Below are 122,608 nucleotides of genomic sequence, written 5' to 3'. Positions count from 1 at the left end.
ACCGTTCCTCGCAAGCCAGGGCTGCGCAGCTGCTACGTTTGCCTGAGCTGTGCGTCGCTGCGACCCTGGCGAACCCACCGATTGCTGTTCCAGCAAAGGCGACCCAGGTGAAGGAAACCAACGTTCCCAGAGCATCACCAGCGGCTAGGTTACACCCCTGCATCTTCACATCCCCCGTAACTTCTACACCCGAGAGGTTTTGGCACGCTCCGACATGTGCATCTGGGCTACATTTCAGAAACATCCCACATCTTACTGCCAGCGCTCCTCAGTAGTCCTACACCAGTAACACCTTCCTTCTGCCCATGAGCCAAGCATCTGTAGCTGTTCTGCTCCAAATCCAGCTTTTCCCTGTTGGACCCCACTTCCAGGCTGCCTGCTTGTAGGATTTACTCCAGAGGTAGCTCTTAACCCTCCCTTGCCCCTTTCTCCTCTCACAACGTTCACGGCATTAGTCCAGGGCAAAGACAGGGTCTTACCAGTCTCAAGGATGCCACAGAGCGTTCCCCCCAACTCAAGAAATGTGCCTATTAAATTCATCTTAACCTGTTACGCTGGCAGTTTCAAAAGCAACATACACACTTCACTCTAAATCAGCAGAGCCCTTTTTCTACTAGATTTTTCCCTGTCAGAGATGGACTCTCCACATAATGTGGATTTTTTTTTTTTAATAAAATAATTTCTTTTTGCTATTTGCACCCAAATTCCATTTAAGACAGCAGCTTTGTGTGAGGAGCTCTGGATATAGCTATGCGGCTTTTCAACATCAGAGAGTTAATCTACAGTTACATCTAGCGCTGCAAAGTCCTCCCAGAAGCTCTTCTGACTCAGAGGATGCTGAATCCAGGCTTGAGAGATCCTGGATAAAGTGAATGGCAGCAGGTGAAACATCTAATCCAGCCTTATCATAAACCTGCTGACCTCAGAGAGAGCAGGAGTGACATGAGACAACCCCCTGGGACCTAGCATGGGGGCTAGCACAGGGTACCACCTCGGTTTCCCTCCAATAAACTGCCCAGAGGCAATTTTACTGTGATTAAATTAGAGCTAAATTTGGAGTACAGGTCACATCATTAGCAAGGCCTGATCATGCTGGCCGAGCTGCTGGCTGTTGGAATCACTTAGGAAACGCAAGTACATCATTCTCCATTCAAAAAACCCAAATATTTACTCCGGTGCCTGCCTGACCTCAGAGGAGACACCTTCCCAGGGCATTGCTTTGTGCCTCTGGGGAGCTGCTGGGTTCAGAGCAGGGTGCTCTTCATGCCATCACCTTCCAGGTCAGCGGCTAGGACCACTTAGGGGTGGCCTCCCAGAGCAAAGGGCCAGCGAGGACACTTTCAGGTCAAACCGTTGGGGCATGGCTGGGCACGCACGCTGCTGGCTGTTGCAGAGCCCTCCTCTTCAGCCTCGCCGGGCAGCAGAAAATCAGGAGTTGGCAGTTCTGTGGCAAGGAGCAAGGAGACAAAAGCTCCTTGGGCCTCCTGATAAACCCATGGATTTACAGTGACGTGGTCGTGGCTCACAGTTGCTGCATATTTCTGAGCAGGAAAAGCTGAACTGCTCCAAGGGAGAGGCAATGCTGAGCGGAACGTGACTTTCCCACCTCTCCTGGGGATTAATTTGCAATAGTAACCTCCTCACAGGAGTCTGTGCTTCAATTCTGTCTTTGCAGCAGACAGTATCGGGCAAGGCTCAACCCAGAACAGATCTGCAGCTTGCTTTCCTTCTTTCTACATCTCTCTGCATTTAACTTCTGGTCCTGCACCCCCCACAAGCAAAGTCCATCAAGTCAATGTTCCTCACAGGAGTCTGCCTTGTTGCTGTTGACCTCTCCATCTCCATGAGTCCTCCGAGTCCCTGTCGAGGGCAAAGCCCAGCGCCTGGGAAAACCTGCACCCGAAGAGAACTGCCGCAGCTGCAACAGACACAGCGTACATCCCTCCCTGGCAGGGGTTTCTTTTTCTCTGCTGAACACCAAGAGGCACTGTATCTTCTTCTGTACAAGCAGCAACTTGATAGATCGGGCTGACTACAGCAAAAACAGAACGGGTGAGCACAAAGTATCGGGTCTACAGAAGATATATAAAGCTCATCTCATCTGCAACGCGCTGCCTTAGCTTTGCAGCACAAGCAGCAGCAGCTGCCTCCGCTCGCAGCGGGCTCCCAAAAGGTTACAGATACCGTAAGCCCAAAAAAAAAAAAAAAAAAAAATCACGATTCCCTGGTTCTGTGCACGCTCACGCCCACAGGGCATCAGCTGCCATCAGCCAAGGGAGGGATGTAAAAATCTTCCTGCTGGGGGGAATGGAGGTTGTCCCCTGAGATCAGGGGGATTTTTTTTTTTTTCCTCCTTCCCTGTAATCTCCATTAATTACAAGAAAAAATTATCAGAGCTCTTTCCTTGATGCAAAGCTGCAGGAAACCAAATCCAAGAGTCTCTTCATAGCTTCCGACTTAGCTAGCTTTATCTTGCTCAACACCGCAGCCAGGGCTACCCAAACCCTTGCCAACCAGGAAGGCGCAATAACAACGTCCCAGAAGCATCTGCTATTTATATGAAGGCAGACTTAAGCATGGTTAAATGAAGGTTACAGTGAAGGACGAGCAAAAAAATCTGAGAAAGGAGAGCGGAGAAGAAGGGAGGAAAAAAAAGAAAAAAGCCTGCTCTGGCTTTAGATTGTCTTGCAGGAAAGAATCAAAGCCTATGTTGAAACTTTTTGTGCACACAGAAGGCTGCAGGGCATTTCCCCATGCAGTGATTCAAGTCTGCCTTTATTTTCAGTTATGCTCAAAGAGAAAAAGCCACAAGGGTGAGCGGCCACGAACATGAAAAAGAAAAAATGGACTTTCACTGTTTTGTCACCACGTGCTTTGTTTCTATGAAGGATGGTAGGAGCAGCCCACCCAAAAGCCTTTTATCTCGGGAGGTGATTTGAGCTGGAAACAGGTACCTGTAATTAACTTGCATTCCAGAAGGGGAGAAATAACTTACTTGGCTTTTCTTCATGCTGCATTTCAAAGAGGAATTAATTTTTGATAAATGAGAAGGAGCATGTGCGTTCTGCAGTGCTTGACCTGCAGATATTTTCAGGCCTCGCTGCTCAAGACACGGCTTTTGGTTGTCCACTTGGCAGATTTACTCAAGGAACGAACACAGCCCTGCTGACAACTGACACCACTTTCATAGGAATTGCTACAATGACCAAAAGGACGTTCCTAGAGCAGGGCTGCATGGCACAGGACACCTCATTGCCCTGTGCACACACGCAGGAGGTGGATGAGGGATCCACCATTTCCATCCTGCAGCAGCAGCAGGTGGAGCTGCCTCTGCACACTGAGGAGTTAAGGAGGAAATCCGCACGTCCCATGAACACAGCAGTACACAGAACCACCAGCTCCATCCGAGGAGTAAAGCTGCTGAAGACACCGAGATACACAAATGAGAAAGCCTCTTTCTCGCTCCCTCCTTTCTTCTCCATGGGGACAGTGATGCTCAGAAGTACCCCAATTTGGATTAGCCCATCTCTGCTCCCAGTGAGAGACACCCCAGATGCGATTCATCTTGCCTACCTGAATACATTTGCATGTGAGCTATCATCAGAGTCCCCTTTAAACTAAGCAGAGACCAAGCCATACCATTAAATCTACTTTAGGATGAGATAAACCCTCTCCAGGCTCCAATGATTAGGTCTCCTTAGGTTTTCAAGGGCAGCTGAGATAAGTGGCTCAGCTGCAAGTAACCATATCATAGGCTTCTAAATTTTGAGGGTGATGAATCCTACCCACAGACACTACACCTGCCTCCTGAAACTTGGTGTGGCCACATACGCCGCTCAAATCACAACCTGAACACTAAGACATCTTAGAAAGTCATGGAGTCCCCCCGGCCCATCAAGCCTGAAGCTGGTGTCGGTACCATCAAAGCGTTGATCTTGAGGGTTCAGCAGGTCGGAGCAATCCTGGAGCCTGAGCCTACAAATGTCACAACCCACATCCGAGCTGTCCCCCGCCAATCCTGCCACCTCCCCCTGCACTCGGGCAGCCTCCAGGCTTTGGGATCAGCCCGGACTCTAAAGTCCTGTCAACAAAAACATGCTCTGTGTGAGGTGAGGGAAAAGCCGGACATGTAGGTAGCTCACACCTTTGCACCTTCACTCTCCCAGCAGCATTCTTGCCAGCTCTGGGCTCGCAGGAGCGCAAGGAGGGCTTGCTTTGGAGCTCCCAGCCTGAGGGCATTCCTGGGTTGGGTTGCTTTTCCTCATACTGGGGCAGAGAGACACAGGGGTCAGGACAGGAAAACCAGGCAGGTGTTCTCAGGGTCACAGAGATGGTTGTTTAGGTGATGTTTAGCTCCCCTTCGATAAGCAATCCTGCATACATCCCTGGCTGGCTGGAAAAGGGTAACACACAGTTTCAGACGCTCATTTCCAGGGAGAGCATATGCCAGGCGCAGAGCTAAGTAGCCACACGTCTGGAGTGGGTGTCCTTTGGCACGGGAAGGGCTGGATCGCCAAGGAAGGCTGAAGGAGCTCCATGAATTGACCAGCAGTTAATTTTGAAGTGTGGGTTTCAAAATTTTCTGACAGAGTGAGTTTGCTTTCTTTTACTAGTTAGAAATGTTTTGTGAAAGTTCTTTTTCATTTACTCTGATTGCTTCTCCTCTACCTGCACATAAGCCTCATCTCATTTTGGTCTGTTTTTTCCTCATATCAGGATGAGTATGACACAACTGCAAACAGTATGTACCCTAAACGGTCAGTACACACATCCAGCTGAGTTTTCCCTTCTACAGTGTTTGCACTTTTTTGTTTTTCTCTTCGCAGGATGTAGGAACCAACTCTCAAAGAGCTTGTTCTCAGTGCTTTATCTAATGGCACAAGCAAAGCCTCGTATCAGCAAGAAACCACCTGTGCAAGGAAGCTGGCAGCACAGGAATAAACACCCAGTTAACAAGACGGGGAAGCATCAAGACACTCACAAGCTGTTCCCATACCACAAACCAACATCACTGCTATGGGGGGGAAACGCAAGCACCGACCTGGAGGCCAGCGTGAGATCCCAGGCCGTTACCGTGCAATCCAGACTCCTGCAGCTGACTAGCTTTCCAGCAGGTGAACCTGCCTCAGGCTGTGCTAGCATAGAGGGTAATCCCACAATTCACATATTTCATACGGAGCCATTACATCTCATCAGCTACTTATCAGAGGGGCTGTGCTACAGGTAACTGTTTCTGCTCAAAGCAGTAGCACAGGAGCCTGTGCCATCTTTTCCACAGCAAACCAACGTCTTTGGGGCAACCCATCCAACCCCCTTACAAGGAATAACTTCAGCAGAAAACACCAACCTCCGCTTCCAGACAAGGCAACAGAGAATAACATCTCTGTGCCCTGTGAACATTGCTCAGTTTCCCATCCTTTAAAAAAAACACAATTGAGTAGAAAAGTGAAATACAGTGTTTTCTACCTGAATACACCCATGGCTTCCCAGGAGGAAACTGTATGACAAAGAGCCAGGAGAGCTCTTCAGCAGTTTCCCCTTCCCATTCCTCAGCAATGCTGCTTTTCTGCAGATGCAAAGCTGAAGGCACAGGCCTTATGCACAGAAAAGCCACAGCTGTGGCCCCATCACCAGCTGAGATGCATCTGTTTTTAAAGCTCATTCCATGCACACAGCAGCAAGTCCTCCAGGCCTGATTTGTCTCCAGCCCTTGCACTTTAGGTAAAGAACACTTTTTTTTTTTTTTTTTTTTTTTAAGAAAGGCTTTCTAAACCCTATTTTTGCACAAGTAGGAACTAATTAGCTTTTCACAAGTGAAATCAACCACAGGGAGGATGGGACAGTCTCACACCTTCTGGCAGCAGCACAAAGCCCAAAAGCAGAGCCCGGCTTTGAGCTCCATGGGCTCCGCTCAGCACGCAGAGCAATCCTGGCTGTGGGAGCAGGCAGGGCTGCGATCTCGTTCCATGTGTCGCACTGAATGCTGGTCTCTTGCTGTTCCTTTGCAGCAGTAAACACGATGGCTATTTGTAAAACAAAGGATTCTTTTTTTCATTCTGGACTTCAGAGACTTTTTTAGTAGGGGAGGATGTGTGTGTGCAATGTTCAGTTGGTTTCGTTCTCTGAGCATCTCTAGCTGCCAGCCTCCCAATGTTTAAGCGAGTAAGAAGTGCCCTGTTGGATCGGGCCATGGTGCACATAGCCCTGTGCTCCATCAGGGGCAGATGGGTACGTTCAGGGCACACTCACAAACCTGACTCTCCCTAATGCTCCCTATCATTGGACCAGGGATGTGTTAGGAAACTCAGCCCTGCCTATACCTCTTCTTATCCCATGAACTTGGGATGTGCCTGTGGAAGTCTCCATTAGCCTGTACCTGCAGGTTCACAAACATACCTTCACGATACGCTGTAGCAGCAGGTTACAGGCTTGCATTAACTACTGTATGAAGTGCATTTGTTTATCTACACATTGGACATCTCAAGAAACCTGCTGCTGTAGCCACCACTGAAGTACTTGGCATTCCTAGAAAAACCACGGCTTTTGTCACATACCTGCACCTTGAAACAGCATCCTCAGTCTGTTGTGCCCCCTTCCCAGAGCAGGAAGGGCAGACCAAAGCCCACCAGCCCCACACTCTCCTCTTTTCAGGAGGACAGGCTTTCCCTAGGACAGGCTCACTCTGCTGTCTCTCACAATTACTTTTGAAGCATGCTGCAGTCCTGGTTGAAGTGTGGATGATGAGCACATCTCACCTAATGTGAACTGGGAGGAAGGGTAGTGGAGAGGGAAGAAAATCCGATGTGATTGTGGTGTTCCCTGATGTGATGGATGGATCCTGGCTAGTCAGCCTGGGGGTGGAGTCCGGACAAGAGAAAAACAGAAGCACTGTTGGGTGTAGGACCAGATTACAAGCAGCCTACTTTTTAATCCTAACATGTTTACTCTCAGTTTTGAGTCAGACAGTCTCACCAAGTGCTGAGGATCATTAACACAAGAGCAGGAGCCCTCCAGACCCAAGCAGCAGATAAAGGACTCTTCAGGCACCCCACGCACAGATGGGATAAGCTTTGTTTTCCTGGCAAGCCACATGGACTGAAAAAAAGAATTTTAAAAAAACACGCTAGCAGCTCTCTAAGTGTACGTGTTAGATCTGCTAATGGGAACTTGCTCTTACTCTTAGATAATAAATGAGGGGTTCATAAAGGGAAAACAGGTTTCTCCAAAGCCTTGTGCAACTAAGCACTCCCTCCTTCTCCCTTAGCCTGAATATCCAGATTCATCAGCAGGGTAACTCAACAAGGCTCCCACCGTATCTTTATCTCATTTCTCTTCTCAAGGATTTACAGTCTTGTACTGCAAAGAAAACATGACACAGGCTCTCTGTTCCCAAGTCTACTATTAATAATGGGGGGAACATTTTAAAGTAAGCTGATCTTGAGCCTTTGTTTCACCTGCTCGGTAACCAGCATGAATTAGACCAGCTCTGGTGGGGTGGCATTTCAGCTCACATCTCTGCAGTGAAACCATGAAACACATGAGGACACAGAGTTGTGAACTGGTTTTGAAGAGATCTGGACAGCAGGCAGGTTGCCCTTGCGATTAGACTGGGGAAATGCTCCAAACACCCAAACCATTTCTTTATGCTGCTGTGGTATGGTTTGGGGTTTTTTTGTTGTTGTTTTGGGGTTGTTTGTGGGGTTTTTTTTCTCTCTTAAATAAGGTGACAGGTAAGAAAAGCAGATCCCTCTTGGCACTTTTGAGACCTCCCTTCTTGGGGCAGATAATTGTTGAGGTTGCTTTCCTTTACAAAGCAAAATCCAGTGTCCTGTGCCACAGAGCAATATGCAAGCCCCCCCCCCAGACACAGGACTCCACGTGTCCCGCAGTTATTTTTGGCATGAAGCATACAGCCAAACAAGAAGCAGACTCAGCCCCTGCAAGGAGCGGCCTTTGTCTTTCCCAGTCCTGCTAAACCCTAACAGAATTACAAAAAACAATGACAGCAAATGCAAAGTTGCTCAACAGCGTCAGTCCTGATGGATGCTCAACATTTCTCCTCCGAGGCGGGCCTCTCCCCGCAAAGCTTGAAGGCCCATGCCATCTAGTGGTGAAAAGCCAGCCCCAAAGCTCCCTTTCTATCCATCTTGGATACTAAAATAATCCAGGGTTTCAGACTACATCTGCACTGTGAGCAATTCATCTGTTTAAGCAGCCAGTCCAGGGATAAGCACTTTCCCCTATTCACGCCATCACTCCAGGATTCAGGAGAAACGCGAGGACATCCTGGAAATCAGGACAAGGAAAAGCAAAATCAAGTCTGCCCTCAGTATCAGAAAGTGTAAAAACTAAGGCTGCAATAAGCCTCACTGGTAGTACTTAAACCTTGCAATTGTTAAATAAACCTTGTGATTTTGGAAAACAAAGATGCTAATACAGAAAGTCAGTAGAAGATCTGCAAATCCCAGCCACAAAGTGAAAATCCTAGCTCCTGCCTTCTGCCTTGGCATACCCCCTCCACTGGTCTGGAGTAAGAATGAGTATTTTCCCACGTGGCAGTAGTACCTGTGCTCATTGTTTGCAAATGTGCCCCCACCCCACTGGCACCAGAAGTCAATCAAACCAGTTCTGTTCCTGGAAAGACAAAAGGTCAAGTTGTGCCGGGATCAGAAGTCACATTTTTAAACATGAAAAAGGTAACAGCTGATCAGCTGGCACTGAAGGGCTGAACTGAGACACAGGAACTGCAATTAACTCAAAATAAGCAAGAAGTTCTCAGAAAGAAGGCTCCTGATTAGGTCCTTAAATAGGAAGGAGCAGGACACTGTGCTCAAGACTGACTGTAATAAAAATTCAGTGTTAATGTAGCCCCAGTGGTTCCACCTAGCACACAGTAACAGCTTCAAGCCAGAGCTAGCGTTATTTGTGAACAAACACATTTGCTAAAAGGAGGCATTCAACTCCCCCCACGAGATGTTCAAGTACTCTAGCACAGAGGAGAGAAAATTGATACGACATGCAGAAAGCTATCCTCAGCTGCAGTGGTTCCAAGGACACAGATTACACGTACCTTCTCGTTTTGAAACTTTGCAGTCATCTGCGTGGAAGGCTGGAAGTTTAACAGGGTGGAAGTCAGCTGTGTGAATTGTATGGCACACACAGACCCAGGCGCAAGGGATTCACAGATAAGTATGTCTCGGGCCACGGCTCCCTGATACAGGATTAGGCACCTTCTTACCCTTCTGAGGTCAAGTACACTGCCAGCATTCAGGGCGAGTCCCTGTGGCAGCACATGCAAAGCATGCACACCACAAACGGTATGTGTGCAGCACTTTGATGATGACCTCAAAGTGACAACATTATGGTCCCACCCCATCCTCCCCTAGCTATTAGGGCCTCTCTGTTACCAAAGTTAAAGCAACATTCATATTAGCCGTTTCCCACAGTAGAAGCTGAGAAGCTCTGTGACTAGAAATGCAGGACAATAAAAGCCCAAGACGTATTTCATCTCAGTGTCCCCATTTCTAAAACCCAGGATGTTAGTCTTGGTTTGAGTTCTACTGATGAAACATGTCTCCTGCCTTTAAGAGACTTCTCCCCTAGATTTCCGTAGTGGTACCCCCTCCAAAGGTGAGCACGCACACCCCGAGAGCTCTCGGACATGAGCGCTGGTGAGTTCTGCTGTTCACTTGTGATACTGCTCTATCCACCCGCTGGTGCATCTTGCCATTCCTTTCGCCTGACGCTGAGTCCAACATTGCTACATGTCAACATAAGCCCTAGACCAGATGCAAACCCTTCTCACAGGCAGTCTGTGGAGTAGTGTGACAAAGCCTCCTTTCTATTCAGCTTTCAGAGATAACGTTTTATTGATTACAAACACCCACAGGGATAACAGAGATGCTCAAAACTGAAGAGCTTCTGATCTAGATGAAGATTACAGCTAATATACGTGTCTTAAAGGTTTAGACTAAAACCCAGCACATTCACACTGCCAACTTTCAGTCTAATCCCACATAAAAAAAAATCCTCATAAAAGTATTACCCAAGCAAACTGAAACACTGCTTGTGTTTTACAAAGACTGTGTATTTTCTTTGTGTAAGATCAAGCCCAGAAGGGAGCCCCGAGAACAGCACAGGGTGCCAATGTGGAAGGAGCGGTATCAGTTAAAACACCCTCTGATAGCACTTCGGGCAGAGCAGAATTGCACCACGGCACCTTCGTTCATTCTGCTGGAACAGACCACAAAGCGTTTCCTTGGGATCAGTACCCAAGTAGAAAAGCAAGCATCTGTTTTACAAGCATCTGACGCCAGTAGCCCATCACCGATCATTTCCACTTATATGAACCCCCCCCCAACACACACCCCCACATACAACTCAAACTTCTGCAGTCAAAAGACCTAAGTGCTCAAGTTACACAAGGCCATACCATTTTACTCTACCCCATTAGTAGCCTGTTTTTACAGGAGTAGGACAGTAGAAGAACAGCTCATTCTCTCAAGAGTAAAGAGATTTTATATCTATCTTTTTCCACCAAAAATCTTCTTTTAATCTCTGTCAATAAAAGAACCCAGGATTCAATTTATGCATTTTACTTAACAGAAGCCATCAGGGATGAAGCACATTCTCATTTCGTTCTCCTGTACACCTTCATTTCCAAACTAGAAGAACTTCCTAGTTTACCAACATACTTACTTTTAGGCAAACTACGAAGTCTACAATCTTAAAAGTATGAAGAACAAAGGAGGGAGGAGGTGGTTCGATTTTTGTTGGGTTTATTTTGTTTGGGCTTTTTTTTTTTTTTAATTGCTAAAGTGAAGCGACAACTTTCAAGGATAAGGCAGAAAATCCACCTTAAATAACTACTGCTCTACAAGACATACACTACCCTGTCCTTTCATCTGAAGTCCCCTGCAGGTATTATGCCAGCTAGAATGTGACTTTTGACAAGTCTTCTTTTGCAGTGCTGCACACTCAAATAAGAAGTCTTATTCTATAGGCAAAAAAACCACTCCAAAAAAATCCCCAGAAAACCACTCGGGTCAAATATTCATATAAGGTCTGGTTACTTTATTTTTCATCTGTGCAGTCAGTTAAAAGAACAGTTAACGATGAAAACAGACAACCACAGAAGCTTTAGGTACAGTATCGTAACACTGGAGAAGCAAATGACCACATTGAACACATTCTTTACGCTGGTCATTTCCAAACAAAACAGAAGTACATACACAGGTCTGGTTCAGTGTAAAACCTGATATTAAGCAGCAAGTTGCTCACAAATTGCAGCACAGTATATGGCATTTACTGCAAATAGCTACAGCAGCAGTGCTTAGTGGATAAACTGCATAGAATTAGCCTCATGAGCAAATGTTAAATCACCACGATAATAACCTTAGTGGCTCCCTAACAGGTTTGAATGATGCAATTCAGCATGAACAAAATTGTTTACGCTCCTCAAATTTTAGCAATAGCTTTTGTGGGTTTTTTTTCCACCAGTCTATGCTGTGTGTGTTCCAGCCTTCATTGCAGTAACTGTTTTCAATTAACTGTCACATACAACACAGGTAATTGCTGCTTATTCAAAGTTACACAGCCCCTATAACAAAAGTGATATGACTATATTTAAAATAAGAACCCAAAATACATTCAAGAAAATGGCTGCAACAATAAGGCAATAAACATTTTTTAAAATAGATCCTACTAAACAAAACAGACCAACAGTGGAACCTATTACCTCTCTAAGGTTTCAGACTTGAACAGGTCAATTCAAAGTTAAGTGCTTACCCACCAGTAACATTTCAGAAGTACATTGGTAAAAAATACGCAAAGACGTGAGTATATTGGACTGCCAGCAATCACAACCCAGGTCTTATCACAAGTACGCTTTCACACATACAGCTTCGCTTATACAGGTTCACATGAAGTGCCCTGTACAAAGGTTTTGCTATGGACTTTTTCAGGAAAAATTATGCATTGACAGAAGACATTGGCATTCCAAATTTCTTCCAAACCACATAATATAAGCCTTTGGCCTGCTACTAATAAGATCATTGAAGTTATATACTAGGCAGACAGCATTATTGGCAGCTATATCACAGCAACATTAAAAAAACCAGCATGAGCATTTAAAAAAAAAAAAAGATTGAAAATAACTTTGGGGAGTGAAATATACACCTTCATACAACAAGGAAGGGAGAAGGAAGTTGTTTGGCCAGAGCAGATGAGCTACCCAGAGGTTCCACATCCATCTTATTGCATATTTGATCAGTGTCAGCATTCAAACCCACATGGATTTTTCCTTCATTATCTTGCTCCAGAGCAAGACTTGACTCTTGCACCTTTAGAGCTACCCTGACTAGCTATGTATATTGCTTTAACTTCATGTTAATCTTCACAGCTACTAGAAGCAGAAACTGAGTTAACTGTTACTTATCTCAGTCAAGGATACTACAAGCATCAGCCTTTTGCCATCTTCTGCACACTAAAGTCTAGGTAAAAGTGCAGTGGAGTGTCAGTATCCTACATCAGTACAAAAAAAAAATCTTTATTTGTAAGCCTATATTAGCAAAGCTCAAGACAAAGATGCTACAGATGTTTCTTAAGAAAAAACATACCAGTACTTGGTTAACACTGCTAAACTGAAAGTCTCATCATGCAAAAAGAAATACAGACACAAGAATATCATGACATTAAGTTGTGCAAGGCAAACAACTGAAAGCAGCAGGGAATAGAATCTGATTGCTTTTGCTCAGTTTGAATAAATGGGAATTTTACTAATTAAAAAAAACCAAACCCACAACCAAAACACTCCCATCATTAGGCATTCCCTTGCCAGCAGACAGGATAGAGAAAGGAGACTATCTGTATTTCTACATGTGTTGAAAGGATATGTGCACAGCACTGCCTAATCATGCTTTAAAATGTAACCCTGTAATACAAAGCATGCTTATTCATACATGCTAGTAAACAAAACAAAGACTTTTAGGCTCCAAAGGAAGGTGAGGGCTGATCTTATATAGTTTAATACTGAAACATCCAAATCATTTTATAAAATAAATGCTCTCATTAGCTTTTGAACAGTATTCACAGATGACAAATTAAAACATAAAGGCACTAAAAGTGTGCTGTTTTCCCAGATGTAGGCCTACTTGACAAAAAAAAGCTAAATGTTGCTGCTTTTAGCCATATAAATGAACCAAACCACAAGTTTCTTAACAGCCAAAAGTACAAGACCAATCCTGTAGTCCTGTGTAAGTGTTTTTATACAGGGAACAATGATTACCACATATCCAACCTCTGAGAGAAAACTGCAGCTGTTCACGACAAGACCTGTTGGTAGTTCTCTCTCATACACACATCAGAGGTGGTACATGCATGTTCCTCCTCTTTCCAAAGATCTCATGCATCAATCTTCAGAGCTGCTAGATAAACAGAAGTGGAGCAATTCATTCTGAAGTGCAATGTCAAAACAGCTATATAACTCATTCTCAAAGAAAATGGAAGCAAATGCTTATTACCGGTAAAAATCAGTAAAGTCCTCCAGCAAACATGAGGTACCAAACTCGTTGCTATAACACTATCAAAGTGTTACAGTGATATCTACCAAATTGGTCAGAATGTCTTAGCTGGTTCCAGGAAAGAAGTTATGTCAGGTAACATATACCTGATAAAAAGGAGTACAAAGTGAACTAGAGAAGTGCTTAGTATCCAAAAAACAAAGATGACACTTCAGAATACTAACCAGTGAGTACATAACCTAGGCACCTTCCCCTCTCCAATACGAGTCAGACTTTGAGTAAAAGGTTCAGGAAAAACATACAGAAACCTAGTAGGACTGTTCTACCTGTAACCCTTCTTATGACAAAACCAAGAAAACAGGTCTTACCACCCGATTCCTTTTTTTGTTTTAAAGGAGATAATAAAAACCTCCAAATCATGTGCATCTAATATTGATTTTTCATATGTCATTTATACTTTTTATATATATAAGAACATAACTAAAATCTCACTTTAGAATACTTTCTAAAGGAGGAGATTCTTTCAACCATTTTTCAAGTTTACATGCATTCTCAAGGTTGAAGAAAAAATATATTCATATATAGTAAGGAAATAAAACTCAATCTTACTATATGTAGTTACAGTGCTGCAAAGAAAAAAATAATTTAGAAATTATTTCAAGTCTGAAAAGTTTACTATATTCAGACTAATGCAAAGGCTAAGCCTGTGGTCCAGGACCTGTTCTTAATCTGTGTGCAGAGATAGGAGCTACAGCAGCTCAGCATTTTTCTCATGGAGATTACTCTCCACCCCTCCTTTCTTCCAGTATTCTATGACTTGCTGCTGAAGCCCTCCCTGAACCTCTACCGAAGTAGCATACATTGGTAGTTCAGAAGTAAAGGTCCACAGGTATTAATATTACCTCTTAAGTCAGTTTTTCAGTAAGATCAAACCACTGAACGACACAGTGCAGAGGTGCTTAACCATTCATAGTCACAAGTTCAACGGAGTACTTTAAGTTGTGTCTTCTGTAGGTGCCCTTCGCTGTCGAGCAGATTTCTGTCTACCTCTCTGAGGCGAGGGTGGAGTCTCCTGTTCAGCTTCAGTCTCTGAAGGCTCGTTGTCTCCCTGTTGGGACCCTGTATCACCTATCAATTCTCTCAGGAATTTGAACTTAGACAGAAACAATTGCCAGACCACATACCAGCCTGCAGGAGAAAGAAAGAAAGAAGAAAAAAAAAAAAAAAAAAGAGATACCACTTAGTTACTTCTTACAAATTGATAGTCAGCTCTCAGGCAAAGTATACCAGAAAAGTGAGAAAAAAAAAATTGATCAGCTCCCATCCTCTAATTGCCAACTCTCAACCCCAACACACCCACTCCTTCCTACAGTCCCATAAATACCAATTCGACTTGATAAAGTTTGTCCTCATCTGGAAGCAAACATTTAAGCTCCAGGCAAGGATCTACACATTCCTAATTGTACTGCCACAGCAAGCAGTAGGTGGGTGATCACCATTGCACAGATAAAGGTCTTAACTGTCAGGAGAAAAGAGATTTCTGTGGTTATACCTAAAACAAGGACTCAGGATTCAGACAGGCACTGTACGAAAGTAGCTCTAGAATTTCTACCCTCACTCAGCAAACACAACATTCTGAAAATCACATTTTAAAAGCTGCATTACATAATCACTATTAAGCACACTTGTAGAGATCTTGAAATTGATACCATGTTTTATAATAAATCCTATTTTAAAATGCACAAGGTCTTCCTCTGTTCACTAGAGGACCACATCCCCCAAATTCAAGGTGTTCCCTCACCATACCCAAATCCCATGAAAGAAAAATTAACACTCTCTGATAAACTTATGTTCTGCTCCACTGCTAAAATGCTCTGGATCCCAAAACTATGCAAGAGTTAAGGTGGTCACACTTCTAGAATCTCTCTTGAAAAATATTTAAGATCCAGCTCCTCCTCTCTCTTGTATAAGTGTTTCTATAACAGGTAGCCAAGGACCTTTAAAAAGCAAATATATTTATATCTAAACCTAAACCAGAATCTTCCTTTTAAAAGCTCTCCCTTATCTAAGCACTTGGGTCAAGAGCGACTGGAGTTTTAGCCAGCTGAGAACTAATGACAGCCCTTTCCCTGTAGCAAACCAGCCAAGTTTCACTGTCCATAGAACAGGAACGTAACTTCTTTATGAAATACACAGTTAAGTAGCATAAAATTTAAACAGCTACTTGAAAACATACGCTATGTAAGCATTATTTGCAACACCAGAAACTATCCGTCTTGCATAGAGCTAAGAATTAATACTCCTGTTCTCTGTTCAGAAGGTCTTGCTAGCTATTCAAACCTATCCTGCTGACCTATGTAAATATTAAGAGCCTTATTTTACAGAGCTGTCCTCCCAATTACACAGCTGTCAGCAGAACCAGACTTCAGAGCACTGACAACAGGGGCTATTAGGGAAGGGGAAGTGGCAATTGTGTAACCACAGCACCACTATTTTTCTTCCTCTTCTGTAATCAGAGTCATGCCAATACTAGCAGGCCATTGTTTAGCATGAAGCAGAATCCCACCCTTCCCCTCCCTCCTGGAATACTTTTCACATCCTGCAGACTTTTAATTGTCATAACTTCTCTACTGCTGAGAAGATTTGGAGGAAAGCTTTTATATGACAACCTTTTATGATCTAAATTAATTCCAAAAGCCTACACCAAGTATTTCCTTTCCCATTAATATCTAAACCTTTAAATTACTTGTGATTAAATTGAATCTGACATCCCACAAATGCATTAAATCCCCCTGCATCTAGAAAAAACCTCAATGGCAGATGTCTGCTTTCAGTGTCTTTCTCTTTCATAATTATAGGTAAAAACTTGAAGTAGCTACTTTTTGAAAGTTGTCTCTGTTGAGGGGTATTTCAGGTCTCTGGGACCAACAATGCTTCATGCATGCTGAAGATCGTAAATCAATCCATTCTTCTCATGGGTCTAAACCTCTTTAATGAGTAATCAAATTTCTAAACCCCATGCTCATTTCTAGCGCACATGGGAAAGCAAATGCATGAAATCTTGCAAGTTTCCTATATTCACCTGTAATAAGTGAGACCTAAGCAGAATATTACAAGCCATTTTTAAAAGTCTTCTACTCCCCAATTTGTTGACAGAAAATCTGGGACACTAGACTTAGAAGTGCATAAAAAGCACACTGTAAGTTCTGCTAAGTCCACTTAAGCATCTGAGGGGGAACTCTCAGCCAAAGATAGTTTGGTTAGGATTTTTGGTTGGGTGGGTTTGGTTTTTGTTTGGTTGATTTTTGTTTAAAATCCTACCTAAAACACCTGCAAAGTGAATTACTGTGAAACAGAAACATTACTTCCAGAGAACACTGCGTGTGTGTTTGTGTCCAAAAATATTCAAGGCCTTCCAAAAAAAAGGTATAGGGCACTTTACAGAAGCATGACTTGAATGGATTATTTAATATATTTACCAAATATATTAAGTGAGGTATTTTAACTTAGGCTAGATAAAGCAGACCATATGTTTCCTCTATCACTGCAAACAGCCCACCTAACACACACAATTACTCCCCCCCCCCCCCCCCCCCCCCGCTTTGGGGGCGAGGGGGTGTGTGTGCAGAGATAGAAACACTAAAGAACACCCACGGTTCATTCTCAGGCACTCTCAAGAAAAGCAGCATTACTTTATTTCCAAATGTTTGGTTTGAGTTAGAGCACAATGATCTGAGTATCCAAAATACGGAATGCCATAAACAGTCTTCAGAGCTCTCCAGCTCAAGAAGACAAACGAGACAGTGTAAATAATCAAATAACCAGCCAACAAGACTGCTTATAGTCGACAAACAACTAGACCAATGATAATAGACAGGTGAAATGAACCACGATGCGGTGCATTGAAAAAGAAAATGACAACAGACTTCAACAATGATAATAGTGGGAGGATAATCAGGCTTGAAAACTAGACTTTCAAAACCTCACAAGATCTGCCAGCCTGGACCAGAGATATTTAGGTAATCAAAGAAGAAAGATTTCTTTCTTTCACTTGCTTTAGTTACAGTGCCAGCTTGGATGGAAAGTTAAGAACAAAAAAAATCCCCCACACTTGTCTGAATCAAGTTACTACTGCCTCTTCAGCTGAGACTCCCTGTCGCCTCACTGTTACTAAACACTTAAGTAACTACTTCCTTGGAAATAACCGGACTGCTGAAGAACAAGTTATTCTGGGTAAGAGAAACTCTCTCCAGCAACAATATCAACTAAATACACCATTAAGCAAAACCACACACACAAAGCCTGGAGGCAGATTCACAGTACTGAGTTACTTCTGAATCAGAGACAAATGCATTTTCTATTAATTTTGCAGCCTCTTAAGAATATTGCAAAACAGTAACACCCCACATCATGCAATACTGAAGAGCTGCAAGTTACACAGAGTATTTTTAAAAATAAAGTAATTGTAAAATAATTTAAAACACACAAAAAAGGAAAATGGGCATTTCTCTGCATTCTTATCTTTATGCAGCTCAGTTTAGCTTTGCAGCTCTTTTGCTGTAGAGCTCTTCCTGGACAGGTAACTGACACCACCAGTTTGCATCTCAAATGCTTCCAGTTTGTTCAGGCAAGCCGCTCTCAGAGAAGTCCTACTGGTGTAATTTCACCACACACAAAACGTTTGATTTGAATCAGTCTTCCAGTGTTTATTTTCTTTAGCCATTTGATTTACGTTTTCAAATCATTCTCAGCTCAAGTGAACTGTGGAAGTCAAACAGCATAGCCACAATACCTCTTCAGCAAACAAGCTGTGATGATATGCAGACTGTAATATATATATGTAACATTTCTACATTAATTGGTGACAGAAGTTGCCTCTAAAGGAAGCAAGCCAGATCCAACATCATCGCAATGCAAAGTGAGGGCTCCCGCTCTTGGTGTAGCGGATAGCCGAAACCAGAGTCGGGAAATCCTGCCTACCACAGACAGTATTTCGCATTTAGGCAAAATAGCAGCTCCCAGCCTTGCAGAGTTTAGTACTCAACTAAAAGCTGGAAGCTGCTGTCTCACTTAAAATGCCACAGCCAGGTGCCATCCAAAGACACTTAAGCCACATTTGGCATCGTGCTATCAGTATGTCAACCCCTTATAAATCATGATGCTATGCGTTTGGGAAGATGGGACCATGAGTCAAAGCCTCTTTTAATGACTCATATGTAGATGCAAGCAACGTCTATGTAATATCAGGATGTTAAACGTATTTTATGATTTGACTGTTTCATTAAATCTACCTTTTCTGCTACTTCCCACACCAGGTCTTAGTTCTTTGTAAAGGGGAAAGAAACAAAGTGATCTGACTACATTACTCCCCCTCAAAAGGTGAGGAGTACAAGTCTCAGTTCCATGTATTTCATTCACCTTTTACTGGCTCGTATGCAAAAGCTAACAGGGAGGGTTTTCTTTACTGGAGCACATTTTCCTCCTCCATTTTAATCAGGAAAAGCAAACAAAACAAATAACCCAGGGCTAATACAGAGCGCTGGGGTAAAGCGACCTAATTTTTCTTGTGTGAAATACAAATGAAACCAACAGAGGAAGGAAGGAAGGTGATGTGGTAACAGCACAAGACAGAGTCTTAAGATCTGGCTTCTATTTCTGACCCATAGCTTTGCTATGGGGAAGACCAGACTAAAGGAAGCACACACTACTCTGATACTGGAGTAACAGAAGACATCAGGTGACATGGTGCTTGGTTCTGCAGGCTCCTTAAACCTGGTCCCATTTAATGCAACACTACCACATGCTGCTTGCTGACCGATAGTAAGGAAACTCACTCTCTTACAATCTCCCATTTATAAGTTTCAAAACTCAACTTCAAATCAAAGGGTATTTTCTTTTTATTGCTGGTCTACCCAAGCACGACTTTCCTCATTTTTAAAGTATTTTAAGAAATCACTCATTTAAGATTGTTACAAAACTGTTTAAACAAAGCATTAAAGTTATTCAGGTAGAATTTAAGGCTGAAGTGTTTTCCCACCCGCAACTGAATTCAGAACTGTGAAGCAAACCACACACTTGTTTCAGCACTTTGAGCAAGTGATTTTTGTTTTAAGGTCATGTCTCTCAAACCACATCTCATTAGCCTCTTTGTCAAGTGAGATGAACACTTCCATCTTTTTCACTAAAGGCACTTCCGCAATTTCACGTGGCTCCATGCATTATTACATCGGGAAAATAAAACAAATACACAGAGGTAAACAGTACAAGAGTTCACCTTGGCTGGTATTTTATATTATATGATACCCTTGACTATGCATTAATTCCTCCCATCCGCAGACGGACAGGGAATACACAAAAGCAGCAAGGAGACCACCAGAGAAAGGAAATCAGAAAAGGTGGGAATAAAGAAGTGGAAGCAAGTTACCTGAGTCCCACTTTTAAAAAAGCAACTGAAAAATTGCTATGTTTACAGTCCTTCAATGGTTTTTATGTCAGATGTGATCAGCTAACAAATAGAAATGTTGCTAGCTGCAAGCCTTCCATACTTCCTAACAAATTCAGATTAACATTGAAAGTAGCAGTTGCAAGCATCCAGAAATGTTTAAGAGAACGAAACCAGGTCATTTATTCAAGGTACTTTTATAGACATAAATGCCTAATTCAGGCATAAACATTTGCTTTTCACATGGCTGAAGAACTGGTCCCAATAATTTATGATAGTTTTTGCTTTGAATGCTGTCTTTTCACTTTAGAAAAATGATAAAATTAACTCCCCCTCCCTCATTATTTAAGTTTTGATAACACTTATCACATCATATTTGTGATAAACAGCAGAAATCCATCTGAGCCCAGGATGCCTCCTGGATATTTAAGTGTATTGTTCTCTGCAAGCATTCACACCATGAGTCCTTTTATAAGCCACTCAAAATCCAAGTTAGAGCTCTTTAGGCTCTTGACCCTGTAAGTCCTTTTCATAAGGCTGTTTCAATACCTCTCATCAGATGGCTGTAAAATATTCTTATCAGATCAAGCTTACTCAAGGTTATATCCAGCCATTCTTGTGTCAGGTTTCTCCATTGTTGTGGTTTAACCTGGCAGGAAGCTAAAACAACCACACAGTTGTCTGCTCACTCCTCGTCCCCCAGTGGGATGGGGGAAAGAATCAGAAAAAAAAAGTAAAACTCTTGGGTTGAGATAAAGACAGTTTAACAGGACAGAAAAAAGAAGATAATAATAATAGTAATAATAGAATACACAAAACAAGGGATGCACAGCACAATTGCTCAACACCCACTAACTGACACCCAACTAGTTCCTGAGCTGCAGTCCCACCCTTGGCCAGCTTCCCCCAAGTTACATACATAGCATGACATCATATGGTATGGAATATCCCTTTGGCCAGTCTGGGTCAATTGTACTGGCCATGTCCCCTCCCAGCTTCTTCTGAATCCCCAGCCTCCACACTGGCAGGGCAATATGAGAAGCTGAAAAGTCCTTGACTTGGTGTAAACATTGCCTGGCAACAACCAAAATATCAGTGTGTTATCAACATTATTCTCAATCCACAGCACTATACCAGCTACTAGGAAGAAAATTAACTCTATCCCAGCGAAAATCAGGACATCCATTAATTTGTATGTCTCATGGGATGGCATTTACTCATATCCTGTCACACACAGCACTCGGTCTCCCTCGAAGACTAACAGGCTGTAAAGAATAGAGGCCTGTAGGCAAGAAGGTAGATAAGAAACTGCCTATCACTGACACAGACAATTAAATTGGAAGTAGCTTGTACTCAGTTTTTTCTAGTAGTGGTCTTGACACTGTTTTCCTCCAATATTTTCCATTAATAATCATGGCACAAGAACTAGAAGTGTACCAATATTAATTAATAAATGCTGTATGATGGAAAAAATCGTTACCGATACTGTAAATCATTATCAAATCCTCTTGAATCACTTCAAGAGTTCAAATCCCCCTCAAAAAACAACGAGCATGTCAGTTTCCTGTGTTCAGTACTTTTGAAATCTAGGTGACTTTTAGCAATCACTTTATAAGCTCTGATCCTGTTGAAAGCAAAATACAATGAAGGATTCAAAGCAAAGTATTGACTGAATCCAAGCTCAAGGTACAATATAGAACTCCAAACTGCTAAGTATTTATAAGCCACTTAAAAATAAAGTCATTAGTTACTTTTGCTCTCTTTAAGCAAGAAAGCACTAGAGAGATGTTTAGTTTAGCAGGCAAAGTTAAGGAGATCCTTCACACTTCAATTCCATTTGTCACATACAGACAAAAGTAGAAAGGCCTGGAGAAAGTTACCCTGGTTTCTGATTTTGAACAGCATGTTGCAAAATCAGAATTATCCTGATGTGTTCAGCCTTGGTGTGGCCTCACCTGGAGAACTGTGTGCAGTTCTGGGCCCCACCATTTAAGAAGGATGTGAAGGTCCTTAAATGTGCCAAAGGAGGGCAACAAAGCTGGTGACAGGGCTGGAAGGAGGAGCGGCTGAGGACTTTGGGCTTGTCTAGTTTGGAGGGAAGGAGGCTGAGGGGTGGCCTCATTGCTCTCTCCAGCTTCCTGAGGAGGGGAAGTGCAGAGGGAGGTGCTGAGCTCTTCTCCCTGGGATCCAGTGGCAGGATGCATGGAAATGGTTCAAAGCTGCACCAGGGGAGGTTCAGACTGGATGTGAGGAAACATTTCTTTACTGAGAAGATGGTCAAACCCTGGAAGAGGCTTCCTAGAGAGGTGGTCAATGCCCCAAGCCTGTCAGTGTTTAAGAAACATTTGGACAATGCCCTCAATACCATGCTTTAACTTTTGGGAAGCCCTGAAGTGATCAGGCAGTTGGACTGGATGATTGCTGTAGGTCCCTTCCAACTGAAATAGTCTATTCTAAAATCATTTTAATCTTTCAGCAAAAGAGTAGGTAAAGATCTCATATGCATACTCTGAAAACATAAAAACCCTAGCAAGTACCATGTTTCATCTTCTAAAAGATCAAAAACAGCCAGACAACATCTAATGAACATACAGACGCTTGAATAAAAAAAACACCCAGAATAAATATCCACTTAAGTCACTGTTTAGTTTGTAACAATGGACAGTACAGGACACAGAGGAAAATAGCCTAAGACCAGGGAAAGTATACAAGGTGCACCCTCATACACCCTTGCAGTCCCAGTTATCTGTATTTCAGAAATTTCCTTACCTGAGTATTAGTACTACGGCTTAAAGATGTTGACCTTTCTTCCATGAACTTTAAATAATAAAAGTTTCAGTATCCAAAATATTCTTTGTTAATGAGGGTGCGATTTATTTCCCCACTGTATAAAAGAAAACTTTTGGTTTAAGCCTGTAGTTTGATCATTTAACTTTATGTACTCAGTTCCTCTATAATGAGGACATTTCACAACCATTACCACTTCACCTTTTTTACTCTATTCAGTTTTATAACCATCACCCTTCCTCTAGTCATCTATTTTCCAGGCTAGACAGATCTAACCTATTTAGAATTTATTCATGCAGAAATCATTACATAGCTCTCATCCTAATTTCTTTTAAAAAAGATAGGATGGCATTTTTTTTAAATAAGGTAATACACTAAGAAAATACATTGAGACACAGACACAAGGTAGATTACTGTAGCAATATAATGACATTTTCTATTTTATTGTAAGCTTCTAATGTTTGATTTGCTGATTTGCTTATTTGCTTGCTACAAAGCATTAAACAGATATTTTGGAGAAATGCTTGCAACTACTTCAGCTAATCCTTTCTTTGGGATCCTAACAGCTCAGTTTGAAGCCATTGTATTTCCCCACATAAATTATGCATGCATATATTTCACTTTTTTTTTTACATACATTACTCCATATGTGTTAACACTGGATTTCACCTCCTATTTCATTATCCAGTCCCCTGATATTGCAAAATCTTTTCACAACGCTTTGCCATTTTGACCACAATTGACAACAATTTTTTAGTATTACATTGCAGTTGCCTCTCCACTTTGCTCCCTTGGTTTTCAAAAAAATCACTTATAAATCCACCTGGCATTTGCTTTTTCTCTCACAAGCTTTTCAGCACAGACTATGGCACAGTTTGAATGTGGTGGTGGTTTTTGGGGTGGGGTTTTTTTTAGAGCTCTAAGTTCAACATATTGATCACAATATCCACACGCACCACACTGCTGATTCCTTCCAAGAACTCACAGACCTGCAAGTCGTGCCTCCCATTGAAATAATCTCCACATTAAAAAAAAAAAAATTGCAAGTATTGAATCCACACAAGGAAAAAAACCTCCTAGGAGCTGCTCTTAATCTATTATAGCAAACAGATGTCCAAAGCTGAGAGATACCAGTAGGAAGTTTACTTCTTCCATTCACTGGCATTTCAGACTCGTGTACAAGCTACTCAGAGTGACTGCTCGGTAGTCCGTTCACTAAAAAGGCTGTCAGCTTCAGATTAGTCACCGAATTAAGCTCTGGGAGCATTTCAAGGCTCAAAATTATTTGGAAACAAAGAGAAGGGGGCGCTGTGAACCACACACGCTCCCCCACACCCCGTGGCGCCGTGCCCTTTCGTTTCCTTCAGTCAATCTGAGCACGGAGGAACCACCAGAGATTGAGAAAGCGCCGGGGGGGGGGGGGGGGGGGGGGGGGGAGGCCGGTACGGACACGGGCACTGCACGCCCAAGTCGGGCCAGCCCTCCCGCACCCTCTCGCCCCCCCACCCAGGGGAGCGGGCGGGACTCACCGCACAGCATGAAGAGCAGCACGCAGGCCAGGGTGGCCACGATCACCAGCAAGGTCAGCCCGATGCTCTGCCACATGGCGCCGGTCCCCTCTCCTCCTCGAAGACGTCTCCCCGCTGCGGCAGCCGCTTGGCCGGGCTGGGCCGAGCCCCACCGGCGGCCGTCAGGGCCCGCTCACCCCTGCGGGAGGGGTGCCAGGGGCGGTCGGGGCCCGGCCGGCCCCTGGGCGGGTCACCCCGCAACGGGCCGCCTCAAGGCTGAGGGCAAAGGCCCGACGGCGGCTACGGGGAAGAGGTCGCGCCTCGCATCTCTGCCCGCTACCCCCGGGGAAGGGAAAGGGGCAGCTGCGCGGCCCAGCCGGGAGGACGAGAGGAGCCGAGGGGACCCGGGCTGAGCCGGCGACAGCACCAGCCCCGTCTCCCCCCGCCGCTGAATAACCCGGCGTACGGAGCCGCGACACGGAGACGGGCCGGGCCTTCAACCGCGTCGTGTTACGCAGTGCGGCGCGCAGTGCATGCTGGAAGTTGTAGTTCATGTCCCGCCCCAGCGGCCGGAGCGGGTGGGCGCCCACCCAACGGGGACAACAAGTCCCGGCGTGCCCCACGCCGCCCGGCGTCCGGAGCAGCCGTTGCCCTCCCCCCCCGGGGCGGGCTGAGGGGCGGCCGGCCGCGGCTCCTCTGGAGCGGGCCCGGCCGCCCGGGGAGCGGCTCACCTCCGCAGTGACGGGCAGCGCTGACAGGCAGGGTTGGCGGGCTGGGCGGGTGACCGGCCAGGGGCCGCGGCCTGTAACGGCTGTGCGAGGCAGAGGGGAGAAGAGGGGAGCAGCCTGTGTGGTAAAATACAGGTACGGCCGTGGCTGAAGCCCTGAGCAGAACAGAAAGTCTGTAGGACAGATTGCTCCCCGTGCAGTGATTTAGATCGGTGATTTAGGTTTAGTAAGGATGGGGCAACCTGACCTCTAGTTCCTCTTTCTCCCTCTTGTCATCGCTGCCCTTGCTTCCCCTGTTCGATCAGTGAGGGGACAGCAGGGCTACCCGGCCTTAGCCAGGGCGGTGGTTTTTACATCTGTGCCACCCCGGAGTGGTTCAAATTCCACATGGCCTTGGCTCTTGCCCTCTGTTGATTGCAGCGGTACATCAAAGCTGCTCTTTGCCACTTAAGAGAAATCTGAGGAAATAACATCTTCCAGGAATCGTGAGATAATCTTGATTCTGGTATGGACTTTGCCTTTAGCGCTGGAATAAGGTTATAACTTTCCTTTGTAGTGTAAGAGTCACTGGTTAATGTTTCTAAAATTACTGAAAATGTGTGTTTAAATCCGCTACTGCAGAAGCCTGATTTCCCATAGAGATGTTACCATTGCAGTCAAATGCCAGAGAAAGCTAATCCAGTTCTCCTTTGTGTTTCTTTTATGGATTATTTTTAAAACTCTCCTTTTAAGTGAAGCTAAAAATTCTTGGGGTTCCTGCTCATTGAGCATGCCACTTGCCTCCTCCTTTCAAGATACCTGTAAACCGAAATTACCTGCACATGCAATCCCCCATTCACATCCTTAAATTTGCTGACACTTCACCAATCAAACCAGAGTTCTCTCTTCCCATTCCTAGCCTTCTCTCCCAACAGTTCCGGCCCTGTTCAATGCTCTGCCTAACCCATTCACACATCATTTACAAGTATCATTTAGCTTGAAACGTTTTCTGTTACTTCTCAATAACTTTGTACTTTGATGTCTCCCAATCTTTAAATGTCACTCCACTTCTAGCCTAAGCAGTTGTTACACATACTTCAGGAACGTTTCTTCTGTATTGCAAACACACAGCAAACCAGTAACAGTTACTATCACAGTAATTTTTGAAAAATATTTAAGCTCCTTCGTAGCTACACTGTTCTCTTTCTCTGCTTTTGTACTTATCATCTACAGTCAGAATAAGTTCTCTGGGTATAGGACTGCCACTTTCCCTTTCCTGCAAAATAGCTGTCACATTTTAGGGCTATTAAAATATTTCATATATATTATCCTATGGTTCCAAACTGTTTGACTAATAGTAGTTAATTCACATCACATCCCCAAGCATCGCAGAAACACCCAGCATTCATTACTGAAGAAAGTATTAACTTGGAATGAAGTCATTCTGGAGTGACAAATATCTATGATCCATGTATATAGATCATGGATATACATGGAGATATATATATATACACATGGATCGTATATACATGATCAAATATACATGGTACCATCCAAGGCAATATACTAGGAAATAAAGATAAAAACAGGTAGCTGTTAGATTTCTCATATTACACTGCACAGGTAGAGGACCTTTTCATTAAGGTATGTTCAGTTTGGAAAAACCTTGATTTTATTTATTTAAGTGTCCCTTTCTCTAGCTTATCCACCAAGCTAGTCACCTTATTGTAGAAGACCATCAGGTCAGTTAGGCATGATTTCCCATTTGTAAATCTACGTTGACTACTTAAATCACCTTCTTGACCTTCATGTGTCTGGAGATGATTTCCAGGAGGATTTTCTCCATGATCTTTCCAGGGACTGAGGTGAAGGTCACTGGCCTGTAGTTCTCCAGATCTTCCTTCTTGCCCTTCTTGAAGATAGGAGTGATGCTTGGTCTCCTCTGGTCTTCAGGAACCTCTCCCAGTCACTACTGTGTTTCAAAGATAATTGAGAGTGGCCTTGCAGTGACATCAGCGAGCTCCCTCATCACCCTTGGACACAACCCCATGGACTTACATATTTTCAGTTGGTTTAAGTGCTCCCTAACTCGGTACTCCTCCACTGAGAGTAAGTCTTCCTTGCTCCAGACTCCCTCTGGTCTTGGTGACCTGAGGCTGCTGAAGGCCAGTATGGATGAACTGCTGAAATCATCCTCAGGACAGACAACAAGCAAGTCAAAAAGACTTTCTACCATAATGGCTGAAACACTTAAATAGGACGTAGAAGTTCAAACCCCACAGACATAGAGAAGGGGTAACTGTGGATGTTCACTCTAACCAAGCCATGAGATAAAAGGAGAAACACTTCCTCCTCCAACCATTTGGTGAATACAGTCTTTGTTATCCTATTTTTCCTAATACATGAAAGAAAGCCTTTTATTTGGGCCCCTTGGAACACATGTCAATTGAAACATATATACAGATTTCCATCTGAATGAAAAAAACCCCAAACATAAGTATTTTATCTAAGACTTTTCTTCAGACTAAAGTTAAATTATATGAACAAATAGACATCCATCCTGCTAGATATCGTTTCATGTGATAATGCACCAGAAATCTGTACCAATACCAATGATGATGCATTTGGGATAAATGAGCTATAATGTCGGTGGTGTTATTTTTCAAAAGCCCATGAAATCACACACCACCACCCCCCCCCCCAAACCAAAAGATTAATGATGTTGGACAGATGAGGTTTTCTAATCACTGAAGTTCAGAAATAAGGTCATTTATACAAATCTAAGCTTGTTCTATCCAGTTCCTTATGTGTATATGTGCAATATGGAGTTACAGAATTGAATATAGCTCATCCACTGACAATGTCATTATGGATGCCCCCTCCCTGGCAGTGTTGAAGGCCAGCTTGGATGAGGCTTTGAGCAACCTGGTCTAGTGGAGGGTGTCCCTGCCCGTGGCAGGGGGGTTGGCACTAGATGGTCTTTAAGGTCCCTTCCAACCCAAACCATTCTATGATTCTATGATCTTGCAACACTTACTCACCGCATTCTATCAATATTCTACATTTAATAGTTTTTCCTATGATGTTCAACACTGATCAGACTTTTCACATCTTGTCTCTCAGTGTGTACGACCATGTATGCATTGAGATATGTTTTGAAGGTAAAGAGGATGGTGAGGTCATCAAGCAACAGAGGGACTGCAGCACAAGACTGATGAGCAGGCATTTAGAGGGCCTCTGCCAAACAATACACCAGACAACAGGTTGGCTCAAATGCTTCTGCAGAGCAGCAAGGCCACACAGTGTTGCGAATCAGAGTGCTGAAGACTAGTGATGAGGAAGAGGGATGCAGATACTGAGGGCACAAGCCTTATTTTCAGGGTGAGAGAGCCGATGCATCTAGACTAACCAGTTGTTTCACAGCAGTCAGTTAACTATTGTTTGTGTTTGCGTAGCAAGACAAGGTGAGGGATGTTATTATCCCTCCTTCACCAGGGAGAGGACTGAGGCTGAAATATACATTCAAAGTATAAGGCCCCTTTTGGCCTCCTTTTTCAGCTGGTATGTGGGGAAAATCTCATGTTTCCCTCGCATTTAATTTATTTGTAGCACAGCTTTCGCTGATGTCAGGTGCAGCTGTAAGTGCTCAGCACTTTGGCAAATCTACACGCAGTTACCCTGAGGCAGACAGCAGAAGGAAGAAAAAAAATCATTGACTAGCTGTAGAAAAAATATTTAAATGATCTCTCACAACCACATGGAAATTATATAAACTGTGTATTCTAGTCTGGAAAGGGAATTTCAGCCACTTTGACAAGATTATCTTTTCTCCTTTTCCAGACCCTTGCATCATTCATTCCCTTCTTTTTGTTTATTGTCATCCGCACCGTGCATTGATGAAGCAGGAGTCTTGCCGAAGGCTCTTATTGTAAATAAGGCTTATTAAAATGAATATGCACAAGAAGAGCAAGCTAGAGTAATCCAGGCAGGTTTTGTTCTACAGTGTCCTAATTTTTTAATCCTTCTCTTGGCACATGCAATATCTTTGAAGGTAACTAGTAACCATACCAACTATTATAGCTGAAATAATGTATAGGAGCTTGTCTGCCTATCGCTTGTGCCCGAGAAGCTAGCCAGGTAGTGATGGTTCATGCAAAAGGTGCAAAATGTCACCCTTGCTTCTATTCAGAACACGGTTGGTGACTTCCCTCCCACTGCCTTGCTTTTGACATTAATACAGTATTATTTCTCAGGGCAGGAGGACAGAGAACAGCTTCCTTCCACCCCTTTCCCTCTGCATTACATTGTTAGGCGTCACACTGTGACCTCTTTGGGGTAGGTCTCAACTAGACAACAGCTAGACCATGATCCCAGACTGGGACCTCCATAGGCTACCCTGACGCTAAATACTAGCATGTGTGAGAGAAATCATTCAGGTCCATCCACAATTCACAGCAAGTTAATGCCACCGGGCTCCTCAGAGGAGATCTGCAAACAGTGAGGAACAGCACATCTAACTACAGTCTTTTGTTAACAACTCAGCTTCAGTGTTTGGTTCAGAGCTATCGATCTTTTACCGGTTCTTGGCTGATTTAAATGAACAATGCAAACTATTTATATAAAGATGATAAGCATAAGAAGGATGAGAAAATTCAATTTATGTACATTTATAGAATACCAAACTAAACTAAACTGTATCTGTGACTGCAACCCTGGACTTCTGGACATGTTGCAATTCCTTTCCAGCTTTAACAAAGCCTTTAGGAGTAAATACCATCAATATTACTTTGTTCCAAAAGAGGGTGCTAAAACATAATATTTATTACAAAAATTGCAAAGCTGCACAATTGCTCAATACTTCCTCCAGCATAAGTTTATTGTGGCTTAGTTTTTATTTTACATGCTCACAGCTGGCAATTTAATATAAGTTTTAGCTTTAGCTGTACAGACATATCACACCAGCTACAGTTTCAAAAACAAAAAACATGGGAAAAATGACATTATAGAAAGAACTAACCATAACTTTATCCTACTGATTGAAACCTAGCAGGAGCTGAGAGTTGCCAATAGTTGGCTGATCAGTGGTACCTTGTCCACTCTGTTTCCTGCTGAGCTGCAAACCCAGTGGGACCTGGCGGCTCCGAAGTCATTGCAACTCAAAGGCACTTTTCCTAAGACAAAGAGATATTAAAAACCTGACTGGACACAGCCCTGGGCAACTGGCTGTAGGTGGCCCTGCTTGAGCAAGTGGGTTGGACCAGATGACCTCCAGAGGTGCCTGCCAATCTCAACCATTCTGTGATTCTGTAAGTTAGGTAGCCTGTGATGACATCTAACCTACAACAGCCCCTACACCAGCAGGACTCGAGCTAACTCCCTGTGTATTTCACCATGAGCAGTAGTTGTTGTATAACAGCATTGCCCCAGAATGAAGTCCTGGTTTAATTGCCTCCACTTACTCTCTCTGTTTCCAGGGAATTTCAGCTGGAACTCAACAACTCCATTTGTCCACATGTTGACTTATTTATCTGCCTTTTCCTCTCAGCACAACATGCTGTTCAGCAACCACTCAAAGCTAACGTGCCTGGCAGAGGTCTGCTGTGCTCAGTGCCTTGGATCCAACTAAATGCATGGCATGGCTCTCCACACAAAACAGATGAACCCAAATCCTGCGTCCTGGTTTTGTCTGGGATAGTTAATTTTTTTCCTAGCAGCTGGTGTAGTGCTGTGTTTTGGATTTAGGATGAGAATAACGTTGATAACTCACTGATGTTTTCAGTTGTTGCCAAGCACTCAAGGATTTTTCAGCTTCTCATACTGCTCTGCCAACAAGGAGGCAGCCGGCACCCAAGAAGCTGGGAGGGGACACAGCCGGGACAGCTGACCCAAACTGGCCACAGGGATATTCCATACCATATGATGTCACGCTCCGTATATAACCGGGCAATTGGCCAGGAGGCAGCATGGCTCAGGAACTAGCTGAGCATCAGCTTTGGGTGGTGAGAAATTGTGCTGTTCATCAGTTGTTTTGTCTATTCTTTTATCATCATCATTATTGTTATTGTTATTATCATCTTCCTTTTCTGTCCTTTTAAACTGTCTTGATCTCAATCCATGTGTTTTACCTTTTTTTTTTTTTTTTTTTTCTTTTCTATTCTCTCCTCCATCCCACTGGCAGCAGGGGAGTGAGCAAACAAAGAGCTGTGTGGTTGTTTTAGCTGCCTGCCAGGTTAAACCATGAGATCCTGCCACCGCCCTTAAATCTCCAAATTCAGGTCATTAGATAGGTGTTAAAAATATCCGTAATACTATTACAGCTTCTTTTAGATGCCACCAGAATCCTATTTGCTTCCTATGTGTGACTTCATTGGAGACATTATTGTTTTGATAAAAAATAAAATTGCTGCTATAGAAGGAAACTACATTAATTAGTGTTAATATGATGTGTCAGGTACAAGGAACTCAAGAAATTAGAAATGTTATATCTTTACCAAGCTTGAACATATATTTCCTTTCTGTTTTAGGCAAAGAAAAGCAAGAACAAAGAAAAAAATATTTTGTATTATCATGTTCTTAGGTCTGGATTTGGCTTGACACACTGCCTCCAGCCTGTTTGGACTAAAAATTGTGAGGCTGAAGCATTGCAATGCACTGAGTCACTACTATGATGCTCTGTCAGCTTCCAAACTGCTCCTAGCTCTACAGCACCTAAAGAATGATCTCTTGGGCAAAAAGGACAATTTTCTGCTTAGGGAACAACTTCTCTGGGGACAGAAGGGATATCAAAAAGTATTTCTCTTCAATATTTCAAGAAGGTCTGCAGTAACACAGAAAGAATTAAATTAATAATCTGTCAAAAAGATGAATTAGAGGACAGGCTGGCAGGTCAGCCTCAGGAATTACAGGAGTTCAGCGTAGACTAACATGCTGGAATTTGGAAGTTCAAGCAAACAAGTCTGCATCTATAAAAGTGGGCTAGAAGTTACATGAGGACACACTTTCACGTGAAGCTTCTGGCAGTATCATTTCTGGGCAGGCAGGCAGCCCTGGGAAGATAGCCATTCTCACAGCCTTTGGTCTATCTCTGTTTAGGTCCAAGAGAAAGCAAGGAGTGAAAGTACTATATGGAGAAGGAGTTCACCAGGAAGCAACTCTCAAGGTTTAGAACATCAGTGCTACATTTTTAATAAATATAGCCCATCTATACATCAAGTATGCTTTAGTTTGTGAAGATGTCACCTGTCCTGCACCACACGTGGTCCCCATAGCTTATTTCCACTGCTTGTGCCACTGAAACTGGGAAAGGCTATTCTCTGAGCTCTGGTCAACAAAGCTCTGAAGAGCCAGAATTGACAGGGCGGCAACGGGAGTACATGTACAAACATGTACTTTTTGGCAAGTTTTCATTTAGAAAATAAAAATGAAAAATTTTAATATTTTAAGGAAGATTATTTTGATTTCACGTGCCAAAGACTGCATTATTACAAAATGGGGAAAAGAAGCAGGACCTTTTCAATAGACTTTGATAGTTTAAATAAATGGTTTAAGGAAGATATAAGACTTTGATAGCATTTAGAACAAAAAACTGTTTTGAAGGCATGAAATTTTGTGCTTGTTCCACCAAGCACAAAGCCTCTCCTCTTCCTTGGCCTTTTTCTGTTTTAAATCAGTGGCAAAGTTGTGACGGGGTCAGTAGCTCCTGCTCCGTGTGATTTTCGTCTCTTCCCTAGCCAATCTAAATAAACATTTGCTTATCAATTCCTCCCCTGCAGGCAGATCTCCAGGGAGATGCCACAGTTAGGTGGTAGGGTGACATTGATCTCGCTTTGGCATTGCACGTGGAGGATTTGGGGCTTCAGGTCAGAGAACTTTGACTGGAAATACGAGTGCTGGGCTGTAGACCGAACCCTCTGTTAAACGGAGCAGGATCACGGTAGCCAGCCAGTGCCCCTGTTTGCTCCCAAACCCGCCTGTCAATGGAGACTCCTCTGAATTGAATCTTCCCAACGGTTTTGTCAAGGGCCGATGGCCGCTATCCACAGTGATGCCCAGGGCGGTGTCAGAGCATCATCTTTAACCTCTCCCCCCGCTCAGCTATTGCATCCCCACCTCCCTGCGGTCGCTCACCACCATCTCCCGATCCTCTTTGCCCTCCTCTCCCCTCCCGGGGCGCGGCGGAGGACCCGGATGACCCCAGCGCACCGGGGCGATGCCGCCGGGAGCCTGGAGCCGTCCCTCCCGCCCTGCGGCCGTCGGCGGGGGCGGGCGCGGCGGAGCCGGGGAGGAGGCGGTGCCTTATAGCGCGGGCGCGGCGGGCAGCGCCGGCAGAGCCGAGCCGGCCGATACCCTGGACAGCGCCTCGCCGCCGCCCCGCCGCCATGGTGAGTGTGCCCCGGCCGCCAGCGGGGACCCTGCCCTCCTCCCTCCCCCCGGGCTGATCGCAACCCTGCATCCCCCTCCCGGGGCTGACTGCAAACGAGCCGCCGCTGCTCTTCTTGCCCCCCTGATCCCTCGCTTCTCTGGGGCCGGCTGCAAGCGGGGCCCCGCTGCTCTCCCTCCTCCCTCGCAGGCGCTACTGTCCGTCCCCCCCCTCCCCGGCTCCTACGGGTCAGATTTAGGGCGTGCTTTTTCGGGGGGGGGGGGGGGGGGGGGGCATGCCCTCAGCTGGCCCCCCCCTCCCACCCATGGCGAGGCACCCGAAGCGCCCGCGGGGGTCAGGCGGCGGCGGGACGGGACGGGACGGGAGGGAGCCCGACGCGCACCGGTGCAACGCGGGGAGCCGAGAGGCGAGCGGGGACAGGCGAATGGAGGGACGGGGTGGCGGCTGGAGGGAGCGAGTGATGTGCAACCCCCCCGTGCATGCGGTTCCCCAGGCAGCGTGCGGGAGCATGCAGTGCCTACACAGCCCCTCTGCCCTTCCCGGCTCCAAGCAGGTGCATTTTTCTCTATTTCGAGGTGCGCTTGAGCACGTTACATAAACAGATTATTCCCGGCGCTATGTTAATAGAAGCTCTTGTGTTAATCATACAATCGGTAGTGGAACACTTTCTCTTTTTCCATGTAATGAATGAACAACAGAGTTTTAGATTCCAGTTTAGCATTTAAGAGGGTTAAAGTGGAACAATGCGGTCACCTATTCAGCAAATAGCACCATTTCCCCGTAGCGCATCATGTCTTCGCAATCATAGTAACTTCCCCAAAGGAGCTCATCCTGTTTATAAACAGTAATGCATTACGTGTAACGCTGAGCTTACAAAGTAGGACAGTATCATACAGGTATTTTGGAGCCTTAAAGTCTGAGGTACAGTGGGGCTAACTTGTCCAAGCTTGTCATATCAGAAGCTTGGGACATGATTAGCAACAGAAAGTAGTTTTTCTTTCATATGGTTTAACAAAATACTTTTTTTTCAAATGCCTTTGTATCATCTATAGTAAATTCTGCCCTCCTTGCATAAAAATCAATTTGCAATAGTGGCATAGAAATAAGCAGGTGTCCCTTCAACTCAACTGAGTGAGTTTCCTCAGCATCCTGGGTGTTCAATCACTATTACTTGTAGAAAGTAGTGTAAAGAAACTTTTTTTTTTTTTTTTTTTGAAACTTCATTTTGCTGAAGCAGCATACCACGGCCTTCATCAGGCTTTAAGTGTTTCCTCAGCATCCTCACCATATGAGGGCAACCACAGTGGGACGATTCTTCTGTTTCTGTAGCTCACTGCAGCTCTACTTACTTCAGTGAATCTAGGTCAAATTACACTGGGTCAGGATTTGGCTGCACCCTTGAACTTTAAACCGATTATAAATTTTGATTTGTCAGTGTGTTTTCCCTGGGGTCAAATCCCACTTTTACAGAGTAAGGGAGCGTATAACCTTGCACAATGCATGGCAACTAATGCTTACAAAGAGGCTAGGTAACACTAAGGTAAGCATAATCATGAGGATGGTATGAAGCTGTATTTAACAGGTTCAAGTATCTGTACCTCTACAATAATCCAGTTGCTGAGGGGTTATATAGACAGGAGCTAGAATATTTTTTAAATTCCCTTAAGAGACTTTGATAGTCGGTGTAATCTGAAATCGATGAAGAAAGACACCTAGCTCTTCTAAGCATTCATAAGCATCATGGCCACCGTATCAGAGTATGGTGCTTGATGTGGGCATATATTGATTGCAGGACATACAGAAAGGGCGCTAGACAGCAACAAATCTCTCTTCTTTGTTGGCAGCAGCCAAAATAGAACCCTGCCTCGTTGTCCATTAGTATTTGTTAATTGCCCTGAGCACCTCCTGAAAAAGAGTATTGCAAAGACAATGTTCCAGCCCCTAAACATTGACACACAAACTGGAAGAGAACATTTTCTGTAGACAGAGATCAATCCAGCACAAATCCATGACTGGCTCAGGCGGCAGTGCTACAGCACCCACTGCCAACAAGATCTCTCCAGCTCCATCAGAGTGAAAAGACGGCAGACTTTAGCAGCTCTGCCATCCAGAACCAAGGCAGCAAACCAGGGTTGTGCCAGCTGATACAGAACTAATAAACTACGAGAAAACATGCTCAGAAACTGCATATAGAACAAAGTGACACAAATATTTCCAAGGAATTGATTAGAAGAAACCTCCAGGACCTGAAGTAAGAGTCCAGTGTTTCATTGCATAGTGACTTATAGATACCTGTTCATAAAAACCTGCAAGCTGACCTTGGTGTTGAATTCTTACATCTTGAGGAAGATCCTCTGATTCTTTAAGACTGATCATCGTATCTTCATTACAGGCAGTCTAAGCCGTGAAAAGAAACAGACTCATTCATCAGGCACTTGATTTTACATTCATTTAGTTTAATAGCATCTCTTAATTTTATTAAAGAAAAAGGTTAATCAAGATGCAAACAATGTACAATTTAACTTCTGACTCAAAAGTTGGGGGGAAAAAAACCCAAACCAACCAAAATCCTTCAGTAGTATTTTCTTTACGTGTTAGTAAACTCCAGATTAATATGAATATAAAGGGCTGGTTTATTCCCTGATTCAAGCCAGCTTCAAGTGTAAATCAACAGATCCCATCAGGTTGGATTTATGCCTGATGTTTTCATGCCATGCTATATGAATGCTTTTGTTAATCGCTGCCTGTAAAACTGATTTAGAAGTTAGAGGCACAGATAGGCATTTAGAAACAAATTTCATACATATGGAGTCTGAAGTCTGTATTCAATGCTAAAGTAATATGTCACAAGTATAGCCTGACTTGTAATTAAAGGTAAAGGAGAAGGGAGGGAAATTAGGACGATGAAACTAAGTGTGCTGCTGGTTGTTCAGAGCCAGAAAGCTGTTGGGATGCATCTGCCTTGTGAGGCAATAGTGGAAGGGCATGAGGAGGATTGCCCAGCTGCAACAGGGAAGAAACACCTCGTGAGACTGTAACTCTGCCGCATTATAAATGCCACACTTCAGACTGCAAGCATATCAGATTTATCAGCCAATTCATAAGCGCTTGGCAACAGCTGAGCTTATAAATCCATTATTTGCATACACCCCCCATGGCTTGCCTTATCATATGCTAAATACACAGGCCACAATATCTGAGTGGTTGCATCTTTACCCGCAGGAATGCTGCACAGCTGACAAGTAGAGTTCAATACAAAATAACATGAATATTAAGTCTTCTGTGGAGTTTCTTATCTACCTGAGCAACACAACAAAAAACACTTTAGGTTTTGAGGGCTAATTATGCTCAGAGCTGGGAGGGTAAGAGGAAACACTTCATCCTACATCTTCAAAAATATGATAATTAACATTCTATTGTTATTAATACTGAAAGTACCCTGATTAGTTGTCAATCTAACAACGAGTGATTTTTTTAAAAAATACTGAGGTCTTCCAGCTAATGACTTTAAACTGCATTGCATTTCCTCTTCCTCAGTCAAAATTGACTATGACAAAACAGTAAAGGTCAGATGTCCCAAACTGAAGGAAATCAAGCCCCATGTTGCAGAAATTGCTAGATGAAGATGCGTAATTAGTGAATAAAAAATTAAGATTGTTTTCATCACTGTTGGGAGACATTTTGATTTTTTTCTCCTAAGGAGAACAGATATGAAAATGAAAAAAGAAGTACTTCATATTCTGTGTCATTATTTGAAAGCCAAGCACAGCAAGAAATGGAAACCGGTGGCCAAGTTTTAAATAAATAACATAAAACCAAGCATAAGGAAGCTCAACAAAACCATTCTTTCCCCAGTTCTTAAAGGCCCCCTTAAAGTACTCTAGTCAGTAGTTACCATTCGCGACACTTTGCAGCTAGCAAAGACAACGTGGTACGGCAAACTCACGGGGAGGGGAGTAACCCACACTCATGAAGAAAAGCCATCAGTGGTTTTTATTTCCCCTATGCAACAATAACTGATGCAGTTTACAGACACTGTGTGTCATTAGGGCATTACCACACAGCACAGCCATTAGCATTTTTATTTTGTTTTGAGGAAAAAGCATCAGTCTGAGTGTTTCCATGGTATAATGGGTTTAAGAGTTTTAGGCTTTAAAATTCCAGTTATATGTGGATTAAACTCTAGGATACCTACTGTCAGGGTTAACAGAGGAAGGGAGCTAATTAGCTTGTGCACCCTCTTATCCTGTGCCAGCAGACTGTGCTCTATTATTGGGGTTTCATACACTTTTAAAAAGAGGTGTCCTTGGAGTTCGTTAGCCTGATTTAGGGTTTTAAAAGTGGAGGAGGAGACATAAGAAAACTTCCACAGTCTCTTTTTGTCTTCCTTAAACTTGAAAATCCACTGTCATTTCCTTTCCTCTCCTCACCCAGTCTTCTTTAATCATGATTGAAGTGGAAAACATGAATTAGCATTTGAAATCCACATTTTTGCGCTCTCAAGGATTTAAGGGAGAAATGGAAGGGGAAAAAAAATTGAGGACCAGTTAACAGAACAAGAAGATATTTTCCTCTTCAAATGTTGTTTTGTGTTTTCAAGTGGCACTTTGGAAAACACACATCAGATTCTATTTCTTTATTTCCCTATATTACACATGCATTTTCACAGCCAGGTTGAAGTAAAAAAAATACTTTGGTGTTTGCATTTTGCTGTGAGCATGGGTAAAACCGTTCTGAAAAGCAAAGTGCCTTCAAATTGGCATGGAATAAATGGTTGGCAAAGTTGTCGAGGGTGATTTCCATGTCAGGGAATTGGCACATCTTTTGGTAAGGCAGTTCTGAAAAACACCATCCACACCCGCTTTCTCTCCGATTGGTGGCTGCAGTCAGCCAAGTTACTTCTAGTGCAGTTTAAAAGGTCAGGTGTGAGGTCATGCGAGTCCTGCATCAGCTGGAAGTTGGTATTTGTGGCAGAACAGTGTTTTATTATGCACGCAGTTTAATTTTTTCAGTGTTTGTCAATAGTCCATGCTATTCCAGGGGGAAAACCCATGAAGTCTATTTTCATATTTGTATGCTTGTCAATCTAGTATTTAAATCTCTCTATGTAATAAGTAGTTTCCTCAATTTGCACTACTGACTGGCTTCTCAAAATTACCCTCCTCCCTAAATTCAGATGCTTGTTTAGTATGAAAAATATCCTATGCGATGCTTATAGGAACAGCTGCACCTCTCAGCTGTCAGGATTACGTGCCTTCCTAGAGTAGCATTTCAGTGTGACTTTGCTGTCACACCAGAGACTGAACTATGGCTTAAAAATCTTAAAATCAGCCCTTCTTACCTAGGAGTAGCTTCTTACCTTAACTAGACTTCTTTCTGATATGTAAATTTTAATATTGACAGAAGGCTATGCATGAAGCCAGACAAAAACTCCATCTTTTCAAATTTATGGAAGAAAAAAAAAAATCAAAGGCATCAGAAAACAAGCATATCAAAACCCAGTTCAAATTAGCAAAGCGTTTATAGGTCCCTTTCTTCTTCCCACCTTCTACTGCTGCTGAAAAGAACTGAGAGATGTCTTCCAGCCTGCCAGTATGCAGGTGGCTTCAATTTCAGCAGTTATCATCACTCTCCAGATAGTAGACACCTTATTTCATATGAGTTACTTAAGAATCCCAAATATCCTCCCCAAAATCAGATCCTTCCATTGAAAAAGGTATTAGAAGACTGTGGATCCACCCTCAAAAGCACCCTTGGGAATTTTGCCTCTTCAAGTACTGGAGCTACTGGCTTTATCTGGAAGCTTGATGATTAAGAGCCATGAGAAGGTAGCACTGAATCAGTCCATCCCCAAAACCAGACAAGTCAAAGTATATTACATGTCTAGTTTTATGCCATTCTCTTCAATTTCCAGAGCTCTCTTTTCTGGCAGAAGGTTGGTTACATATCCTAAGACTTTTTTTTTTTTTTTAAATTATTTTTCTGATACACGTCAAAAGCACCACAGGATGTTCATGCTCCCTTTTGAAAGCTGAGATACAGCTTGTGATTTCTTGGTGCTGAAACACGTTCAAAACTTGGCTTAAAAACAGGCAATTTGCGCAAGGAAATAGAAAAGGTAGCACTTAGCTTTATTCCTCTGCAAAATACCAGTAGCTCTCCATTTCAGTGAAAAGCAATATTGAGAACCTTTTGGGTTTACTGCAGTTATTTCTTCCTTGCTGCTGGAGACCTTGTAAGCCTGCATTTTAACAGTATCTGCAAAAAACCCTTGAAAGATAAAAGACTAGGTGAGAGTTACTTTGCTTACAATAACTAGAAGAAAATCTCAAAACCAGCCCCCATAGCCTACCTTGGAGGGAAAACTACCATTTTTTCCCCCCTTTTACATTTACTAAATTACCAGCATAATTTTATTTCACTGAAATGTCCACTCAGGGCTACGTTTACTGTAGGTTTTTTGACAAAATAATTTCTTTTTCATCAAGCAGGAAGTCATTTCCTTCTGTTTGCCAGACACCTTCAGGAGATGACAGAATTTAGATCAGTAAGGGTTTTGATGGAAAGGTTCAAAGTCAAAAGCCAAGCCAGAGAACAATGTCACAAGGACAGCTATAGAATGGAAACAACACAGCACTATCCCGTTTTTCCACCCGACGGGTTTTCTTGAGTTTAAAGGAGCGTAAGCATTTCAAAATTCTGGCTCATTATACATTAGGTCTTACTGAAACTTGGTATGCGTGCTGCAAGCTCTTAAAAAATACTCAAGTATACTGAGTACTGAGTGAGATAAGGAACATCCTGATCAGCTGAAAACAAGAAACCAATACCAGTCGCCTAGCCTTCAGCAAATTTGGAAGTTCACGTGCTCTTGTTTCTTTCACAAAGGCGACCCCCCCCACCCCCCTCAGTTCTCCTCCAAATATGGATGGCATTGATAAGACACTGATGCCAGTGTGACTGTTAGCAGTTCTCATTGGATGCAATAAGGTGGTTATTTAAGTGAAGAGGATACAATATTGTTGAAATAATGATGCCATGTAAATTAACAATACTGAGCTAAATAACAAAGTACTCACTGCAGCATGGGCATCTGTGTTGCCGAAAGCAAAGTGAGATCATTAAACACCTAAGACGCGTCATTCATCCATATTTCAGAATTTGTTACCTGAAATGATCTTGCACTTGACTCAATAAGCCAGTTTGGGATATATTTTGATCGACATTCAGTTGATCAGATCTTCAGGATAGCGCTTCAGGTAACCGAGTCTAAATTACAAAGGAGAAATGTGCATAGTCAGAAAGAAGGAAGCATTCAGTTCAACTAGAGCCCTCAAATAACACAGTGCTTATACCTAGCTGGGAAAAGTACCAAAGGACATCTTCAGACATCACCTCCTGGTTTCTTTCTCAGCATGTTACTAAAAGAAATAATTTCAAATAGACAGATTTTCTTTAAAACCAGTAATACTTGCAATTCTTTTATTTTACTTGCTTACTTAACTCTCACAGGTATCACACATTTCCTCCCTCGCCACATTTATAGACCGAGAGATGTATATTTGTTGCTATAGTCTGTTTTCCAGGGGAAAGTCTCTTGTTGCTGCTTTTTTTCCTGTAACGCCTTCATTCTCTATGATATTTAGTAGCTAGATTTACCATCGTTACCTTCACCACTTCTGTCAGGCAACAAGTTTTGCTGGCAAATAATTATTCTGTGTCTGCTAGTGAGTTTTTCTTCCCCCTTTTTTTTTTTTGTTTGGGTTTCTTTGGATATTTATCTGTCTTCAAGGATATTTGTAGTGATACTTAAATCAGCTGCAGGTGCCATCAATGCTACCTCTAACTTGTCCTGTAAAACAAATGCATTTATTACATTTACTTGTAAGAAATTGCCTTCTCTTCAACTAGTGATTCCCAACAACACATTCTTAACGCAAAGTGAGAGGTGATGCTTCTCCTTCATTGAAACAGTAGTAGAACTAAAGAGACTTGGAGCATCTGCTTCACTTGTTGGAAACTTGAGCTCCTGAGGATATTCATTTTCTGGAAAGAGGTACCTGATCGGTGCCTGTGATGTATATCAGGTCTCAGACAGTTCAAGCTGACCGTGCCAGCAACTCTGTTTTCCTCTTGTCCACTATGGAGCAGCACTGAACCTCATTGATACTTAACCATTGAGGGAAACAGTATTTTTCCACATGATGTCTATCCTTCCAATGGCTGTTTGCTCTAAGACACCATCAATGATTAAATCAGTGCAGATGGGTGTGGCAGTCACTGCGGTGCAGCATTCTCATGTACATGTGATGTCACACGGAAATTCCCAACTTTGATGACACTTGATTTTACAGGTCAACTTAAGCTGATCCTATCAGATGATCTCCCTGAACGATGAAGAAAGCTGCGTGAAAAGCCTCTACTGAGAGCGCCAATCTTCTAATGCAGGACATAATCAAGAAAACGCAAAACGTAGTATTCCAAGATCAGCATGCCCCCTGCAGCACTAAACATCTCCTAGTTGTGCTTTCTTTCCATAATATTAGATATTATGACACGCTCATCCTTTAGAGTTTTTCTGGTTTTACTTTTCTTATTTAAATCAGCAGTTACTTTTAAGTGAAATCTAGCATCAAACGGATAGGTTAGAAGATAAACATTTATTAAAATCAAACAGATTTCAAACTTATGAGTTTTAAGTTTAGTGTACAGATTTTAGATTTTATAAGCTGACAATTTCACCTAAAACCTCAGGTTTCTTTCCCAGAGTGAATTATAACCGATTGAAAAGCTTCCTGTACCAAGCTTTGTACCTGCATTCCCCACACAGCAGTTTCATACATGGGTAATGACCTCGAAGTGAAATTGAAAGGCTTGCATGTGTTGGAAGATTAAGGCTGAAACCTTAGAGGCTTGGATCTGGACTCTCTAATCCACAGCAGCATGCTACAAACACTTCCTCCTCTTCCATTTTTTTTTCTTTCCCCTTTTCCCGTTTACATCCCTATAAATAGTTCAGGAAAGGGTCTATGTGTTTGGGCAGCAGCTAGGCAAGAAACAGCCTAGCAAATGACTGCAAAACAAGAACAACCCATTTCTCTAAAGGTCAAACAAACACAACCGGATTTCCTTCACCCAGGCTATAAGAACAAACTGTAAATTGAGTGTTGTTACTCTTAAGGCTATGGCTAAAGCAGGCTACAGCATGACCTGTCTTACCAGTCTGCGGATGGAGAGCGATGGAGAGAAAAGACGCACGCACATGAACCTGCAGCACTAAGTTACTTTGCCCAATTCCTTCATTGCAAGTTTTGAAGAGAAATTAAAATACAAGGGATCCGCTCCTGGCAGTGGGTCCGGTGAGTCTGGCCAAGTGGACCATGGCACCAGTGTGGAGCTCTGCTGGTGTCTTCAGCAGCCAGCACAGCATTTATCTATACATGTCGGTATTGTAATTATACAACGAACACACCTTCTTGTAAATCTCCTGCTTCTTCCAGGACCATTCCCACGGGACAAGGGAAAGGGGATATGTCCGGTTCCATACCTCCTAGAATTCAATAACATGAGCAGGTTACACAGGGTGTGTAGATATATCAGGGTAGATTTTGACATATTGTGCCTTTGGGAAACTAGTTAGCCCAGTTCGGCTAAATATTTATAGGTACAAGTCTTTACAAAGGAAATACAGCTGGGCAGAGTTCATCTCAGTAGGTTTCCATGAGGATTAAATAAGACATCCAGTAGAAGGTTTGGGAAACAAAGCAAACACATAAGCACTATTCTAGATATGGTTTTGTGCTTTTAATGCCACTCTGTTCCTTTCTAGGTTTTCTGACTTTACAGAGGTCAGTAATAATATTAACTTACAGGTATTCTTTGAAAATGTAATTCTAGTTTTACTGTGGCAGTGAAAGCATGACTATGAATATTTATGAGATTTATGAAAACAATCACTTAGTGGTTTAGCTCAGTAAAAACGCAGGACAGGAGGAGTTTGGTTTGAGGGATCTATACTAAAGAAGTTACTACAAAAGCCAAACAGGAATGTGATCACCTGTCTGCTCCTGTTCCAGCTGTGCCAGTAGACAAGATCACCACTCCCAGTCACAGAGCACCATCCCTGTGCTGCAGGTCACTGTCCTGCAGGGCTCCTCACATGAGCTTGGCATCATTTATTTTGCTCAGGATGAGCCTGGGTTTGGTTTTTACTTATGATTATAATGGGCTCAGTGCAGTTTAATAACTGCATCAACTGGAGATAGTTTTGCTCATGAGAATGAAAGTGTTTTTCAGGACCATTATTTTTTCTGAAAAACTAAGGTATCCTATGCTGTAAGTGTCTATTTGCTCCTAGAACTTTTTATACTTAAAATATTCTTCTGCATGCATTCAGTGCAATTTTAAAATACTTTAGGAGCACGAATTTAATAGTAGTGAACTTCAGATGCGTTGATTCTAAATACAGTACACAGTTAAGTGATGCAAACAAAGCGTGCTGCATTTCATTCATTTTCTTGTGTACAGTACGTTTAACATTATATATATTAGAAGCCTATTTTACCCCCTACATCTGGGCTAGGTGAATCGGTTATTGGTTTGGTATGAAAACAGGTATTAATTATGTATATAGCTGTCAGTTTTACCAACAGCTGTCAAAATCTCTCTTTTTTTTTGTTACATGCTTTACAGGCTGTGTTCAACCTTCTACCACTGCTGTCCTTAGCAAAAGTGTGTCTATAAAGGGAATTAACATTGCAGGAAAAAAGTCTTAGTTAAGGAATTAATTAGTTAATATTTTGCAAGTTAAGTTTTGAGTTAGAGTTTTCTGAAAGGCTGCTGACAATTGTCTGTCAAAGACTAAAAGATATAAAGAAAAAACCCTCAGGCTATTTTTTTTTTTTTTTTTTTTTACTATTTATATGTTAATATTTTAATTTATTGTATTTTAAAGAGACATCCCCACAGCCCTACTTTTCTGTCAGCCCAGGGGAACTAGAAATGCTACCCACGCAGGTTTTCAAATACTCCCGTCTTGTGTCGTCCCCGTCCCCCCCAGTAGGCAAGTGCCCCGCAGCACTAGTACGAGCTGTTTAAACCATTCAGTCAGTCAGGGAGAGCCCCAGTCAGGGAACACATTTTAGAAAAATCCTTTTTGATCCTCCCTGCCTGTAACAGGAGGGGCAGGCAGCCCCTCGCACATTAATCCCCGCCGCGGGGACACAGCGTTACGTTGCAGACATCTGGGACGGCAACCAAGAAACCTAATTCTGCGGCATAGAGTGCCCTTTGTCTTGCTGTGCTGCCAGGATTGTGGGAAAACCACAGCTCTTGCTTTTGGGGTTGGTGGTTTTATTTTTTGTTTGTTTTTTTTTTTTTTAAGGTTCATTGTCCAACAAGCCATGAGATCCTGCACAGAGGCTTAGGATCTTCTATTCATCTTAGATCTTGAAGTTTGTTACAGTACAAAATTAAGAGATTTTTCACAGTAGTAGAAAGGATATGTTGTCTGTTTGTCTCTATTGCTTTTTCCAGAAAAATAGCAAAGTGTGCACACCAAGAACAAAATAAAGCTCTGCACACATTTTACTAACTTACAAAACCAGCTTCTCAGCAGCTACAAAATCTGCCTGGAAATAGCGAGGAAAACAAAATTATCTAGATACCGCATACTGAGCAAACTGAGCTGCCTTGCAAACTTGTCGCTGTAATTCTCCCCTGCCATTTCATTTGCTCCCTGTCCCCATCTTGTTTATTCACTGTATGGGTCTAAATTTAGCATGCAAGCTTTTTGCTGCAAAACCTGTGTTGTTGTATCATACATGGCACACGTTGAGCTGACTGTATACCCAGGCACATCTTTGGGGAATATTCTGTTCCAAACCCAAATCATCTGGTAAATCCAAAGCCTTAAAAGGATAACTACCCTCCCTTGCTCTCATAGAATTATTTTTCCACGCTTCTCAAAGTGGAGCTGGCTGTCTTGCTCGTATATAATGAGAAGTGCTAACACTGCTGCTTCTTTACCTGGTTTGGTTAGGCACCACTTACCAGCTCTAGCTGTTTGGAAGTAGGTACGTTAAGCTGTTCAGGCTTTCAAGTTGTTGATGTAGAATTAATTCTGATACTGATCTGTCTTCCCAATGCCTTGTAAAGTCAGTAAGAGCTGAACAGACTGTTAAGGAAGCAACTGTAACAGAATTCACCTCTCTAAAAAAGAAACCTCATTCGGGTTCTTTGCTTGTAACTTAAGGACTTTCCTGCTCCAAAAGAAACTTTCAGTGATTCAAGCCAGGACCAGTTCCCAAGGATTGTTGCTTTGCCTGAGAAAGTGATTTATTCACTCAGGCTATTAGAAGGAGGCAGAATTTTTATCCACCCTTTCATTTTTGACTGAGTTCCTTCTTGTTTATTCCCTTGCAGTCATACAGTCCTGTCACATCGTCACTGATGGGAATTATGCTCCATCTCAGGTCATACTGTCATTTTAAATCTGATTGTTAGACCAAAGGAAAAATGAGGTCAATAATTGCTACCATTTTCTTGGGAACTGACAGGCCACATCTGAGGTCTCCCAAGAGAAATCTTCTTTAATTACAAGTTAAGCTGATGTTCCCTTGTGTGGCAGGTAGAATTGAGCAGGATTACTTTTAAAAGGATTGCACTGATCTGCTTTGGTGACAGTTTCATTTTGAAATTCTGATAACAAGCAAGAGGATGGATGGTAAAGGTACGGTTCTTGGGAGTGTACATGACTGACACATACTGCAAACTGGGCCACAGCGGCCACCCTTCCTTTCTGCTCTTCTTTTGAGGCCAGACAAGTTCTATTTTGAGTGCTACCATTGCCATGTTTTATTTTAGCAATTACTGAATATGATTATAAAGAACAGAGCAAAAAAGTTTGAAAATTGTAGAAGGAAAATCCTGCAAGCAGTGCTTCTAGAAAGGGAATTTTTCATCCTGGAGACAACGCAACTGCTCAGCCTTTTACAAGATAAAACAATGAATAAATGTGTAATAGGCTGAATGCTTTCAAGTACTTAAATTATAAATAGATTTTTGGAAGCCAAATAAATATTAATTGGTTCTTAAATCACTTTCATATTATCCCATGAAATTGTAGTGTGAAAAACTTTCCAAATTCCTCTTCCTTGTACTTAAAAAATAAACAGCTGATTAATTTTGTAAGAACAATTTATCTCACAATGATATACGATCTGATAATATCATGGCAGGTGAAAGAAGTCTTACCTTATTTTATGTGAGAAATTAATATTTTTATGACTCCTAGCAGGTTGATTGTCTGGAAAAAAAGAACTGATATCTGAAATAGCTCAATTACTTACAATGTTGTTACGGAAAATTGTTATGCCTCTTAGGGCTTACTCACCTTTGATGCTGATGGTGCTTCAGCCTGATTTAAGTCCTCACAGAAGCCCTAAAGCAGATATTTCTCCTCCTAGGTCCTTATTCCCCATGTGTGGAATGAGCATGCGTAGCATCAAGCAGGACTACAAAACCAGGTGAAGAGAGACCTCTTGTTAAACAAAACTAAAAATCCCAAAGCAAGAGAAGCCTAAATATTAGTACCATTTCTCCAGAAGTGCAAAGCCTGGAGTACCTTGGCTCCTCAACTGAAAACAGCTCAAATTCCCGTTTCCTCCAACCATCAACCAATAAAGCTGGAGGGCAGAGCTTTTCTCCGGAGCCTCCTGACTGTGAAGGCCTGTCATGCAGGACTGAGGTGCTCACAAAGCACCGGCTTCTGGTGGCAACCCCCAGAGCCAGGGAATCTGGTTTCATGAGTTTTACACCAAATAAAATGCTGCACCACTCACTCTGCAAATATAACTACACTAAAGCAATACATGCTGAGTTGGGGTTTTTCTTCATGCATTATAAATTTAGCAGTACAAGGCAGAACTTGCTATTCTGCTTCTCTGCAGCTAGAGCCTAGCATTTTCAGAGAGACATAAGAACTATGATAGTTTGTAAAGTCTTATTGTATCAAGAATTAAAACCCAGTCTTTTAGAGGGGGAAGGAAAAAAAAAAGCAGGTTATTTGTTTTTAGTTAGAAAGAGAGAATGAAAATACACAGATAAAGCTTTTACAGTTTGTTCTTCATGTTATACAACAATTTTTAGGAAGGCGAATGTTGGGAAAGCCCGAAAGTAAATTTTTTTTCCCCTTTCATTGGGTTATCATCTATTGCATTTCCAAAACCACCTCATGAACAAGAAAATTTTACCATTCCATCAGCTTTTGTTTCAGAGAAGCATTGCAGCAGCAGGAAGAGTTGCCTATAGATTCACGCCTGTAAAAACCAAAGAAAACCAGTCAGCACTGAGGGCGGATACTGTAGCTATAAGTGAGGATGAGACCGATTACAGCTGACATGGGGTACGCATCTCCGCTGTGGTTACGACCATGAGCAGGATGACATGTTGCGTGAAAGACCAAGGACAGTTGGTCTCCTTGGGTGGGTCTCCCAGCCTGAGGTGACCAGCTGAAGCCTTGCCTGGAGCACAGGAACCTCCCAAAACAGGTGCGTGCCCCACTGTGCTCCAGGACCAGCTGCTGCAGGCAGGGAAGCCAAGTGCAAGAGGTGTTTTCCTTCCTGCTCTTTTGGAGGTGAATCCCAGAAAGGGCAGGTTCACCTGTAACCATCAGTAACAAGAGGTCTCTGTTGCATAGAAATCAAAGGTGTTGAACCTCTGAAAGAAACCCATGCCAGCCCACATGAAGAAAGGGAGCTCCTTGCGCAGCACACGTTGTTTTGGGGGGCAATGAGCAAGCTCAAAGGGCTCTGCTTCCTCAGCGTGAGGGGGTATGAGTGCCACTGGGGCGGTATGGCAAAGGCTCTGCCTTTAGTAGGCCCACCCTTTCTCTTAATGCTCTCTGTGAATAATACCCTGAGAGCCAAAAGATGCCTAAGCAGGGGGTTGTTAAGAGAGCTGCATCCTCTGACTCTTATATAGGCCACCCAAACTCACACTCCACAGAAGAGGATGTGGAAGTTTCTCAACCTTCAAGCCACCAAGTCACCTGCTTCCCTTTCACCAGAAGAAAAGCACTTTTATTTAAAATACTGAAGATAACGCAAGAACAGACACTGAAGGATAGGTTTGGTTTTCTGCTACTAGCTGCTTTAGCAGAAATGGGAATTAACTCAGGACAGGTCTGTGGTAAGTCCCTTCTGGCCTTACTCTTTTCTGTGGAAGCTTCTAGATCTGCCCATGGTAGCAGTTTCTTTGAGACTCTCTGCTGTTACTCCACCCCTAGCAACGAGCAGGGATGTTTTCTGGGTCCACAGTTCCTATTGTTTTAATATTCCAGCCTGGTTTGTGGGGAAAGACACCCAAAAAAAGTACCATCAGCATAAGTGGAACTGCATAAAAGTGGCATTATGCACCAGAGATACATGGAGACCACAGGGAAACTTGGTTTAGGTGCACATTAGCCAAAAGACCAGTTTCCAACTCCCCAAAGAACAGAGGGATATTATCAAGAGGAAAGATTTCTGCTGAACTGTTGCAATCAACTCTGGCAGGCAGAGACTATTTTAATATTGAGTATAAGCTTGGGATTATTTGAAATAATGAAGAAGACTGATACAGAAGAAGAGGCACTCTGAAATACTATTCCTGAATATTCAGGGAGCAGATGGTGGGAGAAACTAATCCAAGAGCCTCACCCTTCCTTACAACAGAGGATGTTTAGGAACCCCTGCCTGCCTGCGCTCCAAGAAAAAAAGTAGATTTCAAGACTGCTACTGCTTCAATGTATAGTGGCCACACCTCTCAACTTTCAGGCCCCAAAGAAACCCTTTCCTTGCAGGGAGATGCACATATACCTTCCACAGACCTCAGCGTCCCGGGACCCACAAACAAACTATGGGAGACAGCATGTAGCAGTCCACTCTTCTTGCTATCAGACAGCGTAAGGAAAAGGAGAGATTTGATAGCAAATTGTCTTTCCCAATAAAATTTCCTGTTAATTTTGAGATTTTTCTACAAGTACAGGCCTAATGAAGACAGCTTGCAGTAAGGGTAACTAATGAACAAAATACTAACCAGTTTGGTTTGGGTTTTTTTGTTTGTTTGCTCTTTAAACCGAGGTGAAACCAGCAGTTTGAGTGATGCTTTTGTTTCCAGAGGTAAAGCAGAATGACTTCGAAAATAAAAATACAGCAAATGGCTAACATTAAGTTGAAGCAAATCAAGAAGAAAAAAAACCTAACAGGCTAGCATTTATGCTTTAAAGTGCCATTTTTCTGGATTCCTTTTCAAACCTTCAGTTTAAATCTGACACATCTCAGCACCATGACACTAGATTTTTGCTTGGTTGAAGCTCATATGCTAGGAAACTACAGAGTCCTACAAAAATGCCATCAAAGCAGGGGTGGATGTGAAGGAAGAACTAGAGGCTGCACAGGGCTGGTTTTTGTCTTTATTCTTTCAATCATTGACCTGCCTTGTCAGGCTACCTGTGTCAAAATTTAGGACCCAGCTGCCGCATGATGGCTCCTAAATTGTCTAGGTGCTTGTGTTTCCAGTAGTAACAGCACCTGTATTTCTGCACATAACTTCCCAGTCTGAGCACCCAAACCCTGGGAGCATCCTTGAGCCATGCTTTCCTTGCCCTTTCTTCCCTGTGGGGCATGGTTTGCTAAACCTGGATTTGAGATTGCTGCATACAGACCAAAACTAGGTACTTGCAATGCTGCCAAACCAACTACCTTATCATTCCCACTAATTCAATGCTTAGAGCCATCACCCGTTGATGGGTGACCAAGACCAAGCTTCAAACTGCTCTTCTACATAACTTGAACTCACATCTTTTTATGACTTCCCTAACCACTTGAGCTTGCATGTCCTCCTAAATTTCTGAGCACAGCCTGCCATCACTAGCATCAATGAAAGGGAAAAAATGGGAATTAAAGTCATTCATCTCAACATCTGGACTCTAGTCCCTGCTCAGACATATACTGAAGTATTTCTTAGGGATGCAAAAGCTACAGTTGAAGAAATGAAGAAAAATAAATTCCAGAAGTAGCTGCAAGTCTAAGGCTCAGGGCAGATGGAGAATACAGGCTGAAAGCCCACTGGCAGATGAGAGAGAGGGCAGGTGTGATCACCGGTACGACAGGAGCACCTGGCACACTGGCTGCTGCTCGTACGCGGGTACCACTGTCTTAGCGTGGCTGCATTTGCAAGGGCAAAGACTCACGTAGGTACCCGGCTCCGGAAACAGTCACCGGCTGTATGTCGCAAGCTGGGGGAGGCAGCCAGCGGCTCAGGTACCGCTCTCCAGAAAGGGAGCTCCCCTTCCCCCTCCGAGCCCACCTGCCTGCGCAGCGCAGGGAGCCAGGGACCCGGGGCTTGTGCCTCACGTAGGGAGCTTGGACATCTCACCCAGGACCACGGAGCTCGTCAAGTCACCTCAGCATCATACACCACACCACTACGCTCCACACCCCTTTGAAGATTTAACTCTTCCTTGCAAGATAATGATTGAATACAGAACTACAAGTCAAGATGAAATTGAAAAAAATTCAGTTTGCCTGTGTAATTAGCATCTTCTAGCATGCTCCTAGTAACTTAGGCAAGTAAAATGTTCTGCTTCAGGCTTGGTGCAGATATTGCTGGCAGCCTACCCCTTTCCTGCAGGCGTTGCTAAACCACATGGTGAATTTCTCTGAATAGCAATAAAATAAGAGAAGCTTTAGACACAAGTACCCTCACTACAAAATTAAAAGAAAATAGGACAGAGGAGAAACTATGTATTTCACACACACACAAAAAAAATCTTATCTATGGTTCAAAGCCAAGCCATCTAGACAACCCAAATGTAGCAACTGCTGAAGATAAAACCTCCAGCTACATTTAGCTGTGTCTTTCCACATTTACCAAACTTTACATCCTTCCATTAATTTTTCACATAAGAAATTGCTAGCTGGTCTTCTTCTTGAGGAAGCCACTGAAAGCATAGCATTTTCTTATGGGTAACATAACCTGAGCAGTTACCAAGGCAAAAATCTGTGAGCTTCTTCTACAGCTACCTTCTCCTTATCTTTCCACCCTCAATAACACCATCATCAACTCAGCTTTCTCTGCAGTGACTAAATCACCACAGAAGAAGGTGTTCAGCACTTTTGGCTGCAATTACTGCTCAAACAGCTGTTCTCAATCCCCTCTAGAGAAAACCAGCCTACTTGATGAATCAGCTCCCCCCCCCGACTTACTCTGTTGGATAACAGGCAGGCCTGCAAGTTACCAGCCTTGTGTAGGATGCTAACCTGCAGTCAGTAATTTCCACATGCATGCAAAAATAACCCTCAGCTGCAAAGATACTGCCTTTTTTTTTTTTTTTTTGTCACAAAAAGTTCTGAACTTGGTAATGTCAACTGGAAAATGTCCAGACAGGTGCACCTATGCATGCAAGCCTTAGCAGTGGAATGGAGCACATATTGCATAGTATGAGAAAATAATAAGAATAAAATATAATTGAGTTGAAAAACATTGAAAATCAAATAAATTGTTTTCTGACCAGACATGGCTCTTAGTGAAATATTTTAAAAATACTATGTCTTTCTCAAAAATAAGCAATGCTATTCATTGTTACCTTCAAAGCTGTTTTTGAAGTCTTTTAAATAATTTACTGAGCAGAATAACAACATCTTTCTCTCTTAGAGTGCTTACAGTTTATTGTGAAAGCTTTTAGAAGAAAGGAAATAGGGAAGAGAAGTATATGAAGACCGTTTTTTATTTTCCATGCTAAAGCTGGAATAGCCTCCTTTTGTTTTTGCCCTTTGCTTCATTTCATCGCCTGTTTCAGCCATTCTGGAGCCATCACCACAGTTTTTCAATACTTCTTTAATATTTGTATATTCAAATATCTGCAGGTATCTAAAATTAGTTTCTTTAAATATGCTGATACATTCAAATTAATTCCAGTACTGCTTAGTCACTGACTATTTATGGAGTAAAAATGTTCAGGGAATTAAGGAAAAGTTGCCATCTAAATAATAATCACCATACAGTTAATATATGTATTTTCTATCATGGCTGTTTCAAATATCCGGCAGCTGTATCAGAGAGTAGAGGTTGGCACCTATTTCTATTTTTTGTTTGAAGCCTGAACTGAGATCTCTTTGTACACAGAGTATTGTAATTCCTGTATGGCTCCATAAGAAAAAACAATAAATTATCTCGGATTTTTTTACATTCAAGGCATTCATGACATTCAAGGCATTTGCATTGAAAAACCCCACTAATATGCAAGGTTTCCAGATAGCATAAGTAATGTTGAATGCAGTTTACTCATCTGTAGGAAGTTTATTTCAGAAAGCTCTTTAAAATCCACATAATCAAACAAAAAGCCTCACAAACTTACCTCAGCGTGTATGCGTATATTTAGTAAGCGCCTTTCATTTCTCTTTTAATCACAGTTATTGTCTGTAACAGTACTTTATGCGCATGAAGAACATTTTGAATATGAATTCCTCATCCCAGCTCAGCAAAGTCTCATTATCGCTGTCTCTGAATTTCCAGGAGTCTTTAATTTTAGAACATCCATCTTTAGACTAACATGGGTTACAGAGACCCCATGCCTGTGGGCAAATCCTCCTTCTGAAGGGTTTGTGACTGTAGCCACTACAACCTAGGACTTTTGGTGGGCTCCCTAGCCCATTGGTGGTCATTCCTGTTCCCAAAAGATCAAAGAAGTTGCTTTGGCTATAAGCTCCTTGCTTCTCGACTGTGGTATTAATTCACTGAAGTAATAGTTGGGGGATTTTTTAAGACCATCACTGTGAATAATAGCTGACAAGGACAATCATCTGCTTGCTTCTGTAAAAGATGGGAGGTTTTTCATGTTCATATTGGATCCAGGTAGCCTGGTTTTTATAGCTATGTAAAGGGAAATTTAAATCACTTTAGACAGTGTTGTCAGCAGGCAGTAGATAATGCCTAAAGACAGATCAGTGGTATTTTGAGAAATCAAAGGTATTTTGGACAAATCAAAGGTATTTTGACACCTGCACTGTTTAGATAGCATGTACGTAATTTTTGCATAGCTTATGCTACTTTTACTAAAACTATTAGGAAGCCAGTAGATATTGGTCTCTCAGTGAAGACCAACACTAGCAAAGATATATAAGCATAGACAGAGAAGAAATTTTTTCCCATACTTCTTGACCTTGAAATAGTGTTTTAAGTGCAATCAGCATGAAAACAGTAATTTGCATCTGTGCACCATGCTACTTACTCACTTATTTCCATTTCTGTTGCAAAAATATTCAAACTCATTAGAGAGCTCTATGTTGCTTTAACATCATTGGCTTTCAGCTCCCTCCTCATCTTTCCATTTGGGTGATTTGATTTGCTCAGAGGCCTGATGTCTTTTTCATGGGTGTAGGTAAATAGATCTTCCACAAATCCGTCTGAAACCCTGCCAAACCGCTAGCATTGCCAGTGCTCAGAGCAATGTCCTGTACAACAGAAAGAAAAACATGAAATACTCACTAATCTTTAGCCTTGTAACTCAAATATCTTCGTTGATAAAGGCTATTACAGTGATTTGCCAGAGAGAAGTGACTTGCCTGAGCATGTGGGTTTGTTCAGGCTGTTTTTATTTGCTTTTCTTTAGACATACAACAGATTGTGTTGAGCAAGACATTTGCATCTAATCTGCCCAGAGGCACTATTAGGGACATGTTCTAAACCCCAGAAATACAGTGTCATCTCTTGTAGCGGTGTTGACAGGAAGGTGACAAGACTAGTCACACAAAATGACCTACCTTTTTTAAAGTAAGAATTTTTTTTTTCCTGAATTATTAGTACTAGTATTAGGTATATAAACAAATGCATTATCTTTAACAACTCTGTAAATCTGTATCTTGTAAATCTCTATTCCTGTTCCTGTAAATGAAGATAAGCTGTAAAAGGGAGGCAAATGCTGGGACATTCTTAAGAAGTATACTTGTTTCTTCTGCTGCATCTCCTAGAAAAATTTCTACTCACAAATTATCAATGAAAACAAACCAGGCAGCGAATGGATCTAGTGCTAATTAAGATAGACCAGAGCAGGGTTGGGAGCTGGTACAAGTCTCCACTATATCATTTAAACATGTTCATAAGGAGGTAGATTTAACTTTAGACTGGCTCATATACTCAGCATTCTGCCTGCTCTTCCTTGCCAGGTGTAAGAGGTCAACTGTCACAAGCTGGATCAATGAAAACAGTAACCTATGCAAAAAGCAGTCGTGGTATCTTTTGCAGACAACACAAAGTTGTGCAGGAGTGTTGATCTGCTTGAGGGCAGGAAGGCTCTACAGAGGGTCTGGACAGGCTGGATCGATGGGCCAAGGCCAACTGTATGAGGTTCAACATGGCTCAGTGCCAGGTCCTGCACTTGGGTCACAACAACCCCATTCAACGCTACGGGCTTGGGGCAGAGTGGCTGGAAAGCTGCCCAGTGGAAAAGGACCTGGGGGTGTTGGTCAACAGCTGGCTGAACATGAGCCAGCAGTGTGCCCAGGTGGCCAAGAAGGCCAACAGCATCCTGGCTTGTATCAGAAATGGTGTGGCCAGCAGGACTAGGGAAGTGATCGTCCCCCTGTACTTAGCATTGGTGAGGCCGCACCTCAAATACTGTGTTCAGTTTTGGGCCTCTCGCTACAAGAAGGACATTGAGGTGCTGGAGCGTGTCCAGAGAAGGGCAATGAAGCTGGTGAAGGGTCTAGAGAACAGGTCTTATGAGGAGCAGCTGAGGGAACAGGGGCTGTTTAGCCTGGAGAAAAGGAGGCTGAGGGGAGACCTTATTGCTCTCTACAGCTCCCTGAAAGGAGATTGTAGTCAGGTGGGTGTTGGTCTCTTCTCCCAAGTAAGAAATGATAGGACAAGAGGAGACTGCCTCAAGTTGTGCCAGGGGAGATTCAGGCTGGATATTAGGAAAAATTTCTTCACTGAAAGGGTTGTGGACCAGGCTGCCCAGGGAAGTGGTTGAGTCCCCATCCCTGGAAGTTTTTAAAAGACATGTAGATGTGGTGCTTAGGGACATGGTTTATTGGTGGACTTGGCAGTGCTAGGTTAATGGTCGGACTTGATGATCTTAAGGGTCTTTTCCAATCTAAATGATTCTATGATTCTATTATTTTTTTAAGTCTTCATTCTGCTTTTTCTCCTTAATAATGATTCTGAAATTCTAATTCCTCCATCTAACTGCTAGAAGAATTCAGTCCCTAATTTCCATTTCAATGCAGCCCAGAGTACATTTGTCTACAGTATTTTAATATAAAAGGAGTATACACGGTTTATTATTTTGTTCTTGACATGTAAGATTTGTTTATATAATGTAAGCATGAAAGCAAGTAGCTTTGCATGCTCATTCCTACAAGTCACTTGAATCCATTGAAGTATTTTTTTCCAAAGCAGTCTGTTAAGTCTAACCACAAAGCCACCAAGCACAGGGGTAGCTCTGTTTCAAATCAGTGCAGCAGGTGGGCATATCACAGACAAACAGCAGTGTGGCGTTCCCCAAATGGCAGTCTCTTTGTCCTGAAATAATAGCAGGAAAACTGCAGAGCTCAAAGATGTAAAAATGGAAGCAGATCTTTTGCACAGGTCTCGCACCTGGAAACAGAAGCCAACCTTAGGCTGCTGAAGAAATTGTTTGAAATTGAGAAAATGCTTTTCTTCCGGAGCAGTAGTCAGGACCCTTTCCTAAAAGCTAGTTTAGTTTCCTCAGTGCTGCAAAGTATGAGAAATCTTTCTGTATAATGAATCACCAGTTTCATTCCCCCCTTTTCCAGGCAAGTCCTTTATTTTTTTGTTAAAACCCCCCACATACTTTTACTTTCAGGGGTTTTGTTGTTTTGGGTTTTTTTTTTAAGATAAGATGAACAAAGTAGCATCTTGCAGACAGACCTTTACAGCCTGGGATGCTGCAAAACCTCCTTCTGCCAGCTATTCACACAAAATCTGTCCACTTTGGACATCCTGACAACCAAAACATACAAGGAGAAGAAACACAAGAGGCTTGGGGGTGCCAGGAGCTTCTGCCTGCCCAGACCACAACCCAGCCCCAGCAGGGGAATGCAGAGGCCAGGGCTGGACCTGCCAGGGTGCAAATCTGGTTCTTCACGAGGCAGATCCCCTAATGGCGCCTGCAGCCCAGGCTGGCGTGGAGATACCTGGCATTCAAAGGCGCACACAGCCCTTTAGAGATGCTCAGCATCACTCTGCGTCTTTCTCCTCTGCTTGGCTGTGTTTGCTCAGTGCTGAAATTAATTTATCAAGCACGGCAGGGTATTGTGGGAAGGAGCAGAGGAAGAACCTGGCTGACCTCAGGCTTGTGGCAAAGAGTTGTTCAGGCACTGACACGCAGGAAGCCACTGCCCGGAAACAGAGTCTGGGAAGAAGTATTTTGGAGAGGCCACCATGTCCAACTGAGGGAAGGACTGTGTTGATCATGGCTTAGCTCCCAACTCAGTCACAATCAGACACAAACTCTCTCTAAGCCTGCCAGCTTAGCAACTTTGTTGACTTAGACCTCAAAACACAATGTCTCTGTAAGGTAGCCCTCCTCCTCCTCCTCCTCCCTCCCTGTATGGCCTGAACTTCATCACTGGAGGTCTGGGTTCTCCTGCAGACTGTTTTTAGGAATTCAGTGCCTGATTCGGGGAAATCTCAGTTGGCCCACCTTAGAGGTTTCATTCTTCAAGAGAAATGTCAGTATATTCACCCAATGCGCTGTCACTAGGCTGGCTGCCACCAGGAAGCTTTGCGAAGCTTACCAAAGGAATCACCAGCTCATCTCTACAAAAAGTTATTTCAATTAAGTAAGCAGGACAAAAGCAAACAGAAAATGTGTCTTTACTAGAGTGAAAAATAACACCCGTAACAGATGGGTTTGCTGTGGTACTTGTTCTTTTTCATTTGTAAAACCTTCATTTCCCTTTCCACAGTTCTGGTTTTGGCACAGTTTCCAGTAATGAGGCCTCCATTGTTATCTACACCACAATCTGTCCCAAATTCATTTTTAAAGAGGTCTCTCTTTTTTTTTTTTTTTTTTTTTAAATTAGATATGATATTGCATATTCTGGAAATACTTGAGCACTCTTTCCAAGTTTGTTGCTTTTTTTTTTTTTTAAATTGTATTCTCTGTGACCCATGAGATAATGTTTTTGTCATATCTCATTTTTATATTTTTTAGGAGCAGCTGAAAGCTTTTGACCGGGAAGTAAATGCATTTGTGGACTATATGTTTGGACCTCGAGGTAAGTTGCTCCACCTATAGCCCTTTTAGGAAACAATACCTATCCAGATTACCATTCAAAAACATTCTAATAAATAGAAGCAGTCAAAATTTTCTGAATAATTTCTCATTGAAAGACATGGACTAGGCAAAATGACAATATTTGCAGGAACATACCATTATTATAGGAAATCAATGCACTCATTTATAGAAAACCAATAGATTTTTGTTGTGACTGTTTGACGTATTATCTGAAATACAAATTAAAACCAATCACAGATTATACTGAAAGTGAAAGAAGACATGAAATGGATTTATTTTTTTGTTAAACTTAAAAATAATCACTAGATTTGAGAGTCCTTTGTTTCTGAGAATATCACAGGATTTCAAGTTTTACATCCTAATGTAGATTAAAAAAATTAAAACTGTAGATTTTTCTGAAAGTGGAAGATCTGTTTTGGGACTGATTCTGATTCATAATCCAGTTATTGTTTGGTCCAGCTACCTATCAGATAGCCTAATTCAGGAGGATGCTTAGTGCAAAAGCAAGAAAGAGCTTTTAGAACGCACAGGATCACATCCAAAATTTCAGTAAACCAATAGATGGGGTGGGAGAACAGATGCATCTTTCTACTTCCTATTCTTGCTTTCCAAAAGAGTTTGGACAAGAATAATTTGAATAACTGTACCTTGGAGGTGCCTCATGCATTGTTAGGACTGAAAAAAGTGATAGTAAAAAAAACCCCAGCAAAACCCACCAAAAAGAAACAACAAAAGCAAAACAAAACAAACAAGAAAAACCCAACAAAAAACCCCCGCAGCTGAAGGAAGAGTGCAGAAAGAAAGAGAAAGGCTGCAGCAAGGTGAGGATGGAGCATCAAAGTCAGGGACTGAGACCCAAGCAGCTAGAAGAGACTGTTAAGGCAGGAGCTTAGGCAGCAGACACAGTGTTCAGAGAAGGTCCCTGTACGGCCACCTCACTGCTGATAGGGCTGGGCTCAAACGCTCAGCTTCAGGAACAGCCCTGCAAACTTTTCCTCATGGTTCAATCCAGAACTGCTGCCCATGGGGATGGACCTATGCTTATGTATTCTCATTTTGTTGCAATAATGTCCCCCAGGTCCCAGAAACGGTTCTTGCTTAATTAGGAGGACGAGGGAAAGAGAACTACAGCATTCTTAAAACCAAGAATTTTTTCTTAGTTGGCTGGATGGGTACAAAATTTTTTCCATCATTTCTGCAGTAGATGTGAAGCTTGAAAGAAAGATTTCTGGTGAAGAAACACTGAGCAGCTTCAGAACTGCAGCAGAAGTGACTAAAACAGAATAAGTTTAATTAATGGCTTCTACAATAGTGTATTTCAATATTAACAAAGAAATTTGATCACAAGCATAAAAGTACTATTTCTTTTTTTTCAAACGGACATGATGTTCTCCTTCATTCTTCTTTGGACCAGAACAAATTGTTTGAAGGAACAAACTGTAGTTAATCGAACGCAGAATACCACATAGATTCCTTTGGGCTTTTAGAAAGCACTTTAGTTAAACAAGTATTATTTGTATTACTTGCCAAGTGCATCTCCATCCCTCTCTAGCCATCAGTGCTGAAGATAGCATTTGTTTTCTATGCCTGTTCACTATGACCTTTTATTTGAACTAGTGGTGTAATGACACAGGAGCATGCATTTCATTAATAACTTGTGTTTATATGCATAATTCACAATAAATTGCAAACAGCTTTAAATTGGATAGAGTGACCCCACAAATTAAACTCTAATGAATTCTTGCGAGCTTCCACAAATGTGCAGTACTGCACTACTAGAATTAGAGGCATAGGATCAAAGATCTGAATTTGATTTATATATAGGCATATTATGTGCTTTTGTTCACTAGTATCAGCTGGACTTTGTACACAAATTTACTTCAATGTTTGCTTTTGAGCTAACAGACCAAGTCTTTTGGATCAGGAAATAGAAGCATATACATCCCCATCAGTTGCATCTCTTAATAAGAGGTGGTCTTACAATTCAGTGTTGGTCCATATTATTCTGGATAGAAGATTATCTAGGCTCAGGACAAGAGAGGAAAGAGTTAAATAACTATATTGTTCTGTAAAAGAGCATTTTTCCAGGGCTGCCTTGATCTACAGATTATTGTTTGGCGTTACACAAAATTGAGGAATATTGAACCACCTAAGCTAAATCCAGTTAATGGGTTGCTTGTTTTATCTGTGAAAGAAACAGAAGTGGTCAAGAAGAGACACATTTTAACGAAGTTATGATGAAGCAATAAGCACTCCTCCTCTCCTCAATTGAGTATGAAGGGTAGCAAGGCATTGGTACAAAGCCATCTACCCTCTGCACCTAAAAAAGCTCTGGATCTACTCAGACACCAATTGGCCAAAGCTAAACAGAAACCTGAATCAAAAAGTTTCTAAACCTCACCGATAAAAGCCTGATACCTTTAAAGAGCCTGGGAGGCCTGCCATTCATTTTAAAGAAGCCAAGATTTCACCCCAAGGGTCTGGCACATCGTGGCCAGTGACCGTCAATGAGCTTATTCACGGAGCGATCAGAGCTCGTGGGCGCCTGCTCCTTCCCCTGCTGTAGTCCAGCGCTTTCACACTGTGGCTTTATTCACCGCCTTGGTCTCAAATTCAGATGCTGTGTGGGTTCAACATTGTAAAATAATCCTTTCTCCTATTGACAGCATACTTTATAGTACTTGAACATGGAGATCGAACTTTTGAACTCCCCTTCCAATAACTTTTTTTTTTAAATACACTCCCTTTCCTCTCCCTTCCTGCCACATAAAAACCTCCCTCTTCTTGTCATTCAGGGATAAGCATAACTGGAGAAGAAACAGTCACGTTCCTTGGCTGCCGTTTATAAACCACTTTCTGTCTTTCTGTCAATAACTGCCTTACCCTTCAAGGTACCAAGGTCAGGGTAGAAAATAATCAGTAAAGGTACACGTTTTAATAATTTCTCTTGAAATTGAAATAGCATAGACATTAAAAATACTTGACATGCCGACCTGAACAAGCACACGAGTTCTGCTTTTGAATGGATCAGCCCACATGCTCGTGGCCACTCACAGCAGAGTGAAAACTTTCTGAGGGCATACTGGGGCAGCATTTAACGCTGTTTAGTTCAGTTTGTATTCTCATCTCTTCCAATTACTTTTCCTCTTTGAGCAAACACGCTGTTTCGTTACCTACTGATATCAGTTGGCCTTTGTGCAAGTAACCTTTACGTACCAAGTGTTGCAATCCTTGGATGGGGAGACTGTTCGTTAGATAGCAGCCTTGCTGACATGACTGCTCTCTACATCTTCACCTAGGATGCCAATTAAATAAATCAAATCCTTGTGCTCCTAAAACATACACTAGACTAGATTGCTTACACGCACAACCTGTACCCGGTCCTATGACTCCTGTGTCCTGTTTAGAGGCCACATAGGAACAGAATCCCCTCAAAAACATTCATTCCAGAGCTTCACACGCAGCTTCTGAACTTTAAGAGGGCTGTTGGAAGTGTTTTACTGTCACACTGCGGTGATTTTAAATGGACATTGAGATCTGAAGGCAGACAACAGGCGTCCTGGCTTGGTAATGCACAGCGAAGCGAGGCCACCCTAAAGGAAGGGTGGTGCTTTGTCATAGATGGTTGTGCTGTTGTGACTGCTTTAGTCCTACACCTCTCCTAGAGGTTTTTGGGAGTCCAGAAGAGAGAGTAAAAGACCAGGAGAGCAATGGACTTCTATGGTAACTTAAGTCTGGTTGAAATTCTTTCCTGCAAAAGAGCTAACATCCTATGCAGAGGCTAATCCCAACAGATGAGCGCTATAGCCACTGCGATGGAAGCAAAGTGGCAAACGGAGGGAGACTGTAACGAGAGAGAAAGCTGATGTTCATAGCCCTGTTCATAAGCAGATTACTCCAACTCAAAATCTCACTTTATGTATATCTGTATGTATATATTTCTGAGGAAAGCATACTTGGAAAGAGTACAGTAGAGCAAAGTTGTGATCAGCAACAGTTTGTTAAATGCTTGGGCACATTTTGTTGGTGCATCATCCATTGCCCAGTCTTTCCCAAACTCAACATGGGTGGAAAAATAATAAAATGGTTTTTTTCATGCACTGTGAGTACCTTTTATTCTGTTACAATTTTTAACATAATCTTGGTCTTTGTAAAAAATAAACTAAGTAATTTAAAACAGTTTCTAAGAGCAGAAAGAGCTACTGTGACCTGCACAATAGCTTCTCACTGACTGACTTCTTCGCTTACTCTAAAACTCATGACAGATTTAGAGTAACCTTTTTGAAAAACTAGTCATGATGCCCCTTGTTCTTTTCACAGATAAATGTCTGGAGATTTTTGCTGTGGAAAATTAAATTTTGCTCCATCTTAAAAAAAAAGGAAAAAACCCAACCACACTCCTTTCACTCATGACATCCAGTCGTTCACAGGACAACCAAGCAGTGCATCGAGATAGGCATATAGGATTAGGCTTTGCTCATATACACTGAACTATCTGCTTACTGCCAATGGGATTACTTGTGTGAATAAGGCAAGTAGGATTTGACCTTAATATTTCATTTCAGGACCAGGCAAATGGGACAGAAACGATGAGAAAGCAAGCCCTTGCCTTACCAAATATCTTTAACTATCAAAGTAAACATTTGCCATTTGTTTTTTCATATTTAATGGTTTTGAAAGGTCCTCCCCTTGTATAAATGTCTTGTAGCAAATGTTATGTACTTTTATACATATGGTGAAGGCAGAACACAAACTGGCAAATTTACATGCATACTTTGTATCTGCAAACTGTCCACTGAGCAGATTAAAATATGCTTTAATTACATATTAAGTTATAGCATTAAATTAAATAAGCATATAGGAATGATTTCTTCCTTTTCATTTTCCGTTCCTGTTAAAATGAGATTTAAGTGATCTTAAATTATTAAGGAATTCCATACAGTTTTCACCACACATTCTCTGAATTAGTATGCAGTTTTGGGGTGGTAAAAGCAATGGATAGAGATCTTAACGTGAGCAGAGCATGGCAGATTCCCTCTCACACTTTTAGCTGATTTTTTTCATCATATGATCTGCCTTATTTGCAATAATTTACCATAGCCTTCTTAATTGCCTGCTGCACGTGTTTCTTTTCAGATGCCAGGGTTAGAGGATGGTTCCTTTTGGACTCTTACCTTCCCACATTTTTCCTCACTGGAGCATACCTACTCTGCATATGGCTGGGCAACAAGTTCATGAAGGACAGACCTCCTTTCTCTCTCAGGGCTCACCTTATTGTTTATAACCTTGGGATTACACTGCTCTCCTTGTACATGCTCATAGAGGTAAGTGCTTTTCCATGCAGCGTGGGTGAGAAAGGTGAGCAATATACAGATTTTTACCAGAAATATCTTAGCAACAGATAGTTTTGCTAGGAAATCTAACATCAACAACAAAGTACATTCAGGATAAGAAAAGTCCCTTAGCAATTGGACAGTGAGTTGTACTGTACCTTCTCAGCTCCGATCTCGGCATGTTTTAATGGTCCTTCCTGAGCAACAGTCCACCCCTGCAGACAGCTGGCTGCTACCAGCACAGTGTCTACAAGCATGAATTTAAATCTGCAGCAGTCTCTCAGCTCAAAACCATGCCTTCAGCTCATTCTTCAGCACCCATGAATATGCCCACAGATTGGGTTCAATTCATATGACTGTCTATGGAATGATTTTTCTATGTACAAATAACCATGCTTAAATGTGAACAGGTTTATAGATGAGAGTAAGTACCGATTTATTTATGGTATTGGCAGTTCAATGTTATTGTTGTGCTCTCCTTACTAAAGAGCTTCCATCATATAGTCAGACAGTAGAAACATTAAGAGACAGATAATAAAAACATACCATTTCAGCCAAAAGCAAGTGCTTTGGGGACTTGGAGGCTGAATATGGTCACACAGATTATTTCCCGAGTACTTATCAGGAAGGAACATGCTCACAGAAATCAGTATCCATTCATAGCCTGAAGAGAGGTTTGAATGCATCTGGCGATTTTGCAACAGCAAGGGACTCTGTGCTCCTCAGCAAAGACACAAGTGTTTTCACCTCCCCAGCGGGGAACAGAAGCCAACAGTCACTATTTCAATATTATTTGGGAGCTCCCCACTCTCAGCCTTGTGATAATTCAGGTACTTTTAATATCAAAGCATTAACATCCATCCACTTGCAGCCCTAAGAAGCAAAGACTAAAAAAGACAAAAACCACAAAACGTTTTCTGACTTGGGTTAAAAAGCGACCCCAGGCACGAGAAGCCCTGGCTGAAGGATGCGCTTGATTTCATGGTGTGACCTGTGGAGGTGTGAGCTGACATCGCTGCCTTGCCTGCGCAGCCTCACAGCATTTCTTGCTCCCTGGGCTCCCGGCCACAACAGCAGTTTTCCCTGAGAAAAACAAGGGCCAACTGTTCTGTCAGCCAGAGAAGGAACTTTGCAGAAGCCAAACAGGACCCCAAAGATTTCAAGTTTTAAATTAATTTGAGCTAAACACCAGGTGACCAGTCTGGTCAAAAGGCTGAACAGCGGTTTAGGTTTGTGCCTTTGTGCAAAGGACCGACTGTGCTACGCAGAGCTTCGTCCTGGGCAAAGCTCCAGCTGGCTTCAGCGGTTGCTGCGGGTGACCGAGAGGGCAGGATCAGGCCCAGAGCAAAGGAGAAACCAGCACAATTGCTGGAAGGTTTGAGGACTCCGTACTGATTTTCCTCCAGAATTTAAATCAGCACTTTGATGTTTAAATCCCCATTCTGCTTGAAGGTGTACAGATAACTGTCCTCAGTAGTAAGAACCAGTGAAAAGGATTAACTGAATAGAAAACAAAAATACTGCTCCCTTCCCCTTTTGCAGGCTGATTTGGCCTGCCACAAGCAAATGAATAAACAAAGAGAATTCTAGCAGGTCTTTCTTACATGAATGAAGCGAACTTGCTTTTTGCCACCTTCGTATCCTTGTTGGAACCGTGTTGAGACAGCTCCCGTTCAGCTGCCTCACTCCCCTGTCCTTTTCCCGAGGCTGATTTTGCTGCAGAGGATCGCCCAGTTGCCTTCCTCCTCAGATTAGTCCCTTTAGAGCTTGACTCTGTAAGCTGGAGGCTGTTGATTTACGCCTCCTCGAGTGCAGCTGGGCATGGCTGGCAGTGGCTCGTAGCTCCACATTCTGCTTTTGTCAGGAACCCAGGCAACATCACGACTGACCTGCTCTACCAACTGTTTTACTGCAGATTTCACTCTTAGCTCTGGACTGTCAGCCAGGCTGGTTTTACACTGTACAAAACACTCTTCCGGAATAGTGTCTCTGCATTTTTTCATAGTCTACTCGCCCGATTCCTGTACCAGCTTCTCCTGTGAAGGAGCAGAATGGAAGTTGAGACTTGCAGACCTGCCTGGGGTAGCTTGCACATCCCTGCTGAAGGAAAACAGGCAAATGGGAGAGCAGAAATCATCAATACTGAATAAAGTTGTGGTGATTCAACATTTCAAAATGTCTCATTTCCAAAGCTTCTCATTGGCTCTTATTCTCTTTTATGGACAGGAAGCTCTTTGGTGCAAGAGTTACCTGTATTTAGAGCATTCTGCACAGCGGTTTCTTATGTAAATACAGTGGTTTCTTATGTAAACACAGCTGATCCCTCCAGTGAGTATGATTCAGGATTAATTCCTAGAAACATCTGTAACAGTTGTCTTACTCCTCCATCCTCCCACTGCACCTGAATGCCTCTGGTCTCTGTAACAGAAATAAATCACAACATAATAAGTTGTATAATAGAGATAAAACATCAAAAAAAACCCCAAACAACCCCCCCACACACACACAGTTATTGTCATTGTTCTTCTTTCTCTTCTTGGTTTCGTTTATGAGACGCTGCACAAGTTTTCTTGTGACAGCTCTAGAATGGAGCGGGTGCTTCTTATACATTAAAAAAAAAAAATCTCATTCTAAAGAAAAATATCTCATTCAAAAGAAAGGGTGTATCTCCAAATGCAGACTGTCCCACATGATGGCTTTAATGAGAAACATGATAAACCAGCTGATGGGGGTACCTGTGCTGCAATTCTTCATCTCCTGACCTAATCTAGCAGTCCCTTGACTGCAGTTGATTTGTACAACCTCAATGCAAGAAGACACAGGCTACAGCAAGGAGTCATAACAAAATTACTCCAGATACTCTCATTAATAGGAAAAGACATAATCTTTAACATGGTCTTAGGCTGCTTTCCCCAGCAGTATCACCTCTGCCCTATTTAAATTAAATCTCAGCTAATCATCAAGCTCTCACCCAAGTCTTTTTGTTGATCAGGCACTGAGAAAACCAGGACACTGGCACCATCTGGGTCAGATTAAAAAGGAGATCTAGCGCTATGTGCCATCAGCATGGGGTGGCATGATGTCTTACACTGCCTGTATCCCCAGGTAGCTTCACAGACTTATGACAAATCCATAGGATTTGTAAGCAACCACACTCATGTGGGAAAGCAGGATTTCCATGTGAGGACCCCTCAATTCAGGGAAAAAGGGAAAGAGCAGAACTGCATAAGTATTGCAAGCCCAGTGCATTAACCTTTTTAGTGAAGTCAGAAGAAAAGTCTTTTACCTTACAAGGACTAAGAGAGTAAATTACTTTTCACTTTACGCATTTCTAGGGGCTGAAAATTCACCCCATAGTAAGTAAAATTTCTGAATTACAGTAATGGCTTGCAGATCCATAGGTGTCAAGATGATGTGAGGATTTCCAAGAATACCAGAATTATCTTCTCTGTATCCTCTGATAGCAGGGAAAGGTCAGAAGCACAATCCTGGCTTGATCAGGGCCAGCAGCCACTGGTTTTAGCCCTACACATTGCAACTGGGATTAGATCTCATAAATTACTAGAAAACCCAGTATAATCCCTGGGTTTGGGAAAACTGTGGGCAAAATGAAGGGAACAAGCAAAAAAAAAAAAAAAATTAGCATTTCCACTCTGTTTTATTCCATCATTCCAATGGCTGACATGAGAAAAAATTGCTTCCTGACTGTTCAAACATTAGAAAGAGAGAGAGAGAGAGAAGGTCTAAGTAAAATTCTAATAGTGCAGGTGATGAGGAAAGGTAAAAAAAAAAAAAAAAAAAGACATAGATCCCAGCTGATTTGACTATCCTGGAATTTTACTATAGAAATTCAACTTTAAAAAAAAATGTTGAAGATCATAATAAATTATTTAGTCCTTCATTTAATTGTCTAGAAGTTACTGAATGTAAATTTAGCAGAGAAGAAAGGAGTTATTCTAGATCCATAAGAATTGGTGCTTGAGGTGAAGGCTTCCTTTGAAGAAATTCTTTAATTAGGACAGAAAGACTATCTTAACCTTAGGGGAGCAAGAGAAAAAGAACAAAGTGAGAAACCAGAAGGAATCAGGTGTGGTTTTCTATCATTTACAAGAAGGGAGAAGTGAGAAAGACAAACTAGACAGCAAAATGTCACCGAGAGCGCGGTCTAAAGCGGTGAAGCATAAGGACAAAAGTAAACAGGTTTTTTGAGTAAGAACTTTGTCTGGATAGAGTTCAATTCCCAGTTTTTCTTCAATCTTAATCAGATGATTTGTTGGAGAACTGAGTAGCTGACTTTGCTGTTCTCACCTGCAGTTATTCTAACTGGACACATTGTCCTCACTTCTCATTTTTCAGCCTCTAAGTTCTCCACGTCTTTTCCACTGACCTTTCTGAGTTCTGCATTTGAGCAAAATGTTTATTCTGCTTATGAAAGAGGCAGCGCTCTGGATCTCACCTGCCCAATTCAAACAGATTTCAGTAGAACTTTACTGGAAATCAAGAGTAAAATTTTATATATTATGAGATTTTTTCATATGTGCAAAGCTTCCGATACAGTCACTGGCACTACAAAGTAAAATATGGAAGCTATTTATAATGGGACATGTAATCAAAGACTCATGGAAAATAAGCCTGGAAAGGATTTGTTTTAGCCTATTTCACTATGCCAGACAACAGCAACACACAAAAGAATCAGCACTCATAAATTCAAGTCATTTTGAAATCATTAGTTCACTAATCCTTCTAGTGGTCTCCCGTTTACTTAAGGGGTATTAAATGGAACTGGCTAGGAGTTTCTCAACAACATGGCTTTACATGTGAAAGAGTTTTTGTTGACAGAAAAAAAAATTTAGACATTTTTCAAAACTATGAACTTTTTGACCTCAAAATAAGAAAACACAGGACCATTTACTTCCTCTGCTCTGGAATAACCAGTATCTTTCCAGTTAGAATGCCCAGGCAGAGAGCCCAGCTGTACACATTGCAGGTCAGGATAGCAAACCTCAGTCAGTGTATTACAGAATTAGCCACTTGTTTTGGGTCACCACGCATATAATTATTAGACCTCTAACTAGACCCATGGAGAGAGGGAGTAGCCCAAAGCATGCTCTTTACATTTCTGTCCCCACAAAAAAATATCTTGGCTGCATCGCTGTGGTGGGTTGACCCTGGCTGGAGGCCAGGTGCCCAGCAAAGCCGCTCTGTCACTCCCCTCCTCAGCTGGACAGAAGAGAGAAAACATAACGAAAAGCTCATGGGTCCAGATAAGGACAGGGAGAGATCACTCACCAATTACTGTCACAGGCAAAACAGACTCGACTTGGGGAAAATTAATTTAATTTCTTGCCAATCAAATCAGAGTAGGGTAACGAGAAATAAAATGAGAAATAAAATGAAATCCTAAAAACACCTTCTCCCCCACCCCTCCCTTCTTCCTGGGCCTGACTTTACTCCTGATTTTCTCCACCTCCTCCTCTGCAGCGGCACAGAGGGACGGGGAATGGGGGTTGTGGTCAGTTCATCACACATTGTCTCTGCCGCTCCTTCCTCCTCAGGGGAGGACTCCTCACACTCTTCCCCTGCTCCAGTGTGGGGTCCCTCCCATGGGAGACAGTCCTCCACAAACTTCTCCAACGTAAGTCCTTCCCACAGGCTGCAGTTCTTCATGAACTGCTCCAGCATGGGTCCCTTCCATGGGGTGCAGTCCTTCAGGAGCAAACTGCTCCAGCGTGGGTCTCCCACGGGGTCACAAGTCCTGTCAGCAAACCTGCTCTGCTGTGGGCTCCTCTCTCCACGGATCCACAGCTCCTGCCAGGAGCTTGCTCCAGCATGGGCTTCCCACGGGGTCACAGCCTCCTTCAGGTGTCTCCACCTGCTCCGGCGTGGGGTCCTCCACGGGCTGCAGGTGGAATCTCTACACCCCCTCATCCTCCCTCCATGGGCTGCAGGGGGACAGCCTGCTTCACCATGGTCTTCACCACAGGCTGCAGGGGAATCTTGCTCCGGTGCCTGGAGCACCTCCTGCCCCTCCTTCTGCACTGCCCTTGGTGTCTGCAGAGTTGTTCCTCTCACATCTCACTCCTCTCTCCACTGCTGTTTCTACAGGTTCCCCCCCCCCCTTTTTTTAAATTCATTACCCCAGAGGCGCTACCACCATGGCTCATGGCCCTGGCCAGCGGCGGGTCCATCTTGAAGCCGGCTGGCATTGGCTCTGTCAGACACAGGGGAAGCTTCTGGCAGCTTCTCACAGAAGCCACCTCCATAGCCCCCCTGCTACCAAAACCTTGCCATGCAAACCCAATACAATTATAAAGAGGGACAACAAAATATTTTAGTTGTGAAAGTGTCTTGTAGGGCGTTTCCTATTCAGCATCTGTTTCTTGTTTGGTACACCACCATTACAAAGTAATATTACATTTGGGGAAACTGAGGCACTGACCACGTAGCAGAGTTGGGACTAAGCTCCTGGAATCCTCCAGTCCTGGGCTGAACAATCTGGCCCACGCTGCTTCCCTGCGGGGTTTATGGTCTTGCCAGACTGCAGCTTGTTTGAGATCTTCAGGACACAAAAGCAGCAATCTGAAAACACAGGCTGTTCTGCATCTCAGCTATCCATTGAAAAATCTGGGATTATACCACAATTCTTGGAGGCTCATCTAAAAATAGGCAGCCTATATAGAAGGATATTCTTCAACAAATACCATTCACAGATGATTTCACTATTGAATGTCCTAGCCAGAAACCCCATCTGAAAGCCTTTTAGTTATTAAGATTGATTTCATGATAAATCAAGGATGATTAAATGGTACCTTCCTCTATTCATTTACCTATTACATGAATGCACGATGGCCTCAGTAGCACTGCAGCACGCCTTCACCCCAGCCTCTTGGGGATGGGGAAGACAATCCAAATGTTGCACGCTTTTGGAACTGAACCATGTTAGAGTCAAGGAGCTGATCTCTCCCCTTTAAGAACTGAAAAAAGAAAGTTTGGTGAGGTAATTAATATCTGGCTTCTGTTTTTAGAGACAGGTAATCTTTTAAGGCATTTCATTCTAAAATTCACTTAAATAAAAAAATGCAAAGAAAACAAAGTCATTCCTTTCTTCTTCCTGAGACACTGTCCTGAGCCTTTGCATGGACTCCTTTTCCTTGGGATCTGATGTGCACGTAACTGCTTTAGGACTATTTTGTCCAAGTCTAGAGATCTAGAGAGGAGTTGCTATTCACAAGGACTAACAAAAATCTCCTCCTACAGCCAAAGGAAATAGGCGATTCAAAGCACTGCAAGTTAGACCCTTCTTTCCACTACATAGATTAGTCTCCTTAGTTTAGCAAGGCCTCCACTGCTTGAGGACAGTGGTCAGATCAAGATATTATAACTGGCTTGAGGGCTAAAGGCCCGCAGAAAACACAGTAAAAACATCATATACATCATAATGACAAGAGGCTTCTTGCTCTGTTTTTTCCACAAGAACACTAGTACTTATCATAGAATCATAAATATCTCAAGTTGGCGATATGACCCATAAGGATCACTGAGTCCAACTCCCTGCTCCTCGCAGGACTACCTAAAACTAAACCATGTGACTAGGAGCGTCACCCAGAACTCCCACTGTGAACTTTTGAGAGAAATTCCAATTATTTTAATACTATTTCCAATATTTGGGTTTGTCTTCCCCTTCTGAACTGTTTCAAAGATACTAAAGTGTTTCAGAAACCTATTTAGGATGGCTCTGAGAGAGAAAAATCAAGGCAGATAGAGCTGGAGATTAGAGTCGTGAACCAGAAATCAAAGGGATCCTTCTGGAGGGTGAAGCAGCACATGCAAAGCTTTACTATAGCGTTGATTTGGGAATTATAACTAGGAGCTAAAATCTTGGTGAAAATAAACAGTGAGTGGAGGTATAAATATTACAAAAAATGAACCAAACTATTATAAGGGTGGGTGTGATGCGAAAGATCTGTGCATTTCCTTGAGACTGCAAACGCCAACCCTCTCTCCAGGTAAACTGAAAATATTCCAAAAGCCTTACAAGGCTTGCTCATCTCCCAAGTGGTGGTGCCTCACGCTCTTTTCTCCTGCCCTGCCACAAAGGAGAATACCTTGTTGCTTCCAGGCATTTTCTGAGAAAGCCCAACACGCACAGAACTTTTTCCACAACTCAAAGAGCACAGAGAAACTGCAGTCAGTAGAAATAGGAATATCCGTTCAGAAAAATCACATTCCTTTCTAGCCTGCCTGCTGTAGAAGACAGATGCAGGAACAAGCTACAGCTGTAGGATTTTTGAGGCTGAAAGCTTGAAAGGAGCAGGACACAGGCCCCTGGGTCCCAGCTGTTGGTGCTTAGTCTGCTACTCAGCAAGGTGAGAGGCTTTGGCACCATCTCCTGGCACCTGCTGCCCTCCCCCCAGCCTCCTTTAAAAAAAAAAAAAAAAAAAAAAAAAAAAAAAAAAGAGCCAAAAGTTAGATGTCTGCAGCGAAGCAAGTGTTGTGAATCCTTGTGCTGTTTATATTTGACCAGATGAGTAACAGTCATTTGTTGGTGTAACAACTGGAATCTGTTAAGAACATTAGAGAAGCAACAAAATATGAAAATAAATTTGACTAATAACAGCACGTTGCTACTTAGTAGAAATTTTTCACAAGGCAGAACTTTCCTCTTTACGTGATCTGTTTTTCTAAATAGCTTCAAACAATGCATGCGTTAATAATATTTTCAGGATAGGTTGCCAAGAACGCAAAGCATTCAAAGAATTATTTTCTAGAGAGAGAATTTGTATTTTGAAAGAGAAAGGGGATTTCTCATCACTTTAATACATCCTGCACTTGCACCATCTCTGCATGATTAACACCACCGCCAGCTCTGCAGAGTGGTGAGAGCGCTCAGTACGTAAAAGAGAACGTAACTGAAACAGTAGAAGTAGTGTATTAGTTTTGTATCAGAGAAAGAGACGCCTAGTGACTGAACGTCTGCTGCCACGGTACCAGTTTCTGTCCCAGATATGCAGCTGGCTCATTTGGCACCGTTGGGTAAGCTGCTTACCTTCCTCATCCATCGATAGCGCACATGCAAGTCATGGCCTAGGATCACCAGGATCCCCCAAAAAAATACTTTCTGCCTTCCCACTTTCCCCATTGATTTTTTTAGCAGCGAGTTATCCAGAAATCTTGAAAGTTAGCTTGCAAAGTAGAGCCGTCAAAACTCAAAGCGTATTCTCTCCTTTTCCCTAAAGGAGACCCAGCGATGCATAAGGTACCTACAACAGAAAATAGAAGTGTTGAGCTGCAGAACAGCTGATGTGAAAGAACAAGGTTAAAGACAGTCGACACAGATCTTCGCTCTAAGCTGCTGGCTCTTGAAACAGACACAAATCAGAGGGAACTCTTCTGCTAAGTCAAATGACTGGGGAATAGGCACACAGTATCATCTGCAAATCGGGATTATACAGAATCATAGAAGAATGTACAAAAAAGAGCAAGTTAAAGAAAACCCTGTAGTCAGACAGTAGTGTTCTTACCCCAAACCTTGCTCTCCATTTGCATGCTGACCAATTGTGATGAGTTACGGATTTCTCAAACGCCAAGTTAAAAATTCGTGATATTGAAAAGAAATAATTATTTATTTTATTTCTGAGCCTTTAAGGATTTTCTCATCTCATTTTTCAACATAAGAGCTATAAATGGAATCCTTGAAGAAAAATAAATCTCGAGATACAACCAAGCAGGCCAGTTCAATACAACACCAGCAGGAAAGTTCCCAAACCTATAGCACACCAAAAAAACCCAACATATAAATAAAAACAGAAATTTTTTTTAATATCAGTCTATCATAATCTTATGCAAGTCGGAGCATTTGTAAAACAGCCTAACCAAAAGATTTAAAATAGCAAATTTTTCCAACAAATTTCTGTGAACCAACATCTTGCTTACTGTAGCAGAAGATTTTACGAGGTTAGGTATCTTCAGCAAAGCAAAAAATGAGTTAGTTAAGGGAAAAGGAAAAAAGACTGAAAGAGTAAAGTGTGTCTGCAGTTGGAACCTGAAAAAAGCAAATTCCCAAAGATGCATTAAAAGAGAAATGAAAAAGTTTGACCAACTTAAGCATAGGAAAGGTATGAATTTACAGATATAGAATGCAATAGAGTCAGTCAGGTGAAGTTGTTTTAATTATCTTGGAACAAACCGATTAAAATTGTATACCTCTCATAAGATAAAATTGTTTAAGAGCTGCAGATAAAAAACATTATGGGCATATCATAGAGCTAAATTACAAAACAGTGTGTAAAATATTACTATAACAACATGTAAACATTACCTCTTAACAAAACAATACAGTGCATCTACAGTGGCAATTCATAGTTCCTCAGTAAAATCTGGATAAAGGGTCCTTCCTAGTCTATGATATTGTCTTGTACGAGAAGGGGAAAGGAGTTGCCTGTTCTCTTTCATTTGTTTTTAGGGTTTTGATGTTTTGTGGGTCATGATTTCAACTCCCTGCAATCACAAGGGCTAGGGATGGTCCCACTACCACCACTTCCCACCAATAAAGCAAATAAGGATTTCGTTATAGTCGATCAAGAAAAAATAAAGTAGCAAGAGGTAATATCATTTACTTCCTGCTTCTATTAGCAGAACTAGTTGCAGAGGTTTCTTCTGGCAGAGCCATTGATGCCAAGCCTTACCAAAGCTCCCAGGTGTCACCACTGCAGCCTGCTGGCATCCAGGATGCTGCCTCCAGCTGAGCTCCTGATACTCCAGCACTGTTTGACCATACTGCTCCCAACCAAGAACAAGATGACAGATTTTCTTCAGCATTTCTTAAGTAACGTGACAGAGTTGAGAGCAAATCTTTAACAACAGCCTGTCAACAATACCGTACCTGCCTATTCCAAAAGTCTCAGTTTGTGAATCACTCAGTCACCTCTCACTTGGAGAGAAAATCCAAGGCGGGAGAGTGCACAAGGCAGGCAAGGAGAGCACCCAGAAAAGCAACCGTGCAGTAACATCTCCCCATCCCCCACAAAGCTGCTGCCTACTGCCAGCTGCAGCACAGGCACAGGTCTGGGGGACCGAGGACACGGCCCAGGAGGGGCAGCTGGGGACCCGCATCCCCTCTGCCTCCTGCTCAGAACAGAAATTACCCCTTTTCCACTCAGCCGCTTTTTGAAAGATAATAGGGAAATGAAGCGGCATAACTTGCTTTTCTCAAGGAGTTTTCACTCCTTTCTCTTCAGCCCCTCTGGAGGTTAAGTTGGTTGGAGAGGCACGAGCCATGCCCCCCCTGCCCGCCCACCCACCCACCCGCCACAGCAGGGAAAGGAGAGGAGCCCAGGCGTCCCAGCCCTGCGTGCCGGCAGGCACAGCACCCAGCCAGGGGCCAGCTTGGCAAGGCGAGTTGTGATCTCGGCTGCACTAAACATTTGTTTGAGGAGCCCTAGCTGGGTTTTTGTTGTTTCCCCTGCTTTTAGACCCCGGTCTCGTCCTGTTTGGTGATCTCTGGCACATGCTGTAGGCAAATCCACCGAAACACAGGCTGTTCCACAAAAAGGAGGGGGTTTGTTTCGGTTGTTCTATAGTAGTGATCTGCAAAATACTCATTTGTTTGTCTCCATCTCTCTCTCTCTGCAATCTAGAAGATTTGCTATTGATTATTTTGGCCACATACACTGTACGTGGTGGAATTACAGGGACAATCACAGAATTGTAATTCAGAAGAAAAAGAAGACCTTGGCTCTCTAGGTTTTATTGGTTTTTAATGGGAATTTATAATAAGCATTCTGGGCTATTTGCCAGTTCTCTAGATAAAATTGTTATTGCCAATATTATTCATTTATTCTAGGAATGAATTAATTTTGATTACTGAGAATCTCTCTACTTCACTTTTATATAGGTTGTCACGCATTCAGCACAGGAGGCTATTTTTCAGTCTGAAGCAGAGGGGAAAGTCCGTATAGACGCCAATACACACCTTCCCTGGGAATGCAGTGCCGGAGTTGCAAGCAGCCCACTTCTCAAAGCATCTTGCAACTCTGCTTACAATGTAACCCTTTGATTTACTTCTCCCACCATTACTCACTGCATCCTCTGTAGAGAAGGAGACAGACCCCAGAACATGAATTGCTCAGTTTGGCCCCAAAAACCACTTCTCTCACATTCAAGAATAAGCAAAACTTTTTCAAAAAAAAAAAAAAAAATCACTACACATAGCACTTACAGAGAGCAGATTATGCTCCCTATTCCAAAAGGGCTGCTGAATGCTTTAGGTGGTCATTACTACAAAAATATTCCACATCAAAAGCCACCACATGGCTTGCCAGAATCCTTCTGCTCCATTACAGTGTGGTAACCTGACATTTTGTTGCTTTGTCTGCTTCCCAGCACGACACGCACTAAATCAAAGCAATTAATTGTGTGTCTATTCATTTCTCCATTCAGCACTACATCCGCTCTCCTTTGCTTCCTCCTGCATTTAACAGCATAAAGAGAGACACGTATGATGTTTGGAAATATTTCTCCCATTGCACTATTTTGGATTTGCTGTCCGTTTGCTTGTTTGGCATTGGGGAATTTTTCTCAAGGACAGTTTTGTACAAGCAGCTGCATTAAGCTCTCTTGATAGTGCTGCAGGACAGAGATACAATATTCAAGCATGAGCTTTGGAGTAAGGATTACTGCACTAAGTTAAAAGAGATTTTAATGGATGCCTTGAAGGCTGTAAAGCCAGAGAAATGTAAGAGATGTACCATTTCAGTGCATCTCTCCAACACAACCTGATGCCTCTCCCATCTCAAAACAGAAGATATTAGCAAGTTGTCTGGTTTAAGAGCATCAGTTCATGGAAGGACTGGGAACCTACTGTACTTCTGTGCTGCTTTTTTCCCCAATAAACACAGAGCAACTGCAGGGGTAAAACCAGCTACGTCTGTTCACGAACGTAACCACTCTGTTTTCTGTTCCAGCTCATCCTTGCCACGTGGGAAGGAGGATACAACTTGCAGTGCCAGAACCTCCACAGCGCAGGGGAGGCTGACATCCGGGTGAGACACAGCATCCGCGGCGCTCCTTCCCGCCGCGTCCTCGGTGCTACACTTCTGCGCTCGTGGCAGTTATAAAGGTGTCATCAGTAACATCCTTAACATGAGGGTTTTTCATCAAGCTGCCTAACAGCTGGTAGCAAACAAGAAGTGTTATCTTTCTGATTAACTACAGATGCATCCTTGCTGTAGGAAGCACAACAGGCAGTATTTTGAAAAGCCGTACATCAAGATCTGTGATCAAAACAGTGTCGTCTGGCTATTCAAACAGAGAATATGGATCATTGAAGAAATTGGGAGAAAAATCAGTCATCTAAAAATGTAACACTTGCTGGGCTCCAGCTGTAAACTGATTTAAGCCCAACTCTAAACACTGGAAAACTGCAGAGATGTTGTAGTGGCTTGGTTCATCTCTAATTTCAACCCTTACTTCTGCATCACAGTAATTCCATGTATTAACTCTCTGTCATTCCCCATGTCAGGTTTGCTTTCCAGATAACATTAGAGCTGAAGGGCAGAAAGATCAGTTAACTTATATCATTTTCACCAATCCCCAAAATTTATCTGTGTTTTGGCAAGGAAAAAGTCAGTTAAATACCTTTTCCCATCAACAAGATGTTTTCCCCTTTCTGTTTTAACTGTCTTTAACTGTCCTGGGACATATCCTCAGCTCTGATAAAGTGTCTGAACTCTAGAGGAAGGTCTATTCTGTTCTGATCAGTATCAAGTTTGGATTATTTAAAAAGAAGCAGCTGCCAGCAAAATCTGTTCAGTGCCAAAAAAGTATAAATGGTAGCACCCTTAAAAACCACAAAAACACCCCCATACAACTGTATCTTTGATGAAAAAATAGAACAATTAGAAAACCCTTCCCCAAAGTTTATAATTATCTAAATATAATTTAAGAAATATATATACAATCACATTAAAAATGATGCATTTTATCTAAACTGCTTCGTTCAACAGGGAAATAAAATTGAAGCCAGAGCTTATGCTCCTCCTTCAGTAGGACATTAATGCCTTTTGGGAATTTGCTTGCTTAGGGACAGATGAAGTACAGCAATATTTAAACCCTTCTATGGACAGATATTCATCTCCTGCTCCTTTGTTCTTGCTTGTACAGGTAGCCAAGGTGCTGTGGTGGTATTATTTTTCCAAAGTAATTGAATTCATGGACACTATCTTCTTTGTACTGAGAAAGAAAAGCAGCCAGATCACCTTCCTTCATGTGTATCACCATGCCACTATGTTTAACATTTGGTGGTGTGTTCTGAACTGGATACCTTGTGGGCAAAGTAAGTCTGTTTGCTTCATCACCTGGGGTGTAAGTCACCTGCTGCTGGAGGGGAATCACATCACCATGCAAAGCAAATCTGTCACTGGGCTATGTGACAGCACCTTTAAGGCTCATAGCCTTATTGCTCGAGCTGATCAATAGGGTCTTACATTTCATATTGAAATAGGAAAAATAGCAGCATCCGTTGCATTATTATATTTTGGGGTCAATATATTTCACAACAGTAGTCTCTAAATGACTTGGGTCTTAGGAGGATATTGTAATTGTCATCATCTCCCCTGTTGAGATGAGGAAGATATACAAATGCCAAGTGATCAGCCTGTGGCACTGTACATTAAGTCCAAACGGCAGAGAACTACTTCAGGGTCTCCCTCAATATGCACATTTTTCCATGTCTTCATAATGCCACAGGAAGCCTCTGGCTGTATCAGTTGAAAAGAAAATCAGTTTTCTTTCTTTGAGCTATTAAAGGAGTCACCTCAGTTCACTGTAATGTTTTGTAAAGCAACTTGTTGCAGGTGTTTTTCAGAACAAAAGCAGAATTCACAGTTGTTGGCACTTACAGACAGCACAAAAAGTAAATCACTGTTACAGGTAGAAGCAGAGATCAAGGATTTCATAGCAGTTACGAGCTATTTCTACAGAGGTGTAAACAAATTAGTGGAGGTTTGTGCTTTCAGTTGTGTCTGAACATATTCCCCACACTTTGCACTAGTTTTGCACTATCATAATTAACAGAGTGGAAAAATAAGTAGCTAAGTAATTAATCAGTAATTAATGAGTAGAAAATTTAAAAAAATTGGTGAGACCATCTCGTAGTTGTCAAACACTGCCATCAAATCCATGAACATACAGCAGATATAGTAGTGCTGCTACTTCTCAATAGTCTGTAAGGTACAGAGGGAAATTCATTTGCTCTAGAATTAGTATTTATTAAGTGTAGCTAATTAGAGTGGCAAGGTATTATCTAAGGTGAAATTCTGGAAACCTGCATCTAGCAGGAGAGCCACTGAAAAAAAATGAGAGCAGAGCTCAAGCACAGCCACCCAAGGCTAGTTTAATTCAGAGTAAAGCCCTTACTGCTGCATCAGGGAGCGGGAAAGCGAGTGCCTCCCAGAGCCCTAAGCTGTGCTACCAGCAGCAGTCACCCACAGCAGTGTCTAAAGCTTACAGCGATAATGGAAACACTCACGCAAACAACGTTTGGGAGAGGAACAAAAAGCAATAGCCTGTAAACTACAGAAGCGAAAGGGAAGGTGGAGAAAAAATAAAAATACGGGATGAAAATACAATATTCAACATGAGAAAAAACTCTGTAGGAAGTATCATTCAGCTTGTCAGTTGTCCCTAGGACAGCATCTCTTCACATCAGGAATGTCTTTAGCAAAGGATAAGCACAGAGGGAAGACTTACCATATGCAGGAGACATTGCCAACAATAATATCTGCTCTTACTTCTTAAGCAGCTGGTATATAAAACGTTTCCCTCGTTGGATTTTCATAGGTTTCTTTGGACCCACTTTGAATAGCTTTATCCACGTGCTCATGTATTCTTATTACGGACTGTCAGTCATCCCTTCTATGCGCAAATATCTGTGGTGGAAGAAATACCTCACTCAAGCACAATTGGTATGTATCTATTTTAATCTCAGTTTTAATGACCAGAAATCCTTCAAAATTCCAGAGAGGACAAAGTGAATGGTAGATAAATACTGTCATTTGCAGAATTAAGCCAAGTAGAATTCTAACATAACAAAGCTGTCATGGTACGGCTTAGTACAACTTAAAGGCAATGATGCTCAGAAATATTTTCTACAATACAGCAGAAACTCTACAGTCCATAAGTCTCTTATTTTTGACCTCTTGCATGGAAAATGGACACCGCTTAATCATGCCAAGTAGACTGATTAAAAAGTTATAAAAACTGACAGAGCCAGCTCCAAGACAGACCCACTGCTGGCCAAAGCTCAGCCCATCAGCAAAGCTGGGGGCACTTCTGTGATATCATACTTAATAAAGTGCAAAAAATACTGCACAGCAGCTGTGAGAAAGGAGTGAGAAAGTGCAAGAGAAACAGCCCTACAGAGCTCTGACAAGGTCAGAGCAGGAGGGGAGGAGGGGCAGAGATCCCCCTGCAGCCCCTGGAGAAGACCATGGTGAGGCAGGCTGTCCCCCTGCAGCCCATGGAGGACCACAGTAGAACAGATATCCCCCATGCAGCCCATGGAGGACCCCACACTGCAGCAAGTGGAGATGCCCTGAAGGAAGCTACAGCCCATGGAGGGCCCCACAGAGAAACAGGCTCCTGGCAGGAGCTGCAGCCTGTGGAGAAGAGCCCAGGCTGGAGCAGGTTTGCTGGCAGGACCTGTGACCCCACAGGGGACCCGCACTGGAACAATCTATTCCTGAAGGACTGCACCTCGTGGAATGGACCAACACTGGAGCAGTTCTTGAAGAACTGCCGCCCATGGGAAGGACTCATTTTGGCACAGTTCTTGAAGAACTGCAGCCCAAGAGAAGGGCCCACACTGGAGCAGTTTGTGCAAGACTGTCTCCGTGGGAGGGACCCCATGCTGCAGCCGGGGAAGAGCCTGAGGAGGAAGGAGCAGCAGAGCCAAAGCAATACGGGCTGACTGCAACCTCCATTCTCCATCCCCTTCTACCACTTGAAGGAAGGAGGTAGAAGAGTCAGAAGTGAACCTGGGAAGAAAGAAGAGCTACGGCGAAGGTGTTTTTAGTTTTATTTCTCACTATCCTGCTGTTATTAATTGGCAATTAATTAAATCAATCTTCCTGAAGTCAAGTCTGTTTTGCCTGTGACAGTAATTGGTAAGTTTTACCAATTATCCTTCCTGCCCTTATCTCAACCCACAAATTTTTCATATTTTCTCCCACTACTCCACTGAGGAGGAGGAGTGAGAGAGCAGGGGGGTGGGCACCCGGCAGCCAACCGAGGTTAACCCACCACACCGTGGTACAACTACAAAATGCAAAGTGATGTGCACAGACTCTTAGACAGGACAGAAGTTTTCCGACTTCTTGAAGCCTACTCCAGCAGCTGCTGTACCCAAATTGCTGAGCCACATCAAAATCTTCTATCAACAAGACAAGGATTGATGTGAAATAAAGTTAATTTCACTTTTATCTTAGAGCCTATTCATATTATTTGGGAGTTCAGATGTTTGCAGAGAGCTCAAAAACACCTTTAGCAAATGCTTCTTCTCTGAGACCATCCCTGCGGTTCAAGTTCACTGCCCTGTTTGAAATGCACCCCAGCACGCTGGAGTGAGGGCACGCTCAGCTGGCTGCAGAGAATCAGATGCACCAGCACGAGCTGTGGTTTGCAGTCCAAAACCCAGACAGCCTTCTGCAATTCCTTCTTCAGCTCATTTTTGCTCAATTTGTCCCCATCTTAACTCCTTTAATGCAAACATGCCAACATACCCAAACTTCTCCTCAAACTTCTAAAGCTACTGACTAGAGTCTTCAGAGCTTTCTCAAGCTTCGTACCAGTAATAAAGATAACATTGTACCTGGCACAAGACTGTCTGAAAGAGAGAACAACCCCTATTAAAATAAAAGAACTTTCATTTTGCCAACTAGGCCTATAAACTCATATTTTTAGAAATCTGACCCCTTAAAAGTTTTTTATAATTTCAGAAGAGTGTCACTTTAACTTAACTCTCACAATACATTCACAGGTTCAGAAAGGATCATTTTCAAGAGTACTCAAACTTTCAAAACCAAGACTAGGTGTCATTGTTATATCTGATTTAGCTAGCTTGTGCGTAATATTTAACCCTTGCTTAAATATGCACGATCTTTCCTCCACAGATCCAGTTTCTGCTCACTATTGTGCACACACTCAGCGCAGCTGTGAAGCCATGTGGATTCCCATTTGGCTGCCTCATGTTCCAGTCCTCCTACATGGCCACACTGGTGATTCTCTTCATAAACTTCTACATTAAGGTAAGCAGTCTTCCAAAAGCTTTCTGACAAGGGGCAGGGGAAGAACTTTTTGGATAGTAGTCTTGATGAATTCACATGTAGGATGAGCATCAGCACTTATGTCTGTATTCAAATACATATGCCAGTTAAGAAGGATAGATGCAGTAATGTCTGCAAGAGACAGTTATTCGGTAATGACCTCCCCATTGCAGCTCATCTCTTCTATACTTGTATGGCAAGTCAGGTACCACATTCAGGACTTAGGAGATCTGAATTTGCTCTGTTGAGCAACTTTGAGTCTTCCTCCCTCCTTGAAAAAAGAAATAAGTGGGCTATGTCTTTGCATTATTTCAATCTTTTTTTAGCAGGGACTGCATACATAGAGCTTCTAATGAAAAGGGCTTAAAATGTCTTTTGACATCAAGAAGTATTACAGTAATACTAGTAAGGTAGTATCACCCACAGCAGTGAAAATAATACAGTTCCCTTAACACAGTCTGAAGCAAATATGTACATCTGCATCAACAAACACCAGACAGCTCCGCTTTACAGTTAAACATAAATAGTGTTTGGGGGGCACTAAATAAACCCAAGTATTTACTTGGGATTTTTCTTTTATAGACATACCGGAAAGCACCTTCAAGAACAGCTATAAAGGAAATGCCTGTCACAACAGAAACCAAGAACGGTTTCCATAAGGACTACTTTGCTGCTGCCAATGGATTCCTGAACAATAAGAAAGCACAATAAGTATAATATTTCCTATGATTTTTTTTCTAAAAAAAATAAAGATGAAAAAAGACTGAATTACAAGCTTTAGTTTAAAACCTATTTGATTACATTTATCAGTTCTTTGTACCATACACTTATTAATGTACTGCTATTTAGGTTTTAACAAAATGAGTAGAATTACTTGTCCTGTCAGAGATCACCATCGGAACAAAGGCGGCCAAGATCTTTCTCATATGAAAAAGAAAACTTTTCTGATCTCTAATGCTGACACAAAAACGCCTTATAAAACGCTTGATGGATAAATCCATCAATGCCTTCAAAAGGTTAGGACTCTGTTCAGACTGACGCAGTGATCACTTTCTGTGCACACGAGAGGTCTTGAGGCAAGGCTTCGCAGTGCACCCAACATCCAGCTAAACTGCAGACAAGGTCAGGAAGAGGAATAGGGAGACAAAAGTGAGAATCATACCTTTTCCATCACCATACCCCTTCTCTGCTTCTTCCCAACTGTTTCCCAAAGCACGCTCCCCTCCCACAGACACCAACGAAGTACAGCCATACCTTTGGACCAGCAGGAGCCCTGGGAAAGGACGTAAGAGAGCAGAGCCCAGTGCACCATTCCAGAGTCTGCAGACAGACACGCACCGTGCTCGCTTGCTTTACGTATGTGTAACCTGACTCAAACACCACAAAGCCCAGCAGGAGCTTGCTATTTCAGAGGGCTGGTCTGGTAGTACCTGGGGCTGCCCAGGATGGCATTTAGAAAACATGATATCACACAATGATATGGGGTTTTGAGCTCTAGTCAGAGCAAAGCAAGTCACTTTTGGGGTGCGCTAAATTAATACAGTTCTGACTAAACGGATTTTGAAAGAAACAGGAGCTCAGCATCTCAATGAAGATAAATCCTTTGAGTGTAAACATGCACAAAGTTAATCCTATACAAACATTGCTAATGTGAAGTAAACTGGCATGCCAAGTATTAACAGACTAGAAGATGCAGAAAATCTTAAAAGTTAATTTAGCAATGAGCAAAGCACATTATATGGCAATTTCCGTGCTAGGTGGTCTCTGACTGGAGAAACAGATGGGACTGAGGCACAATCCTCTGTAGGGAAGGCAAGGAAATATTTGCCATCTGCAGCTATAATGGTGTGTGTCTCAATAGCAAATCACCATCATCTCTGCATCAGTTAGCTGCGTTTACCTCCCACTTCACTCTTAAGTGAAGAGAACCCAAAGTTAGCTTTGGGGATCCACACCTCACCCTTTTCCCATTTAGCCCCCTTCAAAATTTCCACTAGAAGTGGACACAGCTTTTCCCCCCCCCCCCCCTCTCCCTTTTTCACAGTGAAGTAGTTCTGGTCTCTCCCAATCTTGTATGCATAAATTCTCTCCACAAAAGCACCTTTTGGAGTCGCCCCAGCCCAGCAAGTCCCTCAGACTGAAGCAGTTCTGTAAAGGGACCACGTCCTCTCCCTCCCATCACCCTGCAGGGTCCCAGGGCAGGAAGGGGACAAACCACATGCCCAGCCAGCACAGAGGGACCAAGCAGCCATAGAGGGCCCATATGGAGAGAAGACTGTCTCAAGTCCTGCTCCTCCAATTCTTCACCTCCCAGGTCAGTTATCCCCTCTGGATGATCAGTCATCAGGGGGTCTTGGAGACTGCAGATACAAAGGCAGGAAGGTTTTTCCCAGGCAGCAGTGAAGGTGCAGAGCTCGTGGATAGGAAGGGAAGGGGCTAAGGAAGTGGTACAGGATGGGGGAAGAACACAGATGGTTTTGTCCAGCAAAAGCAAGAGGAGAAAGTGGCACAGAGAAGGGCATCTCAGGTCGGAGTTCAGTTTAAATTTGTGCTTGAAAGTCTTGTTGGATCCCATCTGTCTCCAGCCAGTTCCTGCTCTGTTACGATGTGGACAAAATCCTTCTACTCCAGCAGAAAACTGAGATCCCCACAATGCTGCAGCACAGGCTGTACATGCAAGCAGCCTGCTGCTAAACTGCATCGTCATCAACTGGCTAACAAAAATAACCACAATATTCAAACACTTTTGACAAGGCAACTAGCTGAACCATTCATCTAAGGCAGGCAACAAAAAATGGTTGTGTGGCCCAATGTAGATTTTAGGCTGAGCAGAGCCATAACCTTTTGATGGCAAGGCATGCATTTGACTATCAAGGTGGACAGCGTCAGCATTCTAAGAATTAAAGTTTACTACGGCAACCAAACCCACAGACATCATCTTTTGTTTTGGTGAAACCTCATTCAAAAGAAAAAGAAATAAATGCCTTACTTGAAACCCAAAGGGCTGGGGGGAAAAAAAAAAAAAAGAAAAAAGGAAAAAACCAAGATGGTCTCACCTTGCAGATCCAGACTGGCCAGGAAGGCTGGAATCAGGTATGTTTTAAATCCTTCAGATCTGTCTTAACATCTTCAAAACGCTGCAACTTTGAAGAGGAGCGTTGATTTTTAAACTGATTTTCCTGTAATACATAACACTGTAAATAAACAAATTTTACTATCAGGCTGTCTCCACTTCCCTTTATTTAAGGCATCGAATGGTTGGGAAGTGGTTATGTGAGACCACTGTTATTGTGAAACTTTTTCAGAAAGCTCTTAGGACATTCACCTCAGACTGAGAAACAACTTAACACACCAACTCTACGCACACCGATGTAATGCTCCCGTGTTTTTTGTACAACTGTTGGCTGTGCTCTGCCCTCCTCATTGACTGGGCAGGTGGCACTTCTGAATATTACATCCACAGAGGCACACATACTAATTAAGTTGATAGGAAAGAGTTTTCTACAGCATGCAGACCAGCACGTTTACAGTTCCTATTTGAGATACCTTCCTTTGATAGGCTGAACATCCCTGTCCCTCCAGGCAGTCCTGCTTCTTAACAGCGGCTCTACAGGCAATATAGACTCTCACCTTTGCTTCTCTGGGTTTTATTTCAGATGAAATAGATGATGCAAGTACCTCATACTGAGTTTGCTTTCTCCAGGGGACAGAAAAAACACTTTCAGCCCAAACTTCAGTCCAAACAGACTTGTTAAAATCATCCTGCATGATTTTGCTGACTCCATGTTCCCAGGCTCTCTTGACTTGCAGATTTAGGCTGGTGAGATCCTTTTGATTCATCTATTATAAATAGATTAAAAAAAGCAGTCTGGACTTTGAGAGGAAAATTTCTAAATACTGCACAGGAAGACAACCATCATATCCCACTTATTAGCTCAATTAAGTTTTCCTCCCAGTTTTTTATTCACATTTAACACACTCTTTAGTGCCCCACACACACCATCAAAAACGTCCCTAGATTTTGTTGTGCACAACAGAGTGAGGGCACAGTGAAGCATTACTGGAGCATCACAGTTGAGACATGGTAGAGATACAATTTACAGAACATCAGCTCTCCCCCCAAACATACCTAGCTGGGACAAATGACCCAGCTTACCCGTTTTTTGGCAAGATGTGGAATCCTGTCAGTCAGTCCAGACTTCCTTGCTGGAAATGCAACTTCTTGTGCCTGCTCTTTCTGCTATATAAAGGCTTTAAAATATTTCATTCAGGTGTTCTACCTAACAAAAATAAGTAAATAAATCAGTCAACCCTGCTGACAAGCACGTGAGTTTACAGTGAATCCTGTGCAGACTTGGCAGCTATCAGAGGCTTTTAACTGACACATATCTCCTGAAAGATGGAAGATAAGGGGTTTAGTTTGTTTCACCAAAGAAGTGAATGGAAATCAAGTTTCTCCACATTACATGAGTGATCTAATCACTTGGGCAGCAAGAAAAATAAAAGCAGCATACCTTCCCCTTCACAAAGAGAATCCCACTGAAAAAGCATTTCTGGGTTGAACCGTTCAGCTTGTCAATAGTTTCCAGTCCATCAAATGCCCAAGCTGCGTACAAAGGAATCCTTGACGCCTGGCTCCAGCCACTAAGGGAAAGCTAGAAAGTGTTAAGATACTGAAACGGACAACATCAAAGCAGAGGTGCTCCACAGTTACCACGCTCACTCTCAAATGGGTAGTGAGTCCGTTGGTTCTCTCAGTCAAACCCTCATAAAAAACCAAACATAACACCACACAGCAATCTCAAACTTAGCTAGAGCAGTTCTGAGTGCTGCTGTAAAGCCTTGTACTGGATGTTACCATGTAGAGATAGTGTCTAGCGCCATGGGCGGGTAAAGCTGGTATTACTTTTGGAAAGAGATAAGAGTCATAACAGCTGATAGCAGCAAAGAGGATCCAGTCAGAAAGATGCTCCTACCAATATACAGGCTCATAAGGGATTTTGGCAGCTATGTGTTCACAGGGTACTTCAAGCTACATTCATGGCAAGCAGCAGTCTCACTGTATTTGACTTCTTTGCAAGGACTGCCAGTTCTTAAATTGTTTAGAAGGAAATTCCACATTCTGACAGCTGAAAATGAAGTTTGTCAGGCATATTTTCACTTGGTAGCATGCTCGTACCCCTCCAGGAGAATGGAAGAGGAGGAAGCACCTCATCCAGCCCAACAGGCAAAAATCACAACTGAACAAAGCCTGCCTTCACTAAGGAACATCTGTTGTACGGGGGGAAAAAACCCCAACATTGTGTTTTACCAAGCTCATTTTCTGGCAATACACCAAACACGAGGGCAGTGCCAATTGCGTTTCCACGCCTTTCTAGCGTGCTTTAGGGGCATCACCTTTTGTCTGAACGGACACAAGAGCTTCATGCTGCCAGCAGCACCTCTGTTCTACAGAGCGCCTCAGCCTAGGAAAGGCACTCGTACCCACAGCAAGCCTAAAGACTCTCAGATAAATAAGTCCTTTGGTCAGGTGTCAGCACGGGCCAAGCAGAGATCATGGATTGGTGAAGGGACCAGATACTGTACCGAGGTGCCCTGCAGCACTTCTAATGTCACTCATCATCTCCGTAGCAATTTGCTACAATTGTTTTCCTAAGTTTCTGTTGTTTGTGAACTGTGTTGGCAACAAGTCCTGAAGTTTACTGTAGTCCAAAACAAATCAGTCAATCAAATCAGCATTTTTCCTCAAAATACTTTAAAGAAACTTAGATACCTGTACAAGGTACATAAGCAATTTGCAAAAGAGTTTCCTTGAATTTGGCTGAGCCCACCTTTCAGCTGAACTTCTGGAGGAAAATCAAAGTAAGCAGAAGGGAGCGGCTATATTCATTCACAAGGTATCAAGTCCCACTGGCACTTTAAGCTTTCTTCAGCCACAAATAACCAGCGTGAAACACATGTGCAGCAGCACTTTTTACCTTTGCAAATGAAGGCTGAAGCAGCCAAATACGCACCAGGACAAGATTCAAAAATACTTCCAGTTCATTTGCTGTAAAATAGGACACTCATCACAAAATATGTCTGCCCCTGTAGCTGGCTTCAACATAGGATTACTCCTTCAGGTGAGTCAGGGTGATAGCTAGCAGCTTTGTAAAGGCTGCAACAACAGAAGCCGAGGCGCAAGGATAGCTCCAGTCTAACACCTAACTAGTTATCACTACAAGGAGTCACGATTGCCAAGAACAAGGGCTGTTCTCCAAAAAGATACCAGAGTTTTGGGGAGTTATGTTTAACTAACAGTCCCACTTCTGACCAACTTGCAGGTTCTACACTTAGGTATGGTGCCCTTTCAAATGCCATACACATGGCATTTTTTCTGACTTAATTTTAAACTGGACTGAACCACCAAGCCAGTTAGCACTTTTCCCTGTCACACAGTACTGTAGCTGGGAACTGCTAGCTCTCCATACACAGCCCCACCATCTGTGAAAACTTGTTTTTCCTGAACAAAGTGAAGGTTGCAGTAACTTGCTTGTTTAATGCTCATATTTACGTACCAGGTCATCCTTCGATTGTCAGATTGATTCCTCCATTCTCTCTCCTCTCAGTTTTCTATCAGGTCCCCGTTGAAAACAATCAAAAGACATAATTTCTTTCATACTGAAAATACAAACGGGGGGGAGATGTGCAAATCCTTGACCCTGCTGGTTTGGGCTCACCAGAGGGTGTGTGGGGGAGTACAGGGAGGTAAAGCAGAAGCAAGCAAGCTATTGAGTTTGATTCATCGATTTTGGATATTAGTAGCCTCCCAAGGAATGAGGAGGAAGGAATGAGCTTTGCTACTGCCCTTCCAGGAACACTGGAATTAAAGAAGTCAGGCTGCTGATGTATACCAAGGCTCTGCTCTACAGGGCTTCTCTCTCAGTCTGGCTACAATGCTTTCTCAACTCTTGTTCACAATAAGCAAAAACCACCCTGTAGTACATGACCAGAAGAGGCTCTGTTGCTGTGTTTGTTTCCAATATACAACAGCTCTCAGCTGTTCCTGGGAACGTGCCTGTTTTCCAGCGCACCACTCTTTTAGGCACAGCCCCATGACTTGCAGAAGCGGGACCTGTCCCAGTGCACTCCAGCCCACATCAACACACCTTACGGAGAGCAGGGTGAGCCGACCCCAGGCCAGGGTAAACGCAAACACACAGTTCCTCTGGTCACTCTGCCCATTTCCAGACACAGAGGACACCCTTTTCGCTGATGTTATGTGGCCTTCGTGTAGCCTTGCCACTACGTAACGGTGGCCCTCTAGACCTTGGATAGACCATTGCATTGATACAGAACGTGCAGGTAAACAAGCACTTGGCACAGCATCATCCTCTGAAAGAGATACGGCGTAAAGATAGCAGGGGTTATAACAGGGTTTAATATTAAACTGGTTAAAAGCTTAAAATGCACGAAGCAGTTATCCTTAATCTGCACTTTGTGTTCCCATTTCTTTGTCTAGGTACTGATGCATGGCTTTTGCACTTGAAAAAACACAAGCACAGTTTGAGCACCCACACAAACTTTGTTGTTCTGGCTCAGAACTGAACACTGAAAAGAAGAAAACAAGAGAAATAGCTGGCTAAATAACACTTAAAAGAGTGTAAGTGAGCAGGCAAAGGAAATTTGTCTAGGTCAACTACCTACCTTCCAATAGAAAATATGAGGGTAACCCAGTTACAAGTCTGTGTTGTAAAGATATCACCTGCAGAAGCCAAATGGACTTAAGACCTTCAAGGGGTTTCAGCTCAAACACGCTGAACTGACCCAACAGTGCAGGAAGTGCTATGAGACAGGCTGTCCAAGATCAGAGAAAGCCATTCCTGCCCCAGATGCTGTCTCCAAGTACAACTGCTACTGACTACACATGGAAAGACCATTAGGAAAAACCAAACCTTCCAGCATGTCCTCCCACCTTGCGCAGTGCACAGGTTACCAAGCTAGAACTCACTAAGCATCTCAATAGGTAAAGTGTTTTATATGAAAGGATAGAAAAAGTGCAGGGTTAAGAGACACTTAAGCTGTATGGCATCCCTTTCTGCTCCCCCATACCTATCACTAAAAGCAGCCTTTCAGGGTTCAAGGCTTTTCCAATAAAAACAGTTAAAAGCAAGTGTAGGTGCCTAAAACATGACGATAATTTTTAATAAGAGATCCTAATTTCTCCTTTATCCACATCCTCTGAAGTGCTCAGCACTCACCTTCCAAGCTTTGTAGTGACATGTTACACAGGGATTCAACAGTAAGAGATACAGTGTGCATCAGTCTTGTTTCTGTAAATTACCTATCAAAGACACCTGGATGAAAAGTGTTCTAGATTTTCAGTCACAGGAGACACCAATAGAGCATTCTGCCAGCACACATGAAGGATGGGGAAACGTAGCAAAACAAGACTTGCTACACATCTATTCCATTGTGCTGACAAAGCTTAAATACTTAGCAGCTCTAACTTGAGAGCAATGAAGCCATCCATCAACATCTCAGAAATGAAAGATCAACCATTATTGTCATAGTTTGAAAAAAAAAAATAAAAACAATCCTTACACCAGAGAGCCATCACATCTCACTTTTCCTTTTTCCAACCTTCCCTTTGGGGAGTAAGCTCCTTGGAGATGCAGGTGAACAAGGCTAAGCCATCCAAGGCAACATCCCCCCCAAGGGAGATGACACATGCCCCAAGGATGCAGGTTATCAACGCTGTTTCCATGGCTTTGCGGAATTCAGTATACAAGAGCAGTAGCAGGGCGGAAAGATCATCTCCTTTTAGGTCTGCTTCACATCAAGCACCTTGTTAGGCCTGGTTGCATCCATCATGTTTGGCTAGGCTGTGGGGAGTAAAGCCATGGGATGTAGGCATTCACCCAGGAAGTGTTAGAAGGCTCACTTTGATACTTAGGACTGAAAAATATTGCACAAAACATCCCTTTACACTCACTAGTGTAAACTCTCAGTTATAACAACAAACAAGAGAGCAGTTCAAGTTCCAACCACACTCCTAGGCCCAGGACCTGGCCTTACTACTCAGTTAGTAAAAGCCCCAAATGTTTTTTTTATTTTGGACCTGGTACAGCCAGGCAATAGAAAGGGGTGCTCAGATTACTCAGGCGGATATCTTAAAGCCTGTTTTGGTAAATAACCATGCTGGTGCAACCACAGCATACCACACTAGTAGGACACAAAGCATGCTGAAAACTCTGTTACTGGGCTGCAAAACTAAACAGCTTTACCAGGCACAAGCAGATTTGTTCACAGTTCACCTCCCAAAAGACACAGCCAGTTTGAGCGCTTCGAGAGACTAGATTCAAATGGCAGCTGGAAACTCACTCAAGAGCAGCAGGAGGATGCAACTTAGTCAGGTCACCACGGCCAGCCCTCAAAGAAGTAAGTGCAAAGTAGTGCAAAATCACAGCTTCAGTCCTTCACCTTGTGAATAGCAAAGAACAGACTAGTGCATCTGGAGCTTTGGGAATCACAGGGATGAAAAAGTATTTTCTTTTAAACCAGCCCAGAAGGAAGGAGCCAACCACCCATTGACAGAGATGAAGGTGGAGTCCTGACTCGTGTCAACTCCAGTCAGGACTACCTAAGCTGAAAGAATAAACATAATCTCCAGAAAATGATTAAGTAATGGCAACAGCAGCTTCTCACTGTTCTCTGCACTGGTACTACCCTGCATGATCTTCTCAAGATGGAAGAGTTTCAGTCACATACACAACATCCCAAAAGACATTCAGCAGTAAAACAAACCCCGGCAGAAGTAGGCTTTTGTCATGAAGGTACTTTGTGTGCAGGGAATGATTCATAGAATCATAGAATGGTTTGGGTTGGAAGGGACCTTAAAGATCATCTAGTTCCAACCCCCCCTGCCACAGGCAGGGACACCCTCCACTAGACCACGTTGCCCAAAGCCCCATCCAACCTGGCCTTGAACACTTCCAGGGAGGGGGCATCCACAACCCCTCTGGGCAACCTGTTCCAGTGCCTCACCACTCTAACAGTAAAGAATTTCTTTCTAACATCTAATCTAAATCAACCCTCCTTCAGCTTAAACCCATTACCCCTTGTCCTGTCACTACACTCCCTGATAAACAGTCCCTCACCAGCTTTCCTGTAGGCCCCCTTCAGGTACTGGTATGCCGCAATTAGATCTCCCCAGAGCCGCCTTTTCTCCAGGCTGAACAACCCCAACTCTCTCAGCCTGTCCTCATAGGAGAGGTGCTCCAGCCCTCTGATCAGCTTCGTGGCCCTCCTCTGGACTCGCTCCAACAGCTCAATGTCCCTCCTGTACTGGGGCCCCCAGAGCTGGATGCAGTACTCCAGGTGGGGTCTCACAAGAGCGGAGTAAGGGGGCAGGATCACCTCCCTCGACCTGCTGGTCACACCTCTTTTGATGCAGCCCAGGACACAGTTGGCTTTCTAGGCTGCAAGCGCACACTGCCAGCTCATGTTGAGCTTCTCATCAATCAACACCCCCAAGTCCTTCTCCTCAGGGCTGCTCTCAATCCATTCCTCGCCCAGCCTATAGTCATGCTTGGGATTGCGCCAACCCATGTGCAGGACCTTGCACTTGGCCTTGTTGAACTTCATGCGGTTCTCACGGGCCCACCTCTCCAGTCTGTCATGGTCCCTCTGGATGGCATCCCTTCCCTCCAGTGCGTTGACCGCACCACACAGCTTGGTGTCATCTGCAAACTTGCTGAGGGTGCACTGGATCCCATTGTTCATGCCACCAAAGATGTTGAACAGTGCCAGTCCCAGTACTGACCCCCAAGGAACGCCACTCGTCACCGTTCTCCACTTGGACATTGAGCCGTTGACCACAACTCTTTGAGTGTTACCATCCAGCCAATTCCTTATCCACCAAGTGGTCCATCCATCAAATCCATGTCTCTCCAATTTAGAGACAAGGATGTCGTGCGGGACAGTGCCAAATGCCTTGCACAAGTCCAGGTAGATGATGTCACTTGCCCTTCCCTTATCCACTGATGCTGTAACCCCATCACAGAAGGCCACCAAGTTTGTCAGGCACAATTTGCCCCTAGTGAAGCCATGTTTGGCTGTCACCAATCACCTCCTTATTTTCCATGTGCCTGAGCATAGCCTCCAGGAGGGTCTGCTCCATAATCTTGCCAGGCACGGAGGTGAGACTGACCAGCCTGTAGTTGTTCCCTGGGTCTTCCTTTTTACCCTTCTTAAAAATGGGGGTTATGTTCCCCCTCTTCTAGTGGGCGGGAACTTCGCCAGACTGCCAGGACTTCTCAAATATGATGGAGAGTGGCCTGGCCACTTCATCCACCAGTTCTCTCAAGACCCATGGAGATGCAACTCATCAGGTCCCATGGACTTGTGCACTTCAGGTTCCTTAGATATTCTCGAACCTGATCTGCTGCAGTGGGTAGTTCTGCATTCTCCCAGTCCCTGCCTTCTGCGACCTGGGCAGCGTGGCTCAAGGATCTGCCAGTGAAGACTGAGGCAAAGAAGTCACTGAGTACCTCAGCCTTCTCCCTATCCTGGGTAACCAGGTCACCTGTTTCATTCTGGAGGGGACCCACATTTTCCCTCGTCCTCCTTTTATCACTGACATACCTATAGAAGCTTTTCTTGTTGTCCTTGACATCCCTGGCCAGACTAACTTCTATTGGGGCTTTGGCTTTCCTAACCTGCTCCCTGGCTGCTCGGACAGTTTCTCTGTATTCCTCCCAGGCTACCTGCCCTTGCTTCCACCCTCTGAAGGCTTCTTTTTTTTGTTTGACTTGGCCAAGGAGTCCCTCCACTTCAACCCACACAGCAATCTGAAGTTGGTTTTGTAAGATAAGTAGATAGAAACACAGAGCTTGGAAACATGCGGTGTTCCCACAAATTCATTAAGATGCACTAGCATGTGTGATATCTGCCACAACACTAAAGGCAGTTTGCAAAAAGCAACTGTGATTTAGGTATTTCTGTCAAAGCAGAAGACAACATTAAATAGCATGGTTTATCTGCTGCTCACTTGCAAGGGACCTTTGATGCTAGTTTACCTAATCCTAACATTGTTCACTGTACTTAGAACTCCCCTAGAAGTCAATAGTCACTAGCTTTAAAACTAATTTCTCCAGTGCCACTTGCTGTTTTCTCTGCAATGCTCCAAGTTTCTTGCCCTTCACAGTTTCCAGTTTGCCATCAGGCATCTAGCCAATATCTCGTAGATCCCTCTGCAATCCAGAATTGAGTGACTGGTTTCAAGCCAGCAGCTCCCACATTGTAGCATGCACACAAGAAAGGCTACCCCCAACACATTCCATACAAGGTATACGGGACTCTGGAGTACCTTTCCAGACATGCACAGTGCATCAACTTGAAATAAATGAAGAGATTGTTATCCTATGCAAACAATGTTTTACTTAGAATCAATCATTAAATGCTTTTACATTTGATAAAGGCATTAGCAGAATACTCAAAGAAAGCCAGTATATGCAACAGTTGGTGGCTAAACCATATTTAGTTCATTTTCTATTTCTTTGATATTTAATGGACCTCTCGCAGTTTTGCAGAAAAACTTGATGTTATCAACACAGGGATCAAAACTGGACCACTCAGCACTCTTAAGCAAAAAAAAAGTTCAATACCAGTGTGTTTTTCCTTCCCTTTTTTCATTCCACTTAAAATCAATTAACATCCTTCACAGTACCATCTTCTCTATGTTGCATAAGATGCTCAAACGTTAAGAGCTCTGATGAATTCAGGGGTTTGCTAGTCAGAAGTAACAATGAACACGTTGTTTTCTACTGCCTTCTTCATTGGGCGTTCATACTGCAGGGAAGGAAAAAAGAGAATGAAAAACATTTCAGAAGTTTATACAAATATGTATATTGCATAAGAAAAGAAACTGTAGCAATCCTAAGAAGCAGTTTTAGATTCAGCTTTTAGTTCTCAAGCACCCACCCTGGAACAAGGTGCTGCAGGATGAGCAGCTCCCATGGTACCATTGCTCCTTCCTCAGCTCTGCCTCTCTTTAAAGGTTCCTTCATCAGGAGCACCTCTGGTAAGGGAAAGGTCTGTGCCCCTGAGCAACTCATTGCTCTTAATGGAAACTCTTCCCTTCAGAAAGGCTCAGGATATCAGCTTTAACAGCTAAGGGAAACAAGCTTTTTTAAAAGCCCAAGCCCAGTCTACTGTAGTGACCACAGACATGGCTGTCCCTTCAACACAGGGAGCGTTCTTCAGCTCTGTGAGGTAAGGACACACAGCATTGCACACATCATTGTAATCCCCCAGTCTTATTACAGGAATGCCAAATCTCCAAAGTCATCAGGTCTGCACATAAAAGCTGGAACAGCAGCAGTAGCAAATATATGTGCATGTGATGGGGTGGACAAGATGGAAAAATAGAGTATTCAGCTTAACCTCCAAATTAAAATGAGGTCATAAGTTAGTGATTAGACTCTAAAGAGTTTAAGAACTTAAACAGAATGTTTAACTGGGATCCAAAGCAAATGAATTTTTTTTATTTTTTTTTAAGAAGTCAAACTTGGAGGCATCAAGGCTAGATGTTGTCAGACCTAAAAAAACAGATGTGAGAAAGCATGCAAGGTGTTGTTAGGCAGCAGAGCTCCTAGCCACAGGACGTCACAGATCCACAACTCCAAAGGCAAGTAGGACAAAATGACAGAAGAGAACTGCATTAAGGGTCACTAACTGTACAGAAACCGGCCTCTGGATGAAAGAATCCCTGAGATATGAACCCAGGAGAAGCATCAATACCTGATGGTCCTTGTCCTTACCTTCTCCCTTAAGCAAGTGCTTTTTGACCACTTTCCCTAGTCCCTGCTTTCTCAATGCTTTCCATGCATCAGAACTGGGGGTCCCACTAGGAACCAGCCCTGCAGATCCGCTAACCAAAGGTTTCCCCTCCCAGGACTTCAGAGAAGAATGCTTATCCATCAGGCCACAGCTCAGAGTCCACCACCCGTACAGAGCTGCTCGTGTACTGCACGTACCGTTGTATTCTGGATAGTGTCAGCAAAACTCTTTGCTGTTTCACCCAGGGCCGAGTCAACAGACTGAATTCTGGAAGAAAAGTGAGCTTGGCTAGTTTATCTGTGAAGTGTTAGTACTTACTGATGAAACTTGAACAGAGGTATTTACTAATAAAATGAACCTCAGGATTCCCCCAAATGCAGCTTTTTGCCCAGCATTTGTACAAACAGTATCTTTTACACAGGAAAGGATGACATCCTTCCACCACCTCTGACCTGTAGATACAGACATGACCAGAGGGTACACCTTGTTCCAGATTCTGGTACAGGTCTCTTAAGGTGCTGTGTGGTCTCTTAAGCTTTCTGTGCTGAGACCCCCTCATTACACCCTAGACCCAATTCAAAATCCTCACGAGGCTGCAAAGGCTCCATAAACAGAGACTGAGTGGAGATGCCATACTGGCTTCAGAATACTTCCCTGTATACTAGTGAGGGTATCACCACCCTAACCAGTGCCCTCTATCAGGGGGCTTGTGAACATGCAGGACAGGTGACAGAGACATACCTTTGCTTTTGCTGGTTGCAGAAAGAACTCAGTTTGAGCAACTGCACATTCCAGAAGTCCTAAAAAGATCCCCAAAGAAAGCCCCCATTACTTGGGAAGGGGTACCGCCGTGGGCTGACACACGAGAAGTCGTACACACCATTGCATCCTTCTCCATGTTTGCCAAAACTTGAGTTTCCTTCTCAAGACTGGCAAGCTCTTCAACAACAATCTTCTGGAAGGTCTCCAGCTTACTCAGCCTAGCAATGGAGAACAGAAACAAGTTTGATACTTTAATGTGCAATAGCACAAGGCAGATGACAACCCCTTCAGCACCAAACCTGCTTTTAGGCAGAAACAAACATCCTTGCTGAACTACATGGGGCAGTTTTGCTCTCAGGTATGTCTCAGACATGAATAGCTGTTCTGGGTCAAACTGAAGATAAGTTTAGCTAAATAGCCTGTCTCAAATAGCAGCCAGTAATGGAGGCCCGGGACAGAGGGTACAAGAGGGTTCCAAGTGCAATACTTGCCCTGGATATTCTCCCAGCCTCCAGGGATTTCAGTAGAGATTTCTCAAGCTGAAGACAGCATCTTGGCACAGATAACCTCTGATGGGTTTTCCTACCATGGGCTTGATATACATATATGGTGTTGCCACAGGATGCCAGTGATTTCTAAACCTTAGCCAGCAACACTCTTATTCACTTGGGTTTGCCACCTTTCCCCTGGCAGTGGGATGCCAAGCCATCATCTGGTGGTGAGTTTAGAAACTACCCTTCTGGGGTAGATTTGACACAGCTCTGGTCTCCCCTATCCTGCGACTCTGGCTGGCTCCACATTACTTAGTTAATAACTAAGCAGCAGCTCACCACCATTGACTCTTATCTTCCACCTCAAAACGTTCCCTGGTTTTGTTTTTGGAACACAAACTTCTCCATGTACCTTAATGACAAGCAAATTCTGCTCATAGAGATCCTATTGATACCCAGGATTTTGCACTTTAAAGGCTATTCTTTCATACTATGTTTGATCTAAATCCTGCAAACTGAACATCTAGTAAATATGGAGGCCTGATACACTTTACTCATATCTCAGGTTGTGCTTATGTTTCGCTTATAACAAATCTGTAACTATTATGGTTTTTTTTTTTACTTAGCTCCTATCTGAGAAATTTGACAACTGATAAAGCAAAATGACCTATCTGGTGAGCGCCTGTAAAGTCTTGGCATTTGTTTCATACACATGGAAACAGTCTACAGGAATGGATCTATAACAGACCCCTCACTTTTCTTCTCCCCTACTTCATTAAGTAAATCAGAGTTTGGCTTCTTTCTTAAAACACATAGAAACAGAAGCTACTAAGGGTTTTTAAACAGATTTGTGAACACTGATGACAATCAGAAGATGGTCTAAGGACTGCTTCATCAACTGCTCCTAACTCAAGCTTGCTTTACATTCATTAATCTACCCACTCCTCCCTTACAGGAAAAACAGGATAAATCATAGGAGCTATGCTTCTAAAATGCTTCTTACATAAAAGGAAGAGACACACACAAGCTGTTTTGTTTTACAAACCATAATAAGTGCAGTAGCTTACTATCAGGTTCACTTACAAAGAGGCATTTCTTTTGATATCAAAATTTACACAAAGCTGAAGCTGTTTTCAGCCAGCAGCAGACAGCTTACCGGCACTCATGTATCTGGTTCAGCAGGGCGGACACGTTCTTCTCCGAAGTCCTCAGGATGTTCTGCGCACTGGTCTCCATCCCTTTGTACCGAGTCTAACCACAGGATGCACCGTTAGGGATGGGCAATGTCCCAAGCCAAAACCTAGAAGTCTAGTTTGCAAAACCTTTCCCTGAAAGACAAACTCCTCCATGGGCTGCCTTTCAGCTTAGTGGAAACTGTCTTAAGGCAAATTTAAACTGAAGTGAGATGACACATAGGCAGGGTACTGCAAATATGAACTGATTTTGTTCACACTAGTTACACCAGCAAACCTCTATGTAACCCACACAACTCCAGGTTAAGGTCACGCTATCCAGTCAGCAAGGAAGCAAATTTCACCTATACTCCAACACACTTAACTGCACAAAACCAGGTCTTTGTTAGCACCACTTCAGACTAGCATTAATGCAAACTACGTATGTTTTAATCATAACTGATTCGTAAAAGCAACCACTTCCAGCCTTGATTCAAGGAGTGGTGCTAAAAACATAGTGTGAACACTTATCAACTTAAAAAAATCATGGTTGCACAATACAAAGTGCTGATCCAGTACAAATATGCTCTTGGGCACAAAATGTAGATGGGATATTTACAGCAGCCCCCTGGTGACAAAAGGTAATTTATTATGAGAAAATGCCACACAAGGCGCACATGTTAATAGAGTGCGCATTACCCAGAACAATTTCTTTAGTTGGCCGATAAAGCTTTCAAATGCAGTAATCACCCCTGAATCACTGAAATCTTCACGCAGCATCTTGGAAAAAAATGCATCATCCACACCATCATCCATTTCCTGACCTAGGAGAAAGCATATGCCCAGTTAGTACCGTGCTGGAAGGCTTATTGGAGTATAAACCCTGGTCCTACTGAAGGCTTCATCATTCATGTGAGCAACAATATTTGTTATAGAGCAGGAATTTGAGTTTTGCTCTTCTAGAGCTCACAAGCAGGAGGGAAACTGCCCCCAAAAGCATTGAGAAACTTCTTAGAAAGCAGCATGGAAGAGGTGGCACAAAACTAACCAAACACAAAGACCAACATATTTACAGATAACACAACAGCACAGCACTATGGGGGGGAAAAGAGTGCCACTGTTTTCCTGTCTTCTACTTATTCATTGCAAGGAAAGCCTAACTCCCTTCTGTTGGGAGTTAGTAGTGTTCTGCAGCTATTTTGTCCGTTACACCTACATGCTTTTTTTGGTTTGGGGTTTTGGGGGTTTTTTTCAACAGCTCTAGACAATCACTATTCAGAGAGACTAGAAAGTGCTGGCATCATTAAGCATCTTCCCAAGTGGATTGTGGTTAGGGAACCCAGATTTCCTTATTCACACCCTCTACATAGATGGTATTCAATGGCAGCGCCACAATACGTGCCTTGTGCTATATTTTAACTTTTGGAGAAGACATCCTCCATACAGATACCTTTTCAAGCTTCCACGTGACTATGATTTTCACCTTAATTGCCAATCCGACTTTACCTGTTTGGGTCTCCTCTTCCTTCTCTACTGAATCAAAAAGTTTCCTTGGTTTATATGAAGTGTCAGAGGACAAATGAGTTGTTTCCCAACTGGAAAATTTAGGCCTTTTTATGACAGTGCCACTTAATATATCTGAAAAGAGAATAGATGTTTCAGAACAGATCTGTTCTGTTGCACGAGGTACATAGCAAAACCAGCTGCTCAAGCAAAAACCACCACTGGAATTACCAATCCTGCAGAAAAGCAGACAACTTCATTTTAGGGTCTAGCATCACACTTACGGGACAGAACAAGACTTCACCAGCAAGTCTCTTCCCTCACAAAAGCAGGCAACCAGACTGCCTAGTGCTATGCAGAGAACTGGAAAGTTATGTATCTCCATCTTAAAGACAACTTCATTTCTTGCCCCCCTGTTCTAACGAGAAAGAAAACTCTTCCCCAGCTTCTTCTCTTCTCTTTTCCAGCCCAAGCTCACAACCTGTTTATGCTCGTTTGTTCCTGAGTTAATTTCAGCTGTTGCTTAAAAGAGTGCATAAATACATAGGAGAGAGAAAAACCATTCACATCCGTAACAGCCTCCTTTTCTGCAGCTTCACTAGAGTTGCCATACAACTACTTTTAATCCAGGAAAAACCCCAGGAACACAGTGAGGGAGGCTGCAGCCCATATTTTAAGGAAAACCTGCTGGAAAAATCATCCCTTTATCTTACTGTCCACTTTTCTGAGCTCAGTGAGGTGCCTGTGTTTGACCAACCACCTCTGGAGGCTACATAGGGCAGGAAGGTGGTGGAGCCCAGGACAAGGACGACAGTTGGACCATGAGGAACACCCTGAAGTAGATTTAGGGTTCACAGACCTGAAACTTCTGAACATAACCCTACTCTTGCCTTCGCATGGTATCAACTCCTCTCTCACTGTAAGACTGTAAGCAGTGATAAAAATTAAGTCCTCAGCATTCATCTTCCCCCAAAATTAAGCAGATATGTTGGTGCAGCAAAGGTTATATTCTGCAAATGCTGAACAGGTAAGAGACATATTGGGAACACGAACATAGCCAGCTCATGAGAAAGGGAATGCTTTTGTCTAAGATCAAAGTTTCAGTGCCTTGGTTCGTAGTCACAAAAAGTAACTTTAAGACAATCTCTCTCAACTGCATCAGCATCAGGAATATTAGGATGAAGACAGCCCATTGCTACTCAACTTTCTTGAGGCTCAGTTGTTTCCAGTCACAAAGACTGTGCTACAGTTTTGAATTAGTTTGCGCAAGTTCTGTTTCATTAAAGGAAGGTCCTTAAATGCCACTTAAAAAAGCTACAGCAGTAATAGAAATCATCATTTCCCAAATACTTCTAATGATGGCCTATGTCTATATTCTTAGACATAAAGAAAGTCAACAGCTCTCAGAAATGCTTTTTTTTTTTTCTCCAAATGAAGTTGCACTGTACTTTCAAATAATTAAAAATTAGTTTTCAGGCTGCTTTTACTTATTTCACATATTTTCTCTTTGTAAAGGGTTTGTAAATCCCTAGCTCTTAATAGCTATGCTAGTAGTTCCCCTGTGATCAAGGGCAGCATTTAAGAGTTAGTGATGAACTCAGAAACACACTTATAAAACACCTTGCCATAGCCTGTCACAATATACAAAATGGAAAAATGGAAGATATTTCTTTGCAAAAAGTATCCTTCAAATATCAAAAATCTCAGTGCTTGTCTTTGAAAGAAAAGTGACAACTTTGTCAACACCCCTTTCTACTTTTTAAACAACTCTTCTATGTTATTGAGACTGACAAACCTGAGTCCTTCTGCTTAAAGCTTTCTTCTTCTCTTGACAATTTGTCAGATGCATCAGGAAACTTCTAAGGAAAAAGGAAAAACACAGTAAGAAGGTACCCACCCTGCACTGCAGACAAGCTGTCAGGGGCCTGTCTAGTTATAGGAAGCAAAGTGACATGATGCATTAGTTTTAGATGAGAAGTAGCCTGACAGCAGATTAGAAGGAGTTTAAGTGTTGCGTACTGCACCTGCGTGGCCATCTCATCAATGGAATAGCCCTTGGCAGATGCATCAAGTGGCACAGGACCCCCTTCAAACTCCTCTGAGAGCATTTCATCTGCACGAGAGATCAGCCAAATGACACAGGCAAGAGAGGTTGAATCCTTTAATGACATATACAGAAAACAAACAACCGCCTTCTCCTTCATCTCTTCTCACATGGAAGAGACAGTGGCTCAGTCAAAAGACTGTGTTATTTTTGGCTGCCATTCCGTCACCTCTCATTACCCCAGCTAATGTTCTCCCCGCTCAAGAGGCTTTATCTACAAACAATATCCAGCCCTCACAGCCATTACAAGAAACATTACAAGGCAGAGCACCTATGAAGAAAATGGGAATAAAAAAGGCAAAATTTAAAACCAAAACACACCCACATCAAAACAACTTTTCTAATGCACTGAAGAAGATTAGAAAAGAAATACCATCAAGATCCACTGTAGGTAAATCATCTCCTTTGGAGCTGGATGTGCTTTTTTTCTTTAGCATCTCCTTTTGACCTCTTCGCCTTGATGCTCCTTGCTGAAACAAAACCAAATCTAAGAGTTTGTTTTATTTAAACATTACTACAGAATGTTGATTTTTTTTTTATTTTTTTCTTTTTTAGGGAAGGGCTTTCTTTCTTTGGTTTTTAAATGTACTAAGAGCGGAGATAAACTTGAAATATGCCTAACATAATGATAGTGCTCTTCAACACTGAAGGAGATCTGTGTCCTGAAGTTCAATGCATGTGTAAATTCTCCCTATAGTAATTTGAGTTGTACAGTGGATGAAGTTTTTCATAAGCAGAATCAAAGCATTTTAGTCAAGAGAAAAGAAAAGGTTTCCAGGGGTAAATAAAAGCTTTTAATACAACTACCAGTTCTGGAGAGTTTTTTCCCCTTTCCATATATATGTGGGGACCTTGCCAAAATTATTTGATACATGGCACTTAACAGCTGGGCACAAGAAATGTCTGGCATTACTAAATTTTTTGCTCGATGTATGTCTGATCCACTAATTCCCCCATCAGTATAAACAATAGTCAGTTTTCCCAGAGCTATAGCTGAAAGCTGAGGACAGTGCATGGACCAGGACTCAGCATCAGTGTAGGACTTTGAATAAAAGCCCTGAAAATTGCCAGCAAAAAGCAGGGGAGAACATGAGCTTTCCCAAGGCACCAGCTGGGAGGACAGGACAGAGGAGAGCATGGGGATATAGCCTGGTAGGACCCAGCTGGGATTTCTGTAGGTATTTGGATAGGCAGCTCTTGTTCCTGGCATGCCCCTAGAGCTGAACTTATTCCCGTTGGAGTGACACCTGCGTCAGCCAAGGCAGGTGTCACACCAAGCTTGGCAATTCCTGCACAGTTTTCCATCTATCACAGGTAAATATTATAGTTTTAGAACAACTTGCTTAGGACTGACGCTCAGTTGTTTCTATGAAGTTTCACGCATCTTCCTAAGACCTCCATGTTTCCCCAACCTCTAGTAGACCAACAGTCTCAGCAACACTTGGTAGGAAAATTTGCCCATCAGAACATTTGAGAAGATAGATAACACCAGTCTGTTTAATTCCCACTCATTTGTACATGTTTTGCATACACAATGTTTCTAAATCTGAGCATGACACATCCTTACCTTCTCTGTCTGGTAGTCACTGCCACTACTTGCAGAAGACACTGGAAGCACTGCAAGGAGAAAAGCTTACCTAGTCACTGACAACATAACTGCATGCCTTACCCAGTTAAGGTTTGCATGACAGCTAAATAATCCAGTTTTGAGTTTGGTTTTCTAGGCATTTACAAGAGAAAACTTCACAAAACTTGCATTAAGCTTCAAAACCCCTTTCTAACAAAGCTTCTAAATGAATCAAAACGTACACAACTCATTGCATCCACAGTGGCTGCCAAAAAAAGGGGCAGGCTCAGCAGCTTGTCTGATGGTCCCCAAGCCCCAGCTACAGTGCACGGTCTGACACTGGAGCGAGAACAACTCCCATGGAAACAGTATAAAGCACAATTTCTCTCTCAATTTTCTTCTGCTTTTTCATCCCTACAGAAACCAACAGCTACCTGATCATTCTTCATGAGAGAAACAGAGATATTCCAACTCTTTCAGGGCAATTTGATTTGAATTTGGAGGTCCCAGCAGCCAACAGAGCCATGGAGTACAGCCACAGGGGAGTTTTGCTGTTGGTCAGGCCTGAGCAGGGGATGCTACCAGATTATCACATCTGATTCTGTAAATCACTCTGAGGCCTGTCAGTGTATAAACAGGGGAGCAGGGTACCACAGGCTGCAAACTGGGTGAGTAAACCTTGAAAAAAATCATAATATCAATTATATTTCCAGAGAGGTGAGGAGTGGAAAGTTGTAGGGAGGAGGTATTGCAGCTCCAGAGAGATCTTTCTTCTTGTGTGTTCAAGAGCACAAACACAGCCATCAGCTCAGCACCCATCGTGTTTTTGGCCCCATTGTAGGGGGTGCACCCACACAGACATTTAGGTGCCAAATTTCCACCTGAACATTCAAACTCCAGTACATTCACTGGAGAGAAGGAGACAGGAGCCCAGTTTTTTGAGCACAAGAGCGCATGATGCACCTCCTCCACAGGGCACCCCTCACTGCCAGCCTCAAGCCTGCTCTCTCCTCTTGGTTCAGGAACTCAGCCAAATCCTCCTCCTCCACCCATCATCAGCCATTTCCTTATCTGCAGTACATCTGTCACACATAGCTAAGTGTCAACAGGGGATTAAGCTTACCTTTTAATTTACTTCTTACTCTCGGTCTTTTTCGGGTATAGTCAAGGGATTTTGGCAACGACCGTTTCTGAGAGTCAAGGATCCAACTTTTTTCACTCTGACCAGTGCTTGTATTTTCATTGTTGCTTTCAGAGAAGAGATGTTTCCTGTAACTGGACTAAAGACACTATTAAGAGTGAGTCCTGCTCAGTCAGCTCCCTTTCTCCACCCAGAAGTCCCCCAACCATTCCCCTTCATTTACTAACAAATTATTCCATTTCTTTCTCCCCACAGTGCAAAACCTGAAGTATTTCAAGCTGTGAAATCTACCAAAACACCAACAGTTAACTGGCAAACCAGCAGTATAAAAGACATCGAGCCAGATGCTTGCCCTTGGCCAACACAAGGTTCACAGCACCCTCCATCCTCATGTCCCTCTCCCCTCCTGCATCCAAATAAAAGAGGTCTTGCAAGGAGGAAAGCGTCAGCATGCCTGACTTGCAGCCAAGAGCATGGGGGCGGGCAGGAGAATGAACATAGGCCTTCAGTTGCTGGTCTGGCAGTCCTTGTGCATCCTGAGCACCACTTTCAGTAACCACAAGCGGGCCATTTTGAGGTTCCCAGGCTCACATTCCTCCACCTCTGTATTTGACAAGCCTTAAACTTCACGGTATTTAAGGGTGCAACCGATTCATACAAGTGGATACACACAGCCATCAAAGCACGCACAACCTACCGGCCTTCTCTCGAGCTTGTTTGATTCTTCATTCTTGTTTCCCGTTTCATAATTCCTGCTACGTAACCCATAAAGACCCAAGTTAGACTAGCAGATGCTGTGATAGCACACGTTTGAGTTAAAATCTTATTATTGTCAAAGGGGACACAAGTCATTATTCTCTAACTTTTATATTCTCAGGTGCTGTTTAAATATTAGTATTGATAACATCCACAGACACTGTTGCAGCTAAGCAAGGAACTGTTTTATTAGAAAAATCGTACAGCCTTTTTGATCCCAACTTAAAACAGTTTAACTAATGAACTCCTCTTTCACAGAGCAAAAGGTTCATAAATGGTGCATGTATAATCCTGTACCTCTGATTTTGTGAGGAGACTTTCTGGCCAAGAATCTTTCCTTTGGCTTCAGCGACCTAAAACAGAAGCAGGTACTTGTCTTAAAGTTCAATTACCCTGTAAAATAACCTACAAAATTAAAATGTATCAGGAGTCAAAAGGGCTAGAGGAGGAATATATTATGACTCCAGCATGGAAATTCAACTTATTAATGGAGTGGGATTTGTTGATTGAAACTGTGTCATGAATTATAATAGACAAACATTAATTTTCCTAAATGGAGTTACTTTCTCTTTTCCTTGCTTTACAAATAATGCTCATTTTAAGCAATACTGTCATAAGAAAAGACATTTTAAGCACTAACACCATGAGTAGCAGCATGCTGTAAACGCAGCGCACAGTGCCTGGACAGCCTCCGGACCAGGCTGCTGGGATGCTAGGCAGGGGACCATGAAGAGGGGTTTTATGCTGACACCCAGTGGCAGCAGCCAGGACTGGACTGTGTCCAGTTTATAGCAGAAATTTGAGGCATCCCATTCAGTGCCCATCGCCTCTGAATTAATGGGCAGCAGTGACAGCATCAGCACCGGGGAGGAGGCTGAAAGCAGAAGGGTTTGTTTGGTGGAGCCACCTTGACAGAAGACATCAGGAGCAAGTTTTCAGCTTGCTGGGAAAACCCACACTGGTCAAAGTTTCAAAGTAGGCAGAGCGACTCATTTTTACTCAATTTTTCTATCAATCTACAAATTAAGTCAAGCTGAATTTCCAACAGAAGTTTTGCAATGACTGGCTTTAACCAGGAATTCCCAACATGCCGAGTGTGGCTCAAAACAGATTTCAGCCTAGGAAGATTTAGCCTAGGAGTACAAAATGAAGGATGCTCAGCAATTTGCTTTCAGTATGTAGTAAAATGCAGAGGCTGGCCTTCAATCACAAAGGTATCCTACAGCCTCACTCAAGCAATGGCTCAAACTCCTATTGCAGCTGGTTTTATCATACAGTACCCACCCCCACCACAAAAGTCAAGAAGTGATGAGCACCCTCCCCACCCCAAAAAAAATATTTCCATGTATAGCACCATACAGAAACACAGGAACCTCAGATTCTTAGTTAACCAAGTTTGCTATAATAGCATGTCCATCCTTAATGCATTTCTGCAGCAAGAGATATCCCCTGCTTCAAGTTACTGCTCTCTGTCGGCTGCTGAGCTCGGACCTTAGCACATCTCCTGACACCTTCTGTCTCAACTTTACCTTTTCATGACTGGCAGAGTCTGAGTTTTCAAAGTCATAGATTTCCTTCCTGTAAGACAACATTTATGTGGCAGCGTCATACAATCATGAAGAGTCACCCTATAGAACTTCAGCAAGAATAATATGGGGGATAACATGGTTTGTTTCCACCCCCACCCCACCAAACTCTGTTATACAGTAGTACTCATACTTCATACGCCTAAAAATGCTGCTTTCTCAGCTTCTAAAAAAACCACACCACCCAAAAAACCCCAAAAACTTGTTCCTTTCATACTTAGTCTCTATTATTGTCTGTCTTGAGTCTCATTCTTTCAGTTGTAAGCTTTTACTTTTAAGAGAAATATTCAGAAGATACAAGTTAGCCTGTCCCTGTTTACGTAGTGGACATTTTGTTCCCACATCACCAATAACCATAGGTGGTAGGAAAAAATCATAAAAAGATAATTTTGGAAAAAATCCATTTAATTCCCTTTTGAAGGCTCATTAACTTTAATGTTTGTTCTCTAATCACTTCTCTGTATACATCTAAATTTTGTTTTCACGTCTTTCAACATTTAAAATTAACTGTACCTTTATTTCGTTCTCATAATCGTAACTATTTAAAAAAATCCTACGATTATTGATCAATATACAGTACACTCTCCCCTGCTTACTAGTGAAATAGGAAGACTAAAGAACTGAGCTCTTCTCTTTAGTTTCTTTCAGGAAAGAATCGCTCATTTTCAGATGAAACGCTAGAGGGAGCAGAGTGACCGAACTAGGACCTTCTCCATCTCCAACTTCTACACCGCTACTCGTTTCACAGACAGTATTTGCTGCATCCAGTTATTTGATCTTAAACCCCAGAACCTGTAGTAACCATAAAATTCCGCATCATTTTTTCCTGTTCTTATCTACAAGATATCAAAAAAGACACCCCCATCTAAATATTTGGTTTTTTTTTTAAAAACTAAGAGCCAGTAGACTAAAGCAGGACACCCAAGGGAGCCCTGGAACAGCCAGAACTGCAGCAGAGATCCTCTTGCACAGTTTGTTTGCTCTCCTGCCCAGATATTAGTTTGCGCACAAACACTTGGCAGAACACGCAGGAGGAGGGTGCAACAAGACAGACTTCCAGCGCCACAGACTGCGTACGTCCCTCAAACCCTCAAGTGCTTCTGCCCGCGGTGCCACTGGCTTTGAACATGAGCAGACCAACGTACGGGTGTGAGGGAAGGGGACAGACTGAGGAGACGACCATCCTGAAACTCTAGGACACACAATGCCAAAGAACTGGGACAATACCTGAAAAAAAGCTTAGGTATTTATGAAAGAAGCTGCCACTCATAACTCAGCTGACTGGAGGATGGAAGGATTATGGTTGGGTGAGGAAAAAATGGAAAAGCCAACATGGCGTAGTATCACAGAGGCGAGGGCATTTTCAGCAGACTAGAGTTAGCTTCTGAAGTCTTTGTCGCTTTGGGGACCCAAAGGTTCCCACTGAGACAAGTTACGATCCTTCACAACCTCCTACTTGTTTTGCTGCCTATTCTGTTCAGACAGCCCACCCCGTGGGTGCGCACACACACACACTCCCAGTGCTAGAAACGGTCTAAAATGACCTGGCACACCAGACCCTGCATGGGCACAGGGCTTGTGTGTCATACCTGCCTTCAGTCCTCTGCTTGGCCAAACTTGTTCTTCTGTTTCTCTTTTCCCAGGCAACATCCTTCTGAAAAGAAAAGAGTTGCAAGATCTAAACCCACAATACACAAGAGTCACATTCTTATCCTAGAGCCTGCTAAAAGCAGACATAAAGCGTGCCAGGAAGTTTCGTTCCTCCCATCGCAACAACTGTTCAGGTGCAACTGTTTCCTGCAGTTCTTTCCTACCAGGAAGTAGGAAACTTCCCAGAGTGGAAACTGGAGGGCTTAGGAAGTGAGGATACAGAAAGAAGTAGTTCAAAAGCTTTGAATTCATTGTACAGTTTGACCTGTCAGTTAAAAAATCATTTTAAAAAATCTAAAACTAGAACCTGGAAATGTAAACCCAAGAACAAGCCTAAAATATGATTTCTTATATAAGCAAAGTACCTACTCCAAATTAAAAATGTTGCTTTGGGAATTTAATTTCTCTGGTGTAGTGCTTTTTTTTTTTTCCTGGACACATCAATAGAAATTTCCAAGTGCTCAAGTTGTCCAAAGAAACACAACTATAGATGGTCCCAGTTACTTGTTAATTTACCCAGGTTGCAATCTCCTATGCCAGAGAAGTTTATTGTGGGAGGATCATTAGAGCTCAGATACAGAACTGAATAAATATGTCTGTAGACTTCCAAGACTCACCTCCCTTTAGGAAGCAAACCTTTGCTCTTGCAGACCACTCATAAGTCTTGTGACATACAAGTTTGTCCCACACAGGATTGGGCTGGTAGCCCCCATGCCGTGCTCCTGGACACAAGCACAGCACACCGCTGCCTAGGGGCTATGTACATTGAGTAAACTCAGTTTAGCTTGATTTACTTGGTTGGGACACACTAGAATGAGGTTGGCAGCTGTTACTTCTGCAGCTCACTCCTGGTGCTAAATGGCACATTACATCAGATATGACACTACATGGGCTCAGGACATTATTCAAGGGCAGGAGTGGGTCAACCCATCCTAGATTTCTTCTGCAACTCCACCAGAGCATCTCTTCCCTGCTCCATGTCTCTCCACTCAGGTGGGCCTCGAGGTAAATATACCTTCGATGTTGACTCCTCCATAGGTGCTTCTTCTATAGGCTTCTCACTGAGGACAAGAGAACACATGAGACCAAAGCAGTGCTAAGGGGCTGTTCATTGAAAGCCCGAAGAGTGACTTTGTGAAGTTCTAAGAGGAAAAAAAAAACCCACCAAACTTGCACCAATTACCATCAAAATAATGGTTTAAAAGGTGTGTAGAGAAGAAAGCTAATCAGTAGCTCTACAGAAGTTGAACTTGTTAACTATAAGAAATGCTGTCCTGTAAATCTCTGAAGAAAGGTATTACTAATGCCAAGGTGAACTCAAATTCACATGATCTTTCACAAAAGTCACGTTCCTCATTATGAATAGCTACATATCTGGTGAGCTCCAGTGACACAGCTGAAGTTAAACTCTCTGTAAATACAGCTGTATGCTCATCTTGTATTTGGATTAAATCAACAATGAGAGAGAAAAAAGTCACACCAAAGCAGCAGCCAAGCCAGTAACCAAACATCACTGTTCTACAACTCCAAAGTGCCGTAACTCTGGGCAACTAACCTTGCTAGCCAGGGTGCCAAAACCAAAATCTTTTTCTATTTAATAATTGATGGAATGAACTTCAAGATTACATGCATTAAAACCCCAGGGGAGGGAAAACAAAACCAGAATTTTAAAAAAAGGCACCTTGCAACTTTTTGTCTGCAAGACACTTACCTAGGCTTAGCTTTCATCCTTGGAGATGGATTTTTGGAGTTTTTTGCTGAAGGAGGCAAGGAAACTACAGCTTCACCCTCTGGAGCTACTATTAAATGCTTTTTTGCTCTTGCTGTAAGGCCCACAAAAGCAGAGCCTTCACCATGTCACCTGAGTGACACTTAGCTGGGTCACACTTAAGGAACTGAAGGGAGCCATGCCTGACCTGAGCCTTGGTTAGCACCTTCCGCATCAGTCTGCTGGCTCACTGTAATCATGGTGACACCAGAGTTAACCATTTTCTGCTCGGAGACATGAAACCATGAACAGAGCATGCATATGACCAATAAAGTAGTGGGGTTTGGGTTTTGGGTTGGGTTTTTTTTGGTTTTGTTTTTTTTTTTTAGGAACAGAGATTTTCAGTGCTAGCCTGTGGCAACAGCTGGATATGGTTCATCATTAGCCACACAAAAGCATTTAAGGTTGCACTGATACTATGAGATTCTCACTAAGAGCATCCCACCATCTCCTTATAAGGGGGAATAAAATTTCTTCTTTCTTTTTAAAGCAGTTTTGCCAAAATTGCAGTCTGAAGGCAAGTGTTTAGGCTGACTTCTCACCAATACAAGGTGGCATTTGAAAATATTGTCAGATCTGGGTACAAAACTACTTTTCTTTGAAAGAAGCTTTTAACCACATCTATAAAAACGTAGACTGGAGGAGAGGGGAAAAGGGGCACAAAGACTGTTTCACCATACACCAAACACTTACTGCTACAGTGCCTGTTAACTGTTGGCTGTGCTGAGAGCTTAAATTGTCTGGTAGAGGGTCCATGTTTTCAGAGTTTGAAGGATCCTTCCTGCCCTGTGAATTAGTGGACTCGGGTATCACTACAGAAGAGCAACAGGGTGAAAGTGTTGTTGCAGTAACCGCACACACACATGCATTTCCTTTCCATTCTTACACATGTGCAAAAAAGCATAACAGTACAACTTATTAGGCACAAACATCTTAAGATCTTGTTTAATAAAACAAAACCAAACATTGCCAAATTACCTAGTGAAGAATTGCAGTACTAAATAAGCAGTATCTTGAGCTTACCCCTTCTAAGCCTCTTGCGCTATATGAATATGTATAAGTTTATCATTTTATTGCTACCTCAAGCTTTTAGCTCTGGAAGACATGGAACAACCCTTTGTGTCTGGCTAAAGCAACACATCAGCAGGATCTTCCATCATCTGTTTCCCTCCATCGAATCTCCACCAGGCATTGCAAAAGCTCTTTCTCTACAGATGAACTACCTTCTGCCCTTTATACTCCTCAATTGCTTCAAGTAGCATCTGCTTTGTGCCTCTGTGTGTGCTTCACGGTGGACACTGACGAAGGAGCTTCTCCCTCACCTGCACCTCCAGAATCTGGAGGACTTCCATTCTAACTCATTTTGGGTTGTAATTGGAGGAAAATGGGAAGGACTGCTGAAGACGTTACTATCTCAGACATCTAGGGCTGGAAGTAGCTCTTTCTGGTATTCACCTGGAGGAATCTGAAATGCACAGTAACTAAGAGGAAAGTAAAAATTTGCTTTTAACATAGGCACAGAAAGAATGCTACCTAACCTAAGGGCTCTTCAAACTTATGATTCATTTTCTGAGATGGTGGGTGGTAGCAGTAGAAACAGGAATACGAGTTCATTGTCTTAGAAGACCTGGAAGATCTGTTAAGCAAGTTGTACCAAGGAATAATACACACAAAAAATAATCACTTTAAAGACTGAAGTACAGCCAATTTTGCAGCAAGGACATATTCCAGCTTTCAAAGAGAAAAAGATCACTATACAAAAAAGCCACTTCCCAAATAATTTGATACTGAAATTGAGCTGAGGAAACATTTCCTGTTTAAGACCAATTTTTATCATGCATGTCTTGCTTTTGTGCCAAAAGCAGCTTTTCCCCGAACTATGGATCACAGTCTTGGTGGGGATTTACAGAAGAACTTCAGAATAGAGGGAAAGAAAGTAGCTACTTGCTCTTCCCCTTGGACAAGGGCTGGCCTTGGACCTTCCTTTGGGTCAGGCGCTCAAGCGTCACACCTGTACTTTGGGGTCTGTGTTCCCTCGACATCTATCATATTTGGAACAAAATTAAACTCAGCCCAATGATCCTGGAAGGAAACATCTTGCAGGAGATGTTCACTGGCAGCACGGGAAGCGACACTGTTTGATCACAGAAAATTCAACGTGCCCAACTCAAAGACATACAAAGCATTAGCTATAGGCTGGCGAGAAGAAGGAAATAATGGCTATTCCAGGTCCAGCTAAGAGCCTTTCCTACCATAAGGCACACAGCTATGTTTGTAGTTGGGATGCACACAGAGACAGCCCTGTGGCACGAGGTATTTATGGCAGCGCCCACGATGCCCTACATATGGCAGCAGGTCACCTCCTGCAGAGAGGAGCAGTGCTGCTGCTCATCTCTCTGCAAACAGGGACTGCAGGTGAGCGTTTCTGCTCTCCCAGCTGCACTTCCACAACAGCCCCTGGCATCTCCAGGGCATCATCTGTTCTGTATGGGGTAATGGGTCCAGAGCGCACCATTCTATCACATCATGTTGTCAGAAAGAAACAGAAGTCACATCCCTGCAGAAAGCCTTGGTAAAGGCTGCACCACCACACACACGGTCACTGCGCAGAGAAGAGCGCATTAAGTGCCAAGCTGCAAGCACGGATTCATCAGAGGACCTGTGCTTCCATGGGCACACAGATGCCACTGTCCCCTCCTGCAGGGGATCTCCTACAGGCACCCGCACAGCACAGCCGAGCCAGGAACCACATGTGGGGGAAGCGAAGTAGGATAGACGCGTGCATCCCACTGCAACGCAGCGGCAGGTGGAGAAACACTACCACGCACTCTTTGCACGTCAGAGGCCTGCCAGCAGCCGAGATGTACCTTGCTAGGCTACCTGCCAGCATACTGACCCAGCCTCCGCCAGCTGTTCCCCTGCCCATGCAATCCCAGCAGCACGTGGCCATGGTGCCTCATCCTCGCTCCCTGAGCTAGACGGACTCAGCACCTGCCACAAACATCAGTTACCAAGCTTACGAGATACAAACAGTAGAAGATTGAGCTTGGGGATTGGTTTGTTGTGGGGTTTTGGGGTTTTTTTGTTTGTTTTTTAAATGCAAGATTTTAAGCTGCAAGCAAATATAATAATTTTAAAACAATTTAAATTTCCTAAAATAAAATAATAATTTAAAAAACACCTGCTTCATTCTGCCTGGCTTGCTTCCCAGCATGGACAAACTCCTCTTCAGCCACGTTTATCTGTTGGTGTGAAAGAATCTCATGTGAAAATGACCTTAAAAAAAGTAGAATCTTTATCTAGTAAAGTCAGTTACTTAATAACAAAACTAACAGTTGTTAATCACCAACAACAAATAATTGGTAAATCATGGGATGCTAACTGAATTGACCACTTGGTTCCTACAAGGATAAGTGACAGCCACTACACCATGACTATTGACTGTCATGTAAGGTTATCTGCGAATCCCATGGTCTGCTGATGAATCACAACTACAAAAAATTAACATGTTAATATTTAAAAAAACCCACACACATCCTCCGTGTTTTTACATTAGCTTATAAAAAAACTTGAGGTTTTAGAAGTACTCTACTTTTAATCTAGAAGTACTATCTACAAAGTCAATCTAAGATTTGTGTCTTGCAGCACTCCTCCAGGTTCTTGTGTCAAAATTTGCTGATCAGGTGCAACGTAACACTTTGAGCTAATGTTAAGAACAGATTTATACTTCAGGTTATGCGATTAAATGCCATAGCCTTTATTTCCTACTTCAAAAACTCAGCAAAAGTAATCATAGCACACTGACTGAATTGATTAACAAACCCATTTAACCTTCCAGCTTCTAAACCATCAAATTGAGTCCCTTGAAACTTCTTTCCTAAAGTCTGTAATCTCCATTTCAGGCCAAAGCAAAGACTTCCATATGGAGAGTCACAAATCCTCAACGGGAAGACAGATATATAATAAACAAACATAAAAACACACAAAAAAACCACTTAATGTTTTTCCCCAGTGTATATAGAGTAAAATATAGTTTAGAAAAAAACTGTACTAAGAGCTTACCATCATTTTTTCATCTCCTAGGACTTTTCTAAGTATACCTGAGATTTCAAACTCAGCACTGAAAGAGATTTTGATTTTTGTTGCTTCTGTTTTGTTAAGAATAGCAGGAATCTTCATATAAATTTTAACAATCTTTTCTCCATCATGCTCTGCGTGGAAAAAAAACCCCACAGTCTGGTTTAAAGCAAGATATTCAGTCTATCACTCCAGAAACATTTAAATAAGTGGGTTTAAAACAGTCTTTTACATCTTGCCCACGCATTTCCAATTACTCTGTTCACTCATTTCTTACTCCTTGGATCTAGATGATTATGGTATTCCTTAGCACATCTATAAACTGACCCCTCAACATGCCCTGCTTGGGTAGGGAGGGTAGGTTATTATGCTAAATGGGCCCAAAGACAGTCCAACAGGCAGAGCTGGTGTGAGGTGACCACTGAAGTGGTCACAATGGGGAGAGGGAGAAGATACGGTAATGGTGAGATTTTAGGTTGGCTCCATGTGTCTTGTGAACCCATAGCCAAACGGAACATACCGCTAGTTGGGAAACCTTACCCTTCAGGCTGTAACTGCTGACCGCTTCTTTCGACAACCTCACAGAGTCCCAAAGAGCACCCTTTGAAAACCAAAGCCACCACATCAGAAGGGCTGAGCGAGCACCCACTACATTAGACAGCTAACCCAGGGCTACCTGGGCTTTGCTATTACCTCGTTACTGTCCACGTAGAAAGTCACACTCTGGCTGCCGGTGTTGAAGTCGATCCAGAACTCCTCCAGCTTCTCGTCCGATGGCTTCTTCACCTGGGGAAGCACAACAGTGGCACTGCCATTCCCAGAAAAGCCCCACAACTGCTGTATCATTCTGAGTTTTCTTTAACAAGACAGCATTGGAAAAAGTCTCCCCACATACGCACGTACGCATATGCATACCTTACATTAATAAGGGTGGGTATCAACCTGTGAGTTGTCAGCCTACCGCTCAGCCAACCATACTCCAAGTCAGACATCCCTCTACACCAGCCAAGGGAAAGGCGATATGAAATGCTTGCATGTTTGTGGCAGGAAAGAGTCTGGGAAAGTTTTCTCTGTTTCTGAGCACTTGAAATAAGCAGAAGCAGCAAAACCAGCTTCCATCAACTTGGTTTTGATACAATACAACTGTCAGGAACAGTGCCACGCATATGTTTACTTAAAGACCAGTAGAACAATCTGCAGGATCTGTAACTGTGACTATGACCTCTCCTACACAGGCATGAGGCTAATCTTGGGTTTTAGCAGTTTGGGAGCAGCTCTGCCTGAGGAATCAGAGTTGGCCTGTCCTCTTACTTTTTAGACATCTCTCTTCTGTCATCACCATGAAGAGAAGTGCTGCCTCTATCATTTGTCAGGTACAAAAGCTAAGTCAGCAGCAGTAAGTTGGGAGCCAAGTGACAAACAAGCAAACTTTCCAGCTAGACTCAAAGGTTACACTCTGCACTGCAGAAAGTTAAGCTCTTCAATGAAAAACAGGAAGAAAAAAACCTCATATACACCACAGAAAATAATATTTTAACAGCAGTAACATTGTAGGGAAGGTGTGTCACAGCGTTAAGGACCATTACCTCGTTCATGTCAGCAAAAGCAGATATGCAAGGAAATGAATAGACTCTAGAAGAAAAGCAGACTTCGCATGATATATTCAACACCACAGTCCAACTTTATGAAAGATAAAATCATTAAGATTGGTTACTAATCTTATTGTTCAAAAAAATAATAAATTCCTAGACGTAAATTAAGCTTGGAGAAGCTTAGAGAATATAGTATTTTAGTAGTGATGCATCGTCTTCATTGATCTTAATTTTAAAAGAGCGTCCATGAAAATGAACAAAATCTCTTTAAGAACTTAATTATTCACATGTGATGTAAATATTTTTTTTTTTAATATAACCCAAGTCAGTTTACAATCCTAGTTTTTCCCCTTTGCAGTAATAACAGCACCAGTTTAATTTGTTGGTTCACAGCTTACCTTCTTTCATCCCCAAGCCTTTCATTGAGCTGGTTAAGAAATTTTCTGCAGTCCTTCAAGACAAATGACATTTTATTATAAAAATCAGGCTACATTTCCTTTGCAAAGAGTTATTCTCTTGGGCTCTGTAACCTCTACTCCAGCTATAAGCTTTTAGTTAGTCAGTGTGATGCCAAAGGCCACTGAGGAAGAAACACTCAAGTTGCTACAAATGGTTTGATCCAACTTATGACCAGTGAGCCTCCTAACATAAAACCCACAAAAATTAACTTACACTTTAGCAATAAAATACCTTAGCAATAAGAGCTATTTTAACAACCTGCCATTTTATATTTGCCAGATTAGAAAAGACACCATCCACAAATAATTAAATAACTTTGTGTATTTATAAAATGAATTTTGTAGGAACTTCTTACAAGGACATCCTGACTGAACTCAAACAAAACTAGCCCCTATACAGAATAGACAAGTATGTTTTCAAAATAAGGACCCTCACCGTCTCAAATTCTCTATCCTTGATCTCTTTGAAAGCTTCAGCAAGATAGTTATCTTCAAACCAGTGGTGAACAAGGTCATCCCTCCATTTTTTTGTCATTAACCTACAAAGTGCTTCTGAAAGGGCAACCTGAAGGTCATAATCTACATGGTAAACATAAGCACATGATAAATATCCACCCCCCACAGCATAACAGAGGTTTATAGCATTGCTACTCTTACACTAATACACTACACGGTCGTATTCATCAGCTTCAGCTCCACCCAGGAGAACAGGGGAGGGTAACAGCCCAGCGTCAGCTCCAGGCATCCTCAGCCCCCCCCGGCTCCGCGAGGTGCCGAGCACGGCTAACCACGACACACGCGCGTGCGTCGGGAAATGTTCTTGGGGATCAGGGAAAGGGTGAGAGCAGAGCCTCATCACTAAACTCACTACAATTAAATTACGTTTCACATATCAGGGTAATGCCTTAGAAAGTGTTATTGCTAGGAGAAAACAAAAAAGATTTCACTCAAGAGGCTATAAACCTTATTAACTGAAATTTGTCCACATCATGGCAAAGTAGTTAAAATTTATTTTTTAAAGACTAACAGGAAGCATACTTTGTAAACACGTACACAGAGCTATCTAATTACCTTTCTACACATTAGTTTAGCTTTTCGTCTCAGTTAATATGAAGTACTAGTACTAACCAGAAAGAACTAATGCATTGTTGCATCTAAAACTTGGATTAATATTTTCTTAGAGTACCACCTGATTTTCCTCCCCCAAAATCAGATATCTACAAGGAAATAAATCAAAACTATAATTTGTCTATAATAAATAAGCAGATGAAGTAAAGCCAGAGAGCCCCAGCTTCGTAAGAATAACCACTAAGTACTTCTTACCACCAACCTCCAGTATAGTTTTTGCAAGGTCTTTCCTGAAACAACATAATGCAATGAGTTAAAGTGGAAATAACTTTAATTGCAGGGAAGACAGCATTTAGCTACTGGAGTTGGAGGGAAAACTGCTTACGTGAGTGAGCACATCTCTTCAGACAGAGGGAATTTCTTTCTCTCCTCCCGCGGGACACTGTCGAGTATAGAGTTGAGAGTCCTCAAAGCCTTTCCCCCCACAGAAGGAGCAGAACAAGAGGAGGAAGAATTTAGTAACATATTTTTCACAGTTTTAATCTAATTACACACAATTTTGTGTGCACACATCTCTTATTTTCCTAGTAGGAGTCTTACCTCCTGCCGCAGAGCACAGCAAATATTTGTTTCTGTCACCAGATGCCCTAGTTCAGGTAAAAATAAATTCACCAGCTCCTTCTTCCCTAGAAAAATAATTTGAGAGGTTACAGCTAGCAATGAGCTGGTGTCTGTATAAGAGACAGTTGAAGCAGCTACAGTTTGTGGTGTTGAATGAGTAAAAATATCCCAGCTGGGGATTCAGTTTTAAACAAAGCTTACAACTATCTAATCCTAGACAGAAAGGGGAACTGGTAACTTCTCTGTAAAAAGAAAGCTACGGATAACTAGGCCAGCAGTTAAAGTGACACTTAAATATGTACAGAAAGAAGCAGCTACTTACTAACCACAACAAATAAATCCATAATATACAGGTTTTGACAAAGTCAATTCAGCAAACCACTAGAGTATTAACCAGAACACACTCGTACCCACTCTGCTCCCACTAGAACAAGTTACAAGGACAAATAAGCTCAATTTACCCAGTCCACAATTTAATGCTTCGTTTTTACATGACTTGTGAGCCTGGATGTCTGGGCACACGGATACTTGCTCTTTCAGAAAAGCACCTGCTCCCCTACCCTAATGGAAAGCCAGCTGCGGCCACAGACAAAATCCTGATGCTGAAAGGAGTGAGACAGACGGACAGACAGACATCCCTCTGCCTACTTAGGATGGCTGAAGGAATTACCATGTTATTCTGTGGAGGTGGTTGCCTTCAGCAGGGGAATAATCTGAAGCCACTACGAATAGAAGTGCAAGAGCAGACTGTAGACCCTCAAGTCCTTCCAGAAGCACCACCTACTCTGACCAAGTGAGATACTTGGTGCCAACCATTTAAAAACAAGGTACCACAGCGAGACTTCCCCCCCCAGCATATTCAAAACAAGTAAACAAAGAGAAACAGTAAAAGGTTTTGTGCTCTAATTAAAGCGTTAATGAACATTAACTGAAGGGAAATTTAAAGAAAAATAATTTTTTAATTAAAAGGAGAATTTAAAGAAAACATTGCAGAGAGGGAGAGGGAGGGAGTGGAGAGAAGAATTAAAAAAGGATAGAGTTCAAGCAGAATTGAGAAATGTGCTCCCAAGACTAAGTTCAGGATATCAAAGAATAGAAGGAAAAACAATACTGACCTTCATTACTACACCTGCAAATCACCTGATGGAAAAAGCAAAGGAAGCCTCCATTAACACACCACAACCCAAGAATAGCAGTACTCCAAGTGCTGAGGTGTTTATGCCCCCACTGTCACACCTCTCAGGGGCTAAAACAACATAAAACTTTACCGTACCCACACCAGGAACAGCAGTGCCACCTGATACAGGTATGTCACATATGGTCACCCCGATCATACAGGTGGGCATTATGCAGGGAAGGTAAAGGGAGCAAAGCACCCACTTCCCCGGGAGTTTCAGCAGCACCCGAGAGTGCAGTGCCCTCAGGTTCCCTGGAAAACCCACATCATGGCATCGCTTCGTTGCTTTTATTACACATATGGGCCCTCATAAAAACATGTTTACACATAACAGTACTAAATATCATATTATACCTGAAGAGTTTTAAAGACCCTTGATGAAAATTAAAAATGAAAATTTAAAAAACCCACAAGACAAATAACATTTCATCCTCCACAGTGAAATCATATGGAAGAAATGGACCAGGAAAACAAAGAAATCAAAATTTTTACAAATAAATAACTGATGGAGTATTTCATATAATCTCGACATAGTTAGTAGAGAAAGAATAAAACTTTATTTTGCTCAAATGTCTTTTATCAAGTCTCCTAAAAAGAGTATTCAATAAATTCTGACACACAAAGTGACATAGTTCCAGTAAGCTACAGACAAGACTGAGGGAACAGCCTGGGGAAAGAAGCTAAAAGCATTCTTCCTACTGAAAATTTACATCACTAGGCCTCCAATACCTTTAAAGTTCTGAATATTTAAAATAGAAACCTAAATGAGGATTGTAAGCAGCTCAGATTGTTCTTTAAAAGTAAACCAGCTGTTTCAAACACAGTAGGAACGAATCACCAGGACCACCTTAGCAAAAACATTTGCACATAAGGCACAGCTCAGGGGTGGCAGTAACTTCTGGTTTTCAACAAGAGCTTCAGCAGAAAAGCTTTTGTTTAGAAAATGCATCAGAACTTTTTGTGCTTTTTCCTGCAAAACCAAACACTTGGTTTCATGTCAGAAAATGAGAAAACACTGCAGCCCTCCCTGTGCAGCCCCACAGCAGCTTCTCCCAGGTGCAAACCTCAGCCTAATGCCAGCCCAGAGGAAGCTGCTGGGCACTGCCCGTCCCCACAACTTGAGCCACATCCCAGGCTCAGTCCTAAAGCACAAGATCTGCTTAACTATTTATTTTTTACTAGAAAGCTGTTTGTGAACAATGGCTTTCTTATCGAGTAAAGGCAACCCTTCTGTCCCCTCAATGCACGTACATACCAACGCAGAATCAAAGAAGTCTTCGAGAAGTAACATCAAAAATTTGTTGTCATTTGCGTCGATGAGGATCACAAACGTTCTTGCTCTTTCAAACCAAGATACCAGGTAAAAGTTAAAAGAATCAGTTAAAACCTGGGAAAAAGTTAATAATCCTTAAACTTGATATATCTGCAGGAAACTTATGCATGTAGGTTTTTTTAGTCCTTGAATTTCAGAGTCATGTACTGTGTCAAAAGCTACACGGCATTAAAGAGCTCAAATTTTGCTAGGAGGACATGAAAAGTGCCACCCTCACACCCAACTCAGCAGGACTTATCTTCCACACACTTTCATCCTCCTTTCTTGTCTGGAGGCACCCAGCATGGTGCTTGGGACCTCCTTGACGCAATGCACGCTGCAAGTGGCATTGTAACTCCTACGGAAATTTCCAGAGGACATCAATTTACAGTGGATTAGTGTTTTAAAAATTCATCAAGCTTTTTTAAAGTAATTATTTTCATACTTCACACTTTTAAACATATTGCATAGCACCACACACCTACGGCTAACTAGAAATCTATGCTTCACTGGAGGCATAGAGCTCCGATTGGTGAAGCTTTATATTAATAATCTCTCCATATGGGAATTTTGAGCAACTGTATCCCTGAAATGCATAAATACAAGGCAGGATTACAACATTTTGGACTAGGGACTCTTTGGTGTAACTCTGCTAACAGAAAGCCAGTATTAAGTGTTGCCTCCTAGCCACACTAGATCCAGGTATTACTCATCTTCAGCACAAGTGCATTTCTGCTACTACAAGTATTACCAGCTGAAATCAGTATTGTGCCAGGAGATAAAACACAATTACAGATTAAATGCACCTGGTTTACTATGTATCAAAAAAGAGATCTTCATAACAGATATGTCAATTTTTAAAATTATAAAAGCACAAGCTGGTCACCAATTCTATTACTAAAATTGTATTTTGCTGGAGCACTTAAAGTGCATTTAGAAATTCTGTATCATTTCACAAATGGGACTCATCAAAACTCCTCCTGTCCTTCCATTTTCAGCTTAAAAAAAAAAACCACGCAAACCCATTAAGTCAGGTAATAAGTGGAGCCATGATGTTAGCTGCTGTACTGAAAGTAATGCAATGAATGTAAGCATTTTTTTCCCTGCTCAGCTCATGCAATATATTAAAAAATTATTTCATTTCTGCATGGCCAACAAGCCATACTCTGATTCTCATTTCTTTGGAATTCTTTTCCTGATGCAAGCAACCTTAAATCACATTAGTAACTTGTACGCAGTATTATACTCATCTTTTCTACCAGTCCTTGCTCAATAAACAAACTCGTCCCTTCTTGAAGATCACTTTTGAAGTAGAGCTGAATACATTTCAGCAGCAGCGAAACATTCTGGAATTCATTCTTGTCCAGCTCCTACAAAAACACAGAGCACTGTGCTTCATTAGTCTGACACCCATAGAGTGGAACATTAGAATAGTTAAGATTATTTATGGTACTCGCCTTTCTCAGTGCTTTGTCTAGCTGGTTGAAGAGAGATTCGCTGTATTTCTGGGGAGGTTCTATTTCTCTCTCTTGAAGCAGTTCACTTATTTTCTGAAATCCCTTCCCCTTAAAAGCATCAATGAGAAGCAATTCAAGCTGCAGAGGGAGAAGCAGCAAACAACTAGCAAGCAAAATAAGCAGGCATTTGAATTAGCGCAGCACTTACGAGAAAATTCTTGCAATACTATTTTAAAAGTTGTGGGCTTTTTGTTTATTTGTTTTTACTTGACTTGTTTCTCTACTTTCATTTTACTGTTACATCTGAAGGTGAAACATCAGTGTTAATCACCAAAAAAGACAGGACTTTTGGAACTGAGTAATCTTAAAAGATACTGAATAAGGAAATAAGCAACTTCTTTAGTACACTCAGTTTGTAATTCTTGCCATATCCCACAACTATTACAACCATTTCTTCTCACTTATTATGGAAGGGATTAAGGGGTCTACTGCACTTCCCACATTACATTAAGTTACTAAAAAATCTAGGTCACGTCATATCTATTTAAGAAAGCACCTTTAAATATATATATAACACTATTTCTAAGATAAAGCTAAGGATACATTTAAAAAATATTTACATAGTTTTCTGGTCTGGCTGCCATGTTACCATTCATCTCTTTATTCCATTCTTCGCTTTTTTCTTCCTTTAAAAAGAAAAGGGAGAGAAAAAAACAGAGAGAGGAGGGGCAAAAAACAAATAAACAAACAAACCAAACACAAACCACAAACCCCTTTTTCTGCCCAAAAGATGAAGACCATTTACTTGCCCCATCTCTTCTAAAGGGCTGGTTTTCCTTCCATATTTCCTAAGAAAAGTTCCAAAATCACTGCACGCCTCAAAACCACAGGTTTATGGAAGCCACGACAAGCCGTCGCGGATCCCCACGGGGACACCCGTGGGGGGAAAAAATCACGCTGCGCGTGTCCCATCCCGTCCCGTCCCAGCCCGCTGCCCGTTCCCCGCCGCAGGGAGCGGCGCTTACCCGGGCCATGGCGCGGCACCTCCGGGCAGCGGGTCCGCGGCCACCCAGGAGCTGGCGGGGGAAGCACTGGGGCTACCGCGCCCCCTCCCCACGACCCTCGCACGACCGCGGCCGGCTATCACTGGATAAAACCACGCTCGGGCTGAACAGAAGACGCTCGCCAGCGCTTCCCAGGGCTCTCCTTACCGCAGCAGACCTA

The 122,608-nt window shown here is 42.6% G+C and overlaps 3 protein-coding genes across 6 annotated transcripts; 1 reads left to right on the top strand and 2 right to left on the bottom strand.

Annotated features, from left to right (window-relative positions):
• Positions 1-11,052: 11,052 nt before the first annotated feature.
• SMIM13 (small integral membrane protein 13) lies at positions 11,053-24,757 on the bottom strand. Of its 2 annotated transcripts, XR_012833941.1 has the most exons (3): positions 24,279-24,757; positions 14,423-14,708; positions 11,053-13,424 (listed from the first exon to the last, which is right to left on the bottom strand). XR_012833941.1 is itself a non-coding variant. In XM_075745019.1 (2 exons), exons 1-2 carry the CDS (start codon positions 24,352-24,354, stop codon positions 14,515-14,517), a joined length of 270 nt encoding a protein of 89 aa, XP_075601134.1. In that variant the 5' UTR covers positions 24,355-24,756; the 3' UTR covers positions 11,053-14,514. The 2 variants fall into 2 exon arrangements, 1 of the variants encoding a protein (XP_075601134.1); XM_075745019.1 differs by having other exon boundaries at positions 11,053-14,708; positions 24,279-24,756.
• An 8,462-nt stretch (positions 24,758-33,219) lies between these two features.
• On the top strand, positions 33,220-85,193 carry ELOVL2 (ELOVL fatty acid elongase 2). Of its 3 annotated transcripts, XM_075745014.1 has the most exons (9): positions 33,220-33,345; positions 57,565-57,628; positions 62,785-62,972; positions 75,944-76,021; positions 77,142-77,313; positions 78,819-78,943; positions 81,149-81,283; positions 81,884-82,012; positions 84,958-85,193. In XM_075745014.1, the coding sequence occupies exons 1-8, from the start codon at positions 33,343-33,345 to the stop codon at positions 82,010-82,012; spliced, it is 894 nt and encodes a 297-aa protein (XP_075601129.1). In that variant the 5' UTR covers positions 33,220-33,342; the 3' UTR covers positions 84,958-85,193. The 3 variants fall into 3 exon arrangements, with proteins under 3 accessions (XP_075601129.1, XP_075601128.1, XP_075601130.1); XM_075745013.1 differs by lacking the exon at positions 84,958-85,193 and having other exon boundaries at positions 81,884-84,521; XM_075745015.1 differs by lacking the exons at positions 33,220-33,345; positions 84,958-85,193 and adding an exon at positions 35,560-35,595 and having other exon boundaries at positions 81,884-84,521.
• An 8,820-nt stretch (positions 85,194-94,013) lies between these two features.
• SYCP2L (synaptonemal complex protein 2 like) lies at positions 94,014-119,906 on the bottom strand. Its single transcript, XM_075747128.1, has 32 exons — positions 119,871-119,906; positions 118,554-118,578; positions 117,418-117,503; positions 117,203-117,291; positions 117,073-117,107; positions 116,186-116,328; positions 115,690-115,742; positions 115,286-115,331; positions 114,393-114,485; positions 114,240-114,300; positions 113,685-113,833; positions 112,804-112,864; positions 110,322-110,434; positions 109,777-109,846; positions 109,566-109,611; positions 108,870-108,915; positions 107,794-107,882; positions 106,148-106,196; positions 104,916-104,971; positions 104,560-104,614; positions 103,845-104,001; positions 102,722-102,771; positions 101,528-101,624; positions 101,075-101,163; positions 100,846-100,909; positions 99,054-99,185; positions 98,247-98,371; positions 97,532-97,626; positions 96,003-96,102; positions 95,864-95,922; positions 95,320-95,389; positions 94,014-94,132 (listed from the first exon to the last, which is right to left on the bottom strand). Exons 1-32 carry the CDS (start codon positions 119,904-119,906, stop codon positions 94,073-94,075), a joined length of 2,499 nt encoding a protein of 832 aa, XP_075603243.1. The 3' UTR covers positions 94,014-94,072.
• Between the last annotated feature and the right edge of the window lie 2,702 nt (positions 119,907-122,608).

Source organism: Balearica regulorum, chromosome 2, assembly GCF_011004875.1.
Source record: "Balearica regulorum gibbericeps isolate bBalReg1 chromosome 2, bBalReg1.pri, whole genome shotgun sequence".
Lineage (NCBI taxonomy): Eukaryota > Metazoa > Chordata > Aves > Gruiformes > Gruidae > Balearica > Balearica regulorum.
The sequence above is the reverse complement of the archived record's forward strand: the minus strand, read 5'-3'. Positions and strand labels throughout refer to the sequence as shown.

Excerpts from the sequence above, each read along its gene's own strand:
- SYCP2L (XM_075747128.1), bottom strand. The coding sequence starts at position 119,906 with ATGTTACTTCTCGAAGACTTCTTTGATTCTGCGTTG. Across the intron at positions 101,625-102,721 it reads GTGACTACCAGACAGAGAAG|CAAGGAGCATCAAGGCGAAG; the intron begins GTAAGGATGTGT and ends GTTTTGTTTCAG. Across the intron at positions 96,103-97,531 it reads AACCAGATACATGAGTGCCG|GCTGAGTAAGCTGGAGACCT; the intron begins GTAAGCTGTCTG and ends CTCCATTGCTAG.
- SMIM13 (XM_075745019.1), bottom strand. The coding sequence starts at position 24,354 with ATGTGGCAGAGCATCGGGCTGACCTTGCTGGTGATCGTGGCCACCCTG. Across the intron at positions 14,709-24,278 it reads GCTGCTCTTCATGCTGTGCG|GCTGGTATGTGGTCTGGCAA; the intron begins GTGAGTCCCGCC and ends TTTCTCCTGCAG.
- ELOVL2 (XM_075745014.1), top strand. Across the intron at positions 62,973-75,943 it reads CCTTGTACATGCTCATAGAG|CTCATCCTTGCCACGTGGGA; the intron begins GTAAGTGCTTTT and ends TTTCTGTTCCAG. Across the intron at positions 77,314-78,818 it reads CTGGATACCTTGTGGGCAAA|GTTTCTTTGGACCCACTTTG; the intron begins GTAAGTCTGTTT and ends GGATTTTCATAG.